The sequence below is a fragment of the Fundulus heteroclitus genome, chromosome 20 (genome assembly GCF_011125445.2).
Source record: "Fundulus heteroclitus isolate FHET01 chromosome 20, MU-UCD_Fhet_4.1, whole genome shotgun sequence".
In the NCBI taxonomy this organism is placed as follows: domain Eukaryota; kingdom Metazoa; phylum Chordata; class Actinopteri; order Cyprinodontiformes; family Fundulidae; genus Fundulus; species Fundulus heteroclitus.
The window spans coordinates 13,344,026-13,462,470 of NC_046380.1; the positions used below are offsets into that span (position 1 = coordinate 13,344,026).

The 118,445-nt window shown below is 38.1% G+C and overlaps 4 protein-coding genes across 6 annotated transcripts; 2 read left to right on the forward strand and 2 right to left on the reverse strand.

The window, feature by feature from the left end:
• Positions 1-9,341: 9,341 nt before the first annotated feature.
• Positions 9,342-25,483, reverse strand: znfx1 (zinc finger, NFX1-type containing 1). Of its 3 annotated transcripts, XM_036152172.1 has the most exons (20): positions 25,291-25,481; positions 24,311-24,402; positions 23,350-23,400; positions 22,646-23,313; positions 22,310-22,544; positions 21,864-22,213; positions 21,583-21,762; positions 21,373-21,479; positions 20,057-20,295; positions 19,676-19,804; positions 19,240-19,388; positions 18,966-19,109; positions 18,769-18,886; positions 18,253-18,485; positions 17,809-17,948; positions 15,239-15,371; positions 14,812-14,979; positions 12,705-12,815; positions 12,473-12,568; positions 9,342-12,285 (listed from the first exon to the last, which is right to left on the reverse strand). In XM_036152172.1, the coding sequence occupies exons 2-20, from the start codon at positions 24,354-24,356 to the stop codon at positions 9,841-9,843; spliced, it is 5,742 nt and encodes a 1,913-aa protein (XP_036008065.1). In that variant the 5' UTR covers positions 24,357-24,402; positions 25,291-25,481; the 3' UTR covers positions 9,342-9,840. The 3 variants fall into 3 exon arrangements, with proteins under 3 accessions (XP_036008065.1, XP_036008063.1, XP_021179287.2); XM_036152170.1 differs by having other exon boundaries at positions 18,253-18,482; positions 22,646-23,400; positions 25,291-25,483; XM_021323612.2 differs by having other exon boundaries at positions 22,646-23,400.
• Positions 25,484-31,032: 5,549 nt separating this feature from the next.
• tbc1d20 (TBC1 domain family, member 20) lies at positions 31,033-39,311 on the forward strand. The gene is made up of 8 exons (XM_012876631.3): positions 31,033-31,495; positions 31,695-31,880; positions 32,088-32,168; positions 33,383-33,569; positions 33,694-33,795; positions 34,456-34,597; positions 36,254-36,432; positions 36,662-39,311. The coding sequence occupies exons 1-8, from the start codon at positions 31,444-31,446 to the stop codon at positions 36,924-36,926; spliced, it is 1,194 nt and encodes a 397-aa protein (XP_012732085.1). The 5' UTR covers positions 31,033-31,443; the 3' UTR covers positions 36,927-39,311.
• Positions 39,312-41,239: 1,928 nt separating this feature from the next.
• Positions 41,240-49,451, reverse strand: rbck1 (RanBP-type and C3HC4-type zinc finger containing 1). The gene is made up of 12 exons (XM_012876633.3): positions 49,040-49,451; positions 48,531-48,675; positions 48,252-48,348; positions 47,962-48,160; positions 47,501-47,631; positions 45,851-46,024; positions 45,473-45,633; positions 45,166-45,265; positions 44,886-45,065; positions 44,693-44,791; positions 42,615-42,758; positions 41,240-42,487 (listed from the first exon to the last, which is right to left on the reverse strand). The coding sequence occupies exons 1-12, from the start codon at positions 49,077-49,079 to the stop codon at positions 42,407-42,409; spliced, it is 1,551 nt and encodes a 516-aa protein (XP_012732087.2). The 5' UTR covers positions 49,080-49,451; the 3' UTR covers positions 41,240-42,406.
• Positions 49,452-50,821: 1,370 nt separating this feature from the next.
• On the forward strand, positions 50,822-107,916 carry necab3 (N-terminal EF-hand calcium binding protein 3). Its single transcript, XM_036152084.1, has 13 exons — positions 50,822-51,138; positions 60,375-60,399; positions 75,930-76,038; positions 78,096-78,121; positions 79,152-79,249; positions 82,565-82,701; positions 85,484-85,605; positions 90,986-91,065; positions 93,310-93,363; positions 95,820-95,932; positions 98,811-98,888; positions 99,257-99,348; positions 106,864-107,916. Exons 1-13 carry the CDS (start codon positions 51,001-51,003, stop codon positions 106,890-106,892), a joined length of 1,101 nt encoding a protein of 366 aa, XP_036007977.1. The 5' UTR covers positions 50,822-51,000; the 3' UTR covers positions 106,893-107,916.
• Positions 107,917-118,445: the final 10,529 nt, after the last annotated feature.

The following is a 118,445-nucleotide window of genomic DNA, read 5'->3' on the forward strand; positions in this document are numbered from 1 at the left end:
GCACTGCTGAGGTATAAAGGAAGGTCAGGGTGCTTTGATGGGAGCTTACAGATGAGCTGCATTGTTGAGTCTGGTGCCTCATCTTCCTTTTGACAGTACTCCATAGGTTCTCTACGGGGTTTATGTAAGGCAAGTCTGCTGACCAATCAAGCACGGTGACACCATGGTCCAGCTTTTGGAACCTATGGCAGTGTGGACAAGTGCCACGTCCTGCTGGAGAAATGAAATCAGCATCTCCATAAGATGTTTTAGCAGAAGGAAGCATGAAGTGCTCTAAGATTTCCTGATGGATGGGAGTGCTGAATGTGGACTTTAGAAAACACAGCAGACCAACACCAGAAGATGACATTTCACACTGGACTTCAAGCAACGTGGATTTTGTGCGTAGGGGCCCTTGATGCAGTGACTCCAGCCTCCCTGTGAAGCTCCCCCAAATAATTTTCCAACCACGCTTGTTTCTTTTCAGTCAACCTGAAAACGTGTTTGGCAACATCCCTCTGAACAACCAGCCTCTTCAGCAATGACCTTTTGTGACTTACCCTCCTTGTGGAGGGTGTGAGTGACTCTGTGCTCTGGACATCTGTCAAGTCAGCAGTCTAGCCTACTGACCCAGACTGAGAGACCATTTGGAGGCTCAGGAAACGTCTGCAGGTATCTTAGCTGATTAGGGTGTGACGCCATGAGTTTCCAGTGTGTAACTTTTTTACAACATAAAAATGGTCTGAGGGACAGAATTTTGGATTTTCACCACCTGTTTGCCATAGTCATCAAAATGACAAGAAATGAAGACTTGAAATGTTCTTTCTATGTGTAATGAATCTACATAATATATGAGTTTCACTTTCTGTGATGAGCATAAACTGTTCTTTTTTTTTTACATGCACCAGCATGGAGGCAGCCTGACAGTGGAGCCAAATGTGACAACCTGAAACTGAAATGTCAAGCTCACTTCTCTTTTCGTTTCTTTTTTGTATGCCTGCTTTAACCTTCTCTTACGTTTTATCTCCCGTTCACCATTTACTTTGTTTTTCTTTCGATATTGATTTTACTCCTTTTGTCTGCTTGAATATCTCTCCCCACATCAAATTCACTGGTCCAGTGGAGAGGAGGATCAGTCAAAGTACTCTATTCACATCATATCAAATCTGGCTTATTTTCTCTTCATATCGTCTCCCTCCCCAACTCCGGACTCCTTCCCCATATCAGCCGAGTCTCTTGTGGCCTGAAAACAGATCAGTCAATCAGTCTACTACATCCCCTGCCCTCACAATCTCTCTATTTTCCCCTTGATTTTATCTCAGTCTCTGCCGACTCTGTCTCATGAATGCCGGTGTGCTTATGGTTTCTGCCTGTTTTGTCTGTCTCTTAGTGTGGCTCACTGTGTCCCCCGCATTTTAGTCGATCAGAGGATCGGTCAAATCTAGTGGGAAATGAACAGTGTGTTAACAGAGGCCAAAGCACCTGTGGGAACGATGACCACAGCAGGGATAGGAAGTCAGTTGTGCCTAAATGAGTTTTCCGCTGTTGGTTATGAAGAGAGAAAAAAACAAGCCAAGAGATCTGCACAGTCAGAAACTAACTCCTGAGGTTGCAGACAAATTTAGGAGAAAATTACAGCCAGTGGGAGTGTTGTGATATTTAATGAAACTCTGATTGCTAGCCTTTCTTTCCTCACATCTTAGGTTGGACAAAGTTTTAGTTCCAAGGATAGTATTGGGCTCAAACTGAGCTCCAGGTTGACTCAAAGGTTTTTGAATTATTGTGCTTACTGCTAAAAAAAAAAAAAAAAAAGTGTAATGTGATGCACAGACCTCAAAGTGCATATCTTGAAAGAGAAGTTTTTGGCTGAAATGATAAGACGGGGAGACACGGGAAGCTGCAGTTGGTGTACTTACAAGAAAACATCTAATTCCCTTCATTTGTAAAATGTATCTTATAATTTCTATGCCGAGCCAAGCTGCAATTATTGCAGCGCAGTAACTAAGTTAAAAGATAACTTCTCTGGAGGACAAGCATGTAAACATCCTCTCATTTATAATTTAACACAGAGACATGGTTCAGAGCCCACGAAGAAGCTTCAAGGTATTGCATGATACCAGAAGCTAATGTTTTTGTAACTTTGCTTTAGATCTTTTGGCAAACCAAAGAAAAAAAAAACACAAGGTTGTTGTTTTTCCAGCTACAATAAGATGTCTCAAGTACCGTTTCTGTTACATGGAAACAGTGGGCCGCAAACTGCTATGATGATGGAAATCCTCTAAGAGAAATTCCTGAGCAATTTTGGGATAGTAAAAAATTAATTTTCTTAGCCAGCAAAAATGAACAGTTCATTTCATACATATGAACATTGGTGATTCTTCTCAGAAAGACAGTTATAGAGACCATTTTCACCTCTGGCTCATTTTTAAACAAGAAGAGGTGGACCTGATTACATCTAAAGCAGCTGGAAAAGGAATTATAACTTTATTAATTCATTTTTTAATAATTTAATACCATGGCTACATAATTTAGAGAAATAAACACAAAATTGATACAAGAAGTGAATCCAACATGAAGAGTTGTGAGCAAACCTAAATTTGTTGGTTATATAACACAGACTGAACTTTTTTTATTATTATTAATCATTGATATTGTGGTGTTTGAAAAGCCATACGACGAGGGATGCGCAAGTACTTTTTTCCTGTTTGTCCTCATGTTTAAAGGTAACCTTGGAGATTGTTTACAAGTCCTGGTTTCAATACCTAATATTTAGTTGTCAAAAAAAGACATGTGTGTCAACTTATAGCCATCCATTGGAGAATAACTTTATACATTCACATTAGCTCATTATTTAGACTCAACTGAACTGTTTCTCCAGCCACTGTGGTTATTCCTAATGTGAGCAAGAGACAGACCAAAACACACAGCTGAAACCAGATATTTTTACATCTCCCTGTATAAAAAGATATACAACCCATCATTAACCCTCCTTGCTGCAAAGCAACAGTGAAAATTCATAGGTATATATAGTGAGGGTGCAATGGTACACACAAATGATGGTTCAGTTCGTATTTGGCTTTTTAAAGTCGTGGTTTGGTACTGTTCCTTAAGCTTCAATCAACAAAAAATAAGTACAAATACACGTTTTTGTTTGACTTCTATCAGACAAGAAAACAAAGAATATTTTTCAACTTCTGAAAGTGATTTGAGTTTGTCATGTTATTAAACCTAAAGAAATAGTTATTGAGAACTGACTAGATGTTTGGTTTTATCCTTTTTTGAAGCCTTGAACCAGCCCCCTAGTACTGGAGGAGGAATGTAGCTTTGCAGCAATTACAAACTATTTAAATAATCATTATACTAATAAATATATATTTCAAACAATTTGATATTTTGGTAGATTCAACACATCTATGTTTAAATGGAGTTTGTACTTAATGAAGTAAACATAATCAGATTTAAGCATGTTATTTTGAGCACAAATTCAGGGAAAACTTCCTGAGCCCTCAAGATACAAAAATTAGGTAATACAAGCAGGCACAGCCAATGCATGGATGGATTATATAAGAATATAAACTTCAAAACGGTCAATATTAATGTTTAGTAATAAGACTGCCCATATTTGAGAATAAAACATGCTTAAATCACTTTGGAGTTGTTTGGATTTTTTTGAAATGTACCAGCTGTACATGAATGCAGCATGAGCAGCTGTTAGGGAAAATTCCCTCATTAATGGAGATTCCTCCTCCTATTTTATAAAACATACCTAATTTGAGCTGATTGGATGCCAAAGGTAGCCTTTTTAATATGAGGTGATTTTTCTGCGGTATCTGTGATTTTTACATTCTGCTTGAAGTTGTTTTCAGGTGAGTGATTCAGTTAACCCTTAAATGCATAAGTGGGTCAGATGTGACCAAGCAAGGTTGTTTACCTGCAATATATTTCTAACATACTGTTATTGTTTCATATTCCAGCTGTTCCCCTAAAAATGTGTTATTAATATCATGCCATTTAAAATTCCAGCTTGCCTCTCACAAAAAATATATAGTTTTGTAAAACAGATATTACAAACCTAAGCGTCCATAAGCTTAGGGCAGGAAATGCAGTTGCATTTCCAATTGAATTTCATGCTAATATTTGATTCTGATCATCTGTGATTGACAGTAATATACAGTATATCTACTTGTGAAATATAGACTCTATCACTCACCGCTAAAGATTATTTTACGAAGCAACATCTGATACATGTAAGTATTACCTTCAGTGTTATGTTTTATTCTTGGGGATGTGTAAGTTCCTACAATACATGTCACAGTATGGCCTAAATATATTCTGGGTTTTGTGCATCTCTCCTATGCAATAGATAGAATAGCTTACATGGGAGCCAACCAAGGAAAGACATTCCGAAGAAAGCATTTTCCGGTTGTTGTGCAGTCTTTAAAAATGTGCCTCTTGCACAGCACCTCTTGGCGAAGGATTTCCCTATTGTTGGAACTTTATGGCAGACATCCTTAGTCTAATCAAGACTTTCAAATCCAGGGAGGTTCACAGCGTCACCATGGTCAGCTATGTCAGAAAAAAAGGAATGCATTCTGTGCTCTTGAGCACAGTGCATCACAGCAAAGGGGTGGACAAAAATAACAGAAAGAAAAAGACAAACAATACAATACAATAAGACCAAAGGAGGTGTAGACGCCATGGAGCAGATGGTTGTCACCCACACGTGCAAGTGTCAAATGCAGTGGTGGCCTATGGTGTCATGTTACAACGTCCTTGACATTGCCACCCTGAATAACACAACCTCGCTCACAACTCAGCATCCTGACTTCCAGGTTTATGTCTTTGTTTTATTGAGGTGAACAAATAAAATGCATTATTTTCATTATCGTTTTTAAGAGTGATATCAGCAATGCATGACAGCTCTTCCCCACTGAGCTCTGAGATGTGGAGAGAACAAGAGCCGCAACTAGGCCATTGGGAAAGACGCAAACAGGACAAACCAAAGCTAAAGAGTTACCAGATCTGCCCAACTGGCAAACATCCTGAAGTCAGCAGTCGGTGTGGGAAATGATATGTAGCTGTGTTCAGTAATCACAGCTGGAAAACTTAGTTTTCCACAACTGCATACAGAGATGATACAAGATCTTTGGGGCCTTGGTTGTGTCTTGTTTCGGTATTTGATCCATGAGCACCAGTCCACTGGCCATTAGGCACAGAGACTCAGTGTTGACATCTGTAGTCTCCTAACTGGCCCCCTGCTCTTCTCTAAAGGTTCCTCTTGTATCCATAGATCACCCCAGAACCAGAAGTCTTTGCCGGACATCCGCAACACACTCTAGGGTTCACCAATGGTTTCCAGTGGCCCCAGTGCTGCAGTACAGGACTCCTCAGTAGTTTTCTGCTGCCTCTGTGATGTCCAGACAAGCTCCTGCATAGGTTCCAGTGGCCGCCAGGCTGTCTCCAAGAACTGTTTGTTTTTTGGTATGAATATGTGTACCGTTACACCAATAACACATAGGTAGAAATGTCTTTTAAACTGTACCATTTCAGAATCAGAATCAAGTTTAATCGCCAAGTACGTTTGCACTTACAAGGAATTTGACTTAGTATTGATGGTGTAGACAAAAAATAAGAATACAGTAAAATAAGAAGTAAAAAGGATTTATACACGGAAGCTGTATACACTCAGCAGACTGTGCGTTAATGTAGCGCAGAAGCTTGTAAGTCCTGAACAGGGGAGAGAGACAGTGTCCAGTTTCACGGGCTGCTCTTGGCCTTGTTAATAAGGCCGGTAGAAGATGGAAAGAAACTGTTCTTGTGGCGTGAGGTTTTGGTCCTGATGGACCGCAGCCTCCTGCCAGAGGGAAGTGACTGAAATAGTTTGTGACTGGGGTGCGAGGGATCAGCCACAATCTTCCCTGCACGCCTCAGAGTCCTGGAGGCGTACAGGTCCTAGAAGGATAGGAGATTGCAGCCAGTCACCTTCTCTGCAGACCCGATGACACGCTGCAGTCTCCCCTTGTCCTTAGCGGTGGCACCAGCGTACCAGATGGTGATGGAGGAGGTGAGGATGGACTCAGTGATGGAGGAGTAGAACTGCACCATCATTGTCCTTGGCAGGTTGAATTTCTTCAGCTGCCGCAGGAAGTACATCCTCTGCTGGGCTTTCTTGGTGAGGGAGTTGATGTTCAGCTCCCACTTTAGGTCCTGGGAGATGATAGTTCCCAGGAAGCGGAAAGACTCCACAGTGTCAATTGTGGAGTCACAGAGGGTGATGGGGGTAGCTGGGGCTGAGTTCTTCCTGAAGTCCACAACCATCTCCACTCTTTTTACAGCGTTGAGCTCCAGGTTGTTCTCCCTGCACCAGGTCACCAGATGGTCAGCCTCCCACCTGTAGGCGGACTCGTCACCATCAGAGATGAGTCCGATGAGAGTGGTGTCGTCCGCGAACTTCAGGAGCTTGACAGACTGATGACTGGAGGTGCAGCTGTTGTGGACAAGGTGTTGTTTCTTAAGCTTCTCATAGTAGTTAGCTATACTTTTGGCCCCTTCTTACAGACAGAACTACTGTAATGGAGTTAGGTTTGTACACTATATTGTTCACACACACACATCTTATCCGTCACTGAGATCAGGGCTTAGTGATGTCTACAACAAAACATTGACTTTGTCCTTAAGGCACGTTGAAACTGATTTTGTAATATGATGAGTATTATTGTCCATTTGGAAGACCCATTTACACCGAGGATATCCTTGTTGATGTCTTGAGGTGTTGCTAAAAAATGTCTAAAAATGTTTTCTTTCCTCATGAAGCTATCTATTTTTTGAAGTGCACCAGTCACTCTTTAAATCAAAAACCCACATATGATGTTGCCACCGCTGTACTTCAGTCAAGATGGTGTTTTCAGCCTTAGCAAGGTTTCCTTTTTTTCTTGCAGTTGTGACAATGGTCTTTTTTCCCATGTGCTTTTGTAAACTGTAATCTGGCTTTTTTGTTGCTTTAGGAGTAATGGCTTCTTCCTCTGTAAATGTGGCCTTTCGGCCCAATTCAGCACTGTGAATAATGACATTCACTTACCACTTTCAGCCAGCATCTTCTAAAGGACTTTCGCTTTTGTTCTGCAGTTGATATGCACATTTTGCACCAGGCACAGAACCTGTCTCATTCCTGAATAGTATAATGGCTGGACATTTCCATGGGGGCTACACTTAGTTTTTTGTTTGTACAACCAATGCTTGAAAATACTAAATTTTTATACAGTGGTTATTTTGATCAGTTGCTTAACCTGAGAAAATTCTAAAAAGAAAAAAAACCTCACATGGATGGAACGGTCAGATGTTATCTATCTAATTGTGAGTTATTTATAAAACAAATATATATATATATATATATATATATATATATATATATATATATATATATATATATATATATATATATATATCAGCTTTAGTGTTTTATTCAGTTGGACATTGTTCATTTTCTCTTACAAACATGATTTGACCCATAGATTTTTTTGAGGTCAAATCCATGGTGTGCAGGGTGCGCATTTGTGTTCAACCCCTGAGTTAATACTTTGTAGGACCACCTTTCCTCCTGGAAAGTGAACCTCTACCCCTGGAGACCACCGTCTGCTGTAGCCTCTAACATGCAGGACAGCATAGTCCAGCATTTAGCTTTATCCCATCAACTCTGAGCAGCTAACCTCTGTTGCAGAAAAGCGTCCTCTCAGCACAATGCCGCTATCACCATGCTTCACGGTGAGAATAGAGTTCAGGGTGGTGTGCAGTGTTTAGTTTCTATTTTGTATCTTGTTCAAAAAGGCCAACTTTGGTCTTATGCTTGTGTCAAAATGCAAGCAGGCCTTCTCTTAACTTTCTTTCAACAATTGCTTTCTTCTTGCCGCTCCCAAAGGCTGGATTTGTGAAACATATGACCAAAAGATGGCCTTTCAACAGATTGTCTCACCGGAGCTCTGGGTATCTGTAGTTCCTTTAGAGTTCTCAACTCCAAAGTAGAGAACTCCAGCTTTTTCCTCTCGACTTCTTCCCACAATTATGCTCTTTTTGGAAAGCAAGTCACTTTGGGTGGTGGACAATCTCCTGGTAGGTTTACTGGTGTCATTCTATTAGATTTTTTACAGGATTGAACAGTATTCTGAAAATGTAGAGCTTTATTTATTTTATTTTGTTTTTATAGCTAAACAGCTCTCCAACTTTATCCCTGACCTGTTGGGTGTGTTGCTTGGTCTTCATGATTTTATCTGTTCATTAACGCTTCCTAATTGTCTGAGGTTTGTTTTGTGGACAACTGCACTCGCACTGAAATTAGAATACACACATATTCAATTCAATTTTATTTATATAGCACCAATTCATGAAACATGTCATCTTAAGGCACTTTCCATTTGGATTATACTTATAACATTTTAGTTTTTTTGTTTGTAAAATGTTTCTGAAAACCATGCATCCTTTTCCTTCAAAAACTTAATTAGGAGCTACTTTGTATGGATCTGGCACATAAAATTCAAAAATAAAGAGATTGAAGTTTGTGGTTGCAATATGAGAGAATATGAAATCTGTGTGGATATTTAACCAAAGCACTGTATTTTAGATGTTCTATGTTTGAGTTCCAAATTACATGCTTTTTTTTTTTTAAATTTGCCATACATTTTATTTCAGTTTTATAAAAATTAACAATGATTAAGTCCCATATGGTGTGTTGAAATTGTTGATTTAGAGTAACTTGGTAGTTATTGCAAAAGCACAACTGTGGACACTCTGACGGGAGCATATTTAAGGCCACATGGCATGATAAATGAGTCGGTCCACCTTGTAGGATATTACCCTTTTTCTCCAGCGTCGCCTTTCATCCAGCTTTCCCTCAACTCGGGGCTTGAACACTATAAATACTAAAAGAGTGGCCAGCTTTTAAAGTTTGCTCACTGTTAACGCTTCCCTGACAGAACGTTTTTGTTGTCCCCCACCTTCAGATAGCAACGTTTGTACCGGAGCTGGGCTTGTGACAGGGACACATTCATCATATAATAAAGTGATGCAAGCTGCTACGAGACACCAAAATGAAACTCAGCGAATGGGAGTTGTGCATAGTGAAGAGGAATGGTAGTTGTTTCAGGGTCATTTCGTTGGCTTCATTGCAAATGATGTCCTGTTAAAGACACAAATGTTTTAACCCTTGCTGCAACCAGTTCAGCAGGATATCAGACAAAAAAGGATGAAAGGCAGCTAGAAAATTGTTCCTAATGGCAATTTCTATACGTCTCTCTAAGAAACTAGGCTTTGAGAACATATGTAGGATAACAGCATATGAAAAAAACAAAAAAAAAAAAACAAGAACTCACTTATCGGTCAAACTATATGTATTTTATTTATTTATTTCATATCAACAAACATAACTAACAACTATTTTGACATACATTTTATTGTTTTACAGTATTCTGCTGCCACCTGTTGTTAGGTTACAGGAAAGATGTTACTAAGAATGAAGATATCCTGTACAGCTGCATTATATGTTTCATTCAACTTTAGCTAGGCAACCTCTATAGATGCACATTGTAAAAGCAAAACCACATCTTGTAATTTTGGAGGAGCACATTTTAAAACTTCTCTTCCCAATTTAATTCATGTGGTTCAAAACCAGGTAAAAGCTATAGTCAAAAATTCAATGAAGGATTTCAAAAGTAAATTCCATGCAAAAAGAAATAATTTATTGCGCAATACTTAATGTATTTTGTAAAGGCAATGACTGGTTCCATAAAGATCTCAGTATTCAGCACAATTACAAGGAGATTTTTTTCATTCAAGAGCAAAACCAACATCTGATATTTCTAATATAGCTTTTTAGAAGTCTTGCAGATCAAAGTTACGAAGATTATTAGCTTCAGACCAGGCAGAATGCTGGGATCCATCCATTTCTGTGGCAACTTGATTGCCAGTGTCCAGTCTGTGGTTTACTCCACCAATGGATGCTTTGCAGTCAGGACAATTAAATCTCTGATTCGCTCCTCCACATTCTGTGATAATATATACATGGCCATTAGGACATTTGTGCCAGTGGCCAGGGGGCATTTTCATTGCTGAGACGATCATCTTTCTCTCTTCTTCACTGATCCCCAAGCCTGTGACTGGAAACTTTTTATCCAGGCTCTTCATGGCTTCTTTCACATTTAGTTGATCTTGCTCAGTGAACTGGCCAGGCATCTCCAAGGCATGTCTAATATCTTCAACTTCTGAATGCATTTTCCCAGTCTGGCCTTTTGTGTCTGCAATGTGGCAACGGACGTTAAGTTCAGCCAGTAAGCTGAGTCTCTGTAGCTCTCTCTGCAAATCAAAGACTTGTTGATCTGTGAACTTTTGGTTTGTGTTATTGAGCCAGAACATGAACTGTTGGACACTCTGTCTAAACATGTAGCCATCAGTGAATAACATTTTTTCCTTTTGAACTTTTAGAAGCTTTGCAACTCTTATCAGAAAATCCATCTTGTTTTCCAAGATCCACAGATCACTTGCTGTGAGGTAAGTTTTTTTAAGGTTTTCGCGGATCTCCATATATTCCTCTTTCACATAAATTTCACCAATGTTACGATTTTCAACCCACTGATTTAGGAGGGTTCCTCTTTTTTCATCAATATCAGACTGCCTTCCATTTATCTTTTTCTTTACCATCTCTATCTCAGCCAGGCTACGGTTGATGTGTGAGCCATAGCGCAGATTCTTACGTATTGGAGTTTTACACCTGGGACATTCTTTTAGCTTTATTGCTACCTGCTCTTCAGGTCCCTGGTTGGCATCAGACATCCACTGGTCCATAGCTGTAGATTCAAAGATGTGTCCACAGTCTTCCAGCTGAATAAAACGAGCCTCAGGTTCATCTTCAGTGCCAAAGAAAATCTCTGCGACGTCTTCATGGTCACAGAGGCGACATTTGCTCGGACATTTGTCCCCGCAAAGACCAATGCATGGATGGCCACACTTCAGGGTCTCTTTACAAGGTTGAGTGCAAGGTGGACGATCGCATGGCTCATGGCAAAGTTTACTGCAGCTTTGGTGAGGGCATTGCCAGGCGCAGGGTTCAATGCAGGGAGCACATGGTTGCCCGCAGTCCCTCTTACAGTTACTGTGAACACAGCAGTTCTCACAGGGCCTCCTACAAGGGGGGCAATCACGAGTGCAAGGTTCCATACACTTGTGAGAGCAGATCAAAAGGCGTTCACATCGTCGAGCACAGGGGTTATGGAAGCGCCCCTGGTAACACTTGCTACAGGTCCCGCGACAGCCATGGCCACATTTTAATTGGTGCTTACATGGTGCCTTACATTCAGGCTGCTCTCTGCTTGTTTTGTAAAAGCAAGCACCTTGCTGGCTGTGTCCACAACGAAGTTTTAAAATTACTGTGGCTATGCACTTAGTGCTGCATGGCTTTCCACAGACTGAATCACAGGGATGTCCGCATGGAAGCAGTTTCTTGCAAGGTTCTTGGCAAGTAAAGGTCTGTGGATCCTGATGGCAAGGAACCATTTGTGTGTCCTGACACTGAGGTATAATCTTCTCAACCTTTATTGGACATTTCTTTGGACATTCCTGATGGCACAATCGCATGCACTTGTGCTCCTGATCGCATAATGTTTTTTCACACTTCTTGAGACACTTAAACTCCTTGTGCTTTGGGTCATAGGGATGACAAACTCTTGTGCAAACGTGGCCGCAATCCAAACGAAATTGACAAGGCTGGGTGCATCCCCCCTCAGGCGCCTGTTTGAAATCCTCAGCAGAAATCGCCTCGACCTGTCGATTTGGGTGATTCTGGCAGCACAGCGTTAGAGCTCTCCCAACTTGCTTCTTCTCCCTCAAGGTGTGGAAGATATTGCTCCACAGCTCAACTCTGCCCAGGATTCCACTGTTGCCAATACAGTAAAGACCTTTCTTAGCACGTGACAAAGCTACACAGACCCGATTGGGAATGTTCAAAAAGCCAACTTTTCCTTGGGGGTTGCTACGTACAAGAGACAGCAAAATAATGTCGTTTTCTTCTCCCTGGTACTTGTCCACCACATGTACTTTGACCCCTGAGAAGTCACTTGCAGGCATTTGTTGGCGCAGACAGTGAAGCTGGCCAGTGTAGGTCGTGAGTATAGTAATTTGTTCTGGTTTGTAGTCTTGGAGGAGGAGGTATTTGCACAAAGCAACGACAAACTTTGCCTCATGACTGTTCTGATGGCTTTTTCCATCTTTGATCTCTTCCTCTAGGTGGTTGTGTTCCAAAAAGAATAGATTTGTGTTCAGGCCCTGTTAAATTAAAACAAAAGCACATTTCATGATAGTCTTCAGGAATGTCAGTTTAACTTATCTTAAAATTGCAGAACATTTCTAACAATTCCAGATATCTTTAATCATGATGGTGAGGGATCAAAGGTCTATTGGTTCAAAGAAGAAACATAAGAAAAGCACAGCAGGAGAGAAAATGCTTCAGCACCTTGATGTCTTCATACTCAAACACAGAGGGATGGTTCTCCAACTCGGAGTAAATGTGTGGGGTCAGAAGACGAGCAATATCCGGCCTCATTCGATGCTATGGAGCAAAACACAAACAAAGATTAGCAAAGAGATATTCCAACTGCGCTTGAAAACTGTATCAAAATTAAGTTCTGCTAACTTTGAGTTTAATACCAAAAGTGGAATAACAAATGAAGAAAAAACTCCCAAACCTGATAGTTGAGTCTCACGTAGGGCAGCCCCATGTTCACCAGCCGCTCAAACATAGACATTTCCAAGCTGAAGTTTTTAGCAAGATCATAAACTGTGGCACTTGGTCTCAGCTAAGAAAGGAAAAGAATAAGACTTGTAAATCATTCTCTTGTACACTTTAAAGACAAGCTATCTTATCTTTCTTGTTTTCTTTTTTAAATTGTTGGCCATTTTTACTTCCTAATTTTTAGTTGAACTTCCTGTCCGTTATTATTCCCATCTATTTTTATTTTATACATTTCAGATTTTTAAAGTTAGTTTTACCAGTTTGGCTCTATTGCACATCTAATTTCATTGCTTTTTTATTAATCTTTTAGATATTTATATTTATATACTTCCATAATATACAGCTATTTTAGATTTTGTTTTTTAAAATGTAATTTTATACTTTATTTTATTGATTTCTTTCTTGTTAAACTATATTTTCAACGGTATTAGAATATAAATGATTTCACCATACTTAGGTCTGTTTCTGTTGTTCCTAATTATCAAAAATAACTGCATTTCCTTAGTTCTAGGTTTTACAAAAACGAAATAAATAATATTTTTTGTTTACTTAGTATAGTGTTTACTGGTGGGATTGTTACATTGTCTGCATGTTTGTGTCTTTGTTTTTAATCTGTATAAGAACTATTCTAAAAATAGAATCATATGGACTTATCTAATTGAATGTATGATGCATATTTAAGTATCAAAACTGCAAAAACACTGTCTTTTTTGTTCTAATAGGTTAAGCCTTTCCTTTTAGCTTCTATTAAATTGAAAAATACAGATTTATGTACACAGCTGCCATCTCAACTAGAACTTTGAGCATAAACTCCATCCATCCATCCAACCATCCATCCATCCATCCATCCATCCATCCATCATGTTGAAATATTCAATCACTTTACAGCCTTTTTTAGTGAATGTTTGTTTGAATCTACCCGGATACAAGTGATAAGAAAATGTGCCCTAGAGTTATGGTTTGAATATACAGGAATATAAAAAGTATGAAAATGTATTTTAACTATTCCCTTACTGTTTTGCCTGTGTGTGTTAGTCTAAGTGTCTGTGTGTATTTGTGCAAACCTAATTTAGCTAGAGGACAGAGTGTGATTGTGCAAGTACAGTATGTGGGAGGGGTGTGGAGGAGGAAAGACAAATTCTAGTAGAAATGTGAAGCATTGTGTTCTGCTCGATTCAACACCAAACCTGTGATTAATGAATAGCACAACAATGCCAAAACTTAATGCATGTAATGGAAAGTGGTTCCCACTGTCCCAATTAAATAATTTAGATTGAGATTCTGCAAAAACAAGAGTGAAAACACCTTTTTCCTGAGTTGGAGTAAATATCTGAATTTAAATCCGTTACAAGAGAAGGCCAATTGTAATTTGAACAACTAGAATACTTACTGATTTAAATTGCATGATTTAAAAAAAGATGCCTGAAGATTCATAGGCATATTATACAGAAAATGCTATTTTATTGTTACTGTTATTTTATCTTACTAAACTGGTACTTTAGGTTTATTCATACATTCACAAAAAAAAAGCCATGAACAAACAGGGTAATATATGCAAATATTGGTTTACAGCAGATATATTACACAGCGAGATGAGATCAGGACAGAATATTTAGACGTGTGATAGAACTGTGTGTAGTTGTGATCACATGCCACAGATTGCTAGACAGGCTGCCTGCCCATATGTGCTTGGCAGGCCTTGACAAGTTGTTGTATAATAGTCTACTGATATCCAGAATATCACTCCTCACTAATCTCTGTTGTCTCCAGGAATGGCTAGCTCAGTTTTTTTTTTTTATGTTCTTTTTTTTTAACTACAATTTCATTTTTGTCATACACTCAAGAAAGCTAGGGAGCAGAACTAAAACATAAAAATCTTTCACAGCAAAGCCAGGCTTAAAAATGATCACCCAGACATGTAAGTGAGGCAACTTTAATCAGGTAATAGTAGTTTGGTAATACCTTGCTCCAGCAAAAAGTATGTGATGATGAGTTTAATGAGATACAAGATCCCAATGTTTTTGGGAATAATTGCTGTATTTGTGCAGAAGAGCTCATACCTGCTGGTGGTCTCCAATGAGGATAAGATGCTGGCAGGCGTTGCTCAGTGTGGTGATGGTGTGGGCTTCCAGAACCTCTGCGGCCTCTTCAACAACTACGAGGCACGGACGTACGTTCTGCAGAATTGCGCGGAACTTGGCTGCCCCTGTTGTTGTCATGCCGATAACCTAGGACGAAAATGGTGTAAGTCTGTTAAGTCACTCAGTCAACTAGGACTAACCTCTGTGGTTATAAAAAGGTTTAAATAACCCCCCCTAAAATAGGTAGGATGAAACTGACTAGTTTTAATAATATCTATTCTGATAACCTTCAATAAAAAATAAATAAAACTAATCTATTAAACTAAGACATTTTTGCTAAATTATGACCAAGTGTACATTTCTGCAGAAATTATTCTAACAATTTAACAATCTAGAAATGATGTACCTTTGCTTTCTTGAGGACATGAAGATACTCCTGCCGTTTCACTTCTGCCAATCTGTCAGCTGTATTTTGATACGCCTGCTCAGACTCTAGGGCGTTGGTGCGAAGCTCTATTCGGTAGCGTGTAATCCACAACCTGCACACACAAGTAAACAAAATGTAAAAGACATTGGAAGCTTTAACAAACAAACACTGGTCTAAAAGAAAAGTTTAAAGTAACATGGCATTGGTCTGAAATACTGGTGATGCCTTAAGATTTGTTTAGATTACACAGAACCACCATTTATCCCCATTAGATAATATTCATACATATTTCAGAGCTGCTAAATCCTAAATGTGCAGATAAGTCTACTGTGAGTAACCTTGGAATTATGTAGGTATGACTTCATCATTGAAAGGAGATTCATAGCTACTGTATAGTATTGATTTAGCTTATATTTTTACAGATTACAAAAATGTAGTTTATAGCTATAAAAACCTAAAGGGAGCTTGTAAATGTGGCTTGATTACATGAAATAATCATCTTTAGAAATAATTTTTATTTCATAATTTCTAAAAATAATATTGTAATAGTTTTTAATTTAAAATTACTTTGGGTCGTGATTAATTATAAACTATCCTGGAAACAGCATATTTCCCTAATTAAAGAGAAATGTTTAAAGTCAGCAGCAATACTGTGTAAATCTGGATATGTATAAAGTTATAATGCCTTACAAGTAATTTACTCTTATGCAATTCCGCTAAGTTTCATGGTGTAGAAACCTGGTGAAAAAAAACAACTAGAAATGTAATTTTTTTTTTCTACAAAAGGCAACCATTCCATTCAAACGATAAAGGAAAGTGGTGATTATGTTTGGGGGAAGAAAAAAAAAAATCACTGATCCTAATTTCTCACCTGATTAATTTTAAAATCTAAAGTTATCTTCAGGATCACTTAAGTTACATTTTTAACTCAATACTTTCACTAGGAGATAATATTAACTGATATTTGGGAAGCAAAGTATTTTTTTTTTTTTGTTCACATAAAAAGAGGTCCACTGCTGGTCACAAAAAATGGGAATGAGGAGATAAATACTGAATATGTGGCTCCTGTTAACAGGGGCCACATCTCTAGCATAAATCCTCTGGGGAAGATACTGACTGGAACTACTAAATGTGAACTTGGGGGAAAGTCAGACTGTACCTATGCAGTTAGGTTCAGTTGTTTATCACATCCTGTAAACTAGTTGCTAGTATAAGGCAAACATCAATTTAGAAAATTAATACAACAAAATATTGGAGAACAAAATGACTCATACATTATGCACAAATGTTATGCACTCTACACAGCATGGTATAATGGTTAAACAATTACAGATAGTGAAACAAGAAAATGTGAAAAGGTGTTGGTTTTTAAGATCATTATGACCCGGACCTGCTTTCCTAGTAATCGGATGCTTGCAGTTACAACCTGGCTTTGTTGAAGAAATCTTTTTTTTTTCTAGATTTTTATTAATTTAAAGCAGCAAATACACTGGACGCGTAACGTAAGCGGCGCAGATTACGGGCATGTTTTGAAAAGTGTAAATTTACACCAGACGCTGCAAAGTATGCTCCAGAGCTGCGTGTTTCTGTGCAGACAAAAACGTTTGCCACATGGAAAGAGCACCAAGTAGAAGTGCACCTTGGCCTTCCCCTTCTGCTCGTTGACAAAGTGTTGCAAGAGGAAAGGCAGAGTTCTCAGCAAAAATGGGTGCGTCCCATCAACCCGCAGCGTCAACAACAAGGTGATTTCTACCACCTCGTGGCCGAACTGAGACTCAACTATTATTATTATTATTATTATTATTATTATTATTATTATTATTATATGGGGTGTTGTATTCCCATTCATTCCCTGCCAAAGAGAAGCGTATATGGGTCTGAAATTACAACTTTAATCTAGTTTAGGCATCGCATCGCGCAAATATGTGTGTTGTGCCTGCTTCGAGTGTAAATTTTTTGACAGATTAAAATGAAAAGCTGACCTAAGCGTAGGATGCACGTTTGCTGCTTTGCCGCACTTAAGTGGTAGGGCAATGGTGGCGCAGAGGTTAGGGAGTTTGTCCTGCAATTGGCAGGTTGCCGGTTCGATCCAACGCACTGATTGTCTCCGTCGTTGTGTCCTTGGGCAAGACACTTCACCTGCATTGCCTGCTGGCGGTGGTCAGAGGGCCCGGTGGCGCTGGTGTATGGTAGCCTCACCTCTGTCAGTCTGCCCCAAGGCAGCTGTAGCTACTTATATAGCTCACCACCATCAGGTGGTGAAAGGATGAATGACTAAACTGTAGCGTGAAGCGTCAAGGTCGTCAAGACTAGTTAAAGTGATATACAAGTACAAGCTATTTACCATTTACGCCCTGGAAGGCATCTGGTGCGTACATCTTCTTCAAGCACAAGTTTGGTAAGGTAATAAAAGAAGTAAAAATGAACACTAAACAAAATGAAAGGGAGGGCAGCTAAAAAAAACAAAAAAACTATCGAGAAACAGGTGATAGAAAGAAAATAAAGTTAAGTGTTGAGCAAAAGAAATCTAATTTGAAATGCAGACATACCGGTAAAGTCTCCATCTGTCTTCCAGATTAAGTGCCCAAACGTCAAAAACAGAATTCTCCTCCTGCTCAGTCATAACTGAGCTCTTCCCAAGCTCTCTTTTGATTTTGTTCTTCATCTTTCTCCTCTGGTCCCGTTGGATCTAGACAAGGGGAGGATACATTTTTATCATCACACTTCCACATCATTACAGTTAACCTGATGCTTCAGGTGTTTTTATTAATTAACTGAAATATGATTGTTTGGAAAAGTCCAAACAATATAGTATGCTATGATCAATAACTCTGAAGAGATAATATTACCGGTACCTTTGTATTTAAATGTCAGATTTATTTGGCTTGAAGTTGCCAAGTAAGTGTACGCTGACAGAGTTTTGGTTCTGTCTACCTTTCTTTCTTCACTGTAGCTGCATAAGAAACCTATATTACACACTGCGATGTTGTTACCTGCCATGCTTCTTCATTCTGCTCAGCCCGTACGTCAACTTTCTCCAGATTCATAGCCAGCATCATTTCTTCCACCTCCTCGACAGTCTCCTCGAAGATCTCTTTCTTCTTGTCATCTCCGTCAGCTCTGGGATCAATTGTCCAGCCGTCATCAATCATCCGCTCTGCTTGGATCAGCTCTGCCTCCTCTGCAATTGCAATGAGGTCATCGTCCACCTCAATTGCTTCCTCTGCTATACGAGACACAATAATAATATATTGGATGAGATTCAGGAGAGAGAATAAGGTAATCAATCCAAAATATTGTAAACATAATGTTATTTTGATGTCCTGTAAATTTCTTTACACAGACATTGTCAAGTTGACCGGGATGCAAATTTATTTTTTGCTGTCAAAAAGAATTATTCTGATGCCTTTATGATCAATGTTGTGCAACTCATAAGCATTTAATTAAGCAGGTCTTTAAGGCAATTACCGATCACTCTGTATATTATTTTAACAGTTAAAAAGACCCACCATTGTTTCCATTCGCAGTCTCTGGCTCCCTCTGCTGGAAGTTAGTCAATTCCAAACCCAACCACTTCATCATCAGACCGGTGTTCCTTCCATTCCAGGACTCCAAGCTTTCCTCTACCTGCAAATCGTGACAAAGATTTCCCTTTAGGTTGCTCATCATTTTCCGTTTTCACAGGTGGAAAAAAAAGTTCACTCACAGGGGGGGAGTGGAGACTTTTCCAGTGTATTTGTGAAATGAACCTCTGGAGGAAGGGCTCCCGAATCACCCCTTTAAGAGAACACTCAAGCTTCATGGCCTGGGCTTTGAGTTCCCTTTCCTCGTCACAAAGCTGCCTGTAGATCTTCAAAACAGGAAGGGTAAAGTATATAAGAAGATGTGCAATTTATCAAAAATAAGAAAATCAAATGTTATTTCTTCATCTCTTGCTTCATGCGTCTTCACATGAGCTCAAAAGATGTGTGAGAGCTCACCTGATTAAATGCAGTGCGAAGGTGTGGTGGCAGCGTACGTTTGAAGTTAGGCGAATGGGTCAGCTCACGCAGATTGAACTTTTTTAGGATCTCACTGTTGCTGCGACCTCCCACTCTCACAATGCCGTTGCTCAGAAATTTATGAATGCCTGAGAGGCAGAGGCAAAACGAATGAACAACGTATCACATGCAATCGTCCTTTTAACATTGTTTCAACTATGTTGCCAGTTCCCGGGCTCAGCCCTCAATTTACATGTAAAAAAATATTAGAAATAAAAATAGATGCCAAGTTTCTTTATATGAAAAAACAAAATCAAACATTTGCATGTGGAGTAGATACATTAGTTATCTTTATATCAGACTTTACTGATCCGTTTAGGCAGTCAGAGAAAAAAAAAAAAAAAAAAGAACATACGACTCCTTTATCACTGCTTACCCTCAAGAAACTGATCCAGGGCATGGTTGGTATAGCATACAATAAGCATTGGAGCTGGGTTTGTGTTGTTCCAGAGACCCTCATTGGTCAACAGGGCCTGAGCAATCTTTAGGCCAACGTAGGTTTTTCCTGAAGAGAAGAAAAGACACAGAATACACATATGCTTGAGATTTAATATTATTAAGAACAGCAATGTGGCACTTTGAGATCAATTTCTGCAAGAAAGTAAAATGTTTGCTGACAGTTAAAACCAGAGTATTATTGACATGTTTTCTGGGTTATTTTTCTAATTTATAGTACTGACAGCTTGTTCACTTTTAGACCTTTTTTTTTTATTACAGATGGGATTATGGCTCAATCTAAAACTTTTAGGTTTCTCACCAGTGCCAGGAGGTCCCTGTATGATTGCCAGCTCCTTGGTCAGGGCAAGTTGAAAGGCTTTCATCTGAGACTCATCCAGACCCAATTTTTCCTTGTCAGGCCAGGCCTTTGGCTCCAGGCTGTTGAATGGCCTTATGCTGGTCTTGTGTTCAGGTTTGGCCACCGGTGAGAGGTCATAAACATTTTTTCTTCTTAGGTAAGCTGGTGGGTCCACATTGGTAGAACACTCCACAATGTATCTGGAAGCATGCAAATCCCCATTAATAAGACATTAAAAAGAGAGTGTATCTTGTTTCTATAAATCTGTTGTGAAGACCATTTCATCTGCAATCATCTGTTGGGGTAGCAGCTTCACAAACAGTGGTTTAAAGTTAAATAGGGGACTGTTTTGGAGCTTCTAGAGCTTATTGTGCTTAGACAAATGCTTCATGAAGTGAAAAACAACACCGGAGACCTGTAACTGGGGTCTTTCTGCATGTTCACCCTGTGCACGTGCAAGTTCTTTCTGGGAACTCCGGCTTCCTCCCACAGTCCAGAAACATGACTGTTAGGTCAAATGGTTACTCTCAAATTGCCCTTAGATGCGAGTGTGTGCATGGCTGCATGTTCTCTATATCTCTGTGTTGCTTTGTAACAGACTGCCAATCTGTCCTAGGTCTAGAAAAAAGTAGTCACTTCATCTGTTGCAGCTGCAGAGTTTAATTTATGTGTGAGTCCATTGTCTTTCATTTTGCTGGGACCTGCAGAGTATTTCAGAAGATGGGAGGGGGTGCCTGATACAGATAAGGATGGTTGAAGGCTAGGTTTAGCTGGTATCAACATTCTTCTCCTAAGAGTTACAGTAGAGCCGAGCTGAAGTTTCCTAGACCTTCCGTGAGAAACTGCGGTGTGACAATTTCGCATAGATAGCACTGGTATATAACGGAGTGATGCACTTTTTTTTTTTTAAGATTTTTCACGGCTCCTTTGGCTCGCTTTTTTAACATAGTAGACTGACAGCAAGGGGGGTGGAAGAGGGGGAGAGACGTACGGCAAAGGACCACGGGTCGGAGTCGAACCCGGGTCGACATGGGTTGTGCTACCAGCTGTGCCACCAGTGCACCCGGAGTGATACACTTTGTCTAGTTCAGCAATTCCCAAAGTGTGGTGCGCGCAGCCTGCTGCTAGGGGGTGCGCAGGATGAAAAATGTAATGGCGGTCTGACGGTGTATTTCCCCCACACCATAAATACGTGTACATAAACATTTCCTTTGTAAAAATTAAAATAAAAAACTGTAAATTGAATAATTAAATAAAAATATATTTAACACAGTTACCTCTGAAAGGGCAAATCTTCTTCAGTCTGCTCCTTCAAGCCTTCCAGAACGTACCGATAGGCCTCAAAGTACGCTGTTGTCTCAACCATCAGAAACAACTGATCCGTCTGTTGGCATAAACAACAAAAATAAAACATGTTGAGGCATTTATATTAATTGTCTTTTTTTTTTTTGGATGACCCAAGGTAGGTTGCTTGTGTTCTGGCTCACCTGTATTCTGGCCAACATGTTTCTGCTTTCATTTGTAAAGGTAAGCTGAACCTGCCCTTTCTGCAGGTTTTTGGGGTCTCGATCAGACACTGTGGCATACAAGAAGCTCTCAAAGTTATCATGCGACAGGCAGACCAGGGAACCAAAGAGCAGCCTCTTGGAGTTCTGCCAGCGCACAAACTGCAAGAACAAAAATACAAGCATTTTTTTCAGAAATACAGTGTTGTTATAAAATACCAGAAATTGTAGATTAGACTGATGAAATCTATCCAGAGCCTTACCTTAAGTGGCTGAACGTCAAACTGGACAATGTAGTCAAGACCAGTATGTGTGCACTTGGGCACTACAAGGCGTGTGTCAAAATACACACGGATGTCATCAAAGCGCTTCAACTTCACTCGCTTATCATTCCTTCCCATGTCCATCTGGTTCTGGACCAACTGTTGAATTCCCTCACGCAGGGGTCGGACGAAGTCCTCTCTGAGCAGCCGGAAGTGCGTATCGAGGTAAAGGTGGGTGTTTGTGTATCTTTGAGAAGTGAGGTTGGGTCTGAGATATGGCCTGTGTTCCTCCTGGAACTCCTCGGGAGTTGGGTAGATTGGTATGTTCCTGAAATCTCCCTGGTCTTCTTCTGCAGCAGAAATGTAGGCCCTTTCACTCACTTACACCTGGCAAAATATTTTTGCAGCCGATCCTGTGCTTAGAAATATCTTAAAGGAGGACTTACCTTGGTTTGCATCACCATTAGTTAGAAGAGCGTACTTGTCCTTGTCTGTATGCAGGGTGCCCTCCCTCGATTTCTCCTGGAGATGCTCTATTAGGCCCTTCATATTTTCCATCTGCTCCTCTATTTTTGACGGAATATCAAGACCAGATGACCTCAGTGTGCTGATAGAGGCTTGGAGCATTGCCACTAACATACTCACTTTAGTGACAGAGCTTGCAGGGAAGATACTAACCACCTAATAAGCACAGATGAAGGACACTTCATTAAGTAAATAAGAGTATTCTATTCTGTTCGATACACTTAATCAAGTGACATGTTGTTTCAAGCAGTGGTTACCTCTGAGAGAATGGCTAGGATGTTTTCCAGATGCTGCGGGTATTGTGCTCTGCGGGCAGGGTTAGAGTCGGACATCATGCCTCCCACATTGTGAAGCAGGGTGGTGTCTAAGAACTTTGACTCTTTTATGATGTTAGCCAGGTGCAGCAGGGTGCTTCTGTCCGTCCTTGCAGTGAAGGCTTTGCTCAGCACCAAGCAGACGAGCTGGGTGAGGTCTGGTCTCATCGGTGTCTCATCAAGCAGAGCTCGAAAGCCAGGGTTTGAGGAGAGTGTAATGGCTACAACAGACGGCTCAGTTTTAGAGAGGTCCTCCAGTGTTTTATAACCCAGTTTCCGAGGACCTGCACCATCTCTCTTCTCATCCCTGCCTTCTCTTCTGTCTCCAGTGTGCCCTTCTTTTCTTACGCCTATTCCTGCTTCCCCCGTTCTCATTCCTTGTCTTTCAGCTCCACCTGGCTGTTCATTTCTGCTACCTCCAAATCTCTGCCTTTCATCACCTGCCCCTCTACTTCCACCTCTTCCTCTTCCTCCTCTCTGTCTGTCTGCATCTCTTTGACTGTTCCCTTGACTTTGTGCTCGATTGTTCCCTTGACTTTGTGCTCGTCTTCTGACCTCTGGTCCTCCTGATCTGTCTCCATGCACGCCTCCTCGTCTTTGCCCTCTTTGCCCTCTTTGCCCTCTTTGCCCTCTTTGCCCTCTTTGTCCTCTTTGTCCTCTTTGTCCTTGCCCGGTTTCATGTTGGCCAGTATCATTATCTGACAGAAAAATAATAATCATATAGTGAATGGTAAAAACATAAAATTAACAGGAGAGGTGTGTACAGTGCCTTGCAAAAGTATTAACACTCCTTTTTTTAATAGATTCACTTTACAACCACATACTTGATCGAAACTGACCTACATATAACTGTGGAATATAATGAAAAAAATACATAGTAGTTTATTTTTTTAATGTCACTAAAATTAGAAAACTGTGGTGTGCATTTGTACTCATCCATCTTCACTCTTAGAGCCCAGCATAAAGTGTCGTGTAAGTCAACTCATTAGTTAACAGAGTCTTTTTTATTATGAAAATAAGTATATATAGAATATAAGAATATGAGTGGAATAAAGAACAATATGAAGATCAAGGAACGCAACAGACAAATGACAGACTAAGTTGTGGAGAACATTTAAGCTTTCTAAAACAATATCTCAAGCTTTCAACATCTCACAGAGAACTGTGCAATCAATTGTCCCAAAATGGAAAGAGTATGGTTCAACTGCTAAGCTTCCCAGAGGCCAATAGAACCTCTGGAGGAGCCGCACAAATCCACAGCACAGGTGGGAGTATTTATCAACAGGACAACTAAGATATGAGAAGATAAAACATGTTTTAGCCAGTTAATAATTAACTGAACTTGACTCTATGATGACTAGTATAAATTTGAAACGTATACCTCCACATACATACTACAGTCATTTTTTTTTTTTTTTTTTTTTTTTTTTTTTTGCAAAGTGAGATGACACACACTATATACATAAACTGAATTGAAAACATTAACGTGTGTGCATGTTACGTGACAACATGCAAAACACTTCAAGGAGTGTTAACGCTAGCAAAACATTCTGCCGTATGTGTGCATGTTATTCTGACATATTGTGACATAATGTGATGCAAACTGACCATTTTGAGGCCCTCTTCTGCCTGATCTTAAATTCAGACTTTCCATGGTCTTTCATGTGGCAGTTGTTGATTTCTAGGTTGGTAGCAGGTTTCTGAAACGGAATGTGAAAATAGATAGGTTAATAAAAAGATAGATAGATAGATAGATAGATAGATAGATAGATAGATAGATAGATAGATAGATAGATAGATAGATAGATAGATAGATAGATAGATAGATAGATAGATAGATAGAATAAAAATAAATAAAACTGAAGGCACAGATAACACTGGATGATGGGAAACATTTATCGATAGACCTCTGTAATCGGTCCATGCATTTCCCTACTCTCAGAATCCACCGGATTTTACAAGGTCAAAAGAATGCTTGCGCATAAAAGGAAAATAGTCACGCTGTTTATGTCCAGACAGGAAACCAACGCAAACGTTGTACTTGCTTCCCTTTCTGTTTTTAGAGCACAACGCAAGTATTTTTGACATGTGCATTTCAATTTAAACTGCGGGCAGTTTAAACCTTTTAAACTGCCCGCATAATACCTGCACCATATGAAACACTTAAAAACCATGGCTTTGAGCAGAAAATTTTCTCTGCAGTCATTTCAGGTCAGCCAAAGGAAAGTGCGCCCTCTCTAGGAACCCCTTCATTTCCGCGTTAGTGCGTCAGTTTCCTTTCCCTAGAAACGGAAACACTACAAAACAAGTAATGTTTTAGCGACCCTCAGCGCGTACCCCCCGCCCTCCAAAAAGAGAAAAATAATAGCGAAAAATAATAAAACAACAACAACAAAACAGAAAAAAACTTGTGCACACAACCGGCTGTGTGAGCAACGCTCTTTATTAAAAACAGCTCTTCATCGCGTTCTAGTAATGTGTGTGACGTTTCAAGTCCGGAATATTTTTATAGATTGTTTTAGGGCTTCAAAGATACAGAAATACTGCCTTTATTCATACAGAATGAAATGACAATGAAAATCACTCACCTTTGCTGAAATGTTATTGAAAATAAATTACAGCACTTTAGAATTGAAGTTGTATAAATGTTAAAAAAATGATAAAAATAAAACAACAAGGTCCGGTTGGTTGGTTCTGTCGAGATTGTCTCTCTCAGACGTCTTGAGTCAGACTGCGTCAGCTGTGGCTCCCTGGCTTTATATGCTTCTTAGTTTTCGTTTTCGTTTCATCAGAAACAACACCACGCCCAGAGGACACTGCGGGGCAAGAAACTGTGACTCAAATGTGTCTGACTGAATCCTTGTTGCTGGTTGTCATGGTAGGGATCACATATCGGACTCGGAGAGCATGTTGATTATTATGACGAAACCAGTTAGAGACACTGCTCAAATATTTATCTCGAGCTGGTTATTCACAGAAACATTGTCATTTTATTATAACCACCGTAAAATATATCTATACAGTCTCCCATTTGAGTAGCTATTTAAAATCTAAAATATAGTCTTAAAATAGCTGCAATGGCTCCCCACCATTTAACAGCCGGAGAGGAGAGTGGCGCCACTTAAACCACGTGGTTGATAGAAATACTTGCGCTGTGCGTATACTCATTCATCTGAACGTGATTAAGTCCTGATGACTGTTTCAGAAAAGCAGAATGTAGAAATCCAGGATAAGAGATAAAGGCAGGCTTGTGTGATCAGTGCATCCTTACTTTGTGTGTTTCACGACGGCCAAGCAGGATCAGGTGCGACTATGTCAAGCCAAGTTTTAGTAATTCTTAATTACTTAAATAGTTAAGAATCACTTAATTACGTAAATGCCCGCACCCAGTTTGAAGCTGAAACCCTGCCGTTAGTGTAAAGGAAAACAATTCTGTGTGGAGCTACTAATATGGCAAAAAAAATAAAAAATAAAAAAAAAGTTAAACCATTCTCTCTGATCCGATTCTGTAACTCTAGAGGGCGCTGTTTCGCTAACCCTTCCATAACCACTACAGATCAGTGTCCATAACTCCTGAAAGAAAATATCCTAAATTAAAAAAAAATATCAAAAAAACAAAACAAACAACCCCCCCCAACCCCCACCCCGTCATGAGACGCACAGTTCTTTAGCATTTCTTTAACATATAAAAATATGTATATACTACACCACAATAAATCTTATTGAGAAAAAAAAATTAAAACAACATTTTTAATTTCTAAAAAGCCTAAAAATTATCTTGCCGCGGTGCAATCTGGGAAAGCGGTCAGTCTGAAGAACGCACAAGTCTGCTCTGATGCATGCTCGATAAAGAGGGCGGGGCGAGAGCAACATCCGGGGATGTGGTGCGTTCTCGCTCACGCGTTCTCGGCAATCGGAACAGTGCTCGGGCTGAGGCTGATGACGTGTCACGAGCACACGAGACCGCTCAAGAACGCATATTGAGAAACGGCCAGTTGTCTCAGATAACTCAAACCAGCCATAGTAATCGTAAACAACAGGTGTGTTGGGAGAACTCAATTAGCCGGATCATGATTAGCCGGATGAAATCATCTTGGATGTGTCATTTGATCTCGGATGTTTTAAGCAACGTACGAAGAACGGACCCCTGGTCTGAAATAAATTGCCATTAATTTATGTGCTGCTGCTTTTGTGAAAACAAGTCGAAACTTATTTCAACCAGGATATCTGGAAAATCCTGGATTAATCCTCTATCTTGGTTTTGTGAAACAACCTTGGGCATGCAACAGATCGAGGTTGTGTGTGTTTTTTTCCCATTTGCTTTTTTTGCTAAAACTGTTCAGACACAACAATCAAAAAACCTTGATTACTGAAATGTTACTTTGAAAGGCAGAAAACAAACAAACAAACAAAAAAAAACTAAACCGTTTTTACACCAATTGTGCCTCCCATGGCTTAGGCCGTTTCTCAATATGCGTTCTTGAGCGTTCTCGTGTGCTCGTGACACGTCATCAGCCTCAGCCCGAGCACTGTTCCAATGCTGAGAACGCCAAATCGAGCACGCGCCGAGTTCCCCGGATGTTGTTCTCGCCCGCCCTCTTTATCGAGCATGCATCAGAGCAGACTTGTGCGTTCTTCAGACTGACCGCTTGCCCAGAATGCACCGCGGCCGCAGCTTGATTTGAGACAGCGCAAACAGAGCTCACAGCGGTAAGTTAAAAAAAATCTCTTTTCTGCTGCTGTTGTTGTTCAAAAGTATGTTTTAAGATCGTTTGAGGCGAGAATATTATACTTTTAAGCTTTCCTATGTGGCCTGTTTACAGAGTTAGTGCGTAATTAAAAAAAAGTAGTGTGCATAATACCGCTGGTTATGATTTATTTGTTTTGTGTTTATCTGACTGACGTGTGTTGCTTTATTAACTCAATACTTGCTGGAATAAATTGTAAATGTCTCCCTAGGACGGCAGCAGCATATAAAATAAATAAATAAATACATTCTATAAATGTTTTTCCTATCTAAGTGAGTTTATTCTGAGTCAGGACACGAATAATTGAGAGGAGAAAGAGGGAAAGAAAAAAATAGTAATAATAGTATATGAAAAAACATTTATTTTATACAAATGTTTTATCTTTGGAACAGAATGAAGGTGTAATATATTCAACAAATTATTAACAGTTACTAACATGGTTTAAAACAAAGAAATAACTCCTATTAAGATCTTATACAAACAGACAATGCCTATAAACTTACAATTAAAAATAGTTGGAAAGGAAATTAATTTACGCATTATTTTATGTATTTTTACAGGTGGTGAAAAAATGAAATGAAGCAGCATGTGAACATGACTCCAGCTGATCTACATTAGGTCATGTGTAGTCACGTTCACTTAAACATGCAGCCAGCTGGAGCCTCCTCATCCTCCTCTGGGTCATCCTCCTCTGGGTCATCCTCCTCTGGGTCGACCTCCTCATCTAGCTGGTCACCTGCTGCTATACTAATATTGTGGAGGATGCAGCAGCCGGTGATTACTTTTGGGGCAAACGTCGTGCGGACCTCAAGCGCCCTTAAGAAGATGGAACGCCACCGTGTCTTCAGACCACCAAAGACACGCTCAATGATGTTAATCAGCCTTGGCGTGGTGTCTGTTGTAGCATTCCTCCACTTGACCTGGACCAAATATATAATTAACTTGTAATTTAGGTAATATGCTGATATGTCTTAATCTTCTATCCAATTTATATAATCTATGTATCAATTGTGTGTCATTGCTGGCTCTATTTAAGGACAAGAAGGTAAGAGATCTGACTGGCAAGCTGTTTCCCTATAGGATGTATACCGCAGGCCAGCCAGCAGAGGGTCAACAGCACCTCTAACTCCTGTGGCCATCCATGGACCTTCTGGATGGGCAGCAGCTGAAGGAGGAGGACGATGGTGGCCCTTCTTAGCCTGAAGGCTGGTTTCAGGTCCCCTTCATTAAAAAATATTTGGAGGATTGGCACAGAGGTGTTTATCCTCACATATTTTGTTTCTGTTTCTTCCTGTAAATAAAAAATGCCAAATGTTACCATAATTGTTTTTTGTCACCTTTTCTATGCATAAAACTATACCTGTTTAACATGCAGATTATTATAGTTCTCAAGAAAGAAAAGGTAAAATGTATAGTGTTGTATAGTAAATGTAACAAATGGCTTCCCTTCTCTGGTATTTTTACCATTTCACTGAAAAAAATGGGCTGAACTAACTGCACATAATTTATAGATTAATCTCTGTAAAGGTGGACAGACATAAAAATGTTTTTTTTCCCCTTTCTTAATGATCAATGCTGTGAAGGTCAGGAGGTGCAATAAAGTAGCTTAACCCTACTGTTATTAATGTTAAAACTGGGTCTTCATTTTTATTAATATAGAAAAAATAGTCACAATTTCAACCTGATCACGTTTTTAATATCATCATCAATGGGTTTTTTTTAAAGATAAAAGTAGGAAATAGGCTGTCAATCTTAAAATACCTACCAGATGGCAATAGATGGGTGAGCAAAGCCTGCCTTCTGAGCCTCCTCTGTTGCATCAATCTTCTCCTTGCTCGTATTTGCCTCCTCAACTGCATCACCTCCTCTTCAGCCTGCTGGTAAAGCTGACCAACGACCAGAGCAACAGCAATATTGCTCGTATCGCTCATTTTGCTTCTACAAAGTGCTGATTTTTAAAGAAGATTCAATCGCCTCTGCAACTACAACAATTACAACTCCCAACAAAGAAATTCCCGCTATTGCTGGTTTTATACCCACAGTTCTGTAATTATTTTAGATATTTTTTATACTTTTTAGAAATTAATTTAAATAAAAAAAACGTTTTCAATAAGATATGATGGTGTAGTGTATAAATAGTTTTGAACGTTAAAGGAATGCTCAAGCGCTGCGGGTGTGATGACGTCACGAGTATACTTCTGTTCCAATCACTGAGCTATATAATACACTGGAGTGCTGATTTTGGCGAAAAACTGAAGTCACTGGCCGCCATCTTGCTACTCCCTACTCTCACAGAATCCCATAGGATTCGGTTGCAACAACAAGCAGTTTTCTGACTAAGTGAAAACGTTTCACAGGTAATTTTACAGTCAGTGGATGTACTAACACTATCAACTACTAGGAAATTAGGTGCTGAAATATTTTACATGTTATTCATATTAAATATATATATATGTATATATAAGTATGTGTATATGTATATATGTATATATATGTATACACATATGTAAATATATGTTTTTGTATATTGTTATTTATATATTTATAAATGTTAAACATATATATTTAAATGAATAAAATGCAAAATATTTCAGCACATGACTTTCTCAGTACTTGATATTTTTAGAACATAACATAAAACTATATGGCATTTGACATTTTAAAAGTTTTAAGCCCCCCCTGAACATGAGAAAATCCTCGTTATTCGATGCTGTAGCGCACATATTCCTTAGTTACTGGGGGGAAATAGGGAGTACCAATATGGCGGCTGGTGGCTTCAAAGCGACTCGTTCAAACAGACGGTGATTAGCACTCCAGTGTATAATATAGCTCAGTGGTTCCAATGCACAATACGTGCTGCGTGCTCGCGTTCTCGTCAAGTCCGATCTTCCTGTGTTCTTACCGAGAACAGACTTGACGAGAACGCGAGTACGGACTCGCGTTCTCGTGAATTGAGAAACGGCCTTAATTTTGACCTCATGATGAGTGGTCACATGACCAATTTCTTTTATGGTAACTCCCCCACTGGCACACATCGCCCCAATCTCCGAGAAGCATAGCGACAAACCCATAGACATTATATACACAAATATTATTCACGTATATAGGTCTGTGGACAAACCCGGAGACCGCAGATTCAGACCTGCAGTTATTGGATTGGCACCCTCCCCCCAGCGTCACCATAATTCCAGGCATAGGAATAAGTATATTTTTATTATTATTGTTATTATTAATGATATTATTTTGTTATTTCTTGTGCGTCCTGACTAGAATGACATCTGCCCAAATAAAGACGTAGAAGAAATAGTTTTAATGCAGTTCAATTAAAAAAATGTTTTGGGAAATCCAAATATGTGTAAAATTTGTAAAAATGTACATGGATTGTATAGGCCTATTTATAATGCTAGCTAACAATCTAGACTTTTAAACTTTTAATATTCATCTTCTGTTTGTTGTGTCTCGTTGAGGCTTGCTCGTGTTGCTGTAAGCTATTTAATACACGATGGAATTTCAATAAAATGGATTTGATTTGGAAAAAGAGAACCCCCGCCCCACTTTTAGCTAGGTCTTTCGCCGGCTGACCGGTAAACGAGCTGACTCCTTCACTCAGCTGGAGCAGACGTCATCGTTGATTAGCAGGGAAGCTAACGTTGATGTAGATCACTTCCGCCAGTGTAAACATGTAGCGGTTTCCGTTGCTCTAATTTATATTCCTTTTATGCGGCTACCTTAAAGGAAAAAAACAACAACAACAACAACTAATGGGTCTTTTAGTGAAGGTGTCGTTTATAGAACCCGACCAGTGCGGCGCTAGCTCGGCTACTAGCTAACAATAGCAAGGGGCCGTGTTTTTACGAAGGTTACCGTTGCTATCCAAACAACGGCTAGCTACTTTCTGGTTGGCAGGTACGGGAACCTTAACGGGGTGGGTTTGTCAAGCGAAAGATGGAAAGAAAGTATCTGCACTGAGGGGGCGTCAAGACGAGGAGAGAAATGAGCACGGCTAGAAGTGTTCGCGCATCGTCGCCGATGAATGGACGGCAAGGTACGTGGAAGACGAGCGTTATCATTAGAAGTTCATTAAAAAGCTTGCCAGGCTGTGACCACTCACTAAAGCGCTTGTAAGCGTACATATAAAGGGGTTTAGACGTAATCTGTCACTACCGCCCACCACGGTTTGCTGTTTATTTCTATCCGTGACGTTAAAAGTAAACACATGCCGGACGCGCTCTTTCCTCTGGTAGACTGGGAAACCAGGCGGAAGCGGAAAACGGCAGACATCAGCCAGGCACTGAGTGCGGATCCAGTGGATGTAGCGACGCTGAGGAGGATGGCGATCAGTGAAGGGGGTCTGCTGACTGATGAGATACGCTGTCAGGTCTGGCCCAGGCTCCTCAACATCCCTCCTCACCTCCTGGACCAAGAACCTGGTACCATTTATTACGTCCACCTTTTGTTTTATTTATACATTTATTTTGCAAACACTCATAAACGGCAAGGTGTTTTTACACACAGCTGCATGCACATCCCTGCACCTTCTTTCCCAGTGTGCACGACAAATGTTTGCACAAACTCTCAGTAGTTGCAAGCTCCTCCTTCCCAGACAGTGTGTGCTAATGGCGATTATTCCTGTCCAGAAAAAGTGGAGCGGGACAACAACAAGGACTACAACCAGGTGTTGCTGGATGTTCAGCGTTCTCTTCGAAGGTTTCCACCCGGTGAGTAGTTGCACTTAGAGAACTGCCATTAATTGTTGCACCACAACACTGCTTGTACACTGCCAAAAAGAACTAAAAGTAAGTAACATTTTCTTGAAATGAGTGTATTGTACCTTGATTTGAGCAGTTAAATAACTCTATTTGCCAATGGAATGAGTATATTTACCCCTAAAACAAGATAATTAGATACCTTGCACCTGAACTAAGATAATAGAGATTAATTGTTCCTATTTTTAGTGCAAAAAATCTTATTCCATTGGCAAATACTGTTATTTACCTACTTAAATCAATGAAAAATACACAAGTTTCAAGAATTTTTTTACTTACTTTTGGTTCCCTTTTTGCAGTGTATGCTGTGTGCTTTTATTAGGAAGATAGTGGAATCTACGGTTAAAGTGTCATTGCAGCAACATTATGCACTCCGCACTACAAACGAAAAAGTGCCAATCGATTTTGCAAGCCAAGTGTTGGTTGTGAAATGTTGTGCTTGTTAGTCGGACTTGCAAAGGGTTTGTCTGACCGAATATCCACCAGGCGGAGTTTCTTGCGTTGTTTTGATCACATTGCACTGTCGTTTGATCTCTGTTGGTATGTATATTTATCGGTAAATAAGTGAAAGTACTGCTATTAAATTGTTCTTTGTGGCTGATTTAGGAGGAAATCGTAATCGACTTCGGCTTATTTCAAACCACAACTAATGTCTTCTCGAGGCACTTTACGAATTAAAGTAAATTCAATCCAGTCACCCAGACCCATTTCAAGTCAAATGCATATATTCTAAATTGGTCATATTGAATAAAATGCCATGCTTTTTAATTGTACAATTTAAAGTAATTAATATAAAAATACTGACCTTATGAAAAGCTCTGTTTTGATCCAGTTGTTTTGTCTATATTAAAGTTACTATAGTTCACATTTAATACAGCCTCTAATCTTTTGCATGTGCAAAATATGCTCTGATCATCTGTTTGTTTTTTTATATATATGTAAAAGTGAAGTATTATACTGAAATATTTATTTTTCTGTAAATCGTCTGCTGATAAAATTTTTTAGTTTTAACAAATTGTGACTGTCCTGTTTCTACAAATCTATTTATTTTATTTTGTTCTTAATTTATCAGCTTCTCTAATGTTTTATGTCTCTGAAGACATGAAAAAAGAGGCAAGCCCAAAAACATCTAACAGCAGCTCTTCATCTTCGATGTGATTGCACAGGTATGCCAGATGAGCAGAGAGAGGGTCTTCAGGAAGAACTAATTGACATAATCCTGAGAGTTCTGCAACGTAATCCCCAGCTGCACTACTACCAGGGATACCATGACATCGTTGTCACCTTCCTGTTGGTCGTGGGGGAGCGCCTGGCAACGGTTCTAGTAGAGAAACTGTCCACACATCATCTCAGGTATGTGCCGAAAGCAAAATTGATCTGCAGTTTGTTCTATTAGGTTTATCTTTTAAGGTTAAATTTGACTGAAGTGGGTTTAAAAAGCATTCTTTTTTTTTTTTTTTTTTTTCCTCTCTCACAGGGACTTCATGGACCCCACCATGGACAACACAAAACACATTCTTAACTATCTGATGCCTATTATTGAACGGGTCAACCCTGAGGTGCATGATTTCATGCAGCAGTAAGGTTCTCTGTTATTTCACATACAGCTATTGACTACCTGTGTTTGCTCTAGATGTTCCTGAAGTAAAATGAAAAACCTTGCAAATGTTCATATTGTATGCAAAAGGGATGTAACAGTATGCAACATGCATAACTTTTATATTACTGGAAATGTGTAGAATACATGTGCTTTGCCTTCAGACAGACAACAGTAGTTTGTTTTCACAGAGAGTAAACTCTGAGCCCTGAATGGAATTTTGCCGTGGCTGAACGTTGATCCGTATCACCATTCACTGTTGTGGAAAATCCATCAGCAATGTCTTTTTCGAAAAGGAAAAACGCTCAAGCCAATGTTGCACAATAATGTGCACAAAAGTTGTAGATGAAAGATTTTAAATGAAGACACTGTGCTCTTTAACGGAACACTGATCCTATTATGATAGCTTAACTTTAGATGGTAAACAGGACGTCATTAAGTCCTTTGCTTGGCGGGCTGGTTCCATAGATGGGCTTTTTAACTGACTCGCCCTGTCTGACCCCCTCATGCAACTAAAACATTCTCAGAATGTTTCACTGTTACGTGAATAATTGGTGAAACAGGTCTTTGGATAAGAAACCGGGTATTAACTCAGGCTTGTTTGTGAGTTAATCTGATTGCAGGTCTTTTATTAATTCTCAGGGCTGAAGTGGGCACAGTCTTCGCTCTCAGCTGGCTGATAACCTGGTTTGGCCATGTGCTCTCAGATTTCCGTCATGTTGTACGGTTGTATGACTTCTTCCTGGCCTGCCATCCACTGATGCCAATTTATTTCGCTGCTGTGGTAAGGCTCCTGTCATCACTACTTACTTGAATATTTTATCAGACCAATAAAAAAATATTTTTGTCCATGTTCTGTATAGTATAGGCACTGAGTTCTTGGTTGGAGGTCCTTGTGCATGAATTACTACATATATGCAGCATGACATGAAGGGAATCAGCCCATGTCACTGCTGAGGTGTTAAGGGAGTCCAGGTTGCTTTATTCAGGGCCTTCAGCTGCTCTGAAGGCCCTGACTAAAGCTGACTTTTTTTTTTTTTTCCTAATTCAATGCAAAGCTTACTTTCATCTCCAAATAGGACTTCAAACCACTCAGCATCAGTCCATACCCTTTTCTCCTAAATCCAGGTAACAAGTTTCTGAAGTGGTCTCTGGTTCAGGAGCGCTTCATAAGGAATGCAACAGGTGTAGCGCATGTCTTTCATACGCCTGTGTGTGGTAGCTCTTCAAGCTCTGACTCCATTCGTAGGCGATGCCTTGTGAATCTCCTCCAAGTGCTTGAATGGATTTTGCTTCAGTTTTTTTTAAAGCTGCAACAATTCTTTCTTTCCCTTGTTCCCCTTTTTCTACCTCAAGTTTTCATTCCACTCAACCTTGCACTCATATGTTCGGTTACAGCGATGACCTTTTGCTTTTTCCCCACATTATGTAAACAGTCAGTGATTATCTGCTGAACAGTCACAAGTTAGCAGTCTCCCCCGTGATTGTTTAGGTTCTAAAATGGTCATAGCATCACATTTCTGTATTAAACTCCTTTTTGTTTATTATATGATACTCTAATTTGCTGGAGAGGCAATTTTGGGAGTTTCATTAGTTGTAAACCTTAATCCGATAAAACTTCTGGAAATAAATACTTAAAATATTGTATATCACTGGTTCAATAATCTGCTCGGGTTTCACCATTTAAATCCATCCATTTTCCGACACGCTTATTGCTGCTGGGGTCGCGAGGGGTGCTGGTGCTTATCTCCAGCTGTCAATGGGCGAGAGGCGGGGTTCACCCTGGATAGTTGCCAGACTATTGCAGGGAAACACAGAGACAGACAGGGCAAACAACCATTCACACACACAAGGACATCTAAGGAGAATTTAGAGAAGCCAATTAACCTAACAGTCATGTTTTTGGACTGTGGGAGAAAGCCGGAGTACCCGGAGAGAACCCACGCATGCACAGGGAGAACATGTAAACTTAGTGCAGAAACACCCAGGTTGGACTTGAACCCAGAACCTTCTTGCTGCAATGCTGCAGTGCTACCCACTGTGCACCCACCTTTTTAAATAATTTCATTAAATAACTTTACTTTTTGATGGTATTCTATCTATTCAGATACAGCTGTAGATTGATCAGATTTCAGTTTTGCTGCAGTCTAACCCCCATCTTGGGTAAAAGGAGAAATAGTTTAATGTTGATCCCTGAGAGGTAAGGTCACTATACTATAAAAGTATAGTATACTATACAAATCTTGATGTTTTGACATGTTTTTTGTTGGGGTTTTTTCAGATTGCCACTAGTTTGGCAAGCCTGATTTTCCTCTGAGATGTTGCTGCTTGTTGTGTCCCTGGCAGGAGAGTCTTACATTCACTGGCACTCTCAGTAAATGCTCGCACTTGTCACGGTGGCCCTTGAGAAATGCGTCTGTTTTTTGTGGTTGTGTTTCAGATTGTGCTGCACAGGGAGGAGGAGGTGTTGGATTGTGAATGTGACATGGCAATGGTCCATCACCTGCTGTCTCAGATTCCACAGGATCTGCCATACGAGACACTGATCAGCCGAGCAGGAGACCTCTTTGTCCAGTTCCCTCCCTCTGAACTGGCCAGAGAGGCAGCTGCACATGAAAGGTACTTAAGTCCTTAGGGTTGGTGCCTATAAGCACATTACCCTTACAGGCTGTTTGTACCGTCTCTCATTTCGCTGCCTCTATATGACCCTGCATCCCCTTTTGTATAAAAATCACAAATTAGATTTTTCTCTGCTTTTCACCGACAAGCATTACTTGCTCATCTTTTATTAACTCTTTAAATTTCCTTTCCCCCCCCCCTCCTTGTCTGTATCCCTTTTCCTTCTAAGCATGGCGACTTCTACTTTTAAGGACTTTGAGCTTGCATCCACTCAACAACGGCCAGACGCAGTTCTTCGCCGCAGACGCAGGCAAAAACCGGCTCCTCCAGAGAGCTCGACAGCGAACCCTGTCATGACAGTGGCACAACCCTCAACTGCACGCCGATTTGTCAGACTGGCAGTGATGGGTCTGACTGTGGCTTTAGGGGCAGCTGCTCTTGCTGTGGTTAATACAGCTCTGGAGTGGGCCCCCAAGCTGGACTTGTTTCCTTGAGCTACTCTTAAAGCCAACCTGCTAACTTTTTGTCTTCTTGACTAAGTAAAGCTGGTGGGTCCTTTCCAAGAACTGTTTGATGATCCTTTTTGGAGTCTTAACACTGTCCGGAGCGCGCTAACTAAGCTGAACATGGTAACTCCCCGCTGTTGTCGTCAAGGATGCATCCAAACCTGCTCTAAGAGGATCTCTTCAGGCCCCGTGTCCTTATGAATCCTCGAAAGGGTAGGTAGGTTTAAAAGCTGCTGGCACTCCTAAATGAAGAAATCCTCCATGTTATAATGAAGAAAATATTTCCAAGGACTGTCATTGATGGTGTAATAATTAAAGTTTATTTATATTTTTTGATAGGATGTCTGATTTAGTGTTATGCTCAGAGATTTATGCTGAAAGCCTGAATCACTACACTTGAAACTGCTGCCAATTTTGAGAGCTGAGAGAATGTATGTGTGCATGTGTGTTTGGGCGCAACCCATTTGCTACATAGATTTGATACGAGACCAACTTGAGGATTCCCTCTATTTAACCAACTGTAAAATTTGAGGTTTGTCAGTGATTTTACTAAATAGTAGAAGGGTTATAATTAGGATTAGGGTTATAATTTATTGTTTAAATTTTATTTGTCCCCCCCCCCCCGAAATGTTTTTCATTTCTAAAATTAGGAGCTTTCTCTGTAAATGGAGCGTTTTAAAGACATGTTGTCAACCCTAACTATGCATTTTTATTGAGGGTTCTGGCTAAAATCCTCTGTCTAATATATAAATAAATGCAAGGAGGTATTACCAAAGCAAATGTGGTATAGTTAACATACTTTAACAATTTTATTGTAATATTAACCCCTAAATCAGAGAAACAGATTTCACAATCCAGAAATAAACAGTCTCTTATTGAACAATTGCAAAGAAACCAAATTATTTAGTTAAGCAGTCTTAGAAACAGTTCCAATGAGAGACGCACCGTAGCAGCTAGTTTGCCTTTAGTCTCTTTTTTTCTGGGGGAGTGTACTACGAAGGAGGAGTAAAGACATTGCCAGGTATCTTGAAATGCTCCACTGTAAATAAGGAGAATCTCTTAAAATGGCAACTTGTTAAAATACTCTGAACAGGCAAACTGGTCTGCCTGTTAAGTGGCTCCCTATTTGTGATTTCCCTGTGTGGAAATCTTTGTTTATATCCGACGGGGAAGTAGCTGCTCGATTCGTGTTGCAGAAACACAGATGACAGAATATTTACGCATTTAGATCCTGACCAGAATGACATTTTAATTCCTAAATTTAAGCCTTGTACAATAATAACTGAATTATATCTATCCAACTTTATACACTGTTAATTTTAACCTTAGCCTTTTGTTGCAGTATTACATTTCTAAACCTTTTGAGCAGCACACTTTGCCATTAAAAAGATCGTACATTCAAAATAGCTAAAGCCTTGTTTAAGAGCGTAGAACCGTTGTTGTTCTGCCTGTGATCTCTGGCAGGACTTTTTGATTACTCCAGGAAAGCCTGGCTGTCTTAATCTTGCTTTGCAGTATGCTTCTCTTGAACTATTGATCTTGAACATGCTTATTTCACCGATATGCGGTGCCTGAACAACACAGAAGGGTATAACAGAGAAACGCCAAATTATAGGCTGACTACTGATTTTTCAAAAATGGCTCGTGTCTAAACAAATGAATCTCACCTGTATGATCTCCGGATGGTGATAACAGTAATTGCTCACAAAGCCTACAGAAGCATTTTGTTCTGATCACTGGTATGTAATTTCACTGTTGAACATACCTTATGGTTTATTTGAACACATTACTCGTTGTAAATTTATTTTTCTGTGAGTGCACAAGCGCATTCATGTTGCCATTGAAGCTGTTCAAGTCCTTTCCATTCATCCTTTTAGACGTGGCGATTCCATCGAGTGGAAATCACGTAAAAACTGAAAATTCAAATGTTGGTAAAGTTGCTTTATGGCTGATCTTTATGTCTTCGTTTACACAATGGTGGTTCCAGAGTGGTAGGTCATTTACATACACTTGATGCTATAGTTCTTGAATTAAGCTTCAGTAAAAATTTGAATTATAACCTGTTTTGAATATAATCAGAACGCAGCATTTCACTCCATATCTGCACTGCATTTAAAAAGATTAATAAATCACAGCTGGAAATGGCTATAAATTCCTAATCATATTGAAGATAACCTGACAAAGCAATCTCTTCGTGAAAACAAAGCTGTTGATCAGAATTGTAAAAGGATCACTTAGTCACATAAGACACCACTTAGTGGTATTTATTTTCATTGCACTAAACGATGTATCTGCCTTTTAATGTTTATTTTGTTATAAAGCTAGTATATTAAGTTGTAAAATAAGATTGATAATAAACTTAAGTGAAAGTGTTTACTGTGTTTGTTTGAATTTGTTCAGTTAAAATTTGTGAAAAACCTTTTTCTTGTACAGCATATCTAAAAAAAAATGATGGGCTTTAGTTGTGATTTGAATGTACCTGTTTAGCATCATTCGAAAACAAAACTAATCTCAGGACACAATGCTAAAAGTGGACAAGTTTTGATCTATTTAATTCGTACAATATTATACATTATGTTCTTCAGGAATATCCAAAAATATTTGAACATGGGATTGTAGCAAGTTTGAAAACCTAGTTGCTTTGTTAGTCATCTTAACATGATATAAGTAGAGGTATCCATTGCACTAAGTTGTTTCATAATTTGTGGAACTTGCCTAAAAATATAAAAGGTTTCTGAAACTTGCTGTGGAAAAGGAGACATTTTCATGAGTAGCATAACAAGATGTCTTCTCAGAGCATGTTATTTTGTGCAGTTTTTTTTTTTTTTTTAGCTCGCACTGTACTGTGCACATATTGTAGTCAGTGAGGGAATCTGAAAAAACAAGTCCAAAATCTGAGGCATGTAAACCCTGGACAGGCCGCCAGTCTGCCTGTTCTATGTAAATTGTAAATATAGTAACAACCTTGTAGATTACTGCGAGTCTCCTCAGAGCTAAACATAATTTTCTTTTGCAGCGTGACACATTAAGTAAACTGCAGCTCAATGAACTTGCCTTCTTTGGGCTCCCCAAAATGTGTACAATTTGGAGGTGTGTGTACCTCTCTAGTCTGAGCAAGCCGGTTTTAACCCTTCGAGGTTTACGAGGTTGTATACAACTTCACAGAGTGTCTCGTACATTTTTAAGTGTATCTTTTGATCCATGAGAGCTATCAACTTACTTTTTTATTCATCCAAAATATGAGATCTTAGCCTTTCTGCTGAAACCATCAACATAGTTATTTGCTCTCCCTAACCCATGTAGCGAGCTGTTGAAAATCAGTGTCCAATGGTAGCATGCGTCTTGGTGATGCAGCATGATTCTCCAATCAGAGCGCAGTGTGCATGCAAAAGATACAAGATATTAGCTTGCTTTGACTGGACACACTAGCATGAATTTGTAAGATGCTATAAATTGGATCAAATCAGCAAAATAGCCCTTTATGAAGGTTTATTGTGTGTAATTGTGCAGATTGTAATATTTACTGGATATATTTGACTTCACGAAAGTATTTGCTGAACCGCAAATTACAAGACACACCCTGGAAAAGCATTTTTTGTGATGTCCCCCGGTGCCTGATAGCTGATTGGAATTTTTTTTTTTTTTTTTGGACTACCATCAGCATTAGGTAGAGAGTTGCATAAAAATGAGCCTTTTTTCTTTTGGAGAATAAACTTATTTTTAGTTTTGCTACAAATGAAAAAGCTAGCACATTGGTGAAGTAGACCATGTCAATTATATTTTAGCTGTTTTTCCTCTTCATCGGTATTTGATGTATTTATAAATAAAACCTTGTAAGGATAAATTCCACCTAAACCTTTTCTTTGCATGTTTGGTTTATCTTTTATTATATTCTTATGAGCACTCTGATTTTATATTGTAAAAATTCAGCTTATCTATGAAAAAAAAGTATGTACACCACTTGACTGAAACCTTTGGATAAAAGAATTCCAGGTGGAAATTTGCCCCAAAAAGGCCTTAGACCTTGAAGGGTTAAATCAATCAGTTTGCGCTGAACATCCAGTCTGATGCGCTGTGGTTGAGCTGTAGCCTTGGCATGAAGTCAGTGTAGCCATACCTCCTCCAAATACTCGGATGACCAATCCAGACAGTTGTGTGAGATCATCCACATTCTGAATGTGTTTCTGATTTTCAATGTTGGCGGTTTAGTCTGATGTAAAAGAGGAACTACAAATCAGGCTAAGCTCAAAAACCTCCGTAAAAGTATGATCAAGGTTTGATTGTACAATAATCACTGCATGTTTTCCAAGTTTTTCCAGTTTATTACAATTAATGTCAATATTTTGCAATGTCCCCATACTGGATGAGGAAATGTTTACAGTATAAACATGGCAAGGCATGTTTAAATGCTGTTGCAAAATGTAATGGGAAGTTCTGAAGCAACACAATTCCGCGGTAAGGCTGTAAGAATTAAAAAACAACCAAGGTTGACAAACATTTTCAAAAATCTCATTTTTTGAAATAATCTCATTGCTTAAGAATTTAAAGTCATTCAAAAAAAAAAATATGACTTGGTAAAATGTCTTATATTAAATGTGTGCTTCCTGAGTAAAGACGAGTAAGAGCCAAAACACCTTTTAAAGCTATAGAACACATTGTGCAATACATTTCATCCTCAACTTCTTTAGAAGTAAACGCTGAAGAAATTCAGATAAAGAAATTATGAAATACATTTCATTATTGATCTTTCAGCTGTTAAACCTTAAACTTCAATATCCCTAAGTGCATCAAGATATGGTGATTTGCAGTGTTAAAAACATGCAATTAATGTAAACAGCACCCGTCTGACCAAATAACACATTTTCAAACAATTTCCCCACAACAGTTCATAGGTGTCATCATTAAAACAGCACAAACATACATGAATTACAACTTCAAAATATTTTCATCTTAGTTGGCTCCAGTAATTGTAAAATTAAATTAGTCTGGTGCTTAGTTGAGAAGTACTGAGTTGGAAAGTGACAAATTACAGAGAAAAACTGTTGAATTATAATGCCATGATCACAAACTGAAGGGAAGTCCTAACATTAAGGCTGTTAAGGTGTTAGAAGGTTGTTGTTTTTTCTGCAATTTTGTTAGAAAGCACACAAACTCACTGGTTGATACTAGGGGCTACATTGAAAGGAGTCGCTGGATGTTAGGTATCACAGCGCATCAGTTCATCAGCAGAAATAATAAACGAAGAATTCTCAGCGAGGTATTTTTCAATGTGCCAACAGTTTGGATATTTGGCTGTGGATGTAGAAATTACATTTTCCGCTACAATGGTTAATGTGCCATCACAGTTTTTATATAGAGGTGTATAAAATATAATGCAGCCAAGATTGTAATGCATTAGATGCTTAAGACAATCCAACCGGTTCATGGTGATAAAGCTGAATCGTGTTGAGCTTATGAGTGTGCTTGTCTCAGTGGCAGTTCTGGCAGTTGGGATGGCAAGACTGATTGTTGACCCGACATCTACAACCACCGGATGTATCTCCAGTTCCCTGTAAAAATGACAAAGAAAATAACAATAATTAGATGAAAAATGCAAACAAAAACACAGCACTTTCCTTAAAGACTTAACTATATGTCTTTGTGTAGTTTTGTATGCCTATGTGCAGGGATATTTACATTTGGTCCCCATCGAGCTTGTTTGGTCACCCAGCAGATTTCCGTCTTGCACATCACACAACAGATCCAATCGCAGCCATCTTTTTTCTGGACGATGATCTCACATCGTGGGCATTTCATGGCTTCTCCTTTCTGCAGCATGCTCTACAGTAACAGAGTTAACAGCTCTTAAATTTTACATGAATTCCCAGATGGTAAGCAAACAAAAAGAGCAACATAAAAAATTTGCATAGTGCCACTTGGCAAAAAAAACAACAAACCTTTTCTTAAATTGTATCACAAGGCCTTTGTCAAATTGTAAGGATTAAGTAAAATTACACAAATCTTTAACAAATTGAATCAGACAGCTAATATTTAACCAACGTAAAAAAGATACTTTATTGACAGTATCCAAGATATCTGAACTGATTAAAAACACTACTGACTAATCTCTTTCAAAGTCATTACACAAGAAAATACTTTAGCCTTAATGTTACAGCATTATTAACTAAAACATTACAATTAAATGCATATATAATTGTGTTATAAAAGTCTTCTTTGTTTGTTTTAAAGCAGCTTACTGAAAGACAAACTCAAGTTTCTTGATAGGGTCTGCTTAAGAGGTCTGTATTAGTTGATGGCAGTTAAAGGCTAATTGTAAAATTTATGATAAAGAAGAATTGTAAAGCAATATTATTGGTGTCTTTAAAGTAGGGCTGGACGATTATTCAATAAAAAATATATATTGATCGATAGACGCATATCGATGATAGAAAAAAAAGGGCCAATAAAAAGTTCAATAGAAAAAACAGTTTTTCTTCCTTTTGCATTCTGGCCTATCATGTAGGTTAATATAACAGACATTACATCCTCCCAATCATAAACACAGACCCAGGAACTCTGTCACCAAGCTCCGCCCTCTTCAGAGAGTTAAGAGAGCACGCGCACTATTTTTAAAACTTGCAGTTTTGGTAAAAAGGGGGTTGAATAAAGGGTTGAGTTTGAATTCAGTGTTTGTGTGTTCTGTACCTAAAAATAGGTTGCTAAGCAGTAGTAGAGGTCGCGACCCCTAGGGGATTCATGAAGGTACTGCAGGGGAGTTGTGAGATTTAGTACCAACCCCACCCTTCAAGCCAAAGGCTTGTAAACCCACTTTTATTTGTGTTTACAAATAAAGAATTTAGGAACAAATAAAGCAGAAGAAAATTCTCTATATGTCTTTATTTGTCTATTCATATTATTAAATGCATATTCAGCCCATGTTTTACATTACACAATATTAGCTAAAGTATTTACTTTCACACTACTCTCTCATCCGAAGTGTGAAAGTCTCCTTTTATCAGACTGTTTTTGTCTGAATATATTAGTTGGCAAATGTACAGTGTTGTTGGTTACCTTTAGTCCACATATAAAGGACAGAGCAACAGTCCTTGCAACCGGCATGAGGAATATTATGTTTTTGTCCAAACCCTGTCTGATGATGGCTGATTGTTGCTGTATTATTTCTTTCTTCCTTAATGTCATAGCAGTGGTGCCAAAATGTCAATTTTATTATCTTTCAGTACAAATAGTTTCAGCTCTGCTCACAAATTGTTTATGGGTTTGAAATCCAAACTTAACATAAAATGGACTTTTATGACTTTTTAACCAATTTCAGGGGCTGTTTAGGTTGAGTGTTCTGTTGCTTGTGCCCAAACTTTAACCTGCATTTGGTACCTGATGTCTAGAGTTGTTGTTTCAATATTGCTACTTAAAGTAATTTACCTCATTACGTCATCTATTTCATGTGCACAAAATGACCCCCCGATATTGTTATGGAAGGGGGTCTTTGCACAGCACTCCCATTAGTCAAAGAACCCCGCTCTACAGCAATACACATTGTCAGTCATTACAAACACTTATGGCTGTTGTTGCTACTGAGGGTAGTAAAAGCAGTAAATACATAGGGCCATGCATGTTTGCATAGCATTTCTTACATTCATAGATGGAAATAATTTATAGAAAACTGTGTATTGAATTTGCTCTGTGTAATATTAAAAAGTGTAAAAGCCTTTTAAAAAGAAAAAAACTACAACTCCTTAGCTTTAAGGCAGACTTACCTCCAACATCTGCTTGGTCTGCTGAGCAGCTTTGTCGTTCTCTGCTCGGATACGCAGGTCATCCTGGTAGTCCTTACAATTCATGTCTTTGTGGATGGCCTAAAATAAAGTTATCAATTAAATCTTACGCTTTCTAATAATGTAGCATAGGGGAAAAAAATACTTGTGTAGTGAGTCAAAATAGCAAATCTACTCGGCAGAGGATGCAGTTGGTCTCATTGCAGAGGTTGCAGAGGAACTCGTTGACTTCATCCTCGTAGATGCACCACCCTCGACAGTTGGGAGTCTGGCAGTGGAAGCTGTGCTCGGAGCGGCTCTCTGCAATGTTCAAACGCAGCTCCAAAAACCGCTGGTGCTCCTCTTCCGAGAGCAGCTGCCCACAGAATCCCAGCAGAATGAAGGATTACATATTTTCCCTGGGATTATGAAAGATAGATCTGATCTACCTTCACCTGCAGTTGGCTTCGGCTCACCTCTTTTATCTCTCGGTCCAATAGCTTGCTCTCACAATCCGTGTCCGGACAAGACACCTCCGCATCCTGGCTGTTTATGACTGTCCCTGTGAGACACTCCCTGAAGGAAGATGTGCGGATAAAAAAAATGCCAATAAATTCACTCTCTGCACATTTTGAGAAGCAGGACTTCAATTACTGTGAGTGAAATAAAACATACATTTTGGAAATTCCACATGATCCCATTTAAAGATAAACTCAGGTTAAAATGATTCACAAATAAAATATACACCACCAGTCAAATTACTATTTTTATTCACTCTCATACCTGCAGAAGGTGTGCAGACACTCCCTGAGCACAGCGCCCTCTCCTGGCTGTAGAGGAGAGTAGCAGATGGGGCAATCTGCGTCTTCGGCATTAGAGATGAGGTTATGCTCATCTGTGGCCAACAAGTGCAGGTAGTTCGCCTCACGTTCTAGCTGCTGAGCCTACATCAGGAGGTTACAGAGGAGAACACGGACACAAAACGTGGATTGAGATCACAAATCACATTTATAGTCATCAGTTATCACAGATTTTTCTCACTTGGTTATTAATGTTATCTAAAGTGAATTGATCCATGGCTGCTTTTATTTGAACTGCATAGTAATTTTTTTATTCTAGATAATTTTTGTCAGTTTTTTTTAGTTAATGAGCATCAGCTACCTCTTCATATTGCAGTAAGGCCTGCTCTTCTTGTTGAATGCGCAAGATTTCCTCCTGGTCTGGCTGGTAGATGTCTGGCACCTCGTAGTTCTGTGGCCTTTCCCCTCCACACATCTCACAGCCGGGGCGCGTTGGCTTGTTAACGTAGGTGCACTGCGAACAGGCCCAGCCCACCTGGACACAAATACATACAAAGTAACTCTGCAGTTCTTCCAGTTTCACTGCTATAGGTTAACAGCAAAGTTAGGCCGTATAGCTTCTAGTAGATATATAAATGTATGGTAGATATCTGCTTGTGGCCTTCGCTAGTTTTAGAAGTGAGAATTGCACAACTCCAATATAATTGTATGGGTAACAGTAAATAGTAACAACGTAATACAGTTTAGCATGTCTAAAATTATTCCATAGTAATATCCTTTAGAAGATTATCATCAGATTGTGTGTATGTAGGGTCATTGTGTTGTTTTAAATCACTATCAGCCGTCTGAGCAACACTGTTACCCTCCAGAAAAACAGAAACAGCCCTCCAGAAACAACACAGGATCAAGGCTAAAGTCTGCCATTTTCTGCACATGCGCCGCAATTCGCCATTTTAACCTCTTCAACTTTGTTTATTCCATTATGTAAGCTTGATCAAAATGGGCAGCTGCCAAAAGCCTCAAGGAAAAATGGGTTATGGTTAGACAAAAGCAGTTAGTCACAACAATTACAATTGCATTTTTCCACATGGATGGAATAACTGAGCAAGACTGCATCCAAATTGTTCCACCTTACCCTAAAATCAATAACTATAGGGCTGAAACATAGACACAGCTATGTCTTGCAACAGAATAGAGTTCACATATTAAAAAAGAAAAATGATTAGACGGGATTGTACTGGATATTAACAATTATCAATTAAGTGAGCACACCACTCATGAAAACAAATGTCTTTAAGTTATTTTAATCCAAAGGCATGGGCGTTTGAATGTCTCTGTCCCCCAACGCAGTCAGTAAAAGTACACATTAAACTTTTATACATTCTGTGTTGACAAAGAAAGTGGGAGTAATCTTCAGAGGAGTGCAGCCACTGGTACGATACAGTTCCTACCTAACTCGACTCCTCTCCGTGTCCTTGGATGTGGAAACACAATAGTAAATCTGTAGTCATGAGAGCTTCTTTCACACAGGAAAGTTATGCAGGTGCACCCAGAGAAGATATGATCAGAGTTATATACATGCATAACATTTTTCACAACAGGATAAAGGCGGCTGACATTGTTTCTGAAATGGCATTCCCCGAAACCTGGACTCAAACATTTCTGACAATTCCTGAACTATGCTTAAAGGTGGGGTATGTGCAAGGACAGCAACTCAAGTAACTATGTGCTCTGGAAAGGGAAGTGGTAAAATATCCAGCCAACATTATTCCAAACTATTTTTGATGGCTACAAAAAAATGTATGGTCAAGGTGCAACCTCCTGAGGGATGTCAAATTAAATAACAATGGGAGTGTATATGTATCCTTTTGTGCCTGTATGTATTCAAAATGTTTACATTTGATAAAGTGTAGTTTCAGTTGATTAAACAACCAAAACTTGACATTCATGCCCTTTTCAGTGTATGTAAATGATTCAAGCTGTAAATGTCAGGCATTGTGTACGTTCTGACCTGAGGTTTAGGAGCCACAGGAGGTTTAGGAGGAGTGATGTTTTTAGGAGGAACAGGCGGGGGAGCCATTTTGTCACCACCGCCCAGGCCTCTGGGGTTAAGCTGAATTGAGTGCATTGAATCCACAATCCCTAAAAGCAGATATTCAGTGTAAGTCAAAACATAAGAAAATGAAAACCATCTCATTGTGCGCCAATTTTGGTTATCAAGATTTGGTATGATGCTCTCAAATTTCCTAGAAGTATCCACAGAAACTGCGTAAGTAGATTGACATTCCAATTAATAGCTGAGATATACAGAAGATCATTGAGGGTTCAAGTTTTGCCTACTGTGTTATGCCAACCCTACTGCTGTCAATACTATCGACAAAAAATAAAATTAAAATAAAAAAATAAAATAAAAACAGCACAAAAGACAGGGTAGCAGTTCCTGCCACTTATGTGTGTATGTGTGTTACTGACGAGCAAAACGCTGTTGTTCCTCGTGCTGATTCTGTTGATGCCGAGTAAGGCTGGCGGCATGGGCAGAGAGGATAAACAGGAAAGCCTGATCTCCGCTCCTGCGCACACCGTGGCTGTACAGCGTGTCCTGGTCGTGGGCTAGACGTTTACCGATCACCCAGCGCTGGAGCTCTGGGTGGAACCCATAGTCTTGGCTTATCTGGGAACATCAAAGGAACTGCATGACATGTGAAAATGTTCAAAGCAAGGGAAAAGCGATGCTCCTAAATAATTTGGTCTCATTAACATACCTTATCTTTAAGCTCTGCAATTGTCATGCCACAGGAAACAACAAGAGTCACTGGGATATAGTCGACTGACTGGGCATCCTCCACACCAACCATCAATCTACAAAGAAGAACGCAGTATACTCTGTCAGATGAATGGAAGTTTTTATGCATCTAGAGTTGTTCAAACATTTCTTTCTTTTTAAAAAAAAATCTAAACAGAAAGAAAACACAAAATAAGACATGATGATGATGATAAACTCCAAATTGAATTATTAGCAATAAAGTTGCGCCTGCAGTCACCTAATAGAGTCCTGAGGGTAGACATGGCTCTTGATGCTGACAGACACTGCAACAGAGAGATGGGAGAGCTTCTTGCACAGCTCAGCTGCCTCCTCTGCCTCTCCACTGCTGATGGCTTCACCCAGGGAGAGGGCCAGCTCCTCCGCTGCGCGAGCAGGAAGTAGAACACGTCACGTGACTTACCAAAACTATCCCATGTTTATCAGTTTCTAAAAAAAAAGACACTCGTTTTCTCCACTTGGTCGTTCATTCCGCACAGATTCTACTTTTACTGCCCTTCCTGAACAAATTCTAAAAATAAAATGTTTAACATCTCACGGCGTACTGACTCTCTAGCCTGTCGGGAACAACTTTGTTTACGACTCTCATCCGCCATACCTTCACAAACTGCAGTGAAAAGAAATCAATGATAATAATAAACACTGAGGGTAACTTCTAACAATGTAAGACTTAAGAGTTAGCCTGTATGAAGTTACGTCGCGGTCATGAAAAGGCAAACATTAGCCTACCTTCTTTCAGGTTTCCTCTTGGTAAAACTTCAGAAGCCATTATTGCACCTTAGACGTCAGGTAATGCACAAATGACGCACACTTCACGAATGTGACCAAGCAGAAACTTCAAGTCGGCCTACTGTCCTATCTTATGTTTGAGTTACTGCAGGTCGTTGTGCATCCAAAGACTCTTCCGCTGCTCCACTTAAACATACAACATTGTTGTCTCAAGTCATGGAAGAAGAAAATATAGGGCTTACAAGGAGCCCCCTTTGCCAGCTTTCGTCTTTACGACGACCTCTCACTTCTGAGCGTCTGTCACCAGAAAGGAAAGTGAAACTGGATCAAATTCAGGAAGGTCACGTTTAAAGGAATTCGCTCCCCACCCAGTGGCACCCACTTTAACGCTTTGCACACTTTGGATATTTTGTAGTTTTATTATATAACGGAAGAAACGCATAAATAATGAAACAGACACGGCATGGAATATTGTTTACGATAATGCCATGTTTAAAGAAAGTTGAGGCAATGATTTATATGATCCGGCAGGTGGCAGCATCTTTCTAAAGTTGATACTATCTGTGATATCGACTGCTTAACTTTTTGTTCGAAGTCAACAAAAAGTCAGGCATTGAAAAAAAGGGAGACACAGTTGCGATCGGTCAAAAATGGGCAATTATAGGGGTTAAAAAGTTAAAAACTATACACAGTTTTGTACTTTTTTTTCTATTGACAGGTAATGTTGCAACTGTTTTTAGAATAGTTTACATGATGAAATAAAGTATATAAAACGATTGGATGGCAAGCATTTTTGTAGTCTGGAGTCATTATAGATTCTGGTCAGGACTTTGACCTATTCTGACACACCAAAACCCTTTGATTATCTATCAGCTGTATGCTAAGAGTGATCTTGCTGCTAGGAGGTGAACCTCCACCCCAGTCAATACTTTTTTCAGATTCTCCTTTTCATCAGGTCTGACCAGCTCGTGTTACGCAAAGGCCGAACTCTTCAGCTCAGTTCTCATCTGGTCAAAGTACAACAATTTCCCTTATGTGCAAACATTAAGCAACATTCCAGATGGCTTTCTTTTAAACTGCATTTTTTTCTTACCACTCTTCCATAAAGTTCAGATTTATGGACCATATGACTAATAGTTGTCCTGCCTCTAGTTTCCCAAGAAGAAGAAAACATTGCGGCAAAAACTATTTCCAAAATGGTACGGTTTGCAATTGTGCTTTAAAGATGGTTTTAAAATCTAAGCCTGTTTTTAAACTTCTCAACAACTTTATCGCTGATCTGTCTTTGGTGTTGCTTTGTCCTTTTGATGATGCTTGTTCAACGTTTTCCTCTAATAATTTCAAGAAGAGCTGTATAGTTAGATGTGAAGGCAATTTAGTTGCACTTGATTTTATTTTGAGGCGCCAGAGTAAATTGGATTTGTTAATTCAACGTTTTAGATTTATTTATTTTTATCTGTAAAATAAATATTGAAAAACCAGAAGTTGCCTTCCATTTTAAAAATGCGCACTAATGGCTACTTCGCCTTGGGTCTGTTACATAAAATCCTAACACAAAACAAAGAGGTTCGTCGTTGTAATGAGATTCAGTTTGAAAAATTCTATATAATCCGTGTTTTGCTGCATCAACCCAATTTTGTTTAAAAAAAAAATAAATAAAAGCAAAACCAAGGAGATCGTTTTTCTAGCCATTTGACACATGGAATCCAGATGCACGGGCGCTCTGACACGGACCAATCACCGCGGCTCCAGCAGGAGGGGCTGGCGGCTCAGCTCAGCGGCGCCACACAAAGTTGCAGAGCATCCTTTAGTCCCCGCCTGCCTCTCTGTCTGACACCTCTCCTACCTGCCCGCTCTTCATCCGCTGCATCTCCTCCACTTCTCTCCAGTCTTCCGAGACTTCTACAGCTTAGCAGCATTCAACCCCGATAAAGAGGAGCGGCTCGACGCGTTTGAAAAAGATGTTGGCTTGCGCCGAGATGATCACTATGTGCCTGCAGTCGGCCAAACAGAAGCATCTTCTGGCTCAGCAGCAGCAGCAGAAGCAGCAGCAGCCGCCGCTGCACAGCTCCGGACAGGGGCTTACTATCTTTCATGATGTAAGTAGAGATGCTCTTTTGCTCGACCAAAGTAAGACGTGCAATGTTTGCACAATTAATTTAGGTTTCAGTTTTTATTGTTTATTTTAGTTCAAGATATCTTGAGGTTCAGTCTAACAGTTCATATTAGATGTAACAAAAATCAAATAAATAAACCCTAAAAAAAAAAAGAGTAGCTACTAGAATTTATTCAGTGTGGGATACGTCTATTTATTTATACATGAAAAATGATAATGGAAGTAGAAACAGGAGAGGGTGTGTGTGTGTGTGTGTGTGTGTGTGTGTGTGTGTGTGTGTGTGTGTGTGTGTGTGTGTGTGTGTTGTGCATAAATACGAAAGTAGGAAGAGCTGCAGCTGCTGCCTCTGCATGATAAATTAAGCTCTCAGTTGGACAGTTTTTAGGGGCTGCTGGGGGTCCCCCACCCCCCTTGTCACAAAGTCAAGCTTGTGGATTTTGCACACCTTCAGCTGAATGACAACTAAATTTAGTTGATTAAACTATATGTTCTATAAGATACTTGTGGAAAGAAGTATTCTAAGGGAATGCAATGGTTCCCTGAAGGACGGAGGCATACATCTGACCTGTTTCTGCTCTTCCCAGGAGCCCTCGGCTAAGCCTATGCACAGACATGCTCATAGGCAGGCCTGCTTCAAATGCTGCTTAAATAAATATCACCTGCTGCCAGATTAAACTGCCATGCTGCCATAGAAACCGTCATTCTTGTTAAAGGTTTTCAGGCCACTGATGTTTCCAGATTTGAACTCTCACCATCACTGGCAGCTTTAAGGCGAGACCATCACTCTGACATAACTTGTAACAGCTACATTTCTTAACAGGCATTGAATAACATCAACTTTTTTTTTTTTCAGTCTATCACAATGGATTTTATCATTGAGCACAGACACCTGATAGGTCAAGTTTGCTGAATGTTTCCCTGATCAAAACATTGCACTTGACAACAACCTGTAAAGGACATAATATAAAATTACATTGACAATTCTTGATTTTCCACTGCAATATTAGATTTATTGGCAACATGTACAAATTAATAGCTATTTGTATAAACAAAAGGGATACAAGGACAATTTAAATTGCCCAGCTTTACATTGATTACAAGTGGTTTCTCAAAATTCAACACAAATACCACTTTTAATGACTACTGCAGTCTCAGAAGCATTGAACCCTTTCATGACAACTATGTTCAGTAGTTAGTGGAACACCCTTCTGCTGTAAGGACTTACTGTGAATGTGAAGCATGGCCAGGGAACGGCTTCTGGCAGCATTCATTTGATATTTACCTCATATTTTCATGCTGCTGCCACCATTTTGGAATCCCACCAGAGACGGTAGTCAAGTCCAACTCATGCAACCACCATTGCTTGTCTATTTTCTACCAGGACTTCTTCTGTCACCAAGCCTTTGGTGAGCTTGAGGCAAGTTGATTGTTGTTTTGTTGGAAGCTCCAATGATGCCCAAACTTCAGCTTTTTCTTGACATTTGCTCCCAGGTTTTCCTGACACTTCATTCAATCCATCTTGGCCTCCATACACTAACTGTTTCCAGTGCCAGAAGAAGCAAAGCAGTAGCAGAGAATTGCTGGACCACCACCATGTTACACTTACAAGTTATGCTTAGTTCCAGTTTTGATTCATTGCGTTATGGTTCAGAAATGTATAATCACAAATAACAATTTTATAACCGTGAGCAAATGAGAACTGGCTTTTCTTGTGCTTTTAGGTCAGTATTGGTGTACATCTTGCAGTTAAGGCATGGAGCCCTTCAGTGTTTAGTATTTACCTCACTGTGGAAATTACTCAAGTCTGTTGCAGTCAGTCAAATGGTTTTGACCACTTGCTTCCTTAGGAATCTGGGAGCAGGCTATGATAGTTTCCTCTTCCTCCACATCCAGATGACGTAGCAACTAGGCCTGGGCCATTATCCTGTTGTTTTATCGTTATTTTGAAACATTTCTTATCATGATAAGAACTTGGGTTTATCTTGAAAACGGTAAATTCCAATTAGTAATATCCGAAACCACCCCAAAACTGCCAGTATTGTCAGGATTGTTATTTTAGCTATTTTCTCCAGCATTAGTTTCTTGAGAGCATCAATAAATGTCAGTAAATTTCAAAATATAATTAAATACCATTACTGTGTACATTATGTAACTTGTGTCCTGATGAAACATATTTAGAGTTTTGTTCTAATATAAGTTACATTATTTAATATTTGCAAGGACATTATTTGTATTTATGGGGCTATAATTGACATGAAGTCACAGCCACAGAGTTACCTAAAAATACTACAAGAAGCTGGTAATAGTATTTTATCGTCACTTTGATCGTTGTCACAATAGTACCACAACATATCAAGATAAAATATAAAGTCCATATCACCTACCCCTAGTAGAAACTGTTCCTTTCGCATTTAAGTTGCAAACTATTTTTCCAAATGTATCTGAAGGAACATGCAAGACCTTTAATATCTTTCTGATTCCAAAGTTCTCTAAACCTTTTGGAGAATTCTCTTGACGTTGTGAAGTTATTCCAGGAATATTGCCATGTTCATTTTTAGTTTCATAAAACTATTTAAACTGTTATTGTGTAAGTTATTTTGCAAGCATTTGACTGTAGAGTCAACAATATCTAAGTATCATTCCTTCAGAGCAAGTCCCAAATTGTCTTAGTACTGATTTAATTGTTCCTTGTTTCTTTTTCAACCTATATTTTCTAGTTTGTAATGCATTAATTTCCACGGGTGTTTTTTTTTTCTTGTGATGCGGAACAATTTATCTTGAGTGGAAACATTTTTGCTTGTGGAGTACCCAAGTATTTAACTGCATCAGCAGGTATATTCTGTTTTGAGAGAGGTATTTTTGCTTTCAAAGCATATTGTGCAGTCTCATGCTGTTGTAGCCATCAAACCCCTCAGTGGGAAACAGTCTCTCACCTGTCTGTGAGATGTGCCAAAGGTATAATTCATTTTATGACGTGAGTATAAGTTTCGAAGCAAATCAGTGGTGATGAATTACTGTGATATGGTTGTTTTTATTGTGTAGGTGGTACATATTGATTTTGGTTACCAGACATAAATGAACCCGAAGTGCTGGAAATAGTGATTTGAGTGAAAAAACAATGTTTTCCCCAGAAAGCATTTTGTTTACGAGGCTGATTGACTGTGCATTCTACAAATATTTATTTTCCAAATTACTGTTTGATTAGAGTATCTGCAGTAGGTCCATGGTGAGTCCTAATTAGAAGTTGATGAGCAATCACTAATGTCAAGGATGCAAGATTACAGCATCTTAGAGATCATGCGTTGTTTCAAAAATGCCATATTCAAAGGCCAGGAACAATAAGCGATGCTGGTGTGCGTAGGCTGGTTAATCATTCTTACTGATTCTCTGCATCAAGAGGTTTGTTTCTGAGGCTTGCTGTCGATTTCCCATCTCCTTTTTTTTCTCACTTGTCCTTCACATCTTTCTCTACCCCCTTCTGATGTTCATCTCTCCCGCTGTGCTGGAAAAAACAGTAAAAGTATAACAGTTCAAACCTTGATTCTTCAAGGTAATTTAGAAGTGTATCAATCACAGGGTCCTCATTACAATCACCTCTTGCTCAGAATTGTTTATTTTTCATGAGGTCTGCACAAAGTCGGCAGACCCCGTGAGAAGCCACTGTTTTAATTCTTACCACCATGGCATCAGCCCAGTAGCGCGCTGGGAAGCAGGTCTGACCTTTTCCTGGGCTCACTGTAAATGATGCATTATCTTCTCCTGATACGGGAGAACCCAAAGACACAACAAACAAGTGTAATGCGACCTGCTCTCGGCTGAATCGAGCAGTAGGGAGGAACACACAAGTAAACAATAAAGTGAAACCATTTATTTACTTTACAGAATTTCCATCTTAAGTACATGTGATACCAAGATCATATACATGTCATAACTGAGGAGCGATCGCATTGTCATGACATTGCACGGTTTAATACATAAGCAACTAACAGAGAAAAGTACAGGCACTATTCGGTCTAGACACATAAGTCAAAAGTAGTGAGATGAATGTTTTGGGAAGAGGCTGAAAATGACCTTGTTTGTCTTATAAGTCAGGCATTGACATACAAAAGGCAGAAGTGCAGACTCTGATTTTGTTGACCTATAGAGAGTGAAAGTGAAGGGCATGTTTGGCAGTTATTAATAACCCACAGGTCAACGCTGACAAGCATGTCAGGCATAACCTCTGCCTAACAATAGAAACAAAAAAACTCAGAGGAAGAGGAGCATAATCAATAGTTGGGAATATATCAAAAGCACTGTGTTCAGTACAGTCAGAATGTATGGGAAGTAACTGCTACTAAATGAATTTGCTTGATGGTGTAGGATAATTTTAAAGTATTTTCTCATGTATTTATGACAGTTCTCCTCTACCCCTTCAGTCCTGACTGACATACCAGCTCAGTTTCCACTTGCTACATGTTACACTTCTTGGACTACATCCTTGGCCGTGTGAAATGGGCAAATTCTAGTAGCCTAGCCAGTCAAACTGACTAAAACAGAGCATAAGTCAGTCTGGTAAGGCTCTATTCCCTCTGGCCCAAAACAGACCGGACCAATCACAGCTCTGGAGGCGGGACTTTAGGATGAGTCACCCTCAGTGCAGAATTACCCATAATGCAGCAGCACTTGGTTTTTACCATATCAGTCAGAATACATACGGAGATTTTTGTTGCTTGGTGCCTTGGGAGATCAAAAAAGCACCTGTTAGTACACCATGTATCCTCTGATTTTTTTTTAGACAAAGGCAGAAAAAAATTGTTTACTGAAGACTTGATGGCGTGACAAGTTTCACAAACTACAAATTGAAAAAACAGAGTGCGTTGCCTGGAGTTTATCTGATTGGTTCTAACATGACGTCGACCCTGTGAGTCCCATCTTTGAAATCAGGCTCTACTAGCTCCTTATCAGACTGATATGCTGTGTATACGGCATAAGTCAGTCTGGCTGGCCAGGCGAAAAATCAAGAGCATCATAGCTTTCTTCATTTCATTTTTGCAAATTTCATCAAATCTACTATTCATTGTTTTCTTTTAAACTGTAGCTATTTTTCAAAATCATGTTTTGCTTTAATGCATTTGCTTTATCTTCTTTTCAGTACTTGTTGCACTAACAGCCTAATTCATGCTGTTATGTCACATCAAGTAATTCTTGCACCCAATTTCTACAACACAGTAAAGCACAGACAGTATCATGTTCACTAAACTGATGATCAGGTAATCTGTGCAGATCCACATAAGGGAGCATAGAGGTTGGATATACCACTAGACTCACTGGGGACCTGGTTGCAGACTGACTGATTGGGAAATTGGATGCACATGAACGGACAAAATCCAGGGCATTCAAGAGAAAAGGAACAGGGGGCCTTTGACTGAAGGAACAATGAGAAAATGGGGGGTTAAAATACAGGCAGCTGCTTTCTGTACAAGGAGGTGGGGGCAAGGAACAGATGACTGAGTCTGACTAAATTTAATGTAGGCAGCAGCAGCCATTGTTCCCAAGGTTTTCCTTCTAGCAGCAAACACATTTTGTATGATCTAGAGTGAGCCATATTGTTGGTCTTCTTGTGAGCCAATAAAGGTCTTTCCCAGAGTTGGTGACTCATATGTTCTGGAGATTGTTCAACTAATTTGTGCTGATATGTGTCTAGCAAGTTTATTATGTTCAGCGTTTAAAACACTTTATTGACCTTCTTTCACTATTGTCTTTAAACCGGAAAGATGGTTGTGTTTGAACGTCCCGGTAGATTGCTGGCTTCTGGAATACTAAAACCTGTCCCAACCTCTGTGCCTCATTCAAATCCTATCAAATGTCAATGATTCTCAATGCCTGTTTGAAGTTCAGCAAGTCATCTTCACCTTGTCTAGAGGCCTAAATGCATTTAGATGCCACCACGTGCTTGACTAATTCAACATTTGAACTAACAACTTAGAACATTCGGAAAATCTGCATAGCATTTGTAATAAATTGTGTCCATCTATGCCACTGCCGTATTTGCTCTTATCCAGATAATTAAATTTTTTTCATGACAGCTGAGTCAGTTAAATTGGGTTACCCCCTTTTATTAAAAATAAAACATCGCCTTCTTTCTACCCTTTATCTACTGGTTTTGCCTGGGCTTTGTCTGAGAGAGCAGAACAAAAATAACATCCTGATATTGCAAATGCCTAAATCACAGTCCTCATTGTTAAGAACAGAATACCAATTCAATTCAATTGAATTTCATTTATGTAGAGCAAATTGATTGATTGATTGATTTATATAGCAATTGGCAACAACCAATTAAAGTAACATTAGCGCTTTACAGTAAACGTTACATCACAAAGAAGTGCAGTAAAAGTTACATCACAAAAGAAATACACAAGAACAACAATAAAATAAGTAAAATGCCATTACACTATATGGTATAAAAAGCCTCCCAAAAAAAGACAAGTCCTAAGCTTAGACTTAAAGATTCTCTGGTCAGAAGTTAAACGAAGATCAAAAGGGAGGTTGTTCAAAAGTTGGCGTGCTGCCACTGAAAAGGCCTGGTCACCCCTCTGCTTTAACCTAGTTCTTGTGACATCTAATAAAAGGTAACTGGATGACTTCAAAGCTCTCCCATCTACAGGAAGACTTAAAAGTTCAGATAAATAGGGTGGGGCTAGTCCATTTAATTATTTAAAAACAAACATTAAGATTTTAAAATCAATGCTAAAATGAACAGGGAGCCATCACAAAGAGAATAGGACTGGGGTAATATGCCCACGTCTAGAGGTGTTGGTTAAAAAGCGGGCAGCTGCATTCTGAACAAGCTGAAGTCCTCTTAGGGAAGACTGATGGACACCAATATAAAGTCCATTACAGTAATCAAGTCTAGAACTTACAAATGTGTGAATGGCTTTCTCTAAGTCAGTGTGATTTACAAAAGATTTAAATTTAGTCAGTGAATGCAGATGATAAAAGCTAGATTTTGAAATGGTCAAAACCGAACATTTCAAAAAGTAGATATTTTTTTGACTCTGTGATGAATTATATTGCATTTTTCGTATTTATTCTCGACAAACAAAACAAGATAATGTGGTTGAGGGGGTAATTATTCCTGGTGGTGCTTGAATAAACTGCACAGACCTTGGTATGCTGTGAATTCCCAGCACAGGTTTTAACTTAAAAGGTAACTGTAGAAGCCAGCAGACAAGACAAGCCCCCCTCCCAAAAAATAAAAATTAAAAAAATAAAACATAAACAATGCTAAAATCCTTGGAGATGGGACAATGCATGATTATTGTTGCCAAATTGAAAAAGCTTTTGCCAATAAATTAAGCTTTTATGCTGGAACAGCAGTCCAGACAAATAGTCTAGTCATGCTGGAACCATTACTCTGCCTAACTATGCATAGAAGCAAAGATCCTGGCCAGCAAAAGAGGGGTTACACTGACAATCAAATAACTTGAAAGAATGTTTAAGTGTATGCAAATATCTTGCCACTCTGCACTCATCCCTAACTCTGTGTAGGAATCCATCCATAAAGTAACCTTGAAAGTAAAAACACTGAGCCATTCAACAAAAGATTTTTGAAGTGCACGTTCTATGTTTTGAAGATGGCTGATCTATTTAAGTAACATCCATTCTACTCTTTGAAAAACCTTTTTTTCTGTTACAAAAAAAAAGCACTCAGCTGAAGCCTTGCAAACGCTTCTGCTAATTATAAGCAATGCACCACTGAGTCTCGCAATGGGAACAGAGTGAAGGGAAACCAAAGCGGCTGGAATACAATTACTCAGACTTGTCCATAGACTATGCAAGACTGTTTTATTCTCAAGGATACATGATGATTAAAAAATACACTAAAAAAAGCACATCATAGGGTTTGGCAATATCATGATATTAGATTGAGAAGGATTCAACAAATTTTAATTTATTAAAGTAAAAATAGGTATACTCTGGAAATTGTTCCTTTGTGAATGAAAAGTGTTTTTCAGTCTGATGCTCAAAGTGAAAGTCCAGTGAAAACCGACTTGTCGGCTGCTAGAGCTCTCTGTTTGCCATTGTAATGTGAGTTACCAAATTAATTTTCACTGTATTTCTATGGAACTGGTAAAAAAGTTTGTACATTCACCATACAATTAGATATTTTGTTCGTAAAATGGATTGACTTTGGAAAATTTAGAATTCAGAGAAATAAATGTGATAAAAGGAAAGGAAAAGTTTTTTTTTTTTTAAAAATCCTTCTCTATGGCACCATTTTGGTATTAATGTTGAATTAAGACAGTAGCATTATGCCACTAAAGTTAGGTTTACAGACAGAGTAGCAGCTACATCAGAAAAATGATTTGGGTAACTTGTAAAACCAATGATGTCGCTGTTGAATTTATTTGTAACACTGGAGGAGACCGTGTGAACCGTCTCATGTTTCCAGAACTGTCATTTGGCCTGTGCACTTCCATAATACAAAACACTCTTTTTAACCATGTGGAGTTTTGTACTGAGAAGAGGCAAGGTTATTTATCTCAGACATAAACTGACAGTAGCCATGTATGGAATGTATGTATCCAATTATTTCTCTGGCAACAAGCCCTCTTTCATGTTAACACGTACAATGCAGTAAGAAAATGAATGCATGCAGAATAGGAATTGTTTTGATCCAAGATACAACAGTATAAATTATAGAATATATTAGTGTACAAATACAGAATTTAAACACAAGAAACATATTAATCAACTGTTAAAGTAATGTAGGGTTTACTGGGAGGTTGAATAGGAGCAGTTTTCAAGACGGAGGCACCAGCAGGATAATAGCAATCTCGCCTTTTTACTGCATTGGGGCCTTGTGCTGCCCCTGCAATGACTGTTTACTCCAAAAGGGACAATTGTTAAACCCTTTTTAGGAGAGATTTTCTTTATTAGCTGCCTTTTAACATGACTCACTCAGACAAACACACACACACACACACACACACACACACACACACACACACGCACACACACACACACACACACACACACACCATAAAAGCTTATATAAATGTTCCTTTTTTAAATTACTCTATTGAATGCATAAACAATATATTCAAATCCAAAATGTTTTGTAAATATCAAACACTGGATTATGTTTTTGCAAACAATTTATAACTGTTTATTGGAAAAATACGTTTTTGAAGCTGAAATAATTGACTTTGTCCTCTCGGCTTTTCCCCCCCCTAGATTTTCCGCAGAGCAGACAAAAATGGTAAGTAAATATATTTAGAGATGATTTAAACTGTCTCGATTGTTTCTGCAGATTTTTGAATTGTGAAAAAGCCTATGAGATCTGTTGAAGATAAACAAGCAATCTGCATTAATGACTCATTGAAGCTGTTTAGTCATCTCATACTGTAATAAGTTGCTAGGCTGCAGACTGAAGCCAATATTGAAGAAATATTCACATAAAATAAATTTCCTTCCAGGAATCTGATGACAGAAAATGCAAATGCAAAGCTTTTTTTCCAGCTATATTTGTTATATACTTAAAAAAAAAAAAATAGCAAGGCTAAATGTGTTGCAGATGGTGAACTTATAGCCTTTGTTGTTGTAATCAGCAATAAGTTTTACTTTGGCCACCTCTGATCAATAAAGCACATTAAGCTGCATTTTTGTAATATTTCAGAATTGTCATGCAATTATCTTTTATAAACCTATGCTACAAACACACAAACTACACTGTATTTGTGATGTCTTACTGCATAAAGAAGAAGGTACATTAAATATTTTTTCGACTTTATACATGATCACCCCTGCAACCCTGCAAAGATAAGCTGGTACAATGAATGGATGGATAGATGGATTGATGGATATAGTTGATAGCAGAAACCATTTCACAGATTATTTGTATCGTCATCACCCTCCACCATCCCAACCCTTTGGCAGAAAGACATTCTTGAATGACAAATATAACTCATTAATTTATTGGATTTCAGAAATGAGAGGACACCATTTTTTAAGTATTCATTTATCTATCTATATGGATGTATCCTTCTTACCTGACTCCGCCAGATAGATTTGCTTCGCATATCCATCTGGAAACCTTCCGTTGAAGTAACTTTGGGAAGGGGCGAAAATACTGGTTAGCTGATTGGCCTATGTTGGTGATAGACAAGCCAAATAAACCAATCAGATTCGTCGTCGCTCTGTTACGAGCGACGACGAAAACACAACCACAAGCCAAGCTACTCTTGCTGATGCAGGTAAAGGCTCGTTAGCTCAGCAAAGAAATACCCTGTAATTCCAATAAAACTTGCTCGATAGCCACGCTAACGCTAGTTTCATCGGCTGAAGCCGCTATGTTCTTTAGACTGAACTGTCGATCTTCTCGTTGCGTCACACCTCAACCCGCCTCAAAGCCAACACTGATTGGACGTTCGTTTGGTAAACGGCTCCAAATTTTCTTTAACGGAGAGTAGCCAGACTGATCTGCGAGTGAAACCTTGAAAGCTCGCGAGATCAGGATGGTCTCACGAGGCTAGTATCCTTCATGGTATAGGTAGTGATTGTAAATGCTCGTAACTCCCTCCCTCCCCACCATCCCTAAGTAAGACAATAGCAAAAAGAAATTATAAACATCTGTCCAGCAAGCCCAAAACTCTGAGCAACCTCCAACTTGTCACCTCTTTAAACAGTTTCTGAAGGTGTCCCTGTCAAAATGTGGCACTATTTAATGTCACATCCCATGCTCATATCAACATAAACATTGCACATAGAAACTTTTACCCAAACTAAGATTTTTTTTTTAAGTAAATCTTTAAGATGGCTCTTTCTGTACAACTTAAAGGTACCATCACATCACTGGATAAACCATTTTATGTAGTTGATATTGCTGCATATGTAAATTACCTAAGGAGTTTCATAAAAAATACGATAATGACAACTTGTTTTTTTGTCAGACCAAATGTCCCTCAGTAAAAGGGTTGGTTCTGTTAATGATATGCAGCTCTACCATATTTGGAAAACCGGTCACACGCCCCACTGGTGGATTCCTGGGGGTCTACCAGGCTGGTTGACATGTTTGTGTTGCAGGATGTCAGACAGGCAAGGCCAAACTGACCAAAGGCTTTAAACTGGCAGTTTCAACACAGTGGTGCCGCCACCTTTGTGTTGGTACAGAAGTGTTTTTTAAAAATCCGTTTGTTCGAAAACTACGACTGGAATTCCCCCACAGGAAACAGTTACCATAAATTAACTTCAGCCATTCTCTCCTCCTTCGGAAGTGAGTGGAACCTTCCTGTATTTTTGATCACCCTCGGACATATCAGCTCCCCTTCTTAGTAACAGCTGTGAAGTTAGTTTGAGGTTGAAGGGATATTCACGCTCTGCGGCTTCTGCAGTGACTGCCTCATGTTTGAGCCAATACAGGGAGTCTGTTCTGGGACTTCTTCCTCTTAAGTGGAGCAGTAATATATGCTGCCGCGACTTACAATCGGTGCTGGGGGGAGGAGGGAAGGGAGGAGGCTGTTAGCTTGATGGTGTGCTCTGATTGGAGATTACAAATTAGGTAGAAAGACAACCTACGAAGAAAGAACCCGTTTTCTGATCTGTTTTTGAGCAAATTAACAAAGCCGATCACCCCTGAGTAAGTCCTTTGTTATTCAGTTTTGACATTTACATGGCTTTATAAGTGCACAACAGACCATATTATACCACCAAAACGTTACAAAAATGAAATTTGTTGTCATGACCCCTTTAAGGGGCGAATAAATTCTGCATATGATTTCAATGCTTTACATCGTAAGTCCTTGATTATAAAAAAATTATTTGAGTTTTTTACATTTGTATTTGACAGTCTAATTGCCTCCGATTTAAGCCTGTTTGCTGTTACTTTTTTACTTCTTTCACTCAGGCTTTTGAATTATTTTGCTTGGAGTTTCATTTACTAAACTGACCAAATCATATTTTTACATGTCATTCTGAATCTAAAAATCACACATGAAATATGTCCTCTTTTAAAACTATTTTTAAAGCATTTTACAGCTAAGAAATCCAACACTTGTCAGATTATAGTCGCTTCTTTCCAAAGTAACTGGTGCAAAAGATTTTAGATTGCATATAAGAACAGAAATATTTTGTCAGATTGACATTTAAATGCACCAATGTATCTCACTTTGATTTGTGGTGCATGATATATCAGATCACACTGCAAATGATCTTTTTAGCCTGCTCAAACGGGTAGACTAACCTTTTGCTGCAATAATACCCATTCTGTTTCCTTTCATTTTGCTTTGCAATATTGGCTCACCCAGAAAGATATTTATTCATCTCTAATAACTGATGAAATAGGGTGCCACAGCAAATCAAGGGGAGGGAGGTGTAGCCGTCATCTCGGGACTTTGTTTTGTTCACACTTCAAAGAGTCTGTAATCATCGTGCCTCTAAACAACAATTGCTTCTTAACAATATTAACAATGCTTAAGAAAGGCATTCTGCATGATGAATTGCTCTAATTCTTCCAACCAAATGTGTTCACTGTTAGATTTTTTATCATATTGAACTCAGCAGAGGGGACTGTCATCCCTAAATTGACAGCAGAAAGGGAAGGGAAGGAGGAACCATTAATGCTAAAAGGAAAGCACAAAAACGTACTGTCCTATATTCAAAGGGCTATATTACCCAGTAATAAATACAACTGGGAATAGGCTAAAAATATAATACAAAAGAAAACAATGACTCTTCTTTTTCTTTGAAACTGTGATACGATTAAGCAATAGTCAGTGACAGGTTTGATCGTCTGTAGCTGTTGGATATGTTTTTAAATACTGAACCTCAAAGGTCGGTTTTATTTCCTTAAGAAACCCTAAACAGAATAAACATTTCATGAGAAACTGTCTCACTTTAGCTGGCCCATAAAAGGTACTTGATATGTTCCAATAGACTTGCAAAATTGTGGCTACAATAGTGTCCCTCTTTAGGTGGTAGAAATGTTTTAACCTTGTAGATATACTTCATGTGTTTATTAGCTCATACATCCTGATTTAAAAATATGTTACTGAGTAAATAGATGGGTTAAAATAATCACACATCAAATTTGACTGCAAAGACAACACCCAAGATAGGTCATTATGTTATTTTTTTATTTTTTTGTCCCCGCATGTCCTTGTTAGCAACACCATTGCATTATCATCTCCCAACATTGATAAAACTCCATCCTTTTTGACACGCAAACATAAATATATTGTATTCTTAACAGGTGAATCTTTGGAAGTTTGTAGATTGGCAGCTGTTGTGAGCATGCAGCTCAGTAAACAGCATCTGACACATCTTTTCCATGCAACGTATTCACTCATTAATGTCATTTATCTATTTTCATATCAGTTATTTACCTTTAGCACTTATATGACTTCTGCAGCAAGTCAGTGGCATGATTTTCCTGTCACTTCCACTCACTCTCAAAGGACGAGAGAATCACAGAAGAGTGGTTGAAGCTCAATTATGGGGACTGTTTCCTGTGGGGGAATACAAGTTGTGGTCTTCGAACAAACGGATAAAAAAAAAAAAAAACGTATGTACCAACACGGAAGGTGGGGACCACAACAGCTCTCCACCACGGTGAAGAGTTGGCAGCTAGCTGCATAACATTTCTGTGTCACAGGTAGGCTAGCAGTGAGTTCTCTGCTGTGGTGAAGAACTGGATCCCAGCTGTATATCCCTGTGTCGTGGCGCAGCGGGGAGCTCGCTATGGTACCGAGTGGTGCTGGCTCCCAGCTGCTTAAGTGCAGCCACGGGCTCCCCGCCATGCCGTGGTTTATGTGGCTATTTATTTCGGCCCCACTGTGTTGAAACTGCCAGTTTAAAGCCTTTGGTCAGTTTGGCCTTGCCTGTCCGACATCCTGCAACACAAACACTGGATGGTGTCACAGCTAACAGAACGCCACACCAGGTATACCTACTATGAAGAGAAAAAGGACAGAGAGAACAAAAAGTTAAAAGTTGAAATAACAACAAACAATACAAATTGTAGGAGAGCTCAGCAGAGTTAGAAAAATAGATCTTGATGTCCTCCAGCAACCTAAGCCTATAGCAGCAAAACTAAAAAGATAGCTCAGGATAACCTAAGCCACTCTAACTATAAGCTTTGTCAAAAATGGAAAGTTTTAAGCCTAGTCTTAAAAGTAGACATGGTGTCTGCCTCACAGACCAAAACTAGGAGTTGGTTCCACAGGAGAAGAGCCGGATAACTAAACAATCCTATTCTACTTTTAGAGACTCTAGGAACCACCAGTAGACCTGCAGTCTGAGAGTGAAGTGCTCTGTTAGGAACATATGGCATAATCAGATCTTTGATATATGATGGAGCTTGAATATTAAGGGCTTTATACGTTAGAAGAAGAATTTTCAATGTTATATGGTAATGACAGATGATCTGCCTCCCCTGGATGTGTCACAGCTAACAGAACACCAGATCATGTGTTCCTATTATGAAGTGAGGCACTCTAACTATAAGCTTTGTCAAAAAGGAAGGTTTTAAGCCTAGTCTTAAAAGTAGACAGGGTGTCTGCCTTATGGACCAAAACTGGGAGTTGGTTCCACAGGAGAGGAGCCTGATAATTAAAATATCTTCCTCCCATTCTACTTTTAGAGACTCTAGGAATCACCAGTAGACCTGCAGCTTGAGAGCTGAGTGCTCTATTAGGAACATCCAGAGCAATCAGATCTCTTTAGTGACACTTTAGTGACCTCCGACTGGTGTAACCAGGTGTCATTACCACCAGCGTGAATAACAATCTTACTTATCCTTAGCCAGCAGTTGCAGGTAGGATCTGATGTCACCGGTTCTGGCCCCTGGCAGGCATCTGACTATGGTCCCTGGAGTCTCTAATTCCAAGTTCTGACCATGGAGCTTCCAATTACCCAAGTCGGCTTCTCAGCGAGTGTATCTCTGAGTGGGGAAAATCTGTTAGAAGCACAGATGGGTTGGTGGTGACCCAGGGGCTGAGATCTGGAGCTATGCTACTTACATATTGTCACCCTGCCATCCTGGTTACACTGCTGCATGGGCACTGCTGGGGGACCGCTACGTGAAGCTAATCTCTGTGGCTCCCGTCTAGCTAAGTGGCCTTGGCTATCTGATAGATTTTCAACAGCGCAGAGCTGGGCCTCCAATTCTGACATCCTCACTTCCAAAGAAACAAAAACACTACATTTATTACACATACCATAATCATTAAAGGAGGCAGAGGAATAACTAAACATGAGACACAGAGAACAGGAGAGAGGGGGAGACTTACACAGATACGGAGAAGCTATCGGAAGTATAAGCGAGGAATCCATAGAAAAGCTAGGCTAGTCTAAACTAGCGACCTCTTACCACACTGAGAAAAGTAAACCTTGTGAAACACGAGGAGTTCCCAAACATGAAGTGCAGCAAAAAATAATGTGTTTTAAACATGTTTATGTGTTATAAACTGAGATATGTCACAGCACAGAGATTTAAGATAAAATCAGCAGTCTGGAACACCAAACGCATCCATCCATCCAGCCATTTTCTGACCTGCTTAATCCCTCATGGGGTCGCAGGGGTTGCTGGTGCCTATCTCCAGCGTTCGAACACAAAACCACAATCCACAATTCAATCTTTCTATTAAATTTTATTTATATAGCACCAATTCATGAAACATGTCATCTCAAGGCAGTTTCCAAAGTCAAGATTCAACCAGATTATACAGATTGGGTCAGATTATACAGATTGGGTTAGATTATACCGCACTGCAGCAACAGAACATAGGAAGCCACGCAATACGCCTTACTATAATCTTAGATGCTTAACAGCACCTTATCTTTCAAATTTGCCCTAAAATCAATCAAGTGGCTAGAAGTAGAGTTCAACAGATTAATATATACAATATATGATGGCTGAACTTTCTTCTCACCTGATATGTTCTATGATCTGGTGAAGAAAAAAATGCTTGTCAGTTTCAAACCACAAGTGTAAAGGAGTGTAGAAAGCTGAGTCTAAACAGAGCACGCAACTGTAAGTGAGGATAAGGAAAGTAAAAAGTAACTTCAGAATTTCTCATAGATGGTCTTGTGAAACATCCCAAGTAGGGCATGGATGCTAAGAATACCAGTAATAGCTTGAGTATGTAGAGATCTATAGAAGCTTACAATAAAGAAACCAGAGCCATCTCTCTTAGTAATGCCGGTTGGTACCAAAGTGTTTGTGAGGAATTTATAAACCACTTAGGAGAGCCTGCATTGGGACTAACCTTTGAAGGGATATCAGCGTGGCCTACTTTCTGTCCTACTTTGCAGGACATCCCCACTTTCTTCTTTGGTTCTTGTTTACTCTAAATCTTTCAAGAAGTTTCTTTAAACTTATCAGACTGTTTTAACTTTAAAGGCAAATAAGCCACACCAGAACTCATCTTAAGAACCAACAGTGTGTTACCTGTTTTTGGCTTGGAGTATTACATACGTGTTCTACATGCTGTTTCCTTTTACAGATGGATTTTGCACAGTTGTGATGAACAGAAAAATGTCAGACATGTTCACAGTCACAGTGGCAGTGACTGTTTTTTTAAAACACTGCAAAGCCAATAAAAATGTTTTAAATCTTAAGTATAAAATGTTTTACTGGGTTTGTTTGCTTAGATATTTTTCAAAGATTCATTGAGTAGTCATCTTAGATGTAACTAACTCAAATCGAGACTGCTCTCTAGAAAGTCTTCTGCCATGAATGTGTGAACAAATCTCACCTTTGGCGAAGAGTGATGATGCCACCAAAGTCATGTTGAGGTCTGTCTCTTAAGTGTTTGGACTTTGTGAGCTCATGTGTCATTGGGTCACACATGAATAATTTATTAATTTTAACACATCAGCTGGCATTTGAAATGTGATTCTGTTCCCTACCTGGAACAGCTAAAACACAATTTAATATAATCAAAGTAAAGAACATTTTATTGAAACAAGTTTAGGGCTGATTTTTTTTACTTTTATACAAGAAATACAGAATTTTCAGTAAGGAGATGTGACACCTTAAGTTCAAACTTTATTTAATTTACACAGCGTTAACATTTCTAAATTAGTGACAAGAGACCCATATCAGCAACATTGCTAAGTTTTGGTCTTAAGTTTCCTTAAATGCTTAAATTCCACCTTTAAAGTAAACTAACTTTAACTTCTGACTTCACAGTACAACTCTCATGCCAAATGTTGCAATGGTCATTATGACCACCACTTTTATTTTCAGACATGTCTTAATGTATGTCTTTATTTCTGTGTGCATTTATACACTTTAATCTGCTTATTCATGCAGCTGTTGCAGAAATAGCACCTTCTTTACTGAATGTCTTTCTGCTCAGGTCCATCTTAGATGAGCACTTTGAGAATATTTTTGAATACAGGTTTAGGTTTCGAAACAGACAAAACAATCTCACCACCAAGTAGATAAAAAAGCCAGAGTCCCCTGACATACCTCATAACTTAGCCTAAAAATTCCTGTCAAGGATGTTTAGGAGTTTTAGCTTAATTGTGACTCAGATAGTTGCTAAGAGCGACCCTGAGTAAGGAGATGACAGTAGCTACATTTACATGGACAAAAGTAATCGGATTGAACAGCCGATCAAAATAAAAATGCATCATGTAAACAAGCCTATCGGAATATGATGGTTGGATTAAGCTCAATTGTAATCAAATTGTATTCTGAATGAGACAGGTGTTTATGGCGATTGATAATCCAATCAACATGCATGTAAACTCTTGTCAGGCTCAAGTTATTCTGAATGTGGCAAACTGACTGACTGAGTGCACATGTGCGACTGACCTAACCGTTACGTATTTCTGAAATGGAGAGTGCCGGACATACGTCAGGAAACAAAACTGTCAGAGCTCCAGTTACAACCTTTCTATTGTTCTGTCCTAACGTTTCAATAGTAATGCGGTACCGCGCGCGAGCTATTTTTAGAAACACAACGTCACAATGACGTCACATCACGTGGTACGCAGTGGGGCAAACTCCTGAAACCCGCCGCTGCTTTGCTTTAAAAGAGACATGCGTTAGCCTAGGTTTTACTCGGTAAACGACTGCTTTTTCCAAATCTAAGACTATGGTTTTTAAACATTGTTGCTATGGAACGGGCAACAGCGACTCGAGTTACGCTGATCGGCCGCATATGAAGGATGTTTTCTTCAAGACTGCCAAAGAGAAATGTGTACGCTTGGAACACCGGGGCGGTCGGCCTACACAACAGTTCAACCCGGAAAAAGTTACCAAATTCAAGTACATATGTAGCAAGCATTTTGTCGGAGGAAAGGGCACAACCGAAGAACATCCTGACCCAATTCCAGCGACATCAAGTCAAGGTAAGAGTATTTTGGTGGCCGACATGTTAATAAAGTAGCGCCTGCTACCATGATAGCATATAGGCTATCATGGTAGCAGGCGCTAACATGATACCCTGCTACCAGGATAGCTTACTCAAAAACATTTCAAATGAGACAAACATTAAACATATACCCATTCCTGGACGGTGATTGCAAACAACAAAAAAAAAAAAAACGGCCGACGCTGCCATGACCGCCGCGCAGGAAAAAAAAACAAAGCTTACCGTTCATCATCTCGGCCAGTTTTCCAGTCTTTTTAAGCCATCGAACCTCAAGCCATCGTTTGAGCTGAAGGTTGGTGTGTGCTTCGACAGTTCGGCCCGTAATCCGTGCGCCTGGGACATCGTCTTGGGAAAGTTTAACGGCTGTAAAGTCGGTCAGATCGCTGGTTCTGTTGCGCTTGTAATAGCTGGGTTATCCGTGCTTTCTCTCCTGTATGCCCTACCTAAGCGGCAAAAGGGGCGTTGCTCTTGAGACGGTGACGTCACGTGCGCGGTACCGCATTAGAACATTGTGCAAGTTCAGGTTCTCTTTAAGTCCTCCTGTAGCCAGTTAAACATAACAGCAGTGATCATTTTCCTCTGCTTTTCCTCTTATGGTTAGCACCTACATCCTCCTGATTGTATGGCAAGCATTATGCGCCAAGGCAATGGGATGAGTCTACAAGCTTTTAACTGTGGAGAGGTTGGCAGAGGGCAGGATGCGGTTAGGAGTCCCGGTACACGCCGCACGCTAGAAAGAAGTCCTGATAAACTGAGGGGTAAAATTTAGAAGTGCCAGTACTGCGTAATGGTGCATACCGGCCCACTTAAAGCACTGAACTCTCCTTTAAATCACATATTGAAAATGTTGTAAATAAGTTGAGGATAAAACCAGGGTTTTTCTTTTGAAATAGATCTCGCTTTTCTTTCTGTGCACGGAGTCATCTTGTTTTAATGACCTTCCTGCCTCTGTTAGACTACTGTGATGTTGTGTATATGAATCTAGCTGCCACATCTACTGCATATGTTGGATGCTGTCTATTATGGAGCATCAAGGTTCCTAATAATGTATATAACTCTTACTCACCACTGTAATTTATATTCTCAGGTGAACTGGCCATCATTATCAATCCATAGACTCATGCATTTGTACATTTTCCTCTATAAAGCTGTCCTTGGACAGCCTTGTAGAGGAAAACTATCAACTTTGATTCCTCTAGGTAGGAAAACTTAAAAAAAGATAAATATTCTTATGCAATTCACATATTTTGTTAGCTTATTTAAATTGAGTCGAATGTTTTAAATAATTTTATTGTTTCTGTGTTTTTATTTTTATATTTTTCTTGCTGTTATGTTTTATCAAACGGGTGTGTGACGCAGTCTTTGAAAAACTGTGATTGGTTGAAACAAGAAAGAAACAAACAACAAAAATAAAACAATGTGCTCCTAGTAATCAAGAGAGATACATTAACTGATTAAACTGGATTAAAAAAAAAGATGTGTGTCATGATGATAAAACCTAGCTAAATTAAATGATTGCTACACAGCATCAGAATGTTTGAATGAACACTGTTTACATCCTCGTCATTATTTTGATTTGTTTGTGTTTACTCGCCAAACTGTTCATTTTTCTGTTTCATCTATTTGATATTTATGTGCACTGACCTGTTAGCATTTTACTGTGACTGCCTGCTTGTATAAAGCAGATTTGAAACTACCAATATAAAAACAGAGAAAAAAAGGTTAAGAAAACCTACTGGACAGAGGAACAGCACCTCTGTCTGTACAGCTCAGGGAGGAGAATAGAGGAGTGTTGAAATGAAAATTCATCCAAGGATCTCAATGCGAAGACGTGGACTTTGAAGCGCATTGTAGCACGAAGATCAAGGCGTATTTTTCTTTGCTTTTACGCGTCAGCCTCAAAAGTGAGAAGTGCTACAAACAGCAATCAAGAGCTCGAGAGGAAATGGCATTTTACAAGCAAACTTCTAGAGGACTATTTAGGTGAAACAAATTAATTTCCCCCTATGGAGATGATAAAGTTTATCTGATCTACATATTAGCGGTTGTATGATTGTTAAAAAGGTTTATGTGCTCTTTTTCTCCACTGTTTAGGTGGTGGATCAATAGAACAGCTGTCTGTGTTTCTGCTATCTTCCCTGCTTAAGACACTCTTAGGCTTGTTAAAAATCCTCACTACTCCTAACTTTTATTCACTTTAGGAGCTTTCTTAAGGCCTAAGATGTTTGGTGAATAGCTTTTAACTTAAGCTGCAGTTCCACCAACCCTACTACACCAACTTAGCATCTCCAGACCTTCTGCGTCACATTAACGCACTGTCTACTGTGTACATAGCTATAGATTCTGTATATATATATATATATCTATTTTGTCTGCACCATCAACACCAAGTCGAATTCCTTGTAAGCGCAAACCTACTTGGCAATAAACTTGATTCTGATTCTCAGGTTTGGCTCGCCCAAGTATGCTCTTCCTTACTCGGTTTATCTTTGCGCCGTTTGTTTTTGACCAGCCTAGAAATGCCTGGAAGAGGGAAGCGTTTACTGGGGGTGGCTTTGGCCCCCATCACCCCTGCCCTGTTTGAGAGAAAGAGTGGAGATGAGCTCCAAGGTTTGCCTCACAGCATTGAAATGTACAGCTTTATGAGATTTTTTTGCGTCAGCCAAAGAGTGATGAGCGCAAAATATTTTTAACAGCACTGAAATTATTTTTATAGGTTGGATTTCACGCTCACTCCCCCACTGCGGGCTGCTGTGTCAGCGAGGAAAGCTTACTTGCGTTCCCTGAATACGAGTTGCTTTCAGTGGGCACCTCTGCGCTGCTCTCTGTGGCTATACTCAGGCAGAAGAGGCTAAAAAAAAGGCTGAAAGGTTGCATGAGGTGGCTGGATGGACACTTCAGAGACGAAATTTAACAGTGTGTAAAATGAGTGAAAACCTTAATAAATCCACAGATTTTCTTTTTTTCCTTCAGCCGTGGTTCATGGTTTGTAAATAGTGAAATTGTATTTCGGTTAATTGACTTAATATCAATGCTGTCGCTCTTCAGTTTTTCTAGACTTCCTTTGAGAAAAACCTTCTCGCTTCTCTTTGTCTCAGCCAATCACTGAAAAGCAGTGTGGTCACTCAAAACTCCTCTCGAGTTGGCTCCGCCCGCTTGCAAAAACTTGTAAGCGGGCAGAGAAAAGTGGTGCACGGGCAAACTGTGTAGGTGGAAATGGAGCTTTACTGAGGTAAAAATCATAGAAAAATGTTGGAATTTGAGAAATTCTAAGATTTGTCCTTCTTAGGATTTTTTGTAAATAAAGGACCTATTGTTTAGCATATGAATTGAAACAGAACCCCAGTACAAAATGGAATAATGCCTTGTTGCCCTCATCAACTTCAGAGACAATTACCAAGAGTGTTTGTCTTTTGAGATGTTTTGTTGTATCTTATATAGTCTTAATCAGATCATACAATCAATGTTTTATTGACTTAAAAACAAATAAACTCTAATTCTGAGGAAGTTAAACATCAAGACCATTACTTTAGATCATTTTTCTCCCTGGAAGCATTCTCTTTTGACTTATGATGGCATATACACTAGAACTAAGGCTGCCTGTGTTCATCATTTGTCCATCAACTAGAGGACTGTCACTTTTGAGAATCATGCTGTCTGTCTAGCTTGGAGCTCCAAATATAGGAATCTTTCCAGAAATGACACGAGGAGAGACATGTGGAGAGATCTTTGGTTTCAGATTCTGTAAGCCGCAGTGCAGATGGTGTAAAGATAAAAGTAAACAGCACAAACTGTGCATAAACGGTGGCAAAAGAACAACGCTAGACATGGAAGTTAGAAAGTAAGCGCGAAAGTATATGTCCAGTGCTAAACCTTTATCTAAGGAGGGTCTTTGGAAATTATATAAAGATCTTATTTTCTTCCTCACTACATTTTATCTCTATCTGTATCTGCTTTTGCTAAGAACACCAAAGATACCTTCATCAATTATTCAATTAAAGTAACAATTTTTTTGACATTTCAAAAAAATAAGTTATATCCTTAAAATCCATCAGAATTTGTATAGAGTTATTCAAATGTGTAAGTCTATTGTTTTTTTAATCATCTGGTCAAATGTGGCAACATTTTTACTTTGACGAGTACCTTCCACATAGTGATCAGTGTGACAAAAAGGGAGAAAAAGGCTCCAAATAAACAGATGGTCTTTAACCTCACACTTCAGTTTTCACCTCTGCTTAGTCAGCTAACAGGAACTCACTGTCATCCTATCATGTCCTTGCCTGGAGAGGGACCATTAAGCCTGCCATTTTGTCAGTTTCAAATCAAAAGCTGAAGGCAGATGTACAGTAAAGGTCTCCACAACTTTATTCCTGATCTTCCTGGTGTGTCCCCTGGTCCTCATGAGGCAGGACGACCAAGGAACATGTGAAGAGAAAAATGTAAAGGTTTGAGTTCTTCAGTTCAGTTTTATTTATATAGCGCCAACTCACAACACATGTCATCTCAAGGCACTTTACCAAGTCAAATTCAATCAAATCATACATATTTGTCAAAAGGTTTCCTATCTGTGGAAACCCAGCAAATTGCATTGAGTCTTGACAAGCAGCATTCACTCCACCTGAGAGAGCGTAGTGCCACAGTGGACAGTTGTCTACATTGTTGATGGCTTTGCAGCAATCCCTCATACAGAGCAAGCATGAAGTGACAGTGGAGAGGAAAGCTCCCCTTTAACAGGAGGGAAAAACCTCCAGCAGAACCAGGTTCAACGTGAACAGCCATCTGCCTCAACCCACTGGGGCTTAGAGAAGACAGAGCAGAGACACAAAAAGCACAGAAGCACACGTTGATCCAGGAATCCTTTCTATGTTATATAGTAATGGCAGATGATCTACCATGGTGTAACAGCTAACGAAATGCATTTTATGGACTTCCTGATAATAAAGAATAACAATAGTCCTGACTTGAAGTAACAAATGCACTGTTTTTCAGTGTCACTCCTGGACAAAATATTTCTAATTTTGCCAATATTCTGGAGGTGAAAAAAAAATTGGAAACTTTTTTTAATATGGGATTTAAATGACATGTTTTCGTAAAAAATAACCCCTGAGTTTTTTACTTTATTACCAGAGCCCAATTTAATGGCCTCTGGGTGTTCTGGATTGAGTGATTGATGAAGCAGTTTATTTTTAAGTGCTCTGGATCAAAGATCTGCCATGTCAGAATTTAAAAGCAGGAAATTTAAAGTTATCCAGGTTGTCATCAAGAGATGCCTGTAGTCGAAGTAATGCATGTAAGAATGTTTTGCAAGGCATTTTAGAGTAACTTGATCCTGTATATAAAAAAATATATAAAATGTCTCCTATTACTCAGGGTTCCTCCCAACAAATCGGGTAATCCTGGCAGTCGTTGTCGTGTTAGGTTATGGGACAAATAAACAAATGATGCTTAGCCTAACGGTGGGGCGAGTAAAGTCTGCGACCTGCCAGGCTTATAATATGCCAGGCAACCCTGATTACTGAATTGTATTTAAAACATGATCAGCCGTTTTCATTTTCTCTTCTTTCCACTTTATGTCAAAATACATTTCTGTTAAGCATTGTCAAGTTTATTTTTGGTCTATTTTATCCCAGATCTTGACATAATTTCATCAGTCACAATGACTAAGAAGGCTCCCAACTCCCGGTGCCATAATTCTTATTATACCAGCAGTGTTATTGCTGAGTGTTATTGCTGAGAGCTGCAGACTCAATCTGTTCATCTCTACTATTTCACTAGGATTGAAAAAATCTTAGTCTTTCACCAGTATAAACTTGACCACCATGTGTTATTTGTACTAGCAGGGAGATTAATAGTTTGCTCATGAAGGAGTTCTTCACAAATGACAATATAGCCATTCATCTTCTGCTATTGATTTTTTTGGTGCATCGTCTGGCAAAACAAGCTGTGCTGAAAATTAACTAGTCTGGGCAAGAATTCATTATGGAGAAACAGGGACTTTTTATATGTTATGTAAACAATATTAATTGTATCTGTTATAACATCAACTTATTGTTGCCTTACACAGTAAGGTATTACTACTACAACAACAATAATAATAATAATAATAATAATAATAATAATAATAATAATAATAATAATAATAATAATAATAATAATAATAATTGAATTTTAATTATTATTATTGTGTACAACAGAACTAAATAATTCGATTGGGGGCATGTTAAGCAAAAAGTCTACTCTGAAATGTGTGTTTAAGGGATTTTTCAGTTGCACGAAAACTTGTGTTAAATAATTTGTCAAGAAAATATGTTAAACAGTGACATTCCCTGAAATAAACTAACCTCATCAAAATCTGTGACAGGGGAAAACTTTGGGTAAGTCACAAGTCTCTTTCTTCACTGCTTTTCAGACGATGGCAAGCTGTCATTTGACGAGTTCAATGCCTACTTTGCTGATGGGATCCTGACAACTGAAGAGCTACAGGAGCTGTTTTATTCCATAGATGGACGGCAGAATAAGTGAGTTTTTTTTCAGCAGTTCTTCCTTGGAAATAGCTCTAATAAGGAGAAATAATCTACAATTTATTCACCTTATCAAGTCATCAGTTGCATGTTAAGTGATTTACAGTTTGAGAAAAGTTTTCAGTAAAAAAAAAATAAAAATAAAAAAAATGGTCCCTGAAACCAAACTCTAGCTGGATCAACCAATAACTGTGCACATACCTATGTATAGTATCGTAAAATATCAAATGCACAAGCAAGTTCAAGAATTTACTCAGCCTGAGAGTTTCTGCAGAAATATCTGCTCTGCAGTGAACAATTAACTTGCCTGGGCTGCTGAGGAAAAAAAAAAGGCTTCCCGCTGTTTGGATTGATAGAATGTATCCATTGACATTGAGTTTCATCTTTTTTCACAAGCAATTAATCTACTCCACACTAAATTATAACACAGGTTTTCTAATCTAATTGGTAAACTGAGTGCTTAAACCCAAATAAAAAAAAAAAGATAAAATAACATCCAAAAACAGTACAAAGACAGATTTTATGAGATGTCATTAACCCCTTAACTGGCAACGGGACAACATTAGTATGTATTTTTGATCTTAGCTCATTTCTTAAAACCTTCCCTCCTCCTGTTTTGAGGTACGTTGCTTGGACCAGTCAGTTTAGACGCTCATTGCGACATGTGGAGATTGCAGACAGTGAATGTATCACCTGTGGGGCAGGACACTGAAAACTCCATAGCAACAGCATGCATAAAGCTCATGTGGTTGCTGCGCTCTCGGTGCATCCTTGTGTGTAAAAGTCAGCTTTTGGTGTTATACGTAAATTTTCACCGAGGAATATGCGTAAAGCCTCTGGGAAGACCCAAATAGCATCAGAAGAAGCAGTGGAGTTTGTCACAGGAGTGACAATGTTGTTGTTTTTTGTTGATTTCTTATCAGAAAAGTTTTGGAGAGCACCTAGACATACTTACAGAAAAACATGTCTAGAATAGTCATTTGTTATTATATTGCATTCATATTTGAACCTGTCACACAAAAGACTTGTCTCTTTTGGGTCCCCTGTTTTTCAGCTAGAATCTTCTTGCATCAGCCTGCAGCTACATGTCGAAGAAACTAGAAAACAAGAACAAAAAAAATTTACAATTTGTGTGTGTTCCAACCTCAATAACTAAAAACTGGTTACCAGAACACAACACTGGACTTCTTAGTTTAAACATTTAAAGTGTTACAGAGACACCAAGCTTTTGCTTCTACTCCAGAGGGTTTGAGAGCAGCACCTAATTTAATTTGGGTATTTCTGTTTTTTCTTTTGCCGTTTTGGGATTTTGGTTGTGCCAGGATGACTTAGTAACTAGTTTTTCATGATCAAAAATCACTGGTGTTTTCAGCTGCAGTAACAGCTCACCATCAAATTTTCATGACACTTTTGCTTTTACGCAGCTGGCAGTGATGAGCTCCAATTTCAGATAAAAGATATTTTGTGTTCTTTAAACAATCAATACAGCTTTATGCAATGTAATGAGGACCTATTTGAACACTGACATTAGCCATTAACTGGCTTGATTTTTTTTACTAAACTGTGAGAACGACCCCTAACACTCTATTAAAGCAAAAGGTTAATGTTTTGGGCTGTGCAGTAACTGTGCTGTTGTTTCTAACTGAGACACTAAAAGCTGTTTACTGCATCAGGTGGGATGAAATCTTTCTGTGATTGTTAAACAAAGGGATTTCCCTGCAGTGGGTTAAATCAAAAAGAAAGAGCATTATCACAGCTGAATGCACATGTACATTTGACAGTTTTATAAGAAAAAAAGCTCAGTTTCTAAGAAGAAATATTGTACAATCTTCCGTTTCAGTCTAGGGAATCTTTATAGGCTTTATTAACTGAAATATCCCTTCTTCATGGTTTTAATGTGATCATTATGTGTATTTCATTTTTCGGATAACGCTGCAATACTCTAATTTATAAAGAGCCAAAAAAGTATCTCAAGCATAAATGAAGTGCAGTGCGTCTTTGCATTTGCCTAATCAACTTTCCTCATTTATCTCCTCCTGTGTTCTGCCCTGCAGCAATCTGGACACTGACAAGCTATCAGGTTGGTGAAAGAGTACATTGTCTGTTTTAATGTGTTGTTAGGTACAGATTTCTGTAGAATTTCTGTCTTTTGCAACATATCAGCATATACATATGCTGTATATATGTGATGTTTTTTGATGATATGAGGAAACCTTGAGATCTATAAATCAAAGCAAATTTGATGTGCATTCAAATACTTGACATGCGTTTCAATATTTAGGGTTTTCTGCAGTGGTATTTGGTGATGCAATATATGCCACATTCTGTTGGTCTGGTGTTTTACAGATAACTGTCGCTAGAATTTTTTTTTAATTTACTTTTAGTTCTTAGATTTTCTTTTGTTTGTTTCTTTTGTTTGTTGCTGAGCTCACCAGCGTGTTATTATGAACTACTGCCCATTTAGAAATCCACTTTCCAACCCTAACGCTAAAAACAGTTGTCCTCTTTTTCCATCTTTAAATGGATTGTGTCAGACGCCCTGAATAAAGAAATGGGGCACGCAGACGGGTAAACACCAGTTTCGCCCAGAATAAAACTTATGCATAATTGATTAAATGGGAATGACTTACTTTCCATTTGACGTCAAAAGAGGTTGACCATACCAACTTTTATCTCAGATCAAGTTCAAGGAAAATGGCTCAGTGTTGACTGTGTCATACTGTACGCAAATTAAAATTTGACTTTTAATTAAGATGTTATACCTAATTAAGAGACAGTTAATTTCAGGTTGTGATAAATGGTTTGCCTGCTCAGATCTTGTCAGAGCTTGTCACATTTTTTGTTTTGTTTCCTCAACTAACATTTTACCTATAAAGTGTGTAGGAGTTTTATTCATGCATTTTAAAGTGTGTACATCATCCTCCATGGCTGCTGTTTGGTAATTCAGTAATTAAAACAATTAAACACTTGAGGCCTGTTACAATTTGCAGACCTCTGTGTCATGGTTTGGTTTCTCTGGACTCTGTCATGGCAACACATAAGAGCATTTTTATTTATTTATCTTTCACTAGAAAAAGTGTTTAAATATGTATTTTCCTCTTTCCTATTAGAGTATTTTTCTGAGCACCTTGGAGAATATCTTAATGTTCTTTCAGCCCTGGAAAGTCTGAATATTGCCATTTTAAAAGCAATGGATAAAACTAAAGAGGTAAGATGTCCACACACCGCATGGTGATTATTATGTATTCGATGAGTCATATTTTCACCCAGGATAAATCAGAATATTTATTGCTGTGAAAAAGTTACTTGTGTTTAAAACACAATTACTTGTGTTTTTGCTTCTCAAGTCACTCTTACATTTTTCAGACCATTAAAAACATTTTGACATCAGAAAAAAGATTACCTGACTAAAAAAAACAGTTTTTAAATCATGATTTTATTCAACAAAGGAAACAAGGCTATTCCTGAATGAAATTTGTGCCTGTTTGAAAATGTAACTGCTCCCCTTGGTAAATCATGAATTAGATTAGACTTAAACACCTTTTTTGGACTGCTAGGTTCAGTTTCAGTAGCCACACTTAGACCTTATTACAGGCTAAATAAAAATAAATAAAAATAAACGAAATATGAAGTAGATTAAAAGGTCTCAAAACCAACAGATCATGCTTTGGTTCAGAGAAATGTAATAACACATTAGAAACAAGTCACTGACATTTATCAGCCTACAGAAATTGTGAAATTGTGTGGACCTGTTTATCACACATAGATTAAGCCAATTCTTCAGTGCATATAAGAGAAATAAGGAAGACATATTTTGTTATTTTAGCACCTTTAAACTGCATTGAATTATCTAGCATTTTTATGTAGCCATAGGTGGTTACATGACCTTCCCCTCTTGCCCCCTGCTCATCTGGGAGCATTTTCAGAGCCCTTCCTCTTCTTTGCCTGGAGCCCAGCCACTTCTGATTTCTCTGCTGTCCAAACTGCTATTCCTGCTGCCGCAGATGGACCAATATGCTGATTAGTTTAACAGCCAGTGACTGCTACTCAATCTCCCTCCCTGTACTTCAAAGTGTTCAGTCCAGAGCATATGCAGATTAGGATTCCACCAGTGTCCGAATTTTTCCATCACAGATGGCCATGATTTGCTCTAAGAAAACGGCTTTCTCATTGAGAGTTAAATGATCAAAATTTTCAAAAATGTTCCTATAAATGAGGTTGCTGGAAAGCCAAAATATTGTTTAACTTAACAAAAACCACTATGTTTGTGTAATAAACAAAATCTAACATTTAACTAAACTATTAGTTGTCTAACTTCAAAACATTGATTCTTATGACTTATACTTATCACGTGCAAGATTTACTGTTTGGAGAGTTGGCCTTTTGAAACATCTACAGCAACACCTAAAGGTATTGGGATCCCTGGTGACGATTTTTATCAAGCCTTAAATGTACCTTTTTTTCCGGTAGCATCATTTTATAAGGACATTTTTGCAAAATCCACTTTTCTTTCAGTGCAATACATGTTGATCCCCATAACAATTTCTGTACAGTAAATTCACTTTTTAAACTGATGAGAAAACCAAGAGGTACAAATATTATCATAAAATGACTACATTTAAAAAAATCAAATAACATGGCTATGCACCTTTACATTACAGCTTCATTCTCAATTAATTAGATTATTGAAAAGTTCATTCAGTTCAGCAACATGATTAATTACACACAGCTATTTTCAAACATTTTTTCTGTTAATTATGATGATTTTATGTTTACAGCTAATGAAAAGATAACATTTCATTTGCTAGAAGAGTAGACTATTACATCAGATCAAAGAAAATATTTCAAACATAGAAGTGAGGGCTTCATAAAAACTATGCTTAGTATCTAGTTTAAAGTTGTTACTTTCTAAAGTAACTTTTAATCTAACAAATTAGCCTTTATGGGAATACACATCCCATTTTACTGAGATGTACACATACAGTACATTGTATACTGAAGACAAGTGTCCTTTGCAAAAAAATGAAAGAAGGACTTCACTTGGTCTTTTAGCAGGATGATGATCCAAAACATATTGCCACATCAACAGAAACAAGAGTTAAATTGAACATTGTTCCACAGGTTCCACAGTCCCCAATCCTAAATTATGTGAAAAACATGTGGGATGAGCTGAGGAGAAGAGAACGCGGGGGAGAACCATAGAAGATGAAGAGACTGTGTAAAAAAGGAGCCAAAAATCCCTCACTCTCTCAAGTCCATACAATGTTACAGAGGAAATACATTCTTAATGCCAGGGGAGGGTAGAGCAAATTATTAACAGCACAGGTGCTACCATTTTTGCTTTGCATGATTTCATGCAAAAAATAATAAAAAAAGTAATTTTCCTTCAAAAGACTTAGATCTGTAGATATGTAAGTATGTACTCAAATTATCCAGGATATTCTAAAAAAAAACCCCTCAAATCTTAGGATACAAACATTTGCCCATTTTGTTCTGCAGTGATGGAGTTTAGAGAGAAATTCAGACTGGAAAACTCACCTGTTCCCTGCCCATCTCGTTATGCACCTGCAATCCAGCCAACCTGCACTAAATCCTGTTTTTATCTCAACCAATCATCCTTTAAAGCTTTGCTTATAAAACCCTCCATACACAGACTCTCCTGATCTTCAGCTGAGCTTTGACCCACCTCCACCCCAACTCCTCCTCCACTTTCACGGAGGAGGACTCCACCTGGCTTCCTTATCTCATTTGGCCTTCACCATCAGTGTCCGGATGCTGGGGTGAAGACTTCACTAATCCTAATCCTAAAATGATCATCCAAGATCATAGACATTTGCAACTTTCACGCCTTCTGCCAAGGTCCGAGCACCAAATAACTTTCTGATTTATGGCAATACGTTTTCTAATTGCCTCTTCTGTCTGTGTGAGTCTTTCCAGGCTGAAATTATGATTCAATCTCCTCATTGAGGAGTTATCATACAATTATCTAAAGCCTCTTTGAGGAAACAACCTGGAATCAGCGATTTGAATTACATGCATGTTAAATGAGAAGAAGTGTGGGGATGCATTGTGAATAATAATGCATCCTGTCTTAATTAGATCACCTTCCACTGTTCTTTCTAAAGTGAGGCAATCCTCAAAGGACTGCTCAGTCCTAGTTAGCAGCTGTGGTCTGTCATTGCTCTGGACTGATAATCCCATGATGGCTGTTCTGCAGAGGTTAAAAGTCACTCTCACCATTTTTACAAAGAGCTCCGCAGAGCTGTTCTATGACTCCTCTGAGACGATGTAACCACATTCATGTTCAGAGACCCAAGCAGCAATTATATCTCCCACTTAAGTTCTTTCTCCCTGGAATCTGAATACGCAGTTCAGAATGCTTAAATGAACCCATTAACCCACTTCACTACAGCTGCAATGCACGTGCGCTGGAGCTTTCATACACTTGATGTGTTTATTGTATATTTTTAGCTATCTGTTTTTGTATCCTTTATTTCAATATTTTGATGTGTTTTTCTTTCAGGATTACCAAGGTGCCAGTGTGTTGGGTCAGTTTGTCACCAGGTTCATGCTAAGAGAGACATCCAGTCAGCTGTTGTCTCTACAGAGGTCCCTTCAGTGTGCCATGGAGGCTGTAGAGGAGCAGAGCAACCCTGCGCCGTGAGTTCAGTGATAAATACCTTCTTGTGTCTGCTTGTCTTATTTCAGGCTCTCTTTGAACCGATTACAATACATTATCCATACAGCTAAGACATTAATTAAAAAAACAGCATTGCCAAAAAGTAAAAGTTCTGTGATCGCAGGAGGACACTTATGACAGAATAATGATCTTATTGAGTGTCAAAGCAGGAATTAATAGTTGCAGCACCTCCACAAAAAGTACTCAGTTCCCTGTTTCATTAATGCCCCAATGGAAAATATGAAATCGTAATAATTTCACAGTCCATGCTCATCATTTCTAAACCTAGACCTAAATGCAAACTAATGGACAATTAGGCATAACTCATTTGCTTTAACTTATATAAAGGGTTGCATAGTTCAGCTGCTTAATGTTAGAGATTGGACTTAGTTTAGCCCTCCACTGACCAAGTCAAAAACCTTAAAACTGTATGCCTCAAAATAGAATAAAGATCACTGGAGAATGAAAATTATTATATCAGGAGGAGGTCAGAAAAAGGTTAATCGCCAATAAGTAAAAAATACAAAACCATAGTGAATTAAATTCTCTACCAATATAAAATAAAAATTCATTGGACAGATTTTTTTCTTTTAAACAGAATTAATCCTGTTTGGAAAATGTTTGAATTTGAGATATATATTTTTCCCTATTGAATTTAAAGGATGCTTGAACTCCATAATTTCTTCCAATAATTTATTTACTTTCATAAATAACTGCCTTTTGTATGTCCCTCCAGAACATACAATTAAGTTCTAAAAAATGTTAAACTCAAAGTCTGGTGATTAATTTTTACCAGGAAAACCATTTAATAAATTAAATTCTCATTTTTATTTGTGTTGTACCATTAAGCACTTTTTCAAGTTATTTAATGTTTAAAAAATAATTCTCAGTCTGTTAGGTATTGCCCGGTTAATATCAGCCCAAACAGCTGATATTAAGACAATAGTTGAAAGGAGCACAGGCGCTCTTTTAACAGCAAACTCTGCATGCATACAAAATAAATGAGTGACAACTTCTTTCAAGTTCAAGAATGTATTAACAGAAATAAAATTAACATCCAGTGAACATCACTATAGAATGCTGTTTATCTGAATTAACACTATATTTCAATCAACAAATCCTCTCTACTAGGCTAGTGAAACTTAATTAAAACTACTAAGCAAAATTAAGATGAAAAGAAGCTAAGGAACTACATGCACAAAAAAGAAACAAAAGACAAATAAACTACATTTTGTAATAATTGCAGCAAAATGTAACAAAATCCATGAAAACATATTTTAACAGTTTCTGCTGCCTTATAACATTGTTACATTTTGCAATGATTATTACAAAATGTGGCAGTTCCTCTTTTACAAAAATTATATTGTAATATTGTGGCACATTTTGCAATAAAATATCACAAACCAGTCTTTGTGTTCATCCTAATCATTAGAAATTGAATAACTGTCATGTTATGAATTCTAAGCTCTGCTCAATAAATGCCAAACTTTCAGTAATTTAGTCGCGTATTCAGCTCCGTTGCTAAGGCAGGAACGTCAAAACACACAAACAGCCTTTTTCAATGGACTGACTTTAATAAATTTATTATATTATTACATAGAGGAGCGGTACAGGTTGCTAGCAAAGGAAGGTGCCATGAAACTTGATTAATTAAATCTATGTAAAAAAAGACTTTCAATGGAATAGATTAGATTGGATACTGACTGTCATACCGTTTTTACATTTTGCTTTTAAACAGTAATTGTGTCTGTTGGCCTGTGGTTTTCTTGGCTCAGCAGAACTCTCCTCCCCCCTCTGGGTACCACACTGGTATTATTGAAAATAGCAGCGATTATAACCAAGGTGAATTATTGAGAGGAGACTCCAGGAGGCAGAGAATGAGCTAAAGGAGAATAGATGACAAAGCATGCACCACCAATTCATAGAGAAAAAATAGCACAACAAGTGGTCGAAAACAGAAAAGAAAAAACTGTCAAAAAAAGACTTAAAAGGCAACAACTACCTGTTAAGATTGTTGAGCCAATGTTAATGTGTGACTGTCAGTGACAGAAGTTAAAAGATTTTAGAGACATGTATAGAAATGTCTTTTCATATATAGACTGACAGATTTACAGCTTTTCCCATAGCCTTTCAATTTGAGGTTCTCAGCGTGAGAACCTGCCGGCAATACGCTCCCTCTGCGGTGTCGCTGGATGCTGCACACACACACATATACACACACACACGAAATGACATGCACGCACCAAGGTCCAACAAAAGAGGGCAAAATGGGAACACCATACCAAAACCTCACAAATATGGAGAGGTGTATTGCCACCCGCAGAGAAATACACAAATATAATCCAAAGCCTTCACACACATTTGTTAAAAGGTGTGAGTGTTCAGAACCACACTGAGCACAGTGGCTGCCTTTGAAACATGATTTCCATTGCTGCCAGCAGACCTTTCCAGTTATAGTGAGCTCTGTGTGTCTGTAAGTGTGTGATAATTTGAGGGTAGAAGAGCATTTCACCAAGTCTTCTATTCTGTCCACTCACTGTTCATCTTTGACTCTTGAATTGCGTATTAACCTATCATCCTCACGACCCCTTTCCACTCTACCTTTCTCTCTGAATTGCTCTCACACTTCTTTTCCCACTCTCCTCATCCCACCCCCCTAATTTCATTCCACATCTTTAGTTTGTTTCCTCTACAACCCTCTGACAGTTGCTGTCTTTCTCTCTGATGTGTATCTCCCTGTGTCTCCAATCGCTGTCATGGCAGAAGAGAGGTAACGGCTCCTGAGCTGACAGCAGTACAGAAAAATGGCAGGCGGTGTGGTCGCAAGGTCCATAACAACCTGTGCGTATCTTCATCAGCTCCCTGCTCTGGGATGCCGACCACAGGTGAAGAGAATATATGATTTGTTTTTAAAATGTGCAAAAGAAGGGCTTTAAGATACAGATAGGGCATGTTGTGCTGCTGCCCCACATCTGTGAAATGCCCTCCCTGACACCTTGAGGGCACCTCAATCGACTGAGTGTTTTAAAAAAGGCCTAAAAACATTTCTTTTTAGCAAAGCTTTTGGTCCCCTTTAGATGCTTTTTTTTTCTCTTTTAAAATAGCTTTTTTTATTTTATTTTTAACGCGCGCTTTCGTAGTTCCAAGAAAGCTAGAGACTTTAGCAAAACAGATCCGCGCTCACTGTTTATTTTATGCGACTTTGAGCTTCTTTTTTCTAAAGTCGCTTGTAAATTGCACGATTCGCTGGTTGCGGGGCTTGTGTCTGAAAGTGAAGTCGCTTATTTGGGCTGTAAAATAAGTGACGAGTTATAAAAAGACCTGCTTGCGCCACAATTATACTGAGTATAACCAGCTGAAATATCCCTCCGCCTGATAACGCGCTGGAGTACATCCTCTAGGCTGACATAGGAGCCGACGGTAGTAAAGGCAGAAGCAGCAACTCTGCCCATATTTTCTGCAGTTTACGTTTACAATAACCGGTGATAACTGCTGAAAATAGATTAAATGGTGCAGATCACCATTTTGAGCAAAGATTGGTTCTGAAGATGAGTTTTTACACACTGATAACATTGCAGAAACCCAACCCATGAACCATACTTCAATGCTTATTATTTTTGGTGTCTCGGTATTTGACAGACTAAGGCTGAATCACATTGCCAAATGAAGTACCTGGAGTTACAGTGTCAGCACATGCAAGCTGCGCTAAACACTTCTCTTTAAACAGTATAAAGCTCCTGCTCCCGTTTCAACCAAAGTGTAAGACTCTGGAATGACCTTGATATTTTAAACCTTTTTCCAGGCTTTAAAAGAAACAGAATGCAAAAATATACAAATTATAGAAGTCATTGTTGTTGGTGTGAAAGCTCAGCATTAGATGAGTGTGAGAGAGTGAAAAAACTACCAATAAAACTTATGACTTTATTTAAACGTATTTTTTTTAAATTTATATGTAAATGCTTAATACCATTTCTATCTTTGTTTAGGAGGCAAAAATCATTTTGTCATGAAATATTTATTTATTTACACATTTCTTTACACATTGTGTAAACATCAGGGTGTTATGATTTGTGATTTAGCCATTATTGGCCAGAGATTAACATTTTATGGCACCAGGATGTTTTCATTCCAATTCTGAAAAGTGCTTGAAAAATAAAAAATAAAAATATGTGTTGTGCAAGCATGTTTTTTTTACTAGTGTCATTTATTGCAAAATTGCATATTAAAATGCCCAAAATACTTTTACACTTTCAGAAATCAAAATATGCGATTAATTTGCGATTAATCTCGTGTTAACTATTGAAATTGTGTGATTAATCACGATTTAAAAAAATGTGATCGTTTGACAGCCCTAATATATATATATATATATATATATATATATATATATATATATATATATATATATATATATATATATATATATATATATATATATATATATAATGTGTTATAATGCATTATAAAGTTTGATGTGTATCTGTGCTGCTTGCTCAGGTTTATTTTTACCTACAAATGCTATATTGATATAAGTTTTTTACATTTGTTTACATTGTTTGTCTTGTTATTCAAAATTGGGTTTCATTACTACCACTAAAAGAAAACCACCTGACAGACAAAATGTGATGCTTAATGCAGTGTTTTCCGAGAAAACCTTTGTTTTTTCAGTCACTTGTGTGTTACTTTGACACATACCACCCACTCAAACATGGTTGCTGACCAAGTGCATCCTTCAAGAATGTAGAATTCTCTGATGACAGCTGCCTGTTCTGGCAGACTGAAGCGAGCCGTCAATCTCACAAACTGGTTCATGAAAGGTTTGAGTCACCAAGCAACAAATCAAAGATCCTAATTTGGCCTACCGATCAATGTGGAACTGACAGGCAGCGGCACCAAGCTATTTACCAGTGCTAAGTGTTTACAAAGATGGATTTGCATGTGCTTCTGATTCTGAAACGAGATGCTAAGGAGACCTCCGCTTAAAATAAGGTCACCAAACAAACAGCCTCACAATGTGCCAATGCAGTTTAGGAATATTCAGGAGGATTATTCATGCATTTATGGGAAAGCCCACCCATGTTTATGTATGTATATATTTGCAATTGTCCATTTATACAGAGGTAATAACTCCTCCTTCTTGAAAACAAAGCTGTTTACGGTATGCAGATTGTGCACAAGAGGCAAGCTCTGCTGAAATCTGATCGTAATTTTGTTGCATAAGAAAAAGAAAAGGTTATAGTTGGGGTGGCTTTGAATTTACCTCCATCTAGTGGTGTGCTGAATAAATTATAATCTAGAAACATGCTCTGGTGCATCGCTGTTGAGCGCATAATAAAAGCCACGGAGTGTCATCAATGTGACAAGAAATTATGAAACACATGGAAACTCTCTCAGAATATACAGCTGGAAGAAGCATACGGTCGCCTGCTGATATGATTTCTGTGAAGAAAAACAGCAACTGACAATTGATGCAATGGAGCTCGTCCAGTGTTAGCTAACAAACAAACTAGCTGTCTGTGCCGGGGGGAAAGAGAAGTTGCTGGACTACACTGCTCTGTTTCTAACATAAGGGCAAAATAAACTGTCCAGCAGAAAGCCTGTAACCTCTGCACCCATTTTGAAGCCCTACGCCTTCATGAATTGTTTCCTCCTGGTAATAATAGCTGCGCCAATATAGACTATCGATTTCTCCTGGCTATTATTTCTTTTTCTTTTATTCGTTACTTTCTCTTCCCTGTTGCTTGACAAAGAGTATGGATGGTCCTCCATTTCAACAGAAAATGGCACATAGAATGATCTACGGTCATCTTTGCTTATCCTCATATATGTACAGGTAAAATGCGTAAGGCTTGCAAGTTTGTCCTTTTTCGGCTACTATAACCAAAAATGGCAACGCCACATGGCATCTTTCATTGGGTGCACTGCCACCTATGTATGTAACTAATTTTAAGCTATGATAATGCTTTCATTTTGGATGTTATTGTTATTAGACTTTGGCAGAATATGTATTTAAGAATGGAATACTTGGATTTTTGCCAGGAAAAAGACAAATTAGTTACACCCTGACCCTTTATTAAAATAATTGTGCAGAAGCTGATGGATACTAAATCTGTTATAATTACCATCAGAGTATCTTTATTGCTTACCTTTAATTTGTGCTACATCATTTCGGTTCAACATTCAGGCTTTTAAAACAATGGCATTGACCATAACACATCAATACAGTTTTTGTATGAACTATACTTAAAATCTAAATTTTAAAATCCAATTAATATATTTTATCCCTGAATTAATAAGACAAAAAAATCATTCTACTTTCTATTACAATTTGCAGCATCAGTTATTTAATTAAAAATGTAATTTTGTGCATTACAGTGAAAACAATGACTTCTTCAGCTGTTATTAACTATATGTAAAAATAGGTTAAAAAAAATTACCTCATGTCTTTGACCTAATAGGCAAGCTTGCTCCTGCATGCAAGGTATCAAGTCTGCTCTGTGAATCCAATGCAAAAACCAAGCAAACAGTAGAAAGGAAAAAGAATGCACAGCCCTGTGAATTGCTCCATGAGTTTCTGCAAACTGTGCGAGACAACAAGAAGATCAATGCTGCTTGCAAGACCTGAGACTTGAATATGATGCTTCTTTTCCCACATGGTGAAGGTTTGCAAATTATAAAGTGTTGTGATTATCTCCGGTCTGGTCTAAGAACTACTGTATGTGAGACAATCTATAAGGACTTTTTTGTAATATTATGCTGTTGTCATTTTTTCTGTACTGGCCGATTAAGTCCTAACAATAATGACACAGTATGCCCTTAAATGTGTCAACCTTTGGTGGGTTTTGAAGCTTTTGTAACATTTTGCAATAAACATTTATTCTGTGGTTTCATATTCAGCTGTATATATGTTGGTAAAAACATATACACAAGCATTCAGACTCTATCCGATTGCCCTTTGCATTTGGCAAGTGCAACTGCTATCATGCATGACAACCTCACAAAAATAGCAATGTGCACAACTGCCTGACATGACAGGACTGTCTCACAGTCACTGGTTTTTGTCTCTTTTTTTGTAACACAGCATTGTTCATAAGGCAGAAAAGACACATAGTGAAATGCATTTAGACTGAAGCCCTGAACTATTCAAACCCATGGCAGATTTAAATTTAAATTGTATTTTAATTCAACCGAGAAGTTTGTATCTAGTTGTATATGGAGAGACGGGCATCTCTCAAAAGATAATAAGCCAATGTGACAGTAGTATCACTATGGAATAGTCTGTTTTTATTTAAATTTGAATGGAGAGTGACATATTAATAACTATTCATACCCTTTATACTGGCAGCAATCACACCCTTCTAATACTTACTGACCAGCTTTTTGCATGTTTCCATTGGTATTTTGATTATTTGCCTTTTGTGAGCACCTCGTCTTTGATGTTGTAAAGCCTCCTTGCCATCATCCTATTCTTTACTCTCTCCACAGATTCTCTGTCAGATTCATGTCAGAACTGGGCAGCTACAGAAGGTTACTATTACTGCTAGTCAGAGAAATATCATTGGTCAAATTAAAAAAAATATTTGAAACATTAATTGGTCAGCTATATGAGGTTTTATTGTAAAAATACTAAAGTCAGATTGGACAAAGAACTGTTCCACGGCAGTGTAAATTTAGATTTTACAATTATTGTGATTTTTCAGTTTCACCAGCTTTTTTTATTTTTTTTTCTTCCCAACCTTTCCTATATTTTAAAGATCTTTAATCATTCCTGTTCCTTGTGATCAAATGTATTTTTGTTGATTGTTTCATGCTAAACTTTTAGAATAGAGAACAAGCAAATGTATGCACATACATACCAAATAAGCTCCACAGATAATTCATTTTCTGCTTTTATGAAGTTTGTGCACAGCACCAGTTTTTTATACTACTAAACTGGCTGTTCAGTTGATGGTATAAACAAGAGCTGTTTGCTGGTGAATTCGGTGGAATTTATTCAACATGCTAACCAATACCTGTCAGCTAAATGTTTCATCCCCTATGAAAACTTTGAATCATTATTTTTTTTTAATGGCTGAATTTTCTATAATCCTTCTCTGTAGTAATCCTGATACTGATGGACCGGTGAAATCCATAAACTATCCCATTGTAGCTGTTTCGTTGGCAGGAGAGCAACCTGCTTGTTATTACAGAATTGCTTGTTTTCTGTATACCAAACATGAACCAGATACTGTTTACTTGATTGGTTTGCCCCTCGATTCTCTACAGGCATCAATGTAGAAGATGAAGAGAACTGGTGCTCTCAGATCAACCGACTGCAGCAACTTTTGGATAAACTGGAGTGTCAGGTATGGTGTGAAGATTTCTTTTCTAGCTTTCTTTTTATTTATTCACCATTATAGTAATTATCTGCGTGACTCAATTACTTTAAATTCTCATAAATGGAATCGCATTTCTACATTTCTTTGTTACATCTTTAAAACTTGTGTTCTTGGTCATCAAGCTATCATGATCCAATAAAAAGTTAGCAGACACTAACAATATGTTAGTGTCTCTGCCCTTTAATGTTTAACATTTAAATGTTTAACATTTAAGGGTGTTTTTTGTGCAATTTATTTAGCAAACACTGTGAATGCTAAGGACAAAAATCCCACAGTTTATCTCCCATCTATGTAGATAATATTATATAGTGGTTGTTTCTATTAGCAGCCATCTTAAAAGAAACAAATATATTAAACACTTATGGCTAATGAGAGGGCAGAGGCGGTTAAAATTTGTTTGCCTGCATTTAAAAAGCAAAAGGTCAAGAACAGTTTATCCATAATTGCTGATGGCAGAATGCATTCATTTGGCATCAGTGGGAGAAAAAAAATCCTTCTGTTCATCTATTTATTTCTTTTTTTATCTGCAGCTTTTGCCCACATTTGCTTGTTTTCTATTGAATTTTGCTTTAAAAATGTCAAATGAGCAAAATTCATTTCACAAATTAATATGCCTCCAAGACCATGCCCTGGTGATCTCCTGCTGGTAAAAGACTGTATTTTTCTATAAAAAATTATAGAAATATGATGACTTAATTTTGAATAAATCATGAAATATGCATTACAAAGGAAAGGAATTAAAAAAAAATCCTACATAAAATACAAGGTAGATGAAAATCAGCTATACCTTATGTATTAACTTTCTAGATCTATTTGTTTTTGTCTGGGCAGATGGAATTAAGGTATTAAAATAAGGAGATGCTAGGTAGGATTACTCAAGCAAAAGCCCATAATCTGTACTGGCAGGCCTTCTATGTATACCTGCATTTCAGTCCTCTACTTGGGTTTATTTCTTTATTGTTGCATCTTGGTTAAGCTGACAGCTTTCTGCCTCATGAGTTTCAGTGGTGACGCAGTAAACAAGTCTTGGGTTTATCTTCAGTATCTTCAGACAACAGCGTCTAATGAACTGTGTTGTGCGTTTTAATTCTTTTTGGGTTCTGAGTATGCTCCAAAAGGAAAGAGAACGCCGTTTTAAATGAAGCCCTGCAGAGTTGTGCTCCTTTCAAACACCAATCGCAGCCACCTCTCCAGCTCTCATACCGCGACCAATTCTCACCACATCCTGAAGCCTCTTTCACGCTCTCCTGCTCTTTCTTCTCCCCTTCCTGTCTACTCTTCCCATTATTAACTCCTGTTACTCTCACCTTTTGATGCTCATTCTTTTTCCTCCTCTAAGGCTCTCTCAAAGCATTTTTCGCTCTCTCCAGCCATCTGTTTTGTCAAACCGGAGGGACTCATCCAATATCAAAGCAATTCATAACCTGGAGAATATTCGGAGTGCAATATCTATCCTTGCCCCTCTGTTTGGACACCGTCAGCACGTACCGTCTGTCTTTCTCTGTTTGCTCCTCTCTCAAACACAACACAATGAGCTCATGGCTTTTAAGACAAAAGGCTGGCTCAATATTATCACTCTGATTTTATTTTATAATAAAAATAACACTTTTGCTGAGATCAGATAGCACAACAAACTGGTTGTAAAGTATAAGAATTTTTATTTTATTTATTTTTATTACCCGTGCCCTCTCATTTACAAACTGTATCTATAACTGACTTCATCGGATTTTACTTTGTAATCACATTTTAACTGTGCTGTTTTGAACCCAATAGGCGTTTTTTTTTTTTTTGGTTTTTTTTTTTTTAGATCGGTGAATGTAACCATTGTTATCTGACTAATATAAACCATATTTTGGAGATGTTTTAGGAAGACTGAAATTATAAACTACACCTTGAAAAGCTGAGATTCACAAATTGAGTAATAGTAAATAAATAAAATTACATAAATAATGTCATTGCATTTACAATTAGAAACGTATCATTTTAAAAATATTGGGATTTCTATTGTTTACCATAATTTAAATGTGGAAATATTCTATGTGATTTGGAAAACAATTAAAAATGGAAAGTGATGAAACTTGAACTAAGCTGCATATAGACATTTTCCTAACCATGGATGGGCTCAGATGCACAAATATAGCTTTAGTCCCCTAATAGTGCTCATCTTTGCTCAGCCATCAGCTTTTTGTCATCTCTGTTTTCTTGTTTTAGGGACCCAAGTTGGAGCCGCTGAAGGAGGATACACTGGCCAGCACATATAAGTCTGTGAGTGAGCACTGTCATCTGGAGTACAAACAAAATCAACATAAAGTTTAATTACTTTGTTGTTTGGTGAATACATTCTATAAAATGTGTTTTTGTGTTTTAGTAGCCGTAAACCCTCTGACAAATGCTTGTTTTGATTGCAAGTCTTTTGTGGTGACATATATAGTAGCAGCCTATGCTTAATTACATATTGATTTGAATTCCATGTTTGTTAATTTCTTATCAAATAGTTTGAAAGAAAAAAATATATTAATATGAAAATGTGCCAATAGAAATCCACTAAGATGTATGCATTTCCATACAACTTTGGTCATCATGTTTAGCCTAGCTCAAAATACATATTTTTTTGTTTTTGTTTCTGAAGCTCAACTTGAAGAGCATCTTGGAGAAAAAGCTTTTCCTCATTATGTTAGGCCTTAATAACTACTGAAATTTAACTACTAAAGATTTCTGACTTGTAGTGCAAGCAAAAAAATGCATTTTATTGCTAAACTATTAACATTTTTGTAAAGAACAGGACTGCAAAGTTATTTATGATGTGTCCACATGCTCCTCATAGCTCATTCATGTGCATTGATGAATGCACAGTAGCAGTGTAGTTGTTTGTTCAATTTTGTTTTTATTTGTTTATTTATTTATTTATTTATGCCCGTTCATCCGAATATTTGTAAAAGATTTCACCAAAACCCTTTGGTGAGAATTCCCAATTATAAAATAACATGATGTTTCCTGCAGTGAACAGGTATAATTTCATCCAGAAAATAAATAAGTAAAAAAGTGATATGGATTATACTGTACATTAGAATATAGTATTTGTAATCTTAAAGGATTTTTTTATATGATAAATATAAATTAAGATCAATTGTTGTTAAGAGTAATCGATATAAACTTTTCTGTTCTCTGAAAAAATTTCTCTGAAAATTTTCCAGCCAAAATTTCTCTGAAAATTTTGGCTGGATTGGAGCCATTTATGAGTTTTTCCATTTTCAAAGCTGATATTTCACTGACTCATCAGTCATGAGTAATCTAACTCTTCACTCACGCACATTTCCTTATCCCTCTTGACATTATCTAAATTCAAGATCTTAAAATCCTCTTTTATTTTTCTTTCTGCGCTCACCTTTGCCTGAGCTCTTGCGATGACAGTGAGATCCACACAAGAACATGAGCAGCTTCATAATGAGCCGGCGCTGAAAGTTTGTCTCAGTGATCAAAGTCCAGTCTCAGCGCAGTGTCTCTTTTCAATCTTCTCAGAGTTCTCTCCTATTCAGATTCGGCTTCCTTACCATATCACACACCGACTGCTTTATTAAATGCACTGGCAATACTCAGATCATTTTATTATTACAAGACACGTGGGTGAGTAGCCTAAACTTTGTTTTTCCCTGTTTGAATTGATTTTATCATAAGTTTAGAGATATTTTGCAGCCATTATTCTACATATTTTTTAAGTTGAGATACTGAAGCAAAAGCACATTCATTTCAGTTAACCAATGGCTGCCACACAAAACACGTGATTTAGAAATTCCCCTAATACCTTCTGATTCTATATTATTTTCCTGGTAGCTGAAACCTGAAGACTTTCTTTTCTTTTATTTTGTTTTCCCTGTACCCTTTCTCTAAAATACTACTGGAGATAAATAATTTTGACACTGACCTTGCAGTTCCCACTCTTTTTAAAAGTAAACATGTATGATCACACCTTGTACAATAAAAAGAAATTGAAGAAATGTAAATTTCTGCAGTTTGATTATCTTTAAAGTTTTCATCTCATTTTGAAATATAAACTTGATGTAAAGATTAATTTTATACGTAAGGTTTTCTAATGTAAATTAGGTAAATAAAATTAGACTTGACTGAATACACACCATGCAAAACTATACATGAACTGCCTTTGTTATGGGATACACATTTATTTGAGGATGTCATTAACGTTCTAGAGTAAGAGCTACATAACATTTTTCCAAAGTATTTCAAAAGGTAACTGCATGATTTCATGAATCACAAACCAAAATTAAACATTTGACCACTGTTTATGCCAGTTTCAAAACCTTTATAACAGTTATCGTATTGTAAAGCGATCTTATTAAGAATGCATCAGAGGTTTCCATCTACACACTATCTGCCCACATATCTGTAGAAGAGACTGTTAGAGCAAGGCCTTCTCTCACACATCATTTTTTTTTTACTTTGATCTTTGCAAGAGCGCTCATTAATACAATGCCTTACCTTGCTCCTGATCCTCACCATCATCAATAAATGCCTTATCCAAACCTTTGTCAGTCATTTGAACATGCTGAGAAAGTAGGGTCACACTAAATCATCTGTAACCACAGATGTGCCTGACGTCAGTGTCTGAAAATCAGATCTATTCTCGCAAAGATCGACTTCAAAGCACACACACCGAGTTGTTTTCATCTCATCCTCCCTTCTGTCTCTTGTCTCGTTGCCAACAGAACATCCTGCTGGTTCAGAGGCAGATGTCCGTGATTGATGACGAACTAGATAACTTCCGGAAAGTTCTCAACAGTTACGTCGATGCCACTTTAGCCCACTCTGACAACTTGCAGTGAGTATCTTGCCTGCTTCCAAATATAGCAATCCATCTTTTTAAACGCAGCTTGAGATTGTGCTGCAGAATCAGCTTTTCAACCCCTGAATAATGCTGAATAATTGGTCAAATTGCCAGAGGTACCAAAAACTGATGTACACAATAAAAAAAAATATTTTACCTTTTTTAACATTTGTTTAACCACATAAAAGACCCACTGAGATCAAAACACCTTTCACAAGGGTACATACTCAAGTTAATATATCAGGTTTTTGAGATGTAAAAAATGAAACTATGATAAATATATATATCATAAATATAATAATTTTATGTTTCCACATACATGTGTTTTTACATTATATACAATTCAACCAACAATTTTTTTCCAGAATCAAATAAATGAAATAATAAATATGTGTATAATAATAATAATAATAATAATAATAATAATAATAATAATAATAATAATAATAATAATAATAATAATAATAATAATAATAATAATAATAAATACACTGGGTAAATCCTTGGGGGTTTCTGATCTAAAGTAATTTTATCCAATTTTTCTGAAATTAAGATTAATAAAAGTTTATTGTCCACCAATGTGAAAATTTGTTTCACTAAAAAACACACATGATCCGTGCAACAGACATACCAAGGACAATACATTTCATTCTTGTATTGTGATATATAAAATACCCGTATGAAGCTGGATAAATATCAAAGGACACAAATTCAAGTTTTGAGTTCATAAATATACATAAAAAATGTACAAAGGTCTAATACATAATCCAGTCCACATTACAAATTCTCCATCTAACGTCTAACCTTATTTCATAAAGTTAAGAGTCTTCACTGCTATGGGTACAAAGGAGTTCTCAAATATAATTTTGTTTGCTGATATCTCCTCCCTGATGGTAAAAATTCAAATGCATTATCTGACCTTGGTGACACTACAGGTAAAACAGAAAGCGGTAAAGGAAAAGCACAGTGAAGGAAGTGTGTGTGCATGTGTGTGTTAGCGCTCTCTTCCAGGTTACAGATGTCGCAGAGTGTCTTGTTTCTATAACATCCAGGACAAATTAAGATTGCAGGGCAGTCAGTTTGGACAGTAGCATTTATTTTTTAGGTGGCAAATCATCTGCCATTACCATAAATAGAAAGTATTCTTGGATCAATGTGTGCTTCTCTGCTTTTTGTGTCTCTGCTCTGTCTTCTCTAACCCCCAGTTGGTCATGGCAGATGACTGTTCACACTGAGCCTGGTTCGGCTGGTGGTTTCTCTCCCTGTTAAAGGGGAGTTTTCCTCTCCACTGCTGCTTAATGCATGAGGGATTGCGGCAAAGCCCTCAACAACGTAGACGACTGTCCACTGTGGGTCTACGCTCTTTCAGGGGGAATGAATGCTGCTTGTCTTGGCTTGATTCAATCTGCTGGCCGTCCTTAGGTGGGAAACATTTTGACCAATCTGTCTGGACGATATGATTGAGTTTGACTTGTAAAGTGCCTTGAGATGGTATGTGTTGTGAATTTGCGCTTATAAATTTAATTTAACAGCATTTTCGCGCAGACACTCTTTTTTTCCCCCCTGTCTGCCTTAAAGTCTCACTGGATCTTCTCAATGGTGATTCCAAACACCCACATTTGTGGTCATTCTGCCAAAGCCGAGCTTCCAACTTCTCCAAGATCTATTCCATCCCGCCTGCAAGTTTAGGAACCACAGCTGGCCTGTAGTTCTGCTTACACAGCATTTCAGTCTGAGTGTTGGTAGCACGACAAACCCCTCACATAGTTCAGTCCTTGACATGGGCCGAAACAGCTGCCGACATTTTCGGAATTTCTTGATACATAAGGTAACCGCTAGCTCCAAAAAGCAGAAAACCTTTTATCATAAATTCAATTTTGTACACATTTTCAACATCCTCAGCCAACAAAATGGACAGACACACAATCCTCCTCCCACCGTTTGTCCAGCTGCAAATGTCTCACCGGGGCAAAAGGGCTCTCCTTTGCCCAGTCTTCTATTTGAGAAAATTTTACCAATTGCATTGAGAATCCAGCTGACCAGATCCATAATTTACACTTTGGAAGATATGAAAAGAGAGGCTCCAAAACGATTGATAAAAGCAGAAGCAGGGCAGATACGGGGGAGGAAGAGGGGAAAATATTTAGCATTTAGTCTTGGTATTAATTGTCCACGCTAACTTGCAAAAGTTCTCCGAATGGATCAGAACCCAAGTTCCATCTGAAAACAAATAACCCCAGAGCATGATGCTGCCACCACCATCTTTCCATGCGGTAATGTGCAGTGTTGTCTTTGGGTTCCCTTCTTTTAATGAGAGGTGTACAAACTTAACTTTGTAGACATATGTTTAAGCCTTAGTGTCCTCTCTACAAACTAAAACTTTTTGTAAAGTATGAAAAGTATAAAAATGAGTACAAAATGCAACCTGAGCAGCTGATGGTTAATTCAGGGCAATCAGACTAAACCAATAGGTTCAACTAAGTGTTAGTAAAAGGTATGAACATTTCTGTAACCAGGCTATAGCAGCTTTTAAGTAATTAGATTTTGTAATAACTTTGTTTTTCACCTAATTTGCACAGGATACATAACACATTATATATGCTAAAAGTTTTAAAATAGGTTGCCATGGTCTTATTTTTACGTCACAAAAAATAGCAATTAAAGGTTATTCGTTTATAAGTAACTTTCTACACTTCATGAAAATAGGCAATTGTGTTTTATGAAAACCTTTTTCCCCCAGTTTTTGTTGATGCCTCGCCTTTTCCTTTGCCTGCAGCTAGCTGATATTTCTCCCAAGATTAAAAACTTTTTTTTCCTTGCAACTCACTTTGTGTTATTTTCTTCTTTGACCCACTCTACTTTTTTCCTCCAGTGTGTCTGTTCAGAAGCTCCCAGGAAAGTCGAGTTACATAATGTATGAGTTCTGGCAAGACCGCATCTCCTGGATGAGGTTAGTACAGTGTGTGTGTGTGTGTGTGTGTGTGTGTGTGTGTGTGTGTGTGTGTGTGTGTGTGTGTGTGTGTGTGTGTGTGTGTGAGCGTGCGCGTGTGTGTGTGTGTGTGTGTGCAATAGATATTGGCACACTATTTGGCACTACTAATTCCTTGATGGAAATGTTCCCTCATCAGACAAGATGAGCAGATGGCCCATCACTCTGTTCACACACACAAACTCAAAAACACAGAAATACAGAGGTGATGTTTAAGTGGTACGAAATGGATAACAGATAATATTGATTTGTTTAGCATTGCTGCATTTGTAATAAAGTTTTTACAGACACATTTTTACCTCTGGATTATCTTTTTGATATCTTTGTAGCTACCTTCAGTCCAACAGCAGCAAAGATTTCCAACGCTGCATCATTGACATGATGGAAGATGCTGAGATAGTTTCTACCATGTTGCTGCCAGGTCTGTAACTTTGCTTGAGAGTGATTGTATGTAAATAGTTTTTTCTGGAGACATGTAGTCTACAGACTTGCTGGGGTTTTAGATAAAATTCCCCTGATATGTAAATGTCAAATGTATCTTATTGCCACGTCACTGTTTCTACTCCCTAACATTAGAGCCATTTTGTTTACAGCGTTTTATACTTCTTTTAAAACTTTTTTCTCTTCACTACATTGTGTTTGTTTGGAGATGGTTATATACAAAAAAATCTACCACTAATTGGCCTCTTTTATCAAAAACTGATGTACCTATGGATGCAGAAATAATCATATGACAAGTTTTGCGTGTGATTTCTGCTTAGACTGGCCGATTCCAGCAAACAAACAATAGGTTGTATGCACCTGGTGTATGCAACACCTGGTGGTTGGAAACAACTATCATTTACTTGCCTCTATTTATTTATAGTTTTTGGTGAATGTTGTGGGAAATAATGATAACTAATCCCTGAGTTACTTATTAAATACAAGGAAATGGTGAATAGCTCAAGTTCCAGCACAGCACTTTATTGAGATGCAAAGCATAAGTAAACACATGCCCAGCAGCGCACAGCTGCAAGCCACAGCTTTCCTAGCTCTGTTCTGATCTCCTCCCTTCCCCCTGCACAATCGTATACAATCCCCAATCAGGCTTCAGCTTTGCACATGAAGTCCAAACATTAAGACACACACACACACACACAGAATATGCAAGCATTGACCTTGGAGGATAACAGAAGAGTGGAGAAGTAGCAGAGCACCTTCTCTGACAATGTCCTGGCCTCCTCCCTTCTGCAGCAACTGAGAGAGTAAATTCAGCTGCTGGGTCAGAGGGTATAGGCCTTTTCTGAATAGGCCTTAATAAAATAATTGTATTAACAGTGACCAATCCTACAGAATGTGTAATGTGAATGAAAGGCAGATGGTGAAAAGGATGTTATAGAGACAGCGCCTGGATAAGATCACATTTCTTTCCGACAGCGTTCCAACCTATATTACCTCATCAGTTATGGGAGCACCAAGTTAAATCTGACTGTCCCCTGAAAAATTGTGCAGATAACAGTATACACAAATACAGCTTGATCTTCTTCACAAGTCCACTCTGACATAAACCTGTGTACATAATGTGAAGCCTGGTGTGGTATTTGAGCTTATTCCACACTCACATTCAAATTGATATGTTTGAGCACCAATTTTTCCATCAGAAACATCAAATAAAATCAGGGCCCATGGCTTTTTGAAGTGAGCGTACATAGGAGCATATGAGGTGCAATTTGACATTAACTGATCCAGTGAATTGTTGAACTACTAAATAGTTATTTTGTCACAGCCTTTTCTCGTGTCAGGCATCAGGACGTTCCAAGTTGTTAAAAACGTTGAACCACAGATTCTCTGCAGAACCTTTACCATCCCGGAAACATTTCAGACCCACTTTGACAACTGATGGGTTGAAATAATCTTCTATAACAGTTTAATGTCAGGAAAATGGATTTGTGAGACTGTAATAGTAATGTCTACCAGCTCAAAATATACAACAGGATCCAAGCATGGATCCGAATCAGAATTGGTGAAAAGATAATCTACTATAAACTCTTCAGAGGATATTGTACTATTAAATATATTTTATGAATGATTTGGCCATTTTAATGATAATTCATCTCTACAGTACATCACATTTACTGATCTAACAAAAGTGATACAAAATAACTTAATGGTTGTTTAACGGGTACAAAATGAAAGAAACCTGAGATGAAATGGCAGAAGCTGTGTATAAAAAAAGGGTATAAACTGGCCACTTGACCCAGATCCTCCTCCGCTATTTATCAGCTCTACAGATTCTGTGTTATCTTCTGTTTTGTTTGTTTTCAAAGACTAATAACAGGTAACACTACTTGTAGTGCCTTTTTAAAATAAGCTTCTATCTTATTTTAATGATGGCAAATTGAACCTCATCCATATATGTATTTGATGATGCAAATCTGACAATAAAGATAGGTCTAAGTCTATTAATGTGTTAACGGCGCATTCAAAGACAAATTGGAAAATACAAGTTCTGAAATTCAGTAAAACTAAGAACACAACATGTAGATAGATCTTAAATGTTAAGTAAACCTCTTTGGATGAGAATTAGCTTTTCCTCAAACAAACTGTTCTGGAGTCACATAGAATGGATTGTGTATTTGGTTGAACACAGGGGGGGTTGGGTTCATTTTGTGTTTCCAGAGATATACATATGGGTTACCTCGAGCACAGATAATTGGTCATACTTTTACTTTTCCCTTTTAATTACACTCTCCAGTATAAACAAGATTGATTAACACTGCCAGAGGTGACATCAACACATACAGAACCCCACAAAACCCCTGATGATAACAGTTGTTATTCTCAGCCATGGTGACATTTCTATGTAGTTATTGGTATGCTATTTCTGACTCATAAGTCCAGTGCTGTCATGTGAGGTTCATTTGAAGTGAGTGTATATTAGACTCTGGCTCCAGTTTGTAGGGAGAGGAAGCCAGAAGCTCTGTCTTCATTATCAACTAATTTGCTCATTACTTCTAAGATCAGTAACATTGCTGGTGCTTTCCGAGTTGTTTGCCACCATGAGAGCCGAGGGCTGTTTTTCCTTCTGTGTTTCCAAAAGTAATGCTATTGAAGTGATTTAAAAAAAAAAAAAAAAACGCTGCCTGAATACCAAAATTAATTGATATATTATCTCCAATTACTTAACTCTGTTTATACACAAATCTAAGTGAAATATATCATAAACAGAATAAACAGCTTGTGCCAAACCCCAACAGAGTAATTGGACCTTTTTATAACTACATTTTTCACTATATATTCTTAGATTTTTCTAAAATATATTTTTAAAAGTCTTGACGGGAGAAGAGTGAGTGTAAAAAATTATTTGACAGGAATTGGGAAAGGAAGAGTAGAACAACATCTAACATTGTCTCCTTACAACACCCTGCACAATGATGATAGCACTGGAGCCACAGTGCTGACCACCGTGTCAGGTGGAGTCCTTGAAAAGAGGTTGATGAAATAGGAGGGAGGTTTTATAGGGTCTCAGAAGGTGTCTACCTGTGAGGACAGTCATTAGGAAGTTCTTATACAGTCTCCTATTTCTTATAGCGATCAGAGTAGCTAAAAACCGACCCCTTTAAAAATTTGGAGGAGCTGTAGAGATGGACGGCTCAGGTGGGATAAGGTGTTGACACCACAACTATTAATTGTGTACTCCACACATCTGGCTTCTAAGAAAAAATTGACAAGGGGAAAGTCATTTTTGTCATGATTTGTATGTTGAGAGGAAGGTTATTTAATAATAAAACAGGGAACATGGCAAACAGGACATGGGGCAAAGATAAATAATTGGGCAATGAAATGGAAAGAGTAAAGGGAGAATCCAGGAGCAAACAATGAAAAACCTGGTGCTTAAGTACTGAGCCAGGGGTGGAAAATGGCAAAGTGACCAGAAGAGCAATTAGCGAAGATTTGGAACAGCTGCGTCTGAGGGAGGGAGACTAATTAACACAAAAGGAGCTGGACAAAGACACACAAAAAAACTACTAAGCAGGGTGAAGAGACTAAGAGTGATCTAAGAAAAATAAATATAAATGAACAAAGAACAGAATGCAATAATAAACCTAAGAAACTAAACACAAAGGAAAAAGCTAATCTACCAAAATTATAACTAATTAAAAAGAAGTATGCATGAATCTAACCATTCGTTTTTGTATTTGTATGTCAATCAAAATACTGTATACAAAATTCTGCTGTCATATATGTGAGTTTGAGAAATTGTGTGGGTTAGGATTGTTTTTATGTGAGTAGGAATAAGTAGGAATGTAAGTAGGCACTTTCAAATCTGTAAAAAAATCTTGAAATCAATGTATTATTTTCATTCTGCTTTACAGTTTAAGGCCTCCAATAGGTTGAAGAATGCGATTGTCATATAATAAAATGTGAAAAGTCCAAAGGGAATGAATACTTTTACAAGAGAACATAATAAAACAGGAGTGGGGATAAAAAGGCTATATTCAGCTATATACTTGAATGTGGAGTTTCTTCACTGCAAGTTTAAAGAATGCCAAGGTGAGCTACCAGTGACATATTAAGGAACAGCAATAAAATAGAGTAGAGAAAATGTGGTATTCATGCACCAAACAGCTACATAGAGAATTATCAAATATGAATAAATGTCCTTGTATTTTTATTTAATGCACTTATCATGCAAATGCAATTTATATTGCATTTGATATTGCAAAAAACTAAAGATATTTTCTGTTCTTGTATAACTCTACCTACTGTGCCAATTGGTGATGTATCCCCCTTGACTTGGTATAATAAGATCAAAAAAGAATGGCCTTGTTTTTTGTGTGTTGTTCTTTCAATGCTCTAAATTTTTTATGGTAATGTTCTAATCTTCACATTTATTATTAATTTAGGTTGAATATAAACTGTGTGTCCTGACAGAGGTTATACTTTAGTTAAGGCATGCTAATACATCAGCAAATTCAAACTCTCGAAACATTCTTAATTTTTAAATTGAAAGAGGGATTTTATATTTGGCAAACTGACTTCCACATGACGCACACACGCACTGTGCTCATTATCACATCACTGACTTCTCAGTAAACGTCAGAGTAGCGTGATTCACAGCTGCTAGTGCCCAAGCCAGTACCGTGACGCTCCCATCTTGACATTTGATTAACTTGTTGTAGGTGAAACAGAACTCCATGTATCTATACCAAGAAACTGTCTCAGTAATTTTTTCTGCCATTTTGCATATTTGTTGGGGGATGATGATTTAGCTGTGTGGGCTGTGTAAGGTTTGCTAGTTGCTAGGTTACTTTGCATGGTTGTTTACTTCCACATCTGTTATTTCCTCATATATGGATGCTGAGTGCTTCAGACGTCAACTCAACAGTGATAGCGTAAACATTGGGAAGTTTTGTCCCTTCTGGTGTGAAGTAGGAACAATAAACGACTGATTTTAGAGAAGACTGGCTGAAATTCTAAATAAAATGCAAACCCCTTTTTTAAGCAGTTATTAAACAAACACTAAGTCAATCAAAATGTGAAATGCTTTATTCCCTTGCTGGCTGTGCTTTGTAGCGTGATGAGAAATTATTACTTCTGCATTATTTTGTTGATTTTGCTGATGAGCTTCATCAGAGGTATTTGGTTGCCAAGGAATCATGTACTCATTGTGAGGAGGGAGGAAGGCTTATGAGATCCACGTCAGAGAAGCAGGACAAGATCGACTCTGCAGTCAATAACAGAAAGGGAAAAAAAAACACACCTTTGTGATGCTCTTGGGAGGTACTCAAACACGTTCATTGTTGATCTTGAAGGTTAGCAGCCTCTATTTCTAGTTTGCACTGGAAATTATCTGGTTCTTACTAGGATAAAAAAAAAAACCTTAGCTTTAGAGGTGTTAGATGATTTATCTTGCTTTAAGAATAATTATTTTATTTTAAGTGTTCATCTTTACACCATAATCTTAAATCAATAAATCTTGTCAAGTAAAATTATGTTGCTACATGGAAAGATGTTTTGACCAACATTTCCCTCAGATTTAGCATTTTATCTCGATTTTGTTTTAGTTGTCTTTTTTTCAAGAGCAGTTGTGCAAGAGGCATTTGTGAATGCCTCTTGCACAACTGCTGGGAGAATGTAGGACAATAAATATATTTCTATTCTAACTCACTTTTGTATGTAAAATACAAGGTTGAACATACAATGGATCTCAACACCCATGTTAAAATGTTGCTGAAGGATTACATTCTAACCTTTTTTACATCTTTAAAAAAACAACGTAAAAAAAGTTTTAATTTAATTCATCGTCTCAAAAGTCTTTTCCACATTGAGTGTAACAATATATATTGCACAATTAATGTAAAAAAAACAATTCAATTAGAGGATTAAAACTGCAAGGTCCAGTAACCTAGTTACATAATTGTGCATGTCCCTAAACCAATATCTGAATACTTAAATAGCAATAATAATAATTTTGATTTGATTCCAACATTCATTGTTCTTGAGTTCACACCTGCAATCAATCTGCAATGAATATAAATATAAACAGTCCTAGTTGGAATATCTTGATATTTGCCCATTTGCATCTTTTAGCTGAAGCCATCTCACAGCATTATGTACAGTATACACCATTGCACGGGGAACACAGTCACCAATAATTAGAGGCAAACAGATTGAACAACATGGAATCTACAAAAACTGGACATTTTTCCAAAACTCAAATAAAGAAGGGACTGAAACTGGATAGTGGAGATGCCAAGAGACTGACTAAAACATGGAAGAAGATACAGGACATTCCAACAATTATTGGTTGTTTTCTAAATATGTAAATCTCCTGTATCTTCAGTAAATCTGAACTAAGAAGAACTGTAGCAAGGAAGGATTGTTTCCTGCTGAAGTCAACATCCAGGCATTGCGAAAATCTGAAGAAACCCTCGTGGGAGAATGTTTCATAGTCTGATGAAATTAGGCTTGACCTTTTGGGTCTGAGTTCCATGGGGTTTTTTCTGCATAAAAGCAAACACCAGGATAACTTAACCCCACTAAATTATGGTGCTGGCAGTGTCATGGGTTTGCTTTTCTACAGAGGGAACTGAGGTTTTTAATCAAGGTCAAGATGAAATTATGAAACTTTCTTAATAGTCAGTTTTGACAAGTGTCTGTAAGACAATTAAAATTAATTTTACTTTTCAACAACACAGTGATTTCAATAGAAACTTTTTCAATGACTGAAAAATATAAAAAATTTAAGCCTGTTCACCTTTGAGAATAAAACAAATATAGCTGCATTCAAATCTTAGCTGGTAGAACTGTCCTTTTGTCAAACTACCTTTTTACAGCAGTACCGTCTACTCCTGTTGCCAGATGAATTAGTGTTTAGAAAAAAATTCCCATGAGTGCTATTTTTGTTGTGCGACTTCTATGACTTGAAAATTACCTATGTCTTATTAAATTAAAATCCAATGGCTTTTAAACTCAACTAAAATACTTTTTTTCAGTTTGCTCTTGTGCTGAAATCAGAATAAGGTCTGGTGGGTTCTGTTTTTTGGTCTTTTGCTCTGTGCCAGCATTAATATGCATAAAGATTAGGAGGACTATTAAGGAAAGCTCTTAGGAAATAACAAATAAATGTTAATTTTTAGACTGCATTTAAATTGTGACCTAAGGACACATCTGTTTGAAGTTAACTTCAAAATAGTACTTGTAAAGTATAACATTTATGTGTAAATACTTTAAACACTTACCTCTTTAATGTGTCAACCAATTGTCACTCCTATTGTTTAACTGCTAAAGATGTTAATTAGCGTCCTAGCTGGAAAAACTGTAGCTTAATGAAATGTAAACTAGATGATTAATTAACTGATTAGCTTAATGGGTCATACCAAGTGTTGAAACATATACTGCATATTTTTGTTCCATAGGTATAACTTTCTCTTTTCTGTGTGTGTTTCCTCAGCTTCCTGGTGGATTATGACTAACAACTAATGACTGAATTTCTGAATCTGGAATGTCACATCGACTGCCTACATGGTCACACAGAGAAAGACACACTGGCACATCAAGCCCACCTACCCACATGCACTCTATCACACACACACACACACACACACACACACAGAGCAAAAGCTTCTTTGTGTTTTAAAGCAAAAGCAAAAAAAAAAAAAAAAAAAGCCTTATCCACCCATTTTCTGCTGCTTTCTCTAATGTTTCAGTCTTCAGCTGTTCATTTTTTTGCCACTTACATCCAAAGGCATGGTTGCATTCTATAGCCTGTAAACTCAAAAAGTAACTGTTTTTAGCAACAGAAAGCCATTTAATGATTTCATAACCCTTTCTCCCTTGCGGTATGGCCAGTGTTTGCCTGATATATTATGCCAATCAAGAACAACCAACACAACACAAGGATAGATGGAACAGCCCTATTTGGAATGAAAATAACAATTCTTGCAGTGTTATGTGTTTACAAAGATCTTATTAGCAGGGGTAAACACAAATGTAACGGAAAACTAGAGGATATGTGGAGATAAAGGAAGCTGCATCTTAAACATGCATGTTGATGCGGCTTCATCACTCTGTAAATGATGTAAGATAGTGTCGCTCTGTTTGTTGCTTCTATTTATCTAACCTGCTGTTATGAGCACAGAATGCCATAGGAGCTGTTAATATAGCTGCACCAGCCCTCTATCTACTCCTAAATATACTAGTGTTCAGGTATTCTATTAGTTAATCTTCACATTCTATATCTTAAAATGTAAAAATATATTGAAAAATGTGCATATGAAAGAGATGAAATTCTGAGATTTCATTGTACTAAGTTGAATAAAGAGAGAAATATATAATGTCTTTATTTTGGTCATGATGGACCTTACTGTATCTGTATATGCAGACTTCTTGAACAGTACTGTAAGATTCCCCTTTCTTTCGGTTTTGAAATCTACACAATGAAATGACTGAAATGCAAATTTAATAAAACTATTAAAGTTTCAAAATGTTTGTTCTGAAAAAAATACAAAAGGGTTTGAATTTTCTTTTTCTAATGATCTTTTAATTGGTATTTCCTATTAGTGGACTTCGGACAATTTCCATATTATCTTTTGTTTAATCAATTTTGTGTAATTTTAGTACTTCAGATAAGAACTGTTATATTTATCAAAAAAATATTCTAAAAAGTTCTGTTTGAATCCAGTTCACTACAGTCAAATTGAGTCCAATCAAAAAACATCAAAGCAGTTATAGTATTTTTAACATCCTACATAGTGACAATTTTATGATAAGGTCACCTTGACAAAGGAGTACTCTAGTCCAAAGATTACAAGTTCTGTCTTGTCAGAATTTAAAAGCAGAACATGTAAAGTCATCCAGGTTCTGATGTCATCAAGACATGCCTGTAGTAAATGTAAGTAATTGATTGGATTCATCAGGATTTAAAGATAAATATGTCATCAGCATAACAGTGGAAACCAATCCCATGCTGTCTCATAATTTTACCAATCGGAAGTATATATATATATATATATATATATATATATATATATATATATATATAGTGAAGAGAACTGACCCAATGATTGAACCCTGTGGTACTCCATGAGTGACCCTAAATTTTGAAGAGGATTAATTATCAACATGAACAAACTGGAATCTGTCAGACAGATAAGATTGAAACCAGCCTAATGTTTCCCCTTAATGCCTACAGTATGTTCAAGTCTTTATAGGAGAATATTGTGATCAACTGTATCAAATGCAGCACTGAGATCTAAAAGAGCAAGTAACAGGGTAAGAAACAACTTCACAAACAGAGATTTCACCACATTATAACTGACAGAAGTGGGAATCAATATCTTATGAAAACAGATTTCACTATGTTGCTTTGTGTGTGTGTGTGTGTGTGTGTGTGTGTGTGTGTGTGTGTGTGTGTGTGTGTGTGTGTGGTAGCCGTATTGGATATTGAACTCGAGGCTCCTTAGAGACCAGCATCTTTCCAAGTCAATATTTCAAGTCCTGGTGCTGTTCTTGTATTTTGGATTGTGAACTCCAGTTGAATTTAGAGTGCAGATGAATAACACTATTAGAACCTGGATGCAAAAAATAAAAGTTAACATATATTGAAATAATTCTCACTGTGTGGAAAAAACATATACTATCCTTTTTCAAAATGCTTCAAGGTCATTGAAGGAGAATCAGCTGACACTCAAAGAAAAGAAAAAAAAAACTCCACAGTAAGAACCACAAAACAAAAAGTCCTACTTGGAATGAGCAGTTAAAAAGTCAGAAAGAAGCACATCCTTTAAAGATGCTACACATTTTTGTTATTAAAATGATGCAATCTTTGTGCCTTCGTAATGGAGATGATGCAATAACCTGGAGACTATATGAAAAAAAAAAAAAAAGAGTATGAAGAGTGAAATACAGGAAAGGTGAGGATAAAAGGGAAATAAATGTTTTTTTAATTGATGCCTTGTCTGTTTTAAGTCTTCATCTCGAAAACAAAGACAGCCTGTAAAGTTTCTTCAGTTACACTGTATCCGACAAAATGCAAAAATAGAAATTGTGGTCAAATATATGCCAGAGATTCATCAGATACTAGAAAACATTCAATGTATTTTTTGAAAGTTTTGCTAAGGAAAAAAGAAAAATGAATCACCTTGTTTACTGTGATATATCTGGCTCTTATTTGTTGAAGTTTTTGTTTTGCTGGAGACCCAAAGCCTTAGAAATGACTGTTACTTTTCAGATTTATACATGTCAATGACTTAGTTTCTCATCTGTTCTTGAATTTCTTCAGATCAGGACATAGAGTGTTGCTGTTTGAGATCTTTCACTCTGCTATTTGTTGCCAGATAGGTTTTATTAAAGATATGTATTGATCTGCGGGGCTTGGAGCAATCAGCCTTGGTTGGGCTGGTGAAATTGCCCTCATCTTTCCATGTGGTTATTTAATCAGGTCATTTGTTACTGAACAAGAAGGAGCAATTCTATCTTCTCATATGACTAGATTGACTTGGTAGGCTTTTTCCCCCCCTTAAAGAATTATTTTCTTGCAGCACATAGCCGGCACACAAAACAAAGGTGTGCCATCTTTGCCATTGGCTGGACAAACAAATAATTAACATCTTTATTTTTTAAAGGCCCTGTTTACATGACAACAATCCACAAAAAAATTATACTTTTGTTCCGTTTCCGTTAACATGTTTATATGACAATGTTGGAATTACAACCTCCATTTACACAGCAGCAGTACTGACTTGAAAACGGTGTAATTCCCCACGCAACTCCACCAACGGTGCAATCTTCTTTGAAACTCAGCATGCAAGCTCTCAAGCAGTACGATGAGTTCAAGAGAGTGAGACGGTTAAGGTTCCCACGGGGGATTTTTTTGGGTGTATGAGGGGCTGGATCAGCGAGTACACAATGTTAGGCAGTTGTATTAATGTGCCTGTGCATTAATTTCCACCAATCTCTGTCATACTGCAAATGAGCCTGAGATTCCCGGGAAGAAAAGTTCATTTTCCTGTTTGCAGAATAATAGAAACCGGGACATTTTCATTTCAATCTGAAAAACTCACACAGAAAGAAAAGGCAATTAGAAGAATTTTATTGATACAATATTTTAAGAGTTTGGCGCTCAGACCTCGGCAGGAAAAATTCACGCTGAATTATACCTCAATATGCATAAGCAGGCATATGAGAATAGTTCTCAGGCTCAGCATGGCGGTCTTCTGCCGGACCGTTTTAAGGAGTGACTGGGAATTCCATAAGAGTCCAGGAGGAATTACTCTCTGATGGGGACGAGGTTGAAGCAGCACCATAGGAAAGGCAGGCGAAGCTTGCTACGATGGTGGAGGATGTCTGGTTTCTCTCCTCTTGCTCCTGGTACCAAATATGGATAAGCAGAAGACAATGGATGGATGGATAGTTGTTTAACATTATTTGGGACCACTTTAATCCACCGCTAAACAGATTCTGGCACTTCTTTATAAGTCTCCTCAGAAGCAAAGCCAACTGGTGGCAGTGGCACACTGATATGCGTGAAGTGAGAATTGGTATGCTGTGGGCACACATTGTGTTTTTTACTTGAACTATGGTGACACAGAGTTCATTTGAACTGTGTGGCATACACTCCTTTGTGCCTCTGCTGTAAGCATAGAACAAGCTCTGAATTTCAATGAGGGGCCACACTCATCCACAGTTAGTTTGTTATGATTAAAATGCAGGAATACCAAAGAGATTTTTTGTTCAAATTTGTACATACACACAGCGTGCACGTGAAAATGTCAGGCAGCTCATTGCGCTGTTTGATATGGCAGGACTGTTTGATGGCATAATTAATACAGGCGACTAAAATCCACTCATCTCCTCTGTCAGACTGGCTTTTGACATAGAATACATGCACATATAAAACTGAGCTTGGCAATTATGTGTCCACAGGTTTAATAATTCCTGGTCAGTTCCACTTAACACAGGGCAATCATCCCCACATCATTTTATATTGAACATCAAATGAAGGAAATAAAGCTTGTAAAGGAATTAAAAATTAATGTTGCTGAATTATGCATGCTTTAAAAAAGGTGTATGTAAATCTTTCAGGTCATTAAAACAATTTTAATATCATGTATCAGTATCATGAGATGAGATGAGTAAAAGCAAAAATATGTTTAAAAAAACGTTTTCATTTATAAAGAGAAAAAAAAAAGTATCCAAAAGCAAAACTTTCATGGTAATGGATCCACTCATCAGGTATTAAGTGAGATTAAATGAAAAGCTGAGTTCAATTTCCTTTTCTACAGTCAGGTATGATTACTGCCTCATCTGTAGAATCAATAAATCACTTCAACATGACCTGTGTGTACAACAACATGAAGCTGGCGAAAAGACAACAAAACGCAACATATCATGTCCTTATCTGATGGAATATAAGAACCGAAGAGAAAGAAAATCTCTGCGTCCATCAGTCTAAAAGGATCACAAAGCCATTTCTAAGGCTCCAGCAAACCACAGTGATGGCCATTGACCAAAAATGAAGAAAACACTGAATAGTGGTGAACCAACCAAAATCATTTTAAGAGCATATCAACAACTCATCTGGGATGTCAAAAAGGAACTTATAACATTTTTAAAGCACATTAGACCCAACTTGCCACTGGTTGAGGTCAGTGTTCATTATTCAATAATAGGAAGGCACCAGGGAAAAAAATACCATCCACAGTGCGGTCATGGTGAAAATTACTCCAGATTCAAAAGACAAGCAACATTTTTGACGATCACCAAGATTTTTGGGAAAATGTTATAATACATAATGTATAAATATAAAATGATTGATGAGACCGAGGTGGAGCTTTTGGAACATGTACACACTATCATATCTATTAAATAACTAACAATATTTCAGTCTGCACGTTACCAGAAAATGCTGAAATAGAATGTCTGGCCATCAGTCCAACACCTTAAGCTGAAACAAACTTTTGAGTTATGTAACAAGACAGTGATTCAACGCAAACCAGTAAATTAATCTTCAAATGGCTAACAGAAAAATAAGGTTCTGGAGTTGCCTAATCGACGTCTATACTTAAATCATAAAGTTAAACAAGCCAGGCATGTCTAAAAATTTAATAAAATTAATTGGATTGTGAAGATTGTAGACCACGATTGTGGGTCAGACCAAAATCTGACCATCATTGTGGGTCAGAGTTCCTTCATAGCATCATAAAATAAATATTTCTACTTAGCACTGAAGTTTAATGGCAGCTGTTTCTACCAAGGGTGGGACAAACAGTTATCAGGTTAGGGGGACAATTACTTTTTTTGTTTACATAGGGCCAGGTTGGTTTGGATTGGTGCTTTTCCCTTATAAATGAAGTCATCATTTGAAAACTACGATTCAGTCCGTCATCTTTGTCTGGTCTAAAAATTGGTTAATCTAAGGTATGCAAGTGTGGCACAAAATAAAAACAGAAGAAATCAATATGGGGGTAAACACTTTTTACAACACTGTAATCTCAAAACTTTACCACCAATATATTTTTTTATTCCGAGGTATAAAATTTCAAGTTTATTTTTCTTTGCTCAGATTCTGAATAAGATTTAAACATAAAACGAATGGAAATGTTGTGTAAAAACAACAACATTGATATTAGTCTGGTAAAACTAATATCAATGTTTGAACTGTATGCCACACAGTTCAAATGAACTCTGTTTGTTTTTAGTCTGGTAAAAACAAAAAGGTTATCTGGATCACGCGCATTATTGGCACAACCCTCCAGTGATGCAGACATGTTTTGTAGTTAATACAATACATGCTGCTGTCGTTTTCATAGGTCTGCCAAAAAAGGCGATCAGACAGCTGCAGCTGATCCAGAACGCTGCCGCCTGCGTCCTCACTAAGACTAAGAAAGTAGAGAACATCACCAGATCAGAAGTCCTTTCAATGGCTCCCTGTATCTCAGAGAATAGACTTTAAAATACTTATGTGAGTCTATAAATCCCTGAATGGCTTAGCACCTAAATACATCACAGACTTGTTGTCAGTGTATCAACCCTCCAGACCACTTAGGTCTTCTGGCTTAAATCTACTCTGCATACCTAGAACCAAACAAAGAAACAAGATTTAGTTTTTATGCTCCATAGATCTGGAACAAATTCCCAGAAGACTGTAAAAGTGCTGAAACCCTGAGTTGATTTAAATCAGGATTAAAAACATTCAAAGCTGCCTTTAAATGTTAATGCTGACGTTTGTAGTCCAACTTGTTTTGTGCATTCGACCTGCTGTTACAAAGCAAAGTGCTTGTCTCTGTAATGTTTTCCCTCTCTCTGCAGTGCTTTTCTTTCTTCTGTTTTGTGTACAGCACTTTAAATCGTCTTGTTACTGAAAGGTGCTGTATAAATGAACTTGCCTTGGATAAGAAAACCCTTAATAAACTCCTATTTAGTTATATCATTAAACTGATTAAAACTGCGTTTAAGGGGAAAAAAAACTATTGTGTGGTTTTAATGTGGTTGTAAAAGTAGACCTCAAAACAACAGCGACAAAATTTACGTAACTCCTCTTCTCTAGGTTTACCCCATCGCTTCAGACTAACCAATGCTTTCCAATACCAAGACTCTTTAGATACAGTGCTTCACCTGATTTATTCTCTGTGCTGCAGATATAGCAGGGACTGACTCAGTCTTCGTTTCATTTTTGCAGACAATGCAAGGTGCTTTGTGTGTAGTGCTTTAGGAGACATGGGTGAAACCACTGCATTATTCTGTCAGGTTACATTTGTAGCAACTCTGGAGATTCTGATTTGTAGTGCCATTACATATTCTGAAGTACCATACCTCCTTCTTCTTTGGCTCCACATGGTTCTAAATGGATGGGCATCTGATGTTGAGTTTTAATTAACTATCCTTTGTTTCTCGGTCTGACATCTTCCATTTCCCGACAGCGTAACCTTTTTTTCTTTGAGTTAGTAGAACCGTCCTCGCTTATTTCAAATCAACGAGCTTTGAAAGCACCAACAATATGGTTCTGCCCACATCTACTTGCAGCAACAGAAAGAGAGAGAGAAAAAAAAAAACAAGCACCTTTTTCTCCACTTTCAGCCAGGTGTCCTTGGCGTTGACACATGAAACACAGGACATCACTTCAGCAAACCAAAGCAAGGGCTAAGGTGACCCAACTGCATCTGGTGTTCTGTTACATTCTCAACAAGCCTTTTTTTTCTTCCTTCTAACCTCATCGAACTGCTATGTTCATTGTGAGTAAGAAAGAAAAGCTTGAAAAACACACAAAAAAGAAATAGATGTATAAAAGTGTAATCTCGAGTCAGATGTGCAGTATGCAGCATATAAAGATAAAACCAAATATAAAATTAGACTTTTTTTTGTGGAGATGATACATCTGTGTCTTTTCTGATGTGATCATCTGCATTATGTCTTCTCCGAAATCCAAAGGCTAAGGCCAAAGGTGAGAAAAGCAACAGCTGTTGTCTTGTTTCCTGTCTCAGTATCTTTCAAGTTGGAGCCTCGGTTGTGTGGGAGGTGAAATGTTTAGAGGGCATCTTGTGTCTGAAATACAGTCACTTGTCCTTGCTGGTTTAGAGATTCATACAGATCGAGGCTTGGCTTTATTGGTTTCAAAAAAAATCTTACACCCCTGCAACTACTACTTTTGAAATGTTATATAATCTTACCACATATGTGTAATTCTAATGAAGATTTTAATTATTTCTTTGAAAAAAGAATCCTGTGGTGACTGCTGTATAAGTTATAAAAGGATCAAGTAAAATAAGATGTTAATTTTGTCCTGGATGACGCAGAGTGAGATGTGAAGCAGACTTTCAATAACATTTATCATTATATGAGGTCTTAATGGGATTTTTTTTTTCTTTGCTGTGAAAGATGTTTGCATGCCATTGCATACTAGAGAGTGCTGACAGTGATAGTGACAGTGCAATAAAATATGGCAAAACATAAGCCCACACCTCTTCTCTGATGTGACATGACTGTAGTGTAATGGTTCATGTTTTTTGTTATGCCATGCCTGGGAGTTAATTTTGTTTCCGTGTGTCTCTATGTTCCTTCTGCCATGTTTCTCTGTTTCAGTCCGCCTCATTCAGCTCACCTGTGCCATGGCTGATTGCCTTCATGTTTCACCAGTGCAAGATTATCTACCGCCTTGTGCCAGTAGAAGTCCAGTGATCTTTCCCTGCCATCATCTGTCTCCTTGTGATTGACCTAATTCACGATCATCTAGTTCATCTTTCCCTCTATGCCTTGCCCAATACATTGCTCTACTGCCTTTGTCATATCTCAACCAACACTTGCTCTGACTTCCGACAATTGAGTACAGCTTCCTCTTTGTGTTTGTTGACCAAGCCTTCATATTTTGGATTGAGGATGTGATTGTGGAGTTTCTCTGGGTCTCTGACTCCTCTGGCGCAACATACATACATACTGAAGAGGAGCAATGACACCTTTACATCTCACTCTACAAGATCAGTCTTTTTTCAAGAGTTCCCAGACTCTCGGCCACTGACGTCATCACAGCTGCTGCTTTCCTGCCCACTTCTCTGCACTGCAGGACAGCAAAGACAATCATTCTCCGTTCACATGTCCTGTGTAGTTTTCAAGTCACTAACCTGTTTTTCCTCCCCACTGAGCTACGAGAGGTTATCTGCTTCCTGAACATTAAACCTCATTTTAGATCAATAAATCTATTTTATCATGCTTCCTTCTTTGTTGTGGCTGAATTTTTGGGTGTTCAGTGTAAACCTTTACAATTAGAGGTGCAAATGGACAATGTTTGACTTTCCTGATAGTTGAGACATCTCCTTTGGGAAGTAATAGATGGTTACATTTCATTCAGAGCCATAAAGTTTCAATCTTTCAGTGATTGATCAAACAATATTCACAATGCTCACATGACAAATGGCACAAAATGTTAACATGTAATTACTGGAAATATGATCTTAACAAAAAGAGACATTGCTGATCTAATACCACATAGGAGGAAAGCCTTTGGTGTACTCTTAGATTCTGTGGGACTATGGGCGACAGCATTGCTTTTCAAATAGATATTTGCATAGAAGTATGTAGACATGCATCTGATTCTGTCCCCGCTATGACAGCTGAGCCCTCAGATGGAAGATGGAGGACAGATGGTAATGTTGTTTCACCTCAAACAAATGGGAGAAAGAAGAAAGGCACCATGCAGGACATGCAGCGATTACATTTAAAGAGAGTTGCAATGCAATTGTATGAGAGAATCCTTTGTCCAATTTACTAGAGGGAACATTTCTGATTTGGGGACAGATTTTATTTTCAATCTTGGATGTTGTAATAACTACTCTTAGATATGGGATTCAACTGGCTGGAAATTTCAGATGGTCATTACAATCTAGAAGCAAGAGAGGATAGATCCCAGAGCAGAGAAAACAGATCTGAGAGCATGGGTTGTACTCATATGCAGAGAGGAACTTAATCTCAGAGCAGAGACATAGTTTTGAGAGAAAGAAGAGCAGATTTGCAGGAAGAACAGATATTTGAGTGAATGACAGTTTGAGTGAGTACAATATGGAGGACTGACAACACAGATTCCATACCGTAAGTGAAGGTAAGCCACAGTGAATCATCTGTCTTCAACTAACCCTCTGTTTTGCATCCTCTTCTCTCACACCAGCAACCTTTATGTTCTCTTTAAGACTCATTCCAACCTGTGTGGGCACGTTTCTTTACCTCCTTTCCACACTCACCGTTACTTTGGACTGTTGACCAAATGTACCCAAAATCCTCCACTTTTTTCTTTATCTCCACCTGGATCCCTCTAATTTACACACATGATACAGCTAACATTCAATCCTCACCTTTCCAGGGCAAACCTCAATCTCTCTAGGATTCCCACCAGGCCATCTACAAACATTATAGTCCATGGAGATTCCTGTCTAACCTCATTTGTAAACGTGTCCATCGCCACAGCAAACAAGAAGTGGCTCAATGTCAATTCCTGATGCAGTCCCACTTTCAGCCTGAATTCCTTTTTGACACCTACAGCACACCTCACCACTGTCTTACAGCTCTCATACATGTACTGCACCACTCAAATACTTCTTTGCTACTCCAGACTTCCTCATACACTACCACATCCCCTGTTTTGGCACCCTGTTACATACTTTCTCTACATTGAGAAAATCATAGCTCCCTCTGACCTCTGAGGTCTTCTCCATCGACGTGCACAAAGACAATACTTCATCCGTAACACTTTTCCTTGATATGAAACCAGGCTGCTGCTCACATATGCTCATTTCTGCCCTCAATCTAGCTTTCACTACTCTCTTTCCTATAACGTCATTGTAGTTGCCACAACTCTGTAACCTGACTCTCGCCGGATGGGTATAGCTCTGCCGAGCTCCACACGGTTCCACACATTTATCAGGAATCACTCCAATGGAGATGTAGTTCAGAAGGAGGGGCCTTGTCAAAAATCATTGCATATGATTGGATTAACCACTTGTCCATCATCTTTACTGACGTGCTACTACAACCACTCACATTGAAACCAACACGTGATGCTGATGAGAGTGACGTAGGGAAAACCAAAACAGAATAGCCGCCATCTTGGATATAGTGTGATGTTGGTAAATGACCGGTGTTGGTGTTCTTTTAAAGAATTGCCTGCATTTTATCGGGCCATACAGCACACCGGATTATAAAGACTCATTAAATATTCTTCGCATATCACTCCGCCCCTCACTCACATTCCCTCTCTACCTGAGAGGGAGAGCTATCTGTCTCTGTTGGAAGGACAGAGTTGTTGGACTAAACTGCCCTGTTTCTAACATAAGGCCAAAATAAACTTCACTTTTATTTTGATAACTAGTTTATTGTTGGCTCCGACAGACACCTGGAGAAGAAGTTTGGGTCTGACCTGAGCTTGAGAAATGGAGAGCCACCCACCCTGCTCAGGAGTATGAGGGGTGGGTGAGAGAGCAGTTCTGTATATATATATATATATATATATATATATATGGTCAAAATAAACTGTTAATTCCGAAGGATTTA

Excerpts from the sequence above, each read along its gene's own strand:
- znfx1 (XM_021323612.2), bottom strand. The coding sequence starts at position 24,356 with ATGGAAAGTCTGAATTTAAGATCAGGCAGAAGAGGGCCTCAAAATG. Across the intron at positions 19,389-19,675 it reads CCTGGATCAGTTTCTTGAGG|GCATTCATAAATTTCTGAGC; the intron begins GTAAGCAGTGAT and ends TCTGCCTCTCAG. Across the intron at positions 19,110-19,239 it reads TTCGCACTGCATTTAATCAG|ATCTACAGGCAGCTTTGTGA; the intron begins GTGAGCTCTCAC and ends CCTGTTTTGAAG.
- tbc1d20 (XM_012876631.3), top strand. The coding sequence starts at position 31,444 with ATGAGCACGGCTAGAAGTGTTCGCGCATCGTCGCCGATGAATGGACGG. Across the intron at positions 31,881-32,087 it reads CCTCCTGGACCAAGAACCTG|AAAAAGTGGAGCGGGACAAC; the intron begins GTACCATTTATT and ends ATTCCTGTCCAG. Across the intron at positions 32,169-33,382 it reads TCTTCGAAGGTTTCCACCCG|GTATGCCAGATGAGCAGAGA; the intron begins GTGAGTAGTTGC and ends GTGATTGCACAG.
- rbck1 (XM_012876633.3), bottom strand. The coding sequence starts at position 49,079 with ATGGCTTCTGAAGTTTTACCAAGAGGAAACCTGAAAGAAG. Across the intron at positions 48,161-48,251 it reads TTGCAGAGCTTAAAGATAAG|ATAAGCCAAGACTATGGGTT; the intron begins GTATGTTAATGA and ends TGATGTTCCCAG. Across the intron at positions 46,025-47,500 it reads CTGTGGCTCCTAAACCTCAG|GTGGGCTGGGCCTGTTCGCA; the intron begins GTCAGAACGTAC and ends ATTTGTGTCCAG.
- necab3 (XM_036152084.1), top strand. The coding sequence starts at position 51,001 with ATGTTGGCTTGCGCCGAGATGATCACTATGTGCCTGCAGTCGGCCAAA. Across the intron at positions 51,139-60,374 it reads GGCTTACTATCTTTCATGAT|ATTTTCCGCAGAGCAGACAA; the intron begins GTAAGTAGAGAT and ends TCCCCCCCCTAG. Across the intron at positions 78,122-79,151 it reads GGACACTGACAAGCTATCAG|AGTATTTTTCTGAGCACCTT; the intron begins GTTGGTGAAAGA and ends CTTTCCTATTAG.